Here is a 144,179-nt window from a genome sequence, read left to right as displayed (position 1 = left end):
AGTCTCAACATTGTTTTAAAGTCCAAAGTTCAAAGTCTCTTCTGAGATTCATACAATCTCTTAACTGTAATCCCCTATAAAATCAAAATTAAAAAAATCACATACTTCCAACATATAATGGCACAGGATACACATTACCATTTCAAAACATAGGGAAGGGAGCATAGTAAGGAAATACTGGAGCAAAGGAAGACCAAAAACCAGATGGGCAAACTCCAAACTCTGCATCTCCATGTCTGAAGTCAAAACACTCTTCAGATCTCTAAATCTGTTTCTTTGTTGACTCCAACACACTTCTTTCTCTTGGGCTGGTTCCACTCCCTATTACCAGCTCTCCTCAGCAGGTATCCCAAAGCTCTGGCATCTCCAACATCTTAGGGTCTCCAAGGCATTTCAAGCTTCAAGTTCACAGCTTCATTCAATGGCCTCCATTCAGGGATACCCCTGACACATGTCTGGCCTCAGAGGTTTTTCTTAGTCATGGAGGAAGATTCCATAACCCCTTTCTTCTATCCTTGACTAAAACTAGAACCACATGGCCAAAGATGCCAAGTTCTGCAGCTTGCTGGAGCTGGAACATAGCCCTCTCTTCACCAGCTTTCTGTTTTTGATGGTTACCTTCACTGCCTAAGCTTGGCTATCCTGGAACTTTCTCTGTAGACAAGGCTGCCTGAAACTTAAGAGATCCATCCACCTCTGCCTCCAGAGTGCTGGGGATAAAGGTATGTATATTAACCACCACATCCAGATCTGATATTTTCTTTAATTCCTTTTCACAAGTTGGAAGCTTAGCTGGGTGGGATCTTTCCCTGAGGCCACCACTCCCTTTATCCATATCTTAATCTGTTCATCTCCTTGAATACAGGATTCAGCTCCATTCCACTTCCTGGTGCTCCTTTTCTCCTCGAGTTATATATTTTATATTTTCCCCTGCTCAGCTTTCTCCTTTTCATTATAAATTTTCATTAGAGTTAACACTAATAACCATAAGACAGAGTCTTATCACAATATGGCAGTCCCTGGGTACCAACTTCTGTCTTAAGGTTTTAGTGCTGTGAGGAGACACAATGGTCACAGCAACTCTTATAAAGGAAAACATTTAGTTGTGGCTGGCTTACAGTTCAAAGTTTAAGTCCATTATCATCGTGGTGAGAAGCATGGCAGTATTCAGGCAGACATGGTGCTGGAGAAAGTGCTGAGATTTCTACATTTTGATCCACAAGCAGGAGGAAGATAATTCCACACTGGGCATGGCTTGTGAATCTGAGACCTCAAAGCCTGCCCCAGTGACATACTTCCTTCAACAAAACCACATCTACTACAACAATGCCACACACACTTCCTAGTAGTACCAATTCCTATTCCCCTATGGGGCCCATTTTTATTCAAACCACGACACTAACTTAGTGTCAAAAGTATATGCTTATGTATGTACACACACAGACACGCATATAATCAAACTATTTCACAGCATTCCTGTAAATCTGTCTCTGATTATACAGCTGTAGAAACTGAAGATCAGAAAGGCTAATTAACTTGCCCAAGGCCACACAGATAATGAACACCATTTGGAACTCATGTCCAAGCCATCTGACCTTAAAAGCCATCGTTTTGGCTCCAGACTAGCTCGTGCCTCACCTTTGGTCTGAGATGGAATTTGGCGGCTTCTAATTGCCCACAGACGCCACATGTACTCCTCTAATGAAAACAATGCTTAGCGATGAATGACCCTGAAAAAGAAATTGAAAAACTCAAGAGTAAATGTAGAGAAGTCAGAGCTTTGAAATTTTTCCCATCATATTTCCTGAAAGCAATTGTTCATGAAGATAAGGTGGCACTTCCAGTAAAACTGTGACAGCCCCAGAGATGCTGACTCACTCCAAGTGGAGTGTCATTCCTGGAACCATGTCCTATATAAAGTAGCCTGTCAGAACTCCAGCAGAGACAATGGCCTCTCTGGTCGTGGCGCCTCTCCTCTGGCTTCCCTTCAGCAGGAGGGTTCACAAGACACCTTCTGTCTGCCTGGTGCTCCACAATTGTCCTGTACTAAAAAAATTCAACATTCTACAGTTCGTATCCTACTACACATTTGATACAGTAACTGGGCACGTGTTTTCCTTTCAACAAAGTTTGAAATTAATCATTTTTAACAACATCTCCTTTCTATTTCTTTCAGATTGTTTACCCTGCTTCATTTCTCAGAAAGTCTCTCGTGTGTGTGTGTGTGTGTGTGTGTGTGTGTGTGTGTGTGTGTGTGTGTAGACACACACATATGTGCACACTCATGTGTGTGTTCCTAAGTGTGGAGGGCACAACTCAACATGGGATGTCATTCCTTGGGAACTGTTTTTGACTTGATATTTGTCCTATATGCTGGGCAGGCTATCAGTGGAGGTAAGAAGTCACCCCTGGTCTACACATCTCTGCCTTCTAAGCACTGTGACTTCAAGGACAAACCTGGTTTTAGAGGGATTCTGGGATCAAGCTCATGCCCTCATGCTTGCAAGGCAAACACTTAGCAAATGAGCAGTCCCCCCCCAGCCCATGAAAGTCAGTTTCGTATTTTATTCCTTTGCCATATAAAGCAGAGTGTAGCCTACCCTTTCTCCAAAACTCTATGTCCAATAATCTCTGCTACCCCTCTATTTATGCTTTTTTTCCTTTCTACTCTATTCTATTCATTTCTACTCTGTTCTTTCTCCTCACTCATCTTTCATACTCAATTCATTACTCAAAAGTCTCCTGCAGGGCGGATCTCTGTGAGTTCGAGGCCAGCCTGGTCTCCAGAGCAACTGCCAGGATAGGCTCCAAAGCTACACAGAGAAACCCTGTCTCGAAAAACCAAAAAAAAAAAAAAAAAAAAAAAAAAAAGTCTCCTGCAGATGCCAATGAGTCTCTTAAAATAGGTGTTTAAATTTCTTGCTTTATTTGATCTGTGCAATACTTGACACCATTCACCATCCTCTCCTTTAAACATCTATATACACCAACTTCCTCATTATCATTCTGTCAGCAGTAAGGGACAGCAACATAGCTCCATACTGTCACCCTTGACAACCTAAGGTGTTCCCCCAATCTTTTAGAGACCTCAACTCAAGCAATATTCGGACTATTGTTTTGGCACAGAAAATAATTTCTGTCCCAGAACCTTTGGAGCAGACTAGAGAATTTTATTTTATTAGGACCTTGGAAGAGAGACCTCCAGAAGGACACACTTCAAGTTGTGCATAGTATGACTTATCTGTGTACAAGTATCATCCCCAAAAGGGAAAACTGAGGAAGTGAGACTGTGGGTTTAGGTGAGAATTGCAAAGAATAGGACACTTTTCCAAGTATAGGTATGTCTTAGTTAGAGTTTCATTGCTGTGAAGAGACACCATGACCACAACAATTCTTATAAAGGAAAACAGTTAATTGGGATGGCAACTTACATTTCAGAGGTTCAGTCTGCTATTATCATGGTGGGAAGAATGGCAGCAAGCAGACATGGTGCTGGAGAAGGAGCTGAGAGTCTTACATCTTGGTCCACAGATAACAGGAAGTGGTCTTCAATACTGGGCATAGTTTGAGCATATATGAGACCTCAAAGCCTAACTCTACAGTGACATACTTCCTCCAACAAAGCCACACCCCCCAAAAGTCCCTTTGAGGGTGATTTCCTTTCAAATGGCCATAAGGTGTGTTCTCAAGAGAGTCACAATTAATTGTTCTAGCATTAACTCTATATACCATCTTGGTGGTTCTTGAGCCACACCATTTTTTCACTTCTGTACAAGTGCTATCTTGCTGGCTCAAGTTATATCCTAAAGGATGATCAAAAAACTGTTTTTTCGTGTGTGTGTGTGTTTGTATGTGTGTGTGTGTGTGTGTGTGTGTGTGTGTGTGTGTGTGTGCACGCGTGCACTCGCGCAGATACATGTGTCATGTCTGTCTGTCTCTGTTTGTATCTTCCTGTCTCTTTCTCTCTTGATATTTACTTATTTATTTAATGTGTACATGCCTGAGTGTATGTATGTGCACCACGTACGTGCAGAACCCTTTGAAGGATAAAAGAGGACATTGGAGCACCTTGGACTGGAGTTAGGGTTAGGGGTTAGATTATGATTATGGTTATGATTAGGGTTAGGGTTAGGGGTTAGATTAGGGTTAAAGGTTAGGTTAGGATTAGAGGTTAGATTATAGTTGGGGTTAGGGTTAGGGTTAGCAGTTGTGATCCACTGTGTGGATTCTAGGAACCAAACCCAGGTCTGCAAGAGCAGTAAATGCTCTTGACCACTGAGCCATCTCCACAATCCCTTTTTCTCTCCATTTTGATAAGTGAGGCTATAGGGTGGTTCAGAGGACGCCTTGAGTAGAATCATACTCTGATAAAGTAAAAACCAGGAGCCACGTGGATGGTACAAGGGTTTTAATATACGTCCTTTCCCTGTAAATGGGTTTCTGGTGATATCCCAAGAACATTGCAGGTTTCCAGCTGGGAAAGGAGAGAGACCTGAAGCCATTGCAATTGTGCTAGAATTTCTACCTCCCTTTTGGTGAAAGGTTTCAAACAAATCCCAGAAGGAGGGGCTCCTTTCTCCTCTCATGTCCCCCACAGTTACCTGCTTTTTTATCCTGTCACATTCTAATTTTTCTAATCCTCCCCATTTTCATCTATCGGTGATTTCATTCATGCTTCTTCCTCCTGCATCCAAGGTGTTAGTTATCCATAAGATCCTGCTTCTAAACATAAAATTCTACAACCTGCATAAGTGACTCCATCCTCACTAATGTTTCCACTAGTCTGTATTTGCCAAATAGTGAAATCACATTGAAGACAAGATTTACACTAATTTTCGAGTATAGTAAATGACTGGCTGTTTGCTGAATGTATTAAGTGTACATGGCTAGGATTTCTTCTTTAACCCCAGACAGCAAATAGACATATGCGTGTTTATACATTGTATATGTATGTGTCACTTCCTTTTGTACTGCTGTGACAAAACACCATGACCAAGGCAACTTCTAGAAGGAAGGGTTTATTTGGGGCTCATCCAGGGACCTCTGATCACAGCCTCTCTGACTACAAGCATCAAGCAAAAGCAGCACAGTGGAAGGGGAACGTGGCTTGTGAAACCTCCAACCCAGCCCCAGTGATGCACTTCCTCCAGCAAGGTGACACCTCCTAAACCTACCCAAACAGTGTCAACAAATGGGTATCAAGTATTCAGATGCCCGTGATGTATAAATCAGTCATTTTACTTCGCTTTTAAATTTTTTGCTTTGTTTTTTAGACAGGATTTTTCTATGTAGCCCTATCTGTCCTGAAACTCGCTCTATAGACCAGGCTGGCCTCAAACTCGGAGAGCTCTGCCTGCCTCTGCCTCTCCAGGAATGGGATTAAAAGTGTACACCACCACTGCCCAGCATTTTACTTTTAAATTTTTTTAACCTTTATTTTTATTAACTGAGTATGGGTATTCTGTCTGTGTGTATATATGTATATTGCATGCCTGCCATGGAAGCCAGATATGGGCATTGGATCTCCTGGGACTGGAGTTACAGACAGTTGTTATCTACCATGTAGGAAACAAACCTGGTTCCTCTAGAGGAGCAACTGATGCTCCTAACCACTATGCCATCTTTCTAGTCTTCAATTTGTTTTTAATTTTTCAGTTTTGCAGAAGAAGCCACAGAAATTTCAAACCTTGTACATGGGAACTTCTCCTGCTTGGTGTTCCTAATAAAGAGCACTATGGAAAGATGTTTCCATAACTCTTCACTCAAAAGCTTTCTTCCCATGGTTGCTATTCATCACATCCATTTCGTCTCCACTTTTCAATTTTCTGCCCATTCACATTGTTACAACCTTAATTTGTGGGCTCTATGAATTGTACTTTCCTTGTCCTTATGAGTACTGCAGCAGACTCAAGGGAAACCCAATGATGTCTTAGTAACAGGATTCCAGGTCAAGAGCACCTTAGATTTTTTAGACACTCATCATGCAGGCCCACTGTTGCCAGGTTTCAAGCCAATATATAGCTTATTTGACTAATTTTAAATTGTTGCTGGCACCCCTCAGGCTCCTTAATAAACCCTCTAGTGCTAATTGAGATGAGTGAGTGATCTTATTGATAGTAGGTACCTGATTTAGAGTCTGTCAAATGCTAACTAGCCTCCCCTGGAGGATGTGTTTCTGATTAGGGCACTTTAAATATTAGCAAGCTGCCCCTGGAGGTAAGTTAGGCTAACGAAACACACACATATGGATCATACTTTCCATGCTGAATGATTTTAATCTAAGTTGCAGGCAATATAATGCCCTATTTTTCAAGGCCCCACAAGCATGCCTAATTTGTCTACTGGGTAATTAAGCAGCACAGAATGGATATATAACAAATGTCCCATCGGTGCACAAATGAGGGCTTTACTTCTCTATTTGTTATAAGGACAAAGACTCTTGGTGGAACTCAGAATTCATTTCATCTATCCAAACTTCTTCCATTTCTTTCACAGTAGCTACCGTTCATTAGTCTCAATCTTAGGAAAGTGCCTGATTTGAAGTACAAAATACACAAGCATTGTAGTAGCTTCCTTGGATGCTTCCAAGCCACCTTCAAAAGACAAAGTGAAGGGAGTTGAAAGACTTGCAAGACTTGAGTTTTACTCAAAGGTTTCATGACAAGATCTCCACAGGAGAAGCAGATTCCCCTCTGAGGCTTGCCAGTTGCCTTCAACCTCATTAATATTCTTAATTATTCAAGAGGGGGCTGTGGTTGCCATGAACTTGTCATAGATCAATTAAATCCTGAGAGTTTCTGAGGTGACATTCAGATCTGTGACAAGGTGAAAGGAAATCAATTTTCACTTTCAGTCTGCAGGTGTCCACCTATTTCCTGGGGTGAGTGGTGAACTCTCATTTCAGACACAAAGGCAAAGATGGCCTCGCCTTTGGGGCCAGAGGCTGATTGCCGAGGTGCTGCCTTGAAGAATGGGAACCCCAGGGGTCTTGCCTTGCCATTAGGGGCTCTGATACAAAAAGACCTCTTTATTCTGGAGTCAGAAAAAAACAGAGGATGGAATTCCTATTTCACCAATCTGAGAAGTAAAATTACCTCGCACATTTGGGCTTCAAACAGGGATAAGAGCAGCAGCCTTCATTATTCAGCCAATACGTGGTGGGAAGAAATGCTTTCTGAGAAAGAATGCCACTTCCGGGGGAGGAAGGGAAGGAAAGATGAGTCAAGGTGGAGCAAAGCAAACCCACCGTTTAATCAGCAACCATCCTTGACCTGTCAGACTCAGCTCAAGTAATTCCTGAATGGTTGGGTCAAAGAAAAAAAAAAAGTAGATAATTGAACAAGCAATAGAGCATTGAGAGGCCTCGAGTTTCCAGGGTTTGCACTGTGAGAGAGCCAGATAAATGTGTTATGCTTTTAATATATTCTGCTTCCTAATTGGCAATCAGTGCTGATTTGTCAGTCATTCTACCCATGATGCATACAACCCTGGAACATAGGGCAGGGCAAGGCAAGTTGAGAAAATCAATTATTCTTATGTTTACATTCCCTTAAGGCTGGGGTGTTGCAAAAACTGCCTAAATATTATCGTTCCCCTCACAAAGGAGCTGGAAAGAAGGGTGAGACTGCAATTCAATACTATGAATAAATCTCTGGCTGTTTGGGGAAAGGTACAATGGCTGAATATTTATGAGACTGATGATGGGTAATGCATTTCATGTGATCTGCCACTGTGAAAATAGAATCCCATTTTTAGAGCTCATAGGAACAAGTACATGCTCAAGAAATGGAGACCGATTGTTGCTATATGAAGTCCCATGCAAACGGTTCACGATTTAGCCTTTTGTACAATGGTGGTCCAAAGAACGGGAATTCACTGTCAGTCTCAGATCAACACAGCTTGCAAGGTCACATCAGACTCGGAGAAGAGGTAGTATGAAACTTCATTCTAGATTTCTGTCAGTCTTCAACCTTCTGCTTCAAGCATTCCAGAGAACCCAGTCTTACCTACCCCACCAGTGAGTGGCATTAGGACTTCTAAGCCCATGCATGCCTCTACACAGCTTCCCAGACCTCCTCGTGCCTGCTGGCTATAGTGACATCTATCACTGAAACCCATTCCTTCCTGTTTCCATGGTCCTCCCTCTTAATCATCCTGCTGTGACTCCAGTCCTCCCTCTTTTTCTGAATTTTGCTTTGTTGTCATGTGTCTTAAATACTATCGTTTCACACTTCGGCCTGCACACTTTCTTGGATACTTCTCTTGTTTTTAACCATCACAGACACCAAATCAGCTTTATTTTCATAGCTAAACATAAGCATTCGCCAACACTTTTTACCCCATGTAAAAAGTCCCCAAAACAAATGACTGCCCTCTACCCTCACCCCAACTCTTCCTTGTGCCCTCCCTGTTACAGTTGGAAGTTAATGGCTTCGGAGATTATCTCTAATAACTCACTTTGTGATGGTCATGTCCTTGAGAGTTCTAACCTCTCAGATGTGAGCTGGACCTAGTAACTTACTTCTAACAACTAGAACATGGTGACACGTGACTTCCAAGAGGAGGATTTTTTTTAAAAGGTATATATTGAGAATGTATTATGTTTATTTCTTTTGTTTTTGTTGTTCTAGTTTTTTTGTTTGTTTGGTGTTTTTGTTTGTTTGTTTGTTTTTTAGATGCAGTCTCCTGTAGTTCAGGCTAACCTTGAACTCACTATGCAGCAGAGAATGGTCTTAAATTCCTGATCCTTCAGCCTCTGATTGTTTGGCTTAAAGTTGTGCATCAAGACATACAGCATGAAATTACACTATGTATATTTCTAATAATAGAGATTTCCACAAATGATACCTTTTCACTTGAGAACAATTTACATGATCCCCAGACAAGCAGATTTAAAAAAAGTAAGAATGCATCAAACATTTACTTTACTAAAAAATCATAGAAAATTTCACTTTTAAACAATCCTTTTTAAAATTTTTGTTTTTAGGTGGGAGGAAAGGGCTGTGTGTGGCCGTGTGTGCGAGACTGAGTGTGGATGCTTGAGAACAGAGGCCTCACCCCTCTGATCTGGAATTACAGGCAGTTGTGAGTCACCTGACTGGGATGCTGGGCATCAAAGCAAACAGTACAAGCTCTTGGCTGCTGAGCCATCTCACCAGTCCAAACTTTAAAACAATTGTTTGATGAACATAATTTTATCATCTATTAAAGATAAAAGCAGCGTTGGATACATGGCTTGGCAGTAAGATCACTCTTGTTGATCTTCAGAAGACCCAGATTTGTTTCTTAGCACCTACATGGTGCTGCAGGATGACTCCAGTTCCAGGTGACACCCTCTTCTGATCTCCAAGGACTCTTGTATGCAAATGGTGCACGCACATACACACAGGTAAAACACTCATACCCATCAAATAAAATAAGTAGCTTTCTAAAAATGTTTAGTGTGAAAGTAAATGTGTATTCTAATGACATGGACATGTTCATTGAGTATTTGCTACAGAAGGACATACAGCATGACATAGACATGCTTGTTGAGTGTCTGCTACAGTATCTTCATGGTTCTTCACAGTTGGTGGATACTTTGATTTTATAATAGTAAATTCCACTCCACATAAATACATAATATAAAATAACAACAGTCTTGAATCTGAACCAAGGTATTTTGGGCAGCATTCACAGGCATGATGTGTCCTGATGGCATGCATAATGTGAAGTGTGCATGTGTTGTGCTCAGAAGCAAGGCAGCACCAGCAAGAACTGCCAGAAATGATTCATTATAAATTTGATTTCAAATTAATTTTTGATTGTAGCAAGCTCAGAATTTTTTTTAACTATTGTCAGATTTTTCACAACCTACTCATTTTATGCCATTGCAACTCACAGGTCAATAAGCTTTGGTATATAATGTAGAAATGTATTGTTTCATATAGAGATTAAATAGCGAGTGATATTGACTGTATGCCTGTAGAGAAATAAAGAGTATTTGTTCATGGAGTTGTGAAATCTGAATCCCATGATCAACTATCTGCAAACTGGAATGCAAAAGAGCTGATAGTGCAGCTCCAATTTAGGTCCAGAAAGAATCAAAGTGGCCAATGATGTAAAACATGTCCAAGGATAGGAGACTAGTGACTCAACCAGTCAGGCAGAGGCGATTGAATCCTGCCATCTTTTTGCTCTATTCAGGTCGAATGATGCCCGCTCACATCAGGGGAAGGCAATGTGTTTTGTTTACCCTCCAAGTCTAAATATTAATCTCTTCTCAGACAAAATTGTCCCCAAGGTATTGAAAGACTTAAAAAATAGCAAAGAAATATAGCCCAGAAACTGACCAAGGCTACTACTATGACTTAGTGCCTGGAATTTACCAGCCATCAGCAATTACTCCCTTACAAGGCCATAAGATAGCTAGGTACCAAGAATTCCCAGATGGTCACACTCCCCGAGGGGCTCATGAAGGAAACTGATTGCCCCACCAGCCAATGTGTCAATCATTAACAATTAAGGGTCCCTGTGAAACAAAGAGATAGCTACCATTAGTTAGCACATCCTGAGGTCTGCAGGTTTTACAACTGGTGGGTCAGGAGGCTATCTGATTCCCAGGCCTCCCCTCAAGACAAAGGGCTTCCTAGGAACCCATGACTCCGGTCATGTATTCAATGGACAGAGAGTTGAGGCCCTTCCCTAAGTTTATGGTTTTTGCCCCTGTGCCTGGGGGACGGGGCTGCTCTCTAGCCTACATGCTGAGAGAGCCCATTTGTACAAATGTCTACCTTTCATTAAAGCCTCTTGCTGTTTGCATCAAGTTTCTGCCTCCTCATGGTGGTTGGGGTGGCCGCAGTCCTGGGAAAAGATTCTGGAGGCCTGAGCTTCGGGGGGGTCTTACAGTATTTAGCCAAATATCTGGGTATCGCATGGCGGCCCATTCAGTATATAAAGTTAAACTATTATGTTTATAGTTGTGTATGTGTATATATACATGTATAAATAGCTGCTATGGTATACCTTTTGAAAACATAATGCATTTTGAAATAAAAAGTAAGTGTGTAGCTTATGGTACATCAAATTGTCTTCTGTGTTTATAGCCCAAAGAAATGAAAGCGGGATCTGAAACCAAGCAGACACATGTGTTCACCTTGCTCATTGTGGATGTCATGTGACTGGCTGCCACCTTGACTTCCATCATGAAGGTCTGTGTCCTTGGCTGTGACCCACAAAGGACCCTTTCCCCTTGAGCTTCATTAGCATTTTATCAAAGCAACAGGAAAAGTAAGTAAGACATGAGCTAGAAGAAGGGGTCTGTATTAGTCAGTGTTCTGTTGCTGTGAAGAGACGCCATGACCACGGCAGTTCTTATAAAGGAAAGCATTTAATTGGGGCTGGCTTACAGTTTCAGAAGTTTAGTTCACTGTCACCATGGCTGGGAGCATGGCATCATGCTGATAGAGACAATGCTGAAGAAGTAGTTGAGAATTCAACATCTGGATCCACAGGCATCAGGAAGAGAGAGTTACTGGTTTGGCTTGGGCCCTCAAAACCTCAAAATCCACTCCCAGTAACACACTTACTCCAACAAGTCCAAGCCTACCCTACAAGGCCATACCTCCTAATCCTTCCAATAGTACCACTCCCTTGAAAGACCCCCAAAGAGGTACTTTCATAGAAGGAGACCCGTACCCAGGAATCAGCGAGACCACGAACTTGGATGCAAAAAGCAAGAGGCTTTATTGGATACATGGGTACCCGGGGAGACTAAGCTTCTGTGAGGCCAAGCACGCCGAGCTAAGGGAGAGGGGTCCTTATATAGCAAAAAGCACAGTACAGAAGCGAAAAGCATAGTTACAGGGATTCTATTGGACAATTTAAATGAGGTACAGAGTTATTTCAAGTCAGCATGTTCTCAAGGTCTGGTAATCAGGCGAAGCGGCCTTGGCTCTATCTTATCTTGGGTACAACAGACCCGGCAGTTCCTCCCTCTGCGTCCAGATGGCTGACCTTGGGACAGAGCGTTCCCCATCCGGCAGGGGCGAGGGGGCGGGCCCCGGGCCGGCCTGCCTGACGCTCTCCCTCCCGCTGCCTCGAGGGCTCCTCGCTCGGCCCGGGCCCCCGCCCCGGGGCACGGTGCCAGGCGGGCGGGCCGGGGGCGCGGGCCCCGCCGGGGTGGACCAGCTTGGGAGGGCGCCAGCGGCCGGGCGTGTGGGTGCGCGTGCGCGCAGGTGTGTCACCGAGTGTGCGAGAGAGGGAGCTAATGGGCAGGGGTCTTTCACCCTGGTGGCCAAGCATTCAGATCTAAGGGTCTATGGGGGCCATTCTTACTCAAACCAACAGAGTCAAAGGGGAGTCAGCCTTTAACAGGAACAGGATTTCACTGCTGTGGAATGAGATAGCTGTTTCACATCCATCCCCATATTCTCCACACTGCTCCAGAGCCATGCCACACAGGATGCTTCAGTTCATGACAGACACTCAAACGACTGTAAGGACCTAGAAACTGCCTCTAGTGGTGTCATAGTCATTACATGCTCATAGTCCCTCCCCCCATGTCTGTACGATGCACTGTGAACATCTCTACTGTACTACCGGTCACGTGGAAGTGTAACATAGAATTATATTAGATGATAAGAGATGAGAATCATAGAGTTATATTAGGTGATAAGAAATGACAGTGTTTGTGTGTGAAGGGTCCAGGAATATAGAAATACAAAATTGTAAGCCCAAGCACATTTTGGAAAAAATAAATAAAGCTGGCAACCACTGCTCACTTTTAACAACTGCTTCCCACCTTAAGAGCAGACATCCTGGCAGCCACTGTGTACAGAGGTAAACTTTTAACAGTTGTCTCCTGCCTCCCAGCTTCCTAGCTGTGCAGGTAGGCAGACAAAGGTTGGCTTCTAACTGTTGCCTCTATGGGACCCTCTGTGTTGTGTTCCCTTAATTTTTAATTGTTCCCCTACGTGACTCTACTCTCTGCCTTGCATTCTTTTAGGGACAGCAAAAAGTGGCTGTGTCAGCCACAGGTTTTTACAAACATCCTAAGTTAACATCCTAACATCCTAGAAACAAAAGTTGTAAAACTTAATGTAATGTGACTTTAAGCCTGACCTCAAGGTTGCAAAAGCTCTTTGACCACACCTGGTGCTTGATTTTTACTATAAGAGGCCCCAAACCAGCCCCCACTGCCACAGTTTTAGAAGCCTGAACTCTGGCTGTGGTCATGGCTATAGCAGATAAGCTTTTGTGCCCCATGGAGATTTTTTTTTCTTTTTCTGAAATAAAGCTTGCTTCTGGTTTAATAGAATTTGGTGGTCTGTCCCCCATCATCGCAGGAACCTAGATGCAACAGTGAGTAGTATATTTATAATGGCTATACTTTTATCATTATTTTAAAGTAGATTGCCAATTTTTTTTTACAAGTTTACTGTTATTATCTCATATTTTACTGGGAGAAGTCCCATGTATTTGTGATTTACCAAACTCGCTGCTCCTCTTTCAGAGGGTGGGAGCTTTGTTCCTAGCACCTATGTCAGGCAGCTCAAAGCCAAACTCGAGGCCCAGGAAACCCCAACACCCTTTTCTGACCACACACACACACACACACACACACACACACACACACACACCGTTCAAAAAGAGATAAAGGCGTGGTGGCACACCAGCACTCTGGAGGCAGAGGCAGGTGGATCTCTGTGACGTTGAGGCCAGCCTGGTCTCCTGCCAGGATAGGTACCAAAGCTACACAGAGAAACCCTGTGTCAAAAAACCAAAAGAGAGAGAGAGAGAGAGGGAGAGAGAGAGGGAGAGAGAGAGAGAGAGACTATGTGAAGGCTGGAGGCACAGCTCAGTGGTAGGCTGCTCTCCTAGCACTCATCATAAGGGCTTGCATTTGATCCGTATCACCACAATCAATTAATTAATATAAAAGCATATGATTAATTAAAAACTCTACATATTCATGAGAAACTGTCTGACACATGACTGACACTTTGTACAGTATTTTTAACTGTATAAAGTGTCTTCCATGCAATTAAATTGCTCTAAGCCTAAGGTATGGTCTAGTTGATAGAGTCTACCACGCACGGCATCCTGTGTTCTATCCCCGGACTGGGTGTGGTGGTACGTGTTTGTAATCAAAGCACTTAGTTGGAAGCAAGAGCATCAGAAATTCAAGGTCATCCTCACTACACAGTGATTTATTTCTAGGCCAGCCTAAAATGTAGGGCACCTGGTCTTTTTACTTTAAAGTAGTTTTAGAATTACAAAAACGTTTTAAATATAGTTCAGAGTTCATGTTCATGTATACCATTTGCTCTACTTTCCATAGCACTAGTTGCTAATACCTTGGGTAATTAGCAAAATCAAGGCTTTATCGTAGTAACAATACCATTTAGGAAGCCTTACTTGAGCTCTATTCATTTTCCACCCAACACCCTTCTCTTTTCCAGGGTTCTACCAGGCATCACAAGCCAGCTTCTTACGCTTCTCCACACATCTGGAGCGCTTCCTCACATTTTCCTTGTCTTTCACACCCTTGGTGGAACCCTGATCAGTTATTTTAGGGAATGCTCTTTAACATGGACTTATTTAGTTTTTTGCTGGCTTATGACATTGAGCTTTGGGGACAAGAATACTGGCATAAACTCTGTTTGCTTTCCTCAGGGCACATCAAAGGGTAAATGAATTGAATCCATAGCAATGGTGGTGTTAACCTTGATCATTGGCTGAGTGGTACCTGCAAGGGATCTCCTATATCATTAATGGCTGTAAATTGAGATTTGCCCACACCTAGTTGCCCTGTGACTTCAGTCTTCCTAACTTTAGTGGTTCTCACAGCTGTGTTTGCCTAGTCAGGACTACGTTTTTCAGAATAACTTCTGCCTTTGTTTAGTGGTTATTTTCTATAGGAAGACCTGACCTTTCCCCCATTTATTTGTTTACTTGATTATTATTTAGATCTATGTGGATTCCAGGATATATTTTATTGGTTAGAATCCAATATTAAACTAGTCTATTTTATTATTTAAGTCTTTGCATTTCAGGTTACCAGGGACCCTCTGTCCTAGTAGCTTGCTCTCCTGGCCTTTTTCTTTTTTTCTGATACCACAGCTGTTCTAGTCTCAGATTTTACTTTATCTCCCTCAGCTCTCAAGTCAACCACTTTCCCAAGAGGCTCTGGTTTCTTTTATTGTAAAATGGTGTTCAGAAACAAATATTATATCACCAAGTGTACTCATGAATGCTAAGATATTGTTTCTCCTGGGCCTTCTCAGTGGACAAAGTTAGAAAGTGTGTGCATGTGTCTGTGTGTGTGTGTGTGTGTGTGTGTGTGTGTGTGTGTGTGTTAAGTACATATTGATTCTTCTGATTCCAAGCCAACACAATGAAGTCCATTCTCTTTATCTATAATTTCTTATTCCTACAGCTGGAGACTCTTCTCTCATCAACAATGGTATATTCAATACTTAGTGTCCATAAAAATAACTGCATAATTACTAGGCTATCCCATAAGACACAAGCTCACTTTCTGGCTAACATGTTTGTATACAGCTCTTTTCATCTTGTATCTCACATTATCCAGGCAAAATGTTGTTTTCCAAGTTATATGAGTGAGTCCTTTTGTTCTCTTCTTTCAATGTGATTGTGGTACCCATTTGGTTTTTTTTTTTTATTTTAAATATTTTTTTTAATTTTAGAAGGAAGCACTCTTACTTACATATCAACCGCCCCATTCCCTCACCCTCCCATCCTCCTATGCTCCCCACCAACCCCCCAACCCACCCCCCACCCACTCCCCAGGGATAGTGAGGCCCTCCACGGGGGTAACATCAAAGTCCCTCACATCATTTGGGGGAGGGCCCAGGCCCTCCTTCCCGTATCTGGACTGCAACAGTATCCTTCCATAGGGAATGGGCTCCCAAAGTCCATTTGTGCTCTAGGGATAGACTGGCTCCACTGTTAGAGGTCCCCTAGAGTGCCCTAGCCTCCTAGCTGGCACCCACATTCAGAGGGCTTGGTTCGGTCCAATGCTAGTTCCCCACCTTTACGATTAGTGTCTCCATGCGCTCACTAGGTCAAGTCAACTATTTCTTCAGGTTTCTCCAGCACAGTCTTGGCTCCTTTGCTCATCCCTCCTCCCTCTCTGCAACTGGATTCCAAGAGTATGGCTCAGTGTTTAGCTGTGGGTGCCTGTTTCTGCTTCCATAAGCTACTGGATGAAGGCTCTAGGAATGGTAACCAAGGTAATCATCAATCTCATTATCCGGAAGGGCTTCAAATGAAGCCTCCCCACCACTGCCTAGATTCTTAATTGAGGTCATCCCTGTGGATCCCCCAACATTTCCCCTATGCCAGACCTCTCTCCAAACCTGTACTGTCTCCCTCTATCAAGGCATCTCCTTTCTTGCCCTCCTCTACTCATCCCCTGTCTCAGGCCTCTTGTTCTCCTCGCCTGCTCCACTTCACCCCTTCTCCCCTTCCCATCTTCCTCCTCCACCATCACCCCCTATGCTCCCAATTTGCTCAGGGGTTCTTGTCTCCCTCCCCTTATTCAGGGGACCATACATTCTTCTCTTGGGGTCCTCCTTGTTCCCTAGTTTCTCTGGTGGTGTGGATTGTAGGTTGGTAATCCTTTGCTCTATGTCTAACATCCATATATGAGTGAGTACAGACCCTGCTTGTCTTTCTGTGATTGGGTTAGCTCACTCAGGATGTTTTCTTCCAATTCCATCCATTTGGCTGTGAATTTCAAGATTTCATTGTTTTTTTTCCACTGAATAGAACTCCATTGTGTAAATATACCACATTTTCTGTATCCACTCTTCTGTTGAGGGGCATCTAGGTTGCTTCCAGGTTCTAGCTATTGCAAACAACACTGCTATGAACATAGTTGAACAGATAGATGTCCTTGTTGTATGAGTGTTCATTCTTTGAGTATATGCCCAAGAGAGGAATTGCTGGGTCTTGTGGTAGACTGATGACCATTTTCCTGAGAAACCACCATACTGATTTCCAAAGTGGCTGTATGAGTTGGCACTCCCAGCAGCAGTGGAGGAGTGTTCCTCTTTCCCCACATCCTCTCCAGCATTAACTGTCACTGTTGTTTTTGATTTTAGCCATTCTGGCTGGAGTAAGATGGTGTCTCAGAGTTGTTTTGAGTTTCATTTCCCTGATGGCTAAAAATGTTGAGCACTTTCTTAAGTGTCTTTCAACCATTTTAGATTCCTCTATTGACAATTCTCTATTTAGTTTTTCACCGCACTTTTTAATTGGATTGTTTGGTGTTTTGGAGACTAGCTTCTTGAGTTCTTTGTAAATTTTGGAGATCAGCCCTCTGTCAGATGTGGGGTTGGTGAATATCTTTTCCCATTCTGTGGGCTGCCGTTTTGTCTTTCTGACTGTGTCCTTTGCCTTGCAGAAGCTTCTCAGTTTCAGGAGGTCCCATTTATTAATTGTCTATCTCAATGTCTGTGCTACTATGTTCAGGAAGCAGTCTCCTGTACCAATTTGTTCAAGGGTGTCTCCCATTTTCTCTTCTAAGAGGTTCAGTATGTGACACCCATTTTCAATGCAGTCAGTTTTGAACTTGTGTCACTATGACCAGAATAGTAACTGAAACACGTGCACATTCAGTCCATTATGACAGGGAAGACATGGAAGTGGGGAGTATGTATAGACACTGCTCACATGGCAGTTGACTAGGATACAGAACTCAGGTTTTAGCCTTCAAAGATCCACCCCACTCACCTGCTCCAAACAGCCAGACTCCAGATTCCATGTGGCTCTTCACCATCAAAACAGCAGCACAAATGAGAAGCTGGGACCTCAAAACATTAATTAGCCTGAGGGATGTTTCAGATTCAAACAACAGCCAGGTTGAGGTCTTACTGATTACATTCCATACAGTGTTTCTCTCTTTGACTGTAACTGTAGACTGAGTGAAGAGTATGCATGTGTAACACCATTGCAGCTCTAATTGGCCTATTGTAAGCCTTACAGCTAAGATGAAAAGGTATCGTGGCAGTTGGCAGCCAAGAATTAGCACAAAGTCATACCGAATAACAAATGAATACAAGAGATTCATTGGAAGGGAAGAACCCCAGGAAGGTGGTTGCCTCTGCTCGGACAAGAAAAGGCAGAAAACTGAGCCAAAGACAGGGTTTATATAGCTTTTCTTGGGGTAGGTGACAGAGCTTGCCAGGGTCTGGATTGGAGGAATGTCAAGTCCAGAGCTTGGGCTTTTTACTCTGTAGGGTGCAGGCAGGGTCCAGCTGTTAGGGAAGATAGTGTTCTATAGATGGAATCTGCCAGTTGGAGGTCCACAGGGGAGGGGCCTAACCACCACCCATGTGCCTCCAGTGCCTTACACCTGTACTTAAAAAAGAACTCAGAGAAGTATTTCTCCCATTTGACCTCTACTGACCTGGCCCATTCATCCTTTCCCATGCCTCTGTAAGTAATTAACACTTACTTTCTTGTTTATCTCTAATCTTATTTCTCTGGCACAAATGTGTACTTCTTACATTTTTGGACCCACCTTTCTCACAAGGAGGGTCACATGATATATATAATTTTTGTGGGTTTCTTGTTAGTTTGTTTGCCACTTAGTAAGTCGTAGAAATCACTTCATATTCACCAAAGAATGAGACCTTGTCCATTCTTCTAAAAAGGAACTTGCCACTCCTTACAAGCTATTCAACCATTGTCTTATGAGTGGAAAAATTACAAATAATGCTGTAACATATAACTTCACCATAACCATTTTGCATTTTGAGGAAATCTTCAGAGGAGATTCCTAAAAATAGCATGCAGCTGAATATGCTCTGTGGTCAGCCTGACCACTGGCATGCAGGTGAACTTGCTTTCCACTGGTTATGATGGCTAATCATCTCCACCGTCAACTTGACTGGATTTAGAGTTGTGTGAAAACACACCTCTGGGTGTGTCAATAGTGTGTTTCCAGGAAAGTCTGACTGAATATGGATGGAGCATGACCCTGAATATGGACAACACCATCCCTTAGGTTGGGGTACTGACATGAACACAAAGAACAAAAGCAAGCTGGGTACCAATGTTTTTATCTCTCTGCTTCCTGACACAACATGATCAACTGTTTTATGCTCCATCAGCTATGCCTCTTGTCTTAGGGTTTCTATTGCTGTAAAGAGACATCATGACCAAGGCAACTCTTTATAAAGAAATACTTGTTTATTGATTCTTTGAGAATTTCCCATTATGCACCTCAATCCCACTCACCTCCTAGTCCCTCGATATCCACCTCTCACCCCTGCAGCATCCCCCCAAAAGAAAACTCTCAAAATTAAAAATTAAAAACAAAACAAAAAAAAACACCTCAATCCTCTGTTGTTCCTACCTCTCCACCACCTCTTCATTCCTCCTAGGGGCATTGGGGCCTATTGCAGTGAGTCATGCATTCTACCCCTTGGTCCAATCAGTTCCACTCACAAATGTTCATTGCAATGAATCATTGGTCTGGTTCAAGACCTCTGGCCTGTGGCACACCACCATCACTGGACTCTCATGGAAACTCCTCTTGGATATCCTGTTATTGCCCCGAGTCATGGAGATCCTGTGGATATCATTCTGCAGGACCAATCCCTTCACAAATTCTAGCAGGTCATAGGTGGTGTAAATGTTAGGGTGGGCCAACTCAAGGCCTAGGATGTGGGCCTGTGTGGTAACTGAGCTGCTCAGTCTGGGATCTTGGACCACCTCCCTCAGATGAGGAGCAAAGCTACCTCTCCTATGCCCATGCCATCAGGGCCAGTTCATCCACACTCATGGTGAGGAGCAGGGCCAGCTCTCCTTAGAGCTGGGGCCAGCTCTCCCATGAGGGACAGAGCCAGATCTCTTGCTGCAGTATCCATCAAGGAGCAGGGCCAGCTATCCCAGGGGCAGTGAAGGGTGGGACCAGTTCAGCAGGGCCCTTGGATTTCAAAACGCATGGTTTTTATGACTCCTTGTGTTAACATAGACCCAGCTGCAGCAGGACCACGAACCCAGACTTGGCAGCAGTTCAAGCAGGACATCGCTATGGCCCCAGTGACAGCACAGATTATCCACCCAGATCAGAATGACCCTGGCAGCAGCATGGCTCTCAGACAACTATATGACCCCAGGTGGTAGCCATGGCCTTTGATGGTAACATGAGCCACAGACATCAACATAGACCCATGCTGCAGTAGAGCCACAGACCCAGAAATGGCCCTAGGCAGAAACTCAGGCCCAGACATCATCATAGCCCCAGGTGGCAGCACAGGTGACCATGACAACTCTTATAAAGGAAAACATTTAATTATTCCATTATCATCATGGTGGGAAGCATGGCAGCATTCGGGCAGACATGGTGCTGGAGAAGTAGCTGAGAGTTCTAGATCTTCTTCCACAGACAGCAGGAAGAAACAACAAGACACTAGGCCTGGCTTGAGCTTCTGAGACCTCAAAGCCCAGCGCACCCTAGTGATGCACTTCCTCCAACAAAGGCACACCTACTCCAATAAGGCCATACTTCCTAATAGTGTGACTCCTTATGAGCCTATGGGGGTCATTTTCTTTCAAACCACCAAAATACCCCACAGTAAAGGCTGGACTGTGTCTCTTAAAACTGTGAGACAAAACATAACCTTTTTTCCTTCCTTCCTTCCTTCCTTCCTTCCTTCCTTCCTTCCTTCCTTCCTTCTTTATCCCTCCCTCTCTCCCTACCTCTTTTCTACCTTTCCTCCTTCCCTACCTTCCTTCCTACCTCTTTTTCAGGTATTTTCACACAGCAACAAAAGAAGAAACTAACACAATGGTATTGTTATTCCCTCCTACCAGAAACTGTCTCCAGTGGGAGACAGTGCTGTTCTCACAGCATAACAGAACATACTGACATGCTTCCTAACTTCTACTTCTGATGAAAGATTGTAAGTGAATTTGAACAATTTTCATTTGTGGATGGCTAGCTGTATGTTTTGTGCTTTCTCACAGTCCTCACCCACCCACATTTGACCATGAAGTCTTGGTCCTTTGTCTCTGTATTTCTACAAGCCCTGTAGATATGTCTTTAGAAAATATGTCTCTCCTGGTTGGTTACTTGTGTTTTTATTCAGTCAGGAAAGACTTGTGAAATTTTTTCTGTACTTACATTTCTCATTCTGTGCTTTTGTTGAGCCTGAGTTCCAACTCAGAGCTAATGAAGCCTTCCTTATACTTTTATTCAGGTGAAAGGAGAGTTTTCCATGTTTTCTCTCATGTTTGCAGTGCTCTTACTTTTCTAATTTAAACCCCTAACCTTTGGGGGATTTATTCTTGTGTGTGAGTGTAGAGTGAGATGGCATGGGGCTGATTTAATCTCTTTCCAAATGTCCACCCTGTTGTCCAACATTTATGAAACTGCTCAGGGATCACAGACAAGATGTTATTTAATAAACTAATTTGTAAATCTGTAAAAATGAGGAGATTATGAGAACCATTAACAGACAAAATAATTAAAAAAATAAATGCTTTCCAAAAAGTAAACAGATTAATCTGAACAAAGAAAACCATGCTCTGGAATGTGTACAGAGAAGGGGCATTTCACAGGGTCTTTTCCACAATGCTGGGCATTAAAGCCTTGTGCATACCTGGTAAGGGCTCAACCACTGAGCTCCACCCACAACCATAGTGATTCTTAGAGACCTGAATTATCAAGGTGACATAACACTCTTAAATATGTGCCAATTGCCATACCCTTTGGCTGGTTTTCTAATCTAACAAAATTGACATTAACTCTCACCTGACAAAGGAGTTGGTTTAGAAAATCATTCAGTTATTTGTTTTCCTGGGGTTGTTTTGCATTTCATCCCACAGAGCCAGAGGCAGAATCCAAAGCTTCAGGCCCCACCCACAGCAATATCAGGATATCCCTGACACATTTTCAGCTAGATAGAGCACTGAGCCAAGTCTTCCAGCTGTGACTTTTGATCCCTTGCTTTGGGCTTCTTACATTTTTATCAACTCATTTCCATTCTTCTAGAAAAAGTTCAGACAGTGAAAACAGCCATTTGTTTTCAAGGGAACAATTCTGTAACAGAACTTTATTTTTTTTTAATCTGAACAATAATGAGAATCCAGCAAAGTAGTCCTTCTCCACCTCCACCAGCTAAAATGTTGAGTGATGAATTGTTCGATTTCATAAACACTTGGTGTTAATATTCACTAGATGATGAGTCCTCCTATAAGCTGAGTCAGTTTGACATTCAGGAATGGCTCCAGTACCCAGCTTTTCAGGTGTGCACAGGTATGTAGATTAAGTAGCTAGGATTCCCACCAAAAGATTTATCCACACCTCTTAGCTGTTGGGATATGAGTCAGCCAGAGTCTTCGCTCGTGTGTTTATGAAATGCTTTTCCCCCAGGGAGTTCTCCTCACATTCATTATCTCATTAATCACCCAGCTATTCCCTTGGAGAAAGGAAAATGGGGAAACATGCATTCTATCAGCTCTCTGACTCCCAGGAGGAAATACTCAGACTGTGAGAGGAAAAAATAATTTCCTTGTCTGTAAAATGAGTCCTCTGGCTTAGTCCACGCCTTTTGCCCTCAGTACTTGGAAATGATGAGAGATTTGAGAGGTTCTTCACTCCTTAGGAAAAAGTAATTGCATGTAGCTAGTCAAGCAAACTATTAGAAATATGCAGCTATGAGAATCTTAATAAAAGCTAAATTATGCTGTGTGGGAGCCGACTGCCATGGTGACTCCAGATACATATTTCTGGTGGATCATTGTTAGAATCCCAATCAATGAGGCTGCCATAGGCTGTCCCATGCTTGAGCATGTGGTCATGCTAAATCTACATACACAAACATAGAATTAATTGGCACTTGGGATACTACATTTTCATATAAATTTTACTTAATCCTGGTAGAAATCATAAGAAGAAAGAGTTACAAGTGTACCCAGGACATTATACCCAATAGATTATAGTATGTGATTTGAAGCCAGTGTATGAGGCATTGGTGTGTGTGTGTGACCAATTGGAACTTCCACACACCACTCTTGGAAAAGGCAGAATTAAAGGCAAGCCACAGGTGAACCAAATCTGACCCACTGTCATGATTTCTTTGGCCCACACAACAGGTAAAGCACAGCATTTCATTTAAAAATAAGAATATTCAGAGCTAGAAAAATGGCTCATCTGTTAAATGCACTTGCTACTGCACTGAGGACCCTACATCCACTCCCAGCAACCACACTGGGCTGCTCACAACCACCTGTGACTCCAGTTCCTCAGGATCTGATGCCCTCTTCTGTCCTCCACAGGGACCCATGTATACACTGGCATATACACTGGACCCACCCATGTGGCATACACTCACAAAGGCACATACACACAAATAAAAATAAAACAAATCTTTTTAAAATTAGAATAAGAATTTTGAAGCCTTATTGAAACTGTAAAGATATTTTGGCACTTCTTTTTGTTCTTGGATCACAACAGTTGGCAAAGCTAACTATGGCCTCTTTACGATGAAGCACACTGTCTCCGCTTTGCCATCTCCAAGGAGAACCCTGTTTTTTCTTACATCTGCTGCCTCCAGCTTACATGGCTTCTATTGGCTCCTAAGTTTGCAAACTCTGAGTTAAGTTCTCCCTTTACTCCAATCATCTGTGGCCAGACTGAAGGAGCCAGGTGTCTGTTAGATACAGTACCACCCTGCTCCGTCAACAAGGAGTCCTGGACAGGGAGCCTTCAGCAGGAAAGTTATGAGTACTACAGGCATGCCAGGGCACAGCCAATCCATTACACTGACAGAGGAATTGCAGTTTTAAAAGTATTTATTTATTATGTACAGTATTCTGCCTGCATGTATGCTTGTATGTCAGAAGAGAGCACCAGAACTCATCATAGATAGTTTGAGCCACCATATGGTTGCTGGGAATTGAACTCAGGACCTCTGGAAGAACAGCCAGTGCTCTTACCTCCTGAGCCATCTCTCTAGGACTGAGCAAGTGCATTTTTATAAATTTATCATATAAATCAAAAGGTTATTATCATATTCTTATAAAAAATAAATTTATATCCAGACAATGCCTGCTATTTGAATCTAATCTAGTTATGAAATAAAAACAAATTTAGGAAGTAGAAGAATAATGTATACATAGTCTTTTTATTGTTTTTAGGATGTTTCATTATTGTTTGAGTATTGTTTTTTGTAATTGTTGTTGTTTTAAGACAGGATCTTACAGTAGCCCTAGCTGGCCTTGAATTCATGGAAACCCTCCTGCATCAGCCTTCCAGGTACTGGGATTACAGGTGGGTCCTACCAAACCTAACTAGTCTTTGATTTTAAATGAGAAAATTTTATGCTCTGTTTAAGCCCATCCCAGATCCCCAACAAATGTTTCAAAATTTAAACACTCTTAAATAGTAAAACCAAAGGATGTGGGTGAATATGTATCATACAAAATGTTAGCCACATAACTATTACATAATGTGTTAGTGGGTATATTTTCGTGAGTGTGTTCATGTGCATGTATGTGTCTCTGTGTGTGTGCATGATACATGCACATGAGAGTGCTAGTGGATTCACAGGAACATGGACATGTGGAGGACAGAGAAGTTCTCCTGTATTCTTATATTGTTGTCTGCCTTATTACCTTGAGACAGGTCTCCCACTGAAGCAGAAACTCACCAGTTCAGTTAGCTGGCTAGCTAGAGAGTTCTCAGGATCTGACTGTCCTCCCTCTCCCAACACACACACACACACACACACACACACACACACACACACACACTGCTGGGGTTCAGACATGTGTGGCAATTCCTGGTTTTCACATGGGTGCATGGGATTCAAACTCAGGTACTCATGCTTAAATGATGTGGTGGTTTGAAGGAAAATGGCCCTCGTAGGGAGTGGCATTATTAGGAGGTACGGCTTTGTTTGAGTAGATGTGGCCTTGTTGGAGGAAGTTTGTCACTGTGGGTGGTTGGATTTTGAGGTCTCCTATGATCAAGCTATGCTCAGTGTGACACTCAGTTCATTACCTGTTGCCTGCTGATTCATATCTAGAACTGTCAACTCCTTCTCCAAACACCTTGTCTGCCTCAATGCTTCCTTCGATGAAGATAATAGACTAAACCTCTGAAACTGTAAGCCAGCCACAATTAAATATTTTCTTTTATAAGAGTGGCCATGGTCATGGTGTCTCTTCAGAGAAATAGAAACACTGGGACAGAGAGTAAGTTCTCTTATGGTTATGTCTTCATACAACACAGCACAGAATCCTGTAGAATTCATGTCATGTCCCTATGCAATGCAACAAATGTGCACTTTAACATAAATTAAAAACTACTGTGTGTTTCAAGTTATGTAATGAATACAAGCATCATGAGTTACATAAAATACAGAAACATAGAAGCTAGTTTAAATGATTAATCAAATAAATAGAGGTTAGTAATAAAATAAATGGAGATGAAGCAAAATAACAATTTAAATGTGTGTGTGTGTGTGTGTGTGTGTGTGAGAGAGAGAGAGAGAGAGAGAGAGAGAGAGAGAGAGAGAGAGAGAGAGAGAGGCAGGGGAGGGAGAGAAAACCATCCTTGGGACTGTCCTCTTTTTGGTGCTTGTTACCATGGAGTTAGATGGGCATGGGCATAGATGACAAAGTTCAGTTAGTAGGGTACTTACCTCGAATGCATGAGACCCTGGGCTCAGTCACCAGAGCCACATGAACTGGGAGGGAGAGGCAGAAGGCTGGCCTGGACTACATAAGACTATTGAACGTGTTATCGCCTAACCATCTTCTACCATTTTCATGAGACTAACTGTGCCTCCTTGTGGTCAGTCATTAGAGTGTTGATTTCACTTCTAGGAGGAGTGGGCAAGGTCATTCAGCCCCTGATCTGAGTATCCATCCATTCCTCCTAGCTATTGTATGCAATTATGTCCAACTGTATCTGGCCTCATGATCTAGAGGAGAAGCTAAAATACACAGGCTAGAAAAGACTAGAGGAAGGAGGCCTTCATCCATGTGGCTATGGAAGCACCATCATCCATGCAGATATGGGGGGTGCCATCATCCGTGCTAGTGGAAGACTTTCCAGTGAGGACACTTTGGGGTCACACATACTCCTATCAGTAACCCCTCACCCATGTTCTGTATTAAAACCCAACAAAGTCATTGGCACCCTCGGGTTAACTGTGGTAGAATCACACTTTGGTTTATCTTTGGGACCTTAGCGGGAGGAGACAGATATTGTTCACATCTTCCCAGGGAAGGAATTTTAACAACAGAGTTCGTCTCAAAAACAAACAAGCAGAATGCCAAACCTATGGATCAAACCAAACCAGAGTGACAGTAAATTTTGGGTGGACAGGGCTGGTTTGAGACAGGGTTTCTCTGTGTAGCATTGGCTGTCGTGGAACTTACTCTGTAGATCAGGCTGGTCTCGAACTCACAGAGATCCACCTGCCTCTGCCTCCTGAGTTCTGGGATCAAAGGTATGAGCCACCACCACCCAGCGACAGTACTTTTTATAAGCATAATTGTTTAAGGCCTGAAGTTAACTGTTTATGGCTCCTCCTCCTTTTCTGGGGACCTAGGATAAGCATCCAATCGAAGAAGTTCCTTGTTCATAAATTCTTTGTGTCATGCACTTCACTAACTTCCTTATAAGATTTAGGATTTTTTGCTTTGCGTTAATCACTTCCCTGAAACCTTGGAAGTCAGCAACAGCTAGCAGGACTAGTTTCTCCTTCGTCATTCATTGTTTGTTATGCTACATGCCAAGTCCACTTGACAAACGGGAAGACCTTCTGAATGTCCAGACCATCCCATAAATCCTTGTCTGGAGCATTGTTACCTGCATCATCAGCAAATATATCAGCCAGTAAGCACCACACTTGGCTTCCCCATCTACAGACAGGATGCCTTGAAGGCTGTAGCCTCTCCTAAGTGCAGAGACTACAGTCATGACCCAAAGCTGGGAGGGAAAAAAAAAACCCGCTGTGCTAGTATCTCCATACCCATCAATGCAGAAGGACTTCTGGAAGATTGGGCTATTACCAAAAGTACCTTGTTTTCGAGGTCCCCTCCCCTCCCCCCCGTACTGTTTTGATGACAGTAGAGAGCTAGCTCTTCATATAATCACTGATCACAGCCTTGCTCACCCAATCTTCTATAACCCAAATATCACCTAACAGGCAATTCCCTCCTCTACAGTCCCTAAAAAGCACAAGGGTCTTTGAAGCCGTATACACCAGCTTAGCTCCACACTCACTCCAAAGCCATGCTAGTTTGTCCTGCATGGCTCCTGTGTCTCCTTCCCAAAATGAGAACACGAGAGAGCAATTCCGTCAACATTAAAAAAAATAGCTGTGCCATTCAGCCACCTTTGTCAATAGTTTTCTTTGTTGGCTCGTGTACTTTCTTCACAGGCTTTTTAGCACTCTTAGGAGACATTTGCATATAATAACTTGCAAAAGCTGACGAGATAACGTAGAACATGTTGAGGCTGTGTTTGCACAAGACCTCAGGATGATCGGGAGAAAAGCTGAGACTTCCTGGCAATACATTCTCAATTTTCGCCCCTGATATGTGCACAAGTCAACAGTTCCACTGAGATAGTGCAGACTATTTCCTTAGGAGCTTCCCTTGTGCAGAGTGAATATGGTGCAAAAACCATGCAATTCCTTTTAAAGCAAATATTTGCACAGTAGATTCAGATGGCCAGGTGTGACAGTTACAAAAATGGGAGAGAACAAAAGATATAGCTCCACAGGAATCAAGGTTGGCAGTAATTACTCTCAAAACTGAGACAAAATTTGGAGGAAGGGCCATCATCAATATTTCTAATCAATCTCAAACAAATAGGCATCGATATGATGGATTAAATGGGTAAAATAGAATCAATAGAATAAAATGCTATCTACTGGACTAACAGTGTCCACACTTGAGCATTTAAGCAATTCAGCATGGCCCATCCACTTGTGCTACATGATTTTATGGAAGCTGTAACAGAGGGCCAGTGTGATGGCTCAGCATGTCAAGGCACTTTTCACCAAGTCTGACTTCCATCCCTGGGACCCACATGACAGAAGGAGAAAACTGGTCCCCTCAAGTTGTCCCCTGATCTTGACACTAGAGCTGTGGCGTGAGTCCCCACCCTACCGCCCCCTCCACACACACACACCAATAAATAAATATAATTTTTTAAAGTAACAGGATATTAAGGTAAGACTTCTTTTTTCCTTACCCACTTCAGTAGAAACCACCAGAAATGTGAAAGTCAAATATTAAAAGACATAGGGCATTTGCAAGACAATAGCAAAAACCTAGTTTTTCAAGCGTTAGCTCACAACTGTATCAAGAATATAAAAAGGCTTTATTTAAAAAAATGGTACTGGGTGGTCAAGGAGTTAAATACAAGGTAACCAAGGAAGACTGTGGCTGTGCTAGCTGTATTTCTTCATGCTCAGAATGGCCTGTTGTGATTAAAGTGCCTCAAGGCTGCAAATAGGTCTTTTCCATTTATATCAGAAACTAAGGCCCAAGAGGACTTTCCCAGTTGCCACACATGTGCACTAATCTGATCCTGACTACGTCTTATCCTAATTATATTGTGATTTTGACCCAACCTCTTATAGGCTTTCTAGAAAATCATGGAAGAGATGCTCTTACAAGGGAAATCTGGCCCACCAAGATTTGGGAAGGGAAGAGGGTCATAGTATCCATGAATATGAACCCACCTCATGAATATTCATAAAACCTTCTTTAAAATCCACAATGCAGAACCACTGAGCTGCTCATTGTGGGACCACCCACTCCAATCTCTCTTGGCTCTGCTTTGATTCACTAAGCAAACTTCTGATTGCATTGTATGTCTTGGCTGAGATTTATTACAAGAGATTCCCCCATTACAAAGCCAAGAGAGAAAATGGGAAAGCCACTCAAGGAAGCACACACCGGAAATCCCAGCATTCAGAAGGCTAACAACGAAGAGTAGACATTTAATGCCACCCTGTGAGGGAACTTGTTCTTACACAAAGAAAAGGGAAATTAGGAGCTTTATTTCCCCACTGGGAAGAGGAATGTTACTGTCTCCTTACCTGGAGTTTGAAGGGTGGTTTTCAAGAGAATGTTTAGAAATATGACATTCTGGAATGAAGGGAACAGTCTACCTCAGGCAGCAAATCTAAAGAAAGCCCAGGCCCAGGGCTTTGACTTCTCTCTTCCCCCACAGGAATCCAGAAGCAGGGGTAAAGACAGAGATCCAGTTTTAAGACACAAAGGAAGCAATATACCAGACCATATTCTACTGAACCACCCAACCTGTAGGAGAAGGTCAGAGTGCAAATGAAGTTCTAAGTGTTGATTATCTCCATGGACTGAACAATAATGAATAAAAGGAGAGTATCAGGACCTCCTGTAGTAGTTCAGTACTTATCCCTCGAATAGGTGTGGACCTTGGGAGCCCAATCCAAATAGAGGGATACTCTCTAAGCCAAGACACATGGCAGTTGGCCTAGGCCCTATCCCAAAGTATCTGATAGACTCTTATGACTCCCTATGGAAGGTCTCACCCTCCCTGGGGAGCAGAAAGGATATGTGATAGATAGGGTGTTAGTTGTGGGGAGGTGGTAGGGGAGAAGGGAAGGGAGTGGGACCTGGGATTGACATGTAAAACAATCTTGTTTCTAATTCATATTTTTTAAAAGGGAAAAAAGAAGAGTATTCTTGTCACTAAACATAAATGGAAAGATTTTTTCCTTTTTTATTTAAATTATAAACAAGATTGTTTTACATGTCAATTCCAGGTCCCTCTTCCTCCCCTCCTCCCCTGCCACCCACTAACACCCTACCCCATACCCTTTCTGCTCCCCAGGGAGGGTGAGGCCTTCCATGGGGGATCTTCAGAGTCTGTCATAGCCTTTGGGATGGGGCCTAGGCCCTCCCCCGTGTGTCTAGGCTCAGGGAGTATCATAAATGGAAAGATTTAATTTGTGGAGATAAACCCATCTGTTAAATCTCTCAAAGAAGTGGAAAGTCAATAGGGGTGAAATGTCTGTGATATAGGGATGAGAAGAAAAAATTTATATAGTGCTACCCACTGGAGTTCCAATCATTCGTGTTACTGTAACTCCCAATGCTGCAAGTTTCTTGATTTACTATGGAAAAAGTGATTCTTCTTCTTTACCAGAACCCACATGTGGTGATTTGAATGAGAAAACCCTAACACACCCCACCCTAACCCATAAACCTCTGTAGGCTTTGAACACTTGGTCTCCTGTTGGTGGCATCCTTTGGGAAAGTTATGGGACTTTTAAGAGACTTGCTGGAGGTGACTCTGGAGGTAGAATTTGAGAGCTTACAGCCTCACCCCATTTCAGCTTTCTGCTCTGGCTGCCTGGTGCCATGCCTCCCCCACCTCATGGACATTTAGCCCCCTAGAACCTAGAGCCAAAACAAACTTCCTTACATGGCTTTTCAAAACAACATACTGTTGAGTCTGTGGTATGATTATTACTAATAACTCTTATGCAGGTTCACAATGAAAAATAACTGGTAGGACTAAAAGAAACAAAAAATGTACAGTTTGGAGAGAAAAGGAACTCCAGGAAGCTTACTGTTACAGTCAAGGCCATGTGTTGAAAGAGGGGCTGTAAATGTTAAGATAGTTGATATTTACTAGAGGCCTTCAGCTCCATGCTAGAATAAAGGCAATCATGCCCTTGGGACAAGACCACACCCATCGGAGTTTCCAGTTTGTGAAAGGGGAAAGTCAGATGTTTTCAAGTCCTAGAAAACAACAGCATACAAAACTGCTACAAACGGGACTCAAGGGGCTAAGGGTCCATCCCAAACCGGCAGTCATTCTTGGTAGTACTGTGCATAAGGCTTTGGTGACATAAAAAATGCAAGAGTGAGGGAGTTCTGGATTCTTCATGCATGTTTTTAGGCAGCTGGTGAGTCCAGGAAACGTGTGGCAAGGAGGCCCCACAATGAGGTATAAGAGGTCATTGCATGAGGTAGTAAAAGTGGAACTTGGGTTGTGGTAGAGTTCCCACACTTGGTACCAACTTCCATATAAGTTATGTTTGTATCCAAGTGATAAAATGCCATATCCAAAGGCAGCTTATAAAAGACAGGTGCCAGAGGAAGAGCCCATAATGGTGAGGGAGGCATGGCAGTGGGCTGCCAGAGAGATCTACACAAAGAAAGCAGAGAGGAAGAGCTAGAAATGAAGCAAGACCTCCTCCAGTGATGTGCTTCATCCAGCAAGACTCCTAAAAGTTCCATAACCTCCCCAAGCAGCACCACTGAGTTTTCAAGTGTATGAGCCTGTGGAGGACACTTCTCATTCAAACCACCTATAGTTCTATAGTAGAGCTTGAAATCAGGGATGATGATATTTCCAGAAGTTCTTTTATGGTACAGGATTTGTTTTAGCTATCCTGGATTTTTTTATTTTTCCATATGAAGTTGAGTATTATGTTTTCAAAGGTCTGTAAAGAATTGTGTTGGATGTTAATGGAAATTGCATTGAATCCATAGAGCATGGTATGGATGTCCATCTTTTGATATCTTCTTCAGTTTCTTTCTTTAAAGACTTAAAGTTCTTGTCATACAGGTCTTTTGTAGTTGAATGTTTTCCTCTGTCCCACTGGTCCCCCTGCACTGTTTTTTTTTTCTCTCTCTCTCCTATAAATTAACCCTTTTTAATAATCTGTATATCACCACATAGCTGTGGCTTACTGGTAATGGTCTGGTTTCTTCTATGGCATCTACATGGCATCTCCCTAGCTCTGCCTTCTTTCTTTCTGCATTTTTGTTTGGATTTCCCACCTGGCTCTATTCTGGTTGGTCACTGGTCAAAACAGCTTTATTCACCAACCAATAAAAGCAACACATGTTTACAGCATGCAGGACATCCCATATCAGTCTTTCACTTGCTTGTTTAGAGTTACCTGAAGATATTTTATAATATTTGAGGCTATTATAAAGGGTGTTGATCCCCAGACTGATAGTTGGGGAACCAGCATGGGACTGATCCAGACCCCCTGAATGTGGGTGTCAGTGAGGAGACCTTGGAAATCTATGGGACCTCTTGTAGTGGATCAGTACTTATCCCTAGCATAGGAATGGACTTTGGGAGCCCATCCCACATGGAGGGATACTCCTGAGCCTAGACACAAGGGGGTTGGCCTAGGCCCTATCCCAAAGAGTAAGACAGACTTTGAAGACCCCCCCCCTATGGAAGGCCTCACCCTCCTGGGGAGCAGAAAGGGTATGGGATAGGTAGGGTGTCAGTTGAGGGGGGTCAGGAGGGAGGGGAGCGAGAGGAACCTGGGATTGACATGTAAAATAATTTTCTTTCTATTTTAAATAATAATAATAATAATAATTAATAATAATAAAGGGTGTTGATTCTTTGATTTCTTTCTTGGCCCATTTACCATTTGTAAATAGGAAGATTACTGATTTTGGGGGGGTTAATCTTGTAATCAGCCACTTGATTAAGGGTGTTTTATCAGTTGTGGGAGTTCCCTGGTAGAATTTTGCTCACATATACTAACATATCATCTGCAAATAATGATACTCTTCCTTTCCAATTTGTATCCCCTTGATCTCCTTTTGTTGTTGTATTGCTCTAGCTAGAACTTCAAGTAGTATATTAAATAGGTGAGGAGAGAGTAGACAACCTTGTCTTGCTCCTGATTTTATTGGAATTGCTTTGAGTTTCTCTCCATTTAATTTGATGTTGGCAACTGGCTTGCTGCATATTGCTTTTATTGTGTTTAGGTATGGTTCCTTGTATCCCTGATCTCTCTAAGACCTTTATCATGAAAGGGTGTTGGATTTTGTCAAAGGCTTTTTCAGTATCTAACAAGATAATCATGTGAAAGTTTTTTTCTTTCAGTTTGTTTATATGGTGGATAACATTGACAGATTTTTGTATGTTGAACCATCCCTGCAACTCTGGGATGAAACCTAAATGGTTGGTGTTTTTGATGTCTTCTTGGATTTGCCAGTATTTTAATGAGTATTTTTGGATTAGTGCTCATGAGTAAAAATGGTCTGCAATACTCTTTGTTGATTCTTTGTGTGGTTTGGGTTTCAGGGTGACTATGACCTCATAAAATGAATTTGGCAATGTTCCTCCTGTTTCTGTGAAATAGTTTGAGGAGTATTGGTATTAGGTCTCCTTTGAGAGTCTGGTAGAATTCTGTGCTCAAACTGTCTGATCCTGATTTATTTATCTATTTATATTTATGGTTGGGTGACTTTTGTTGATTGCTTCTATTTCCTTAGGGGCTAATGGTTGATTAAAATTGCTTATCTGGTCTTGATTTTTTTAACTCCTCTTTAAGGACCTCTATCATCTCCATAAAGTCATTTTAAGATCATTTTCTTGTGTTTCAGCTGTGTTGGACCGTTCAGGTCTTGCTGTTGTAGGATAGCTGGGCACTGATGATGCCACATTGCCCTGTCTATTATTCTTTGTGTTCTTACACTAGCATTTAGGCATCTGGATTTGGGATGATTATAGGTCTAGGTGTAGATTCCTGCATTTGTCTTGGTTGGACAGCTGTTTTGTCCCTTGGTTTCTCTTTCCTCTCTGGTCTTCTGGCCTGGGCTGTCTAGATCCTGCCTAGCTTCTGGTAAAGCCAAAGACTTCTTCCAAGGTAGTAGGCCTGGATATGGAGCCCAGTGGTTTGTTGAGCCGGCGTAAAGGGGTTTAACAGACAGTGACCAATGTCTTCCCTGGAGTCCCTAGGACCACTCTAGCCTCTGGTAAGGCTGCTGGGGCTGTGGGCCCTAGTGTGGAGCCACGTGGTATTCTTTTTTTTTTTTTTTTTTTTTGGTTTTTCAAGACAGGGTTTCTCTGTGGCTTTGGAGGCTGTCCTGGAACAAGCTCTTGTAGACCAGGCTGGCCTCAAACTCACAGAGATCCGCCTGCCTCTGCCTCCCGGGTGCTGGGATTAAAGGCATGCACCACCAATGCCCGGCACGTGGTGCATTCTTAATAATGAACCCCTCTACAGTCAGGGTGAGTACCAAATTCATCCTTAGCTTCATTTTACCATCTTAATTTTTATTCATTTGGGAGTGGGGGTACCTCAACATGCATGTAGAGTTCAGAAGATGACTTGTAAGAGACACTTCTCTCCTTCTACCATGTGGGTTCTGGGAGGTTGAATTCAGATCAACAGTCTTTACCCACTGAGCCATCTTGCCACAGTCCCCAACCCCCAGTTTCTTTTACATTTTTTGAGGTATACATTTATGGAAGTCACTCCAAGCATTTTTTTTTATGAAATATGGTGAGAAAACAAATCCATTTATCACAAATGCCTATAGACCTAGCTTAAAATAAGCCAAATTAAAATTAATCTTGAACATCGTTTAGCTGTGTTCTCATGATTATGAAGGTCCCAGGGTCTTGCATTGCTTAAGGACATCAAGATGAACATCAGTTATTACTGAGCTTTAAGTGTGATTAAGCCCACAGAAGAGTCTAATGATAAAGCTTGCACTTTGTCCCTAGCCCCAGGTGAAATGGGAGGTGGGGATGTTCTGAAACCATCACTTTTCATTTTTAAGTACTTCTAAGTTGATGTTTATCTCTGTCTGTTATTTGGCTGTAAAGGAACAAATATTCTTTCTACCTGAGCACCCTATTTGAAATATTTAAGTTCAGCTAATAACACCTAATGTTGGCAATTGTAGAAGTAGCAATGCTTGTTCCTGTTTACAATCAGAACTGGAATCATTTGAAACACTGAAGTCAGGGGCTGCAGATGTAGCTCAGGTGGTAGAGTGTCTTTGGCACGGACAAGGTTAGAACCCTGAACAGCATAAACTGGGTGTGACGGTACACACCAGTCACTCGGGAAGTGGAGGCGGCTGGGGTGAATTCAGAGCCATTCTTGATAACAAGGGCTACATGGTGGTTTCGAGACTAGTCTAGGATACCTTAGACCTTATCTCAAAAATAAAAGAAGAAACCAGAAATATTTACAAGCATTCATTTTTCTAAAGAATTGAGACTCATGCTATTCTTTTAAAACCAAAGTTACAATCAATGTGGCAAAAATTAAATCTGTGAAAGCTGAAACTGCCAAAGCCAAGCATATCAAACTGAATCTATTCTTCTGCAAATGAATTCCGCCTGGCAGATTTGGAAGTCAAAAAAGTCATGTCTCAGCCTACAAGATTTCCCCAAGTCTTTCCCACACTTCCCTGAGTGACAGCAATACCACACCTCTTGGCAGCAAGACCCCAGCTTTGGGGATGTAGAGTGCTAATGTCTTCTGACACATTTTCAACCCAACACAAATGACACTGGTCCATGGCCCAGTTCCATCTGAGCAAGAGTGGCTACAACTCAGGGAGAAAACTAGTGTGGAGGGATGAGGCTCTGCCAGAGGCTGTCACACACTTGTCAATCACACTTCTTGTAGACACATGACCACAGTGGACCATTCCAAGACCTCCAGGCTGCCACTTGCTTCTGCCTTTCCCTTCATTTTCATTATGTATGTTCATTATACAGGCTAGTTATATACGGACATGTCACATGCGTTTTTATTGCATAGTCTCCTCTGTCTGTTTTGCTGCCCTTTTCTCACCCCTCGCTCTTCCCATTAGTCCCCCTTGTCCCCTTAGACCGTTCCCCTTCCAGTCCATCAACACTCACACATGATTTTGTGTGTCTATATAAAACGTATGAGGAGTGAGAGAACGAATCTGTCTTTCTAAGACAGGCTTAACTTGCTTAATACGATCATCTCTAGGTGTGTCCATTTTCCTGCAAGCGTCATAACTTCGTTCTCTGTGTGTGGAAATCTCCACTGTATATACACATTTTCTTTACCCATTTGTTGGGCACCTAGGTGAGTTCCATAACGTAGCTGTTGTGACTGGTTCTACAGCAAATATTAATGTGCAAGTGTCTCAGCTGTGCTAACTTGGAGTCCCATTCCCATGGCTTTCCCTAACTTTCACATAATGCTTAAAAGTCTTACTTCTGGAACTCATGGGATGGTTGAGGGTAAATGCACTTGTCACCAAGCCTAACGACATACCTTCAATGCATAGGACCCACATTGTGGAAAGAGAGAGCTGACACCTACAAGTTGTCTCTTAACATACACATGTCCGTGGCATACACACACACACAAATAAATAAGTGTGGTTTTCAAAGGTTAAATCCCTACTCCTCCCAAGGCACATGTTGTGGAGACACACCAGATTTACACTGCTGAGAAGAATGGGCACCCTAAGGATACACTGAGATATGCATCAAATGGAGTTGGTCTTCATTTTAGCAGTGGAATTGGTCCACTTTCCCCTCTGTAGGGCTTCCCATTGATGCTGCAACAATTTGAACTGTGTTTGAACACCTATGGTCTAGCAGGTTCTGTGCTAGAAGCTAGCTGTGTTTGTTTGATAAGTAAATTAGGTGAAGCTGGGACCTGGAGTGTTACTCAGTAGTAGAGCCCTTGCTTCCATGTGCAATGGCATAAACTCTGTGCTAAAAGGAAACAATAAATGATGGTGGCAGACATTAAAAAGAAACTAACCCAGCCTGAGGAAAAGAGCAAGTTCGTGTAAGGCTTTTTGAAGGAAAAAGCATTGAAGACAGCAGGCATCCTTGGGAAAGGGAAGAGCAGAGGAGAGGCAAGACTCAAGTAGAGCACATTGCAGGAGGCATTAGTGATGATGGCTCCAGGGAGTAGGAAGGGCCTTGTGATGGGCCAAGGAGCCTCCCCCATCCCTGCCCCGCCCCCTGGAAAGCTTTAGGAGAGACTGGAAGATTTTAAGCAGGAAAATAACACAATAGTTTTCTTTTACAAAGACTCTGGCTATCAAAGATGAACAGGAAGACCGGGGAAGTGGCAGAGTCCTTCCACTGGGCACTTCTGAGCCTTTTCAGATGTCATCGTTTTTTGCCGAAGCCAGGACGGAGGATGTGCCTGGGGGACTTGTGAGCCTTTGAGGTGTCAGAGTTGCTGGGTCTTCATGCAAGTACAGCCTGGGATCACAAAGGACTGAAATCGTGCTCTTGAACTGGGGGTTTGAAGCCTGAGAGAGCTCTGCCTCTCTCCTTTTCTCGTATCTGGTAGCGTTCCCACAGGTCTGGGCAGCAGTGCTTTGTAACGGTGGCCTGCCCAATAAAGCAAACTGTTGGTTTTCACTCCTGTCTCTCCTCAGGATGAACTAGGCAGATAAGCCTAAATGGAAGCCTTTGTTCCAGGTTCTGCTTCTGTGGGTCTCAGGTCAGAACTGAAGGCCACCTTACAGATCCAGGAGAGTGTTGGGCATGCCTCAACTAAAGCCTGGCTATGGACTACAGACGAGGAACAGATTCACTTACAAAATCCACATTAAGAATGTGAGATCAATGTCCTGGGAGAAGGAATGATGAAGACAGATGAGCATGCTGGGAGGAGCCCAGGATTTCCGGATCAGGTGGTAGGCTGGATGCTGATGCCAGAGTAAGCTGTATAAAACAGCATGGAAGGATCAGGGAATGTCAGTCTTATTTGCCGTTTATTGTATAGTCTAGATACAAAATACAGACTGTGAGGATCTTGGAGCATTTGGTGTATGAAGTGTTAAATCACTCAAAGGCTTACATCGTGTAGACAAGTTCACATGTATAAATACACATGTACACAGTGTATGTAAAATGCAAGGAAATGAGGCCAAAGACATGAGATATGTGATGTGTTCAAGCCGAAGTTTCAGTGAACTTGATGTCACTTACTAGTTAAGAGAGCCTCTTTGTGCTTTTGGGAGCGCCTTCAGAAGTGTGTACAGTGCGGGCTTCCTCGGGAACAGTTCCAGAGGAACCTTACGACAGACATTCCCAGTAACACAGTGAGTCGCCGTCTGCAGGCTGATGATAAGAAAATAGGCAATGTACATAGCTGTGTTATGGGATTGTACAAAAAAAAAAACTTTTTAAAAAGAAATCTCTAATGAACAATTTTATTTTGTGGAAGAAAGAAAGCTTAGAAATCCTTTGCCAACACTTTATAAAGGATATTGATGTAACCCCAAATACAGCATCTACATACAGAGAAGAAATAAATTCTGTGCTGCAGGCTTTTTCTTTTACGCCACGAACCAGCTCCCAAATTATGACACAGACTTGTTGCTAGTTTTAAATACTCGGCCTCACTTAGGCACATTTCTAACTAGCTCTTATAACTTAAATTAACCTGTTTCTCCTTATCTACCTTTTGCCTTGGGGCTTATTCCCTTTCTTACTTCTGTATATCTGACTTTCTGTACCTCTATGTCTGTCTGTCTGGCATCTGCCCAGCTTCTTGCCCCAGGCATCTCCCTCATTCTCTCTTCTCTTCTCTCCTGGTCTTCTTTCTCTCTCAAGCCTAGATTTCTCCTCCTATTTATTCTCTCTGCCCACCAGCCTTATTTATCCTTTCTCCTGCCTAGCTATTGAATGTTCAGCTTTTTATTAGGCCAATCAGGTGCCTTAGGCAGGCAAGGTTAAACAGATGCAACATATCATACATAATTAAACAAAAGCAGTGTAAACAAAGTAACATACCTTCACACAGTTAAAATAATATTCTGCAGCATAAACAAAAGTAACATATCTTCACCTAGTTAAAATACTACTCCATAACCCTGCAGTAGCAACAGTCTAAAGGGTGATGTAGACAGAGACAGAAATAACAGCTGGGCCAGAGCATGCCTTTAACCAATAGGCGGACAGTGTGTGCCTAGGGAGTACATAAGACAGATGCCTGGTTATGATGGGATGCCACTCCTGGAATAATATGTGAACAATAAGTTAAGATCTTTCCATGATATCTTCCAGTTTTTAAGTGTTTGCAACTAGTAAGCTGGAGAGAACAATGGTGAAAAACAAGAAATTCCATATATGCAAGAAAGTACACCTTGGGGCTATTCTGACTGAGCATCCCTATTGGAAATAAATTTCTTGATCTGCTTCATATTTAGGAATATGTGTGTGTACACAATGAGATATATCGGGATGTGGCCTAATGCAAAGGAACATGAAGATAAAGTACCATGTTCACTTTATTCAGTGAGCGTGAAGGTAATTTAATACAGCATTTTCAGTTTTCCTGAGCAGGCCAAGTGGCAGGTGGCTAGATGGCTCACTAGGTAAAGGAATTTGCTGCTAAGCTGGACAACCTGAGATTGATATCTGGGACGTAGATGGTGAAGGATGAGAATCTATACCTTAAAGTTGTTTTCTGACCTCTGCATGTGTGCCATGGCAGCTCGTGCCCTTCAGAAAAAACAAAAAACAAAAAACAAATAAATGTTGAAAAAAAAGAATCTGATGGTGGACCCGAGTACTTCAGTGCTGTGCTAGAAGGAGTCCCCATTTGGGGCATTTGGAATTTCAGATTTTTTTAACTTTTCTTGACAATAAATTCTTTTCTCACATAATATATCTTAATTATGGTTTCCCATCCCTCTACCCTCCCAATTCTTCCCCTCCTCTTCCCACTGGGATCCACTCCCTTTCTGTTTTCTTAGGGGAAAAAAGGCTTCTAGAAGATATATTAAAAATATAGCAAAATAAAATATAATTAGATAAAACAAAAATTATCACATCGAAGTTGGACAAGACAAACCAATAGAAGAAAAAGAGCCCAGGAGAAGGCACAAGAATCAGAGACCCATTCACAGAGACCTATTCATCTGCACACCCGGGAACCCCATAAAAACCCTAAGCTGGAAGCCATAATGTATCCACAGAGGACTGGTGCAAACCCTGCAGGCACTGTGTGCGCTGCTTCAGTCTCTGTGAGCTCCTGTGAGCATTGTTCAGTTTTTTCAGAGGGCCTTGTTCTCCTGGTGTGGCGCTTACACTCTTTGCACCTCTTCTTCTGTGGGATTCCCTGAGTTCTGAGGCAAGGGATTTGACGGAGAACTCCCATTTAGAACCGAATGTTCCAAGGTCTCTCACTCTGCGTAGTGTCTGGGTCTCTATACAACTGAGAGTTATGTATGTAATGTTCTATCTGTAGGGTAAAAGGGCCAGCCAAAGAAACCCACTTTGGCACTGAAACCAGAGCCAACTCTGCCCCTGACCAACTGAAACATGAAACCAACCAATCCCTAGGCACCCTGACTCTGAACCCAGAGCCAGTGAAAGAAACACACCCAGGATCTGAAACCTGAGCCAGTGAACGAAACACTTTATCCCTGAGCCCAGAACCAAAGAAAAACATCCTGGCATTGAAACCAGAGCCAAAGAAACACACTTTGTCTCTAGAATCAGAGCCAGTGAAAGAAATACACCCTGGTCCTAAAATTAAGAACCAAAAAGCTGTGATAGAAACACGGTTTCCCCTGAAATCAGAGACATCTCTGTCCCTGACCAACTAAACTAACCAGCAGGAAAAACTAACCAATCCCCGGGAAAACTCCGCCCCTCTGCCTATTGAGTTGCTGGCTGTGCTTTCCCACCCTGGCAGCGGCAGCCACTCTCCTGGACTACTCCTCCCCAAATAAATCTCTCACAAGAGTCTTGGGTGAAGATTTTCACTTGCCGGCACAAAAGAACCTTGCTGAGACAGACACCCCTTAGTGGGGCTGAACAAGGCTGAACAGAAAAAAAGTAACAACTTTTCGCCGGAGCCGGAGGAGATTGCTACATTTCTGCTGGGGCTTCCGCTTCAGCAGACTGTAGCAGAAGGGCCAAAGAAACCCTTAGCTCTGCAAAGACGGTCCCTTAGGGGAACAGAGCAGAGCTCACCTGTGCCGGCCCTTTCTTGGAGAGGAACAGGATTGCTATACCCTGAGGGGAGACCATCCCCCACTGCACTCCAGCCTCGGGTAGCCTGGCTTCCAGACAAGCCAGGACACCTTTCTCTCAGGGCTGAGATGTCCCATTGTGGTTCAAGCCTTCAGAGCTGTCCTATTGCAGCTCCAGCCTTCAGAGCTGTCCTATTGTGACTCTAGGTGGCCTGGCTTCCCGACAAGTCAGGACACCTTTGCAGCTCCAGAGCTGTAACACTCACACTCACTTACTGTATTCAATTAAGAATTGTTTATGTAAGTTGTGGAACACTGCACACCCTTGCCAGTAAGTAGTGCATTACACCTTGCAATACCTGAATACTTGAGTTTTAAAGTAGCATTACTTCATTTTTGTAGTCTCATTTGCTAATGACATTGACTAACCTTTCACACATTAACTGATCATTTGTGGTGAATTGCCAGGTAATGACTTGTCCATTGATCTTGATAATTACATCTTGATACTACAATGTTTTTCTAGATTAAAATCACTAAGCTGTTATCACAGATGTTGCATGTATATTTCAGTCTGTTTATCTTTTGGCTTTGTTTTGCATGTGTATGTACATGTGTGTGAATGTGTAAAGGCAAAGGGATCTTCCTCAACCATTCTCTACCTTAACCTTTGATACAAGTTTCTTCATTTTGGGACCTCACCAATTTGGCTAGGCTGGCTAGGCAGTGAGCTCCAATAGTGAGCCTGCCTCCCCCCCCAGAATTAGAGGTGTGCATTGCCACACATTGATTCTTATGTGTGCTAGGGATCCAAACTCAGACCTCTGGCTTGGGGACAAGCACTTTGTAAACTGAGCCATTTCCTCAGCTTCATCTGATCCTTTTTACTAATAATATTATTGTATTGACTTAGCTAAAAACTTTCAAAATCAATTAACTGTGATTAATTTTTCCCCTAGTTTGATGCACTGATGTACACTGCATATACCAAATATTTTTTTTCTATTTAAATAATGTAAGCTTCCTTTGTGAAAGAGTGTTAATGAGCTATCTAAAATTAAGTCACCTTGCATACAATAGAGAAAACCCAGCTTGGTTCTGATATGTAATTCGCTCATATAATACAAAATTTCATTTGCTAATATTTTATTTTGAAATTCTGCATGAAGTACTATGTAAGATTAGCTTTTCAGATGCTCAAAACTGTGCAGAATTCATATATTCCATTTTTTAGTCTCTAAGAATTTGTGTAAGAGTTGTGTGTTGTCAAGAATTGAACCTCAGACATCACTCGCCAGGCAAGATTGGCTTTAATCTGTCATAAAATATTAAACTGAATCCACCACTAAATCCACTGGGCCTGGTGATTCCTCTTACACAAGGATTTCACTTCCTTAGTGTTTATGGGGTGTTTTCTGTCTCTAATGCTAGCATTATAGTTTGCTAAAACCACACCTATGAAAGTTAGGAGTTTCTACCGTAGTAAGAAGCTCCAGTTTGCTCACATCATCTGGAACCTGGACCTCTGTGTAGTAATGCCTTCCTATAATGGCTTTAGGTTTTGATACATAATTTGTTTTAGCCAATAAAAAAAATAGCAAAAATAACAGAGCACAAATTTTTAAATTATTTACTGCTTTTGTAACTTCACAATTACGACTATGTGAACAAAGTTGACACAGACCCCATCACCTGTCAACCTAAACAAAATGCCACAGTCCCAAAGCCCAGAAATCTGTGTCAGATGGTAAACTAGACTGAAGAAGTGATGGAGCTGTGGATCTTGAGATGAGAGGTTCCGGGAATATCCTAATGCAATCACAGGTGTTCTCATAGGAGGGAGTGATGTGATGACATGAGTAGAGACTGGAGTGACACAGTCATAGGCCAGGAAACAGGTGAAGCCTGCGATGGAAGAGAGGAGGAATGGGTTTTCTTCTAGAGCCTCGAGAAGCCCGTCCCACTGACCTGGGATCAAACCCACACTGCACTTCTCATCTATAAACTAAGGCAATTTGTGGAGAGTGGGGAGGCTGGTTAGATAAAAGTCATAGATACACAGACTAGGCTGGCCACACACTCACAAGTCACCAGGGGCTTGTATTTAATTAAGCTACTGCATTTAATGTGTCACCAACAGGAAACAAATACTTTAAAAAATAGAGTGTGAGCGCATGCTTGCAGCCCCAGAACTTGGGTAGAGGCGGTAGGAGGATCAGAAGTTTGAGGCTATACTGTGCTATATGAGATCTTGTTTCAAAAAAACAAACAACAAAAAGCAGAAATAGCTAAGGAATTGGCTAGTGAAAAGATCCATGAAATATGCAAAAGTTAATAATGTTGGTTATGTGAAGTAATATACATGCTAACTGCTTGATTAATTCATTCTATAACAAATATTTCAAAATACCATTTTGTATACAATAATATAGAAAACTTTTATCAGTTTAAAATGAGAAAGGGGAGAGTAATAATGTCTGAGTGGAAATTGCTCAATATACAATACATACTTGTATGAAAAAAATTTAATACAAAAGAAACAAAAACTAAATAAGTGGGTCAAAAGATGGTTCAATGGTTGAGAGTACTGGCTGCTTTTCCAGAGGATCCAGTTCAACTCCCAGCACCCACATGGCAGCTCACAACTACCTATAACTCCAGTTCCAGGGGATCTGATGTCCTCTTTTGGCCTCCATGTACACAAGGCAATTATGTTGGTGTACAGACATACATGTAGGCAAAAATGCCCATACATTAAAAATTAAATAAAAAGAAAATGAAACAAAGTATACTGAAAGGAACTCAACACTGTGCTGGGAGAGAGAGAAAAAACTGTTAAAAATGTAGATGCTGAATGGATGGAACTATAAGAAACTATCCTGAGTGAGGTAAACCAATCACAAAAAGATAAACATGGCATGTACTCACTCATTTTTGATTTTTAGACATAGAGCAAAGGATCACTAATCTACAATCCACACCAACAGAGGAGCTAGGAAACAAGGAGGACCCCAAGAGAAGATTGAGTAGTCCCTCGATGAAGGGGATGGGGACAAGAATCCCTGACCAAAGTGGGAGCCCGGGGGCAGGGAGAGGAAGGAGAGCCTTCATCCTGTTGCTGTCCGAAGCAGAAACAAACACCCACAGCTAAGCACTAAACCACACTACTGGAATTCAGTTGTGGAGAGGGAGGAGGGATGAGCAAAGGAGCCAAGATGGGGCTGGAGAGACATGCAGACCATCAGTGGACCTGATAGAATGGAGACCCTTGTCATAAATCTGGGAAAACAGCATTGGACCAAACCAATCCCTCTGAATGTGGGTACCAGCTAGGAGACCAAGACAGTCCTATGGGACCTCTAACGGTGGAGCCAGTCTTTATCCCTAGAGCACAATGGACTTTGGGAGCCCATTCCCTATGGAGGGATACTATTGCAGCCCAGATATAGCAAGGAGGGCCTAGGCCCTCCCCCAAATGATTTGACAGACTTTGAAGGTCCCTGGTCCTCACTATCCCTGGGGAGGAAATGGGGGGAGACTTAGGGGGAGGCTGGTGGGGAACATGAGAGAATGGGAGGACGAGGGAATGGGGGGATGGATATGTAAATGAGAGCAGTAATTAAAGAATAGAAAAAAGAAAGGAAATGTAGATGCTGCCAGGAATAGTGATATATTCCTGAGTCCTACCTAGCAATTAGAGGCAGGAGCAGGAAGATTAGCAGTTCAAGGCCAGACTGGACTACATAGTGCATTCAAGACCATCCTGGGCTATGTGAGACCACGCCTAACAAAACAAACCAAATAAAACAACAAACCAACAAAAGGACACGTGGATGTTAGTGATTCTACCAGTGAGAACCCAGAAATAAGGATCACGTCAGAAAGGGCTATATCCTCTGGAGAAATGGATGGAAGAAATACACATGTTCTCTCTGTACTGAGAAGTCTCTGGAAGAAATGAGAGTGGTTGGAATCGAAAGTGGTCCTTCTGTACAATGGCAGAAAACATGGTGAATTGTCCCACTGGTGTGCAAAGTGAGTGTGGACATATCCTGCTGCTTTTATTACACTGTGAATGGGAAGAAATGGACTGAGGAACAAGAACTCAATGATGCAGAAAGTTCTCTACCTATCCAGGTAGTAAGGGATGCCACCTTTAGGAGATTGCTGTCAACCAATATATGCTCTGAAGAGAAGGCTGAACCTCTTTATACTAACTGCCTCAAAAGTCAGTATAGTAGTTAATTTTATGGGTCAATGAGTAGATTAAAGGATATTCAGATAGCTGGTTAAGCATTATTTTGGGGTGTATCCATAGGATATTTCTGGAGGATATTAGCAGCAGAATTAATAAAGATTTGCCCTCATCAGTGTGGGAGGACATCAGCCAACCCTTTGAAGGCCTAACTAGAGAAAATCAGAGAAAGAGCCAATGTGCCATGCTTGGTCTGGGGCATCCATCTTCCCTTGCCCTGGACACGGGTATTTTATTCTCATACATCTGGTCTCAATCCAATACTTAATCCCTGGCTCCCCTGGTTCTGTGAGCTTCAGGCTTGGACTGAATTATACCACCAGCCTCCAAAATCAAGGAAGTCAATCCCTGTAAGAGTATTTTATGTATCTAAACTCTACACAACACTGGTTCTGCTTCTAAAGAACTCCAATCTATGGTTTTAGTGCCCCCAATGTTTCCAGAGAAACAGAACTGTGAGGATGAGCTTTGTGAACTGGCGCCAGGATTTCTGGAGCTGGCTCTCTAAGCTGATTGGATTTAGAGATATCAGTGACTCTCTTTCTCGTGGCTTTGCTTGTGTACAGCAATGTGTTCCCTCCCTATCAGTCTTGGATACTCCCCAATCACTCCCAGAAAGAAGCAAGGAGCTAAGCAACTCAGTAAAGGAGCTTATTGGACACTAACAAATGACATGTCTAATGTCACTAAATAAAGTGACAAGAGAAATGACCAAGCTGAAGGATTCTAATTCACAACTTGTGTGCTGTATAAATGATCTCAAACAATGTAGGTATGCCACAAAGAGAAAGCTAAGCAACTCAAAACCAGGACCTTACCCTGAGCAGCTGGACTGGCATGCAGGCTGAAGCCTCAGGCATATAGGGTAGCTACTAGCAAGGGGAGGTGATTGACCCAAAGAACGGATACTTGAGGTTGGAATGAGGACATGCTGAAAAGACTGACAGTGCAGGGGACACCAGACTCCTGAATTCTGATTGTTCTTTGCTAATAGATGCTTCCCTCATCTCCACTCTGTCAGCCACAACCTTTCTATCATCTGCCAGAATTAATCCTGTGTTATCTAAATAAATGGTAATGGCCTTCGCCAAGCCAGTGGCCTGTACCCTGAGAATGCTTGAGTCTCCTCAGCCTTGACTTATAACTAGGTTCAAGTACCCACTGAGCCTGAAAGATGAGGCACACAGTGTACACTTGGCATACTCAAAGCCTGTAGTTCACCCCCAGCGCCACATAAACCATGTGTTTAGGGACACAAATGTAATCTTAGTGCTTCAGAAGCAGAGGCGGGTCAGCCTAAGCTACATAGTACCTTCAGAGTGAGCCTGAACTAGAGATCAATTTAAAAAACAAACACATTTTTCAAAAGCACAATGCCTAGTAGCCTGTTGGGATTTTTAGAAGCAATGTTTTCATTTGCCTGTCAGCTCCCTCATTCAGGCCCTGAGTCTGAGCTGGATAATGTCATTGTATTTCTAGAAAATTCTAATGTAATCAGCAGTCACAGAAAGGGCTCTATTAAAGCCTTCTGTGTGAAGAGACTAAATATGTGCTTGCCCATCTCAGCAGAAGCTAGGAATAAAGATGGTACCACCAAGAAGCTGACTAAAGGACAGTTTCCTATCTAAGGGCTATGAGATGTATGACACATACATGCATGAGCTCACAGAGACTAAGAGGATATCACTCTGTTGGAAACACAGCTTAGACTAAGAGGACAAAACCAAATAAAAGGACATTACAACTCCAATGTCACTAGCAGTAGACACACTATTACAACTACTATGATACAAACTTATGCTAGCCCTCATTAGAGCACAACAACTACTGATGGGGGATTCTTAGGTACCAAACCAAGCATCTGTAAGGTTTTCCTGTCTCATAAATTAGGACTGCATGGTACATACAATGGAATACCACCAGGTATGTGCCACGTACCAGGTCACCATGACATCTTCCTAGCCTCTGCTTAGGCAAGAACCCAAGACATTTACCCACACATTTGTAACCAATTGAAGCAGCCTCCTACTGACCACTGGATGTTCTCTCCCAAGCAGAAAATCCCCACTTCCTCCCTAGTTTTAACTTCATGACAGTCACATTTTTGCTTCTTACCTTGACCTCAACAAGTTACTTGGAACTTTGCTATACAAATATCCATCCAGAAGGCAAGAACTATCTTTGCAAGAGGAAAGCAACTACAGGTTTCCCTGAGTTAGTTGAAATTCCTGGGGCCTTGTGGTGGGCTCACTTTAAATGGCGGGGCAATCTTGCAATCACTTCAAAATGTTATTTTAGAAATCACTACATACATGGATAAAAATTAGCAACAATTGCTATATAGTGTAAGTAAACTTTTATTAGCTAAACCCATATTAATGGACAAGAGTGTTACACTATCCCTGTAATGTGGCAACGTCTTGTGTGTAGTTCATTTGCCAATAGATTTTGGAAAAAGAGTACATGTGAAAGGATGATCTAATATTTTAAAGTGTTACTGTAATTCCTATATAAGAGTTATAAGCATCTTATTTTGCTACTAGAAAATAAAATTGGAATATGTTTTCCCAGAAGTAATAAATACCAAGATTACAATAATTGCTTATTTTTTTAATGAGTTATGTTGGACTTTTGAAAATTTCTCTTGTAAAGTTGGTCAGCTTACACTTCTAAGGATCACTTTCCACAATATTTTAAACATTTACCACTATTTTATGTTTCTCCTACATTTACATCCATGAATCATATGCATACAGGCAACTGGAGTTACCAGTTGTAAGTTACCATTTGCTTTTAACTGCGAGTAAAGATGGAAGCCAGTGTTCTTCAACTGCTGAGTCATCACTCCAGCTCCTCAATTTTTTTTATTAAAAACAATCATGTTGGTCTATCATCCATTATGAACTGTTTATTATTATTTTGTGTGCACATGCTTGTGTTTTGTGTGCAGTACATACATCTGCAAACACAGAAGCCAGAACAGGACACTGGGTGTCTTTGCCTCTTATTCTCTATGGATATTATTGCCTTGAGATGGGACTGTCACTGAACCGGAAGCTTGCCTTTCTTTAGGCTAGGCTGGTTAGTTAGTTAGTCCCAGGATCCACCTGTCTCTGCCTTCCAGGGCTGAAGTTACAGGCACATAGAGCTATGCCAGGATTTTTACTTGGGTTCTAAAGATCCAAACTCAGGTCCTCATGCTTACAAAACAAGCATTCTCACCCACCAAGCCATCTCTCAGGCCCTGAGCATACATATATATGTATTTCTGTATTGATTTATTGTTTTCTTGGCAAAGAGATTTCTCTTGCTTTATCTATTACTCCGCCTATTTTAATTGCACTCTTACCTTCAAATCAGGCTTTTTCTGTTGCTTTAAAATGTGTAATCTGCCCAAAGCTACTTCTAATGGCAGAGACCTTTTAGAATTTATATAAGGTATTTACGATTTATGTGAGACATATATATAAAACCACCCACATTCCCACCTCCAACACAATCCACATCTCCTATTATCAAACCATTTCTTTAAGGACATTATATGGATTATGAAGCTAATTGCCACCATGGGTAATATATTCTAGGTAGATTGTAAGCCTCTTCTAAAATCTCACCCATATAAGAAATCAAAAGGTTTTTCACTTCCTGTATAGTAATATCTGTCATTGCTATGGGTAGTCAATTTACCTTAAGTAGACTCCTGAAATGTGGAGATCAGTGATTATTGGCTCTTAGGGAACCTTGCAACTGAGCAGGCAAATCGATCGGAAAGAAAAAACAATGCGACTCAAAGCTTTGGGCTACTTTCCATAGGTGCACGCCTGCAAATCCATGGTACACAAAGAGCACAGAGAAGTACCAGCTTTTCCTGGGACAGGCCACAGAAACTGTAAACTCAGAGAGTTTTGCTAGAGCAAAATACGAAAAGCCTAGGGCCACCAGAATGCAGTGGTGGTTGACCCTGGGTCATGAAAATCCAGCTGGCTAGATGGTGGTGGCACTACACCACAGTAGTCCAGGCTAGTGGGGCCAGTCATGGGAATCCACCCACACCCACCCTGGGTGCCAATTGAAGTCGAATATTTAATTATATCACTAGACCCAAGATAAATGATAAATGGGTGTTTACTAGGGAACAATTACACAGAAAAACACAAAGAATCGCTGGAGTGTTTTCCCTGCTCTTCCTACCAGATCCGCTGACCCACCAGAAAGAACATACAAAGGAAAGCCACGCCTCAAGCTCCTCTCTTTCCACTTCCATCAGCCTGAAGCCACACCCAAAAGGGTGTGGCCACCTTACAGGTCCACATACTAGAAGCCTACAGTACCATCTCCAAGACAACAAGCTCCTGCAATAAAAGAGTCATTGACCAATTCCCTAAAGCCAATACACCTTCCACATTGCTATTTCCTCTTGTTACATATTAGCATTATTCTTTGTTATACTTTGTAAGAACTGCTTGGTGTTGGAGCTAGAGACATAGATAGCTCAACGGTAGAGTTGATGTGGGTCTAATCTCCTGCACCAAAAACAAACCAACAAGGCACGTTTGCTGTTCCCATGAGGGCATCCATCCACTCTGAATCCAGTTGCTTTAGTTATGCTGAAAAGTGGTCCTTAGAACTTTAACAGTGGAAGAATTTGAATAATAAACCTTTGAAATCTGGCGATGAATACATCTCTTGCCTTTAAATTGTCAATATAAATCCTATCAACAGATACCCTGATATCAAACCACCCTTGCATTCTTGAAAGAACTGATACTCTAAATGCTTTAAAACAATTGTAAAGGCTTTTATAATACATAAAACATGTGTTATTTTCTCAATAGAGGAAAAAAAATCACTGATAATTCTGCATGATACAGAATCTTAATGCATTAAATACACTAACAAACTGCCTTTATCTGATAATGGGAATATACCAAAGCTCTACAGCAGACAGTTAGTTAGTGGTAGACCCCAGACTCACTTGCTTTTAAGTTAAAATTAACTATTTGCTTGCAGCACACCCAAGAGTTTTCCAAGTTCATAACTTCTGCTATTCTCTTTGAAAAACAGGCTTTGGGGGCAGGGCAATACCTCTACCTCCAACAAAATAATAAAGGTTATGTGTTTCCTCCCAGAAAAAGGTGTATATATACAAAATTTTACATGAAATACAGGATTTACACTCCCTTCTATTGAGTTCAAACAACCCCACCATCCTATAGATAGCCCAGTATACAAATATTCAAAAACATTAGTAAAACATGAGAATAAGCTACATACAAAACAGTCCAGAGACTAAGGAGACATTCTCATTAGTCTATGAAAAATTTCTCTGAATTATGACAGGACACATAAAAGATGCTTGTGTTTTAAGCTGTTTATTTACAAAGTTCTTGCTAATAACTGCTTTTAAAATATAGCAAAACAATGCCGTATAACTAACCTGTGAGGTGGCACACACAGCACAGAAAAAAATCCATAGTCAATTAAACCACTAAAGCAGATTACTGAAAACTAAGTAGCAAGGAGACTTATAACACCCCCTTGAACATGTGGGAAATAATACACTGGGCCATAGGAACCTGATCATTCTTCTTTACTGACTCTAAAAAATACCACAGTAGAAGATAATGGCAGATTTACATACTTGACAATAAGTTTCCAATCTTATATTTAATGACATGACCACAATAAAAAGTTGACCACACATTATAACTATGCATTTCACAGCAGATTAGCAAACCTGAAGGCAAACTCAGACCAACTGTATAGAGAACAGAAGCAATTCTTAACAGTTTTCCCATGGCCTTCTCCTTTGAAATAAAATTCAATACAGCAGTCAAAACTAAAGCAAAATTTAATAGTGGCACAACAAAAAAAATAATAAAGTCTCTGAAACAACTAAAAGTACATACTAATATCTATCTTTGCAGCATATACAATGTTTTGTAATCTTTCTGTCCTTATCTCAATTTGCAAAAAATATTTTCAAACAATCTTAATTATACGGGTAATACTTGTGTATCATTTAAAATCCATGTGCTACATCTTTTATTTTAAAAGAAAATAAACTGCAAAGAGCAGTTAAGCACATCAAATACATGTGAATTAGCCCCTAGAATTTAACCAGAGGTTTTTATTAAGTACTGCATTGCCATTTAGTCTCTTCACAAACTGAGATACACAAATACGTACTTCCAAAAATTCATTCAAGATACTATACAAATAGACAACAGTATTTTACACCCAGCAGGAAGTTTACTGTATCAGGTTACAAAGCTACTGATTATCATGAATAACTTAAGGTACTGGCCTTCAGATGTGAGAGTCAAAAAGATAAATTACAGCAAAATCAATGTATTTTTTACATGGATTATCTTGAAAAATTAAAAAGCAAATGTAGTTTTTCAAGAACATGCAACAGCAATGGTTAGTGTTACTATCTTCTTTAGGACTTTGACCAAGTGCTAATTAGAAGTACCATTTATGTCAGCATCTTGTTGAAGTGTGAGGTCGGTGGGTTGTTAAGTTTATATCAAGTGAGTAGTAGATCTACTTAATGTATGACTTCTCCGCTCAAAGAAAGAAGGAAGGCTGACGAGCGAGGGAGACGGAATACCCTGTGAAAGAAAGACAAGATGAATATACTTCAAATTTTTCTCCTCAAAACTTGCAGCAGAGCTTAGTGCCATGCCTACCTTTCTCACCTGCTAGTAATTACCATGACAATCAAGACACTCACAGCTCCAACTCTTTAAAATAAAACTTAAGATCAAAGGAATGGCGTAGGAATAAAACACAATTGGAACTAGCTTATCATTCTGAAACAAAAGCTAGATGACTGACTAATTTACCCAATGTTAACTCCAATAGAAGATGCTGCTTAGTAATTAGTAGCATTGGCATCTTTCCTCTTTGGGACACGAATGGTTCAGGGTTATGGATTATAAGTAAAAGATACTTGTGAACTGAACAGAGAACAATTTTCTGGAGCTAGGGGTCCTCAGTCTTTTGTTTGGCAGAAAGGAGGGAGGGGGAGGGGAGGGAGGAAAGGGCAGGGAGAGAGAGATGTGGTGAGTGACCTGATGTGCGCAAATTTAGGTACTCTGAAAGACTAGGAAATGTTCTTAACTGCTGAGCCCCCTCTCAGGCCCCTCCTCTTAATTCTTAAAGTAAAATTAGGAAGGACAAAAAATGACATCATGGGAATTATCTAAAATGAAGTAATCTATCCCCAAAGATTTCTATATTATATGTATAACTCCTATGTGTATATGTGTGTATTTTCATGTGTATATTTTACTAACATAAAACTGAACAGGACAGCAGCACTTCTGAGTAAGAGTAATTATCAAATTGCTAAGGAATATAAAGTTATTCCTTCAAAGGTCAAAAAGTTAATCATCATCAGAATCTTAATCTATAAGCAGAAAAATGTACAGAAGGTTATAACACTCAAGTGGGTATAATCAGAATAAACTAAAAGTCTACTTACTAAAGCCTGCATATGAGCTTCTACACTCAGGGCCTGTAAGACAACTGGCTTTACATGTTCATCCAAAAGGGAGTAAAATAGCTTTAAAAGCAACACTGATAACATGCTACCACCAACAGATAAAATCTAATGACTTCAACAGCTAAACTCTATGTCTTCTGGTAGAACGTTCATGATTTACTATTTATAAAAGCCATAAATTTAAGAACTACATATTATAACACTCTCCTTTAGACCATCATTTTCCTAAGAAAGAAATTTTTTACAGAACCTGTTTATTATGAGCTTAATAAATTCTTTTGTAAAAACATTTTTATTGGCAACATTATTTACTATAAATTCAAAACAATAATAAAATTGTGAATTCATAAGTCCCAACCCACATAAAGTGATTCAATGGAAAGTGGTTTCTTTTTTTTTTCACAAGTATAAATTTCAAATAGCCAATATGCTCGCTCACATTAAACTTCACAAGGCTTGTTTCCATTACTGCTTGGTGCAGCTCCTAATTCTTCACAAATGCCAAAGTTGACTTGGGAAGGACATTTCTTGAAATTTGAAAAAGGTAAAAAACAAATCAGTTATTTCCTTCTATTAATTTTGAAAACATGGGGAACAGGCAGAATGCTGCATAGATGGAAACCAGGAATGTTGAGTGTGCCCACCAGCGGGATCTGAGCACCGAATATGAACATGCTTATTCGGTGTAAGCCAATTACATTGCTTGTGGAAACACAGTGGGAAACACAGACAGCAACTGAGAGAGCATGGAATTCATAAGGTATTTTTAGGTAGTTCTATGTATACTGTCTACATAAAAATATTGCTTCAAATAACAAGTTTTCTACAATTCTTCTAAAAAAAATAAAACCAATTTACCAGTAAAGGCAATGATGTTTACATTGGTTACAATGAAGAAAACAAGAGATGAAACTTTAACTTTCTGAAAATTTATAATCTAACAATCAAATGCTTATCTGCATTGTGTTTAATACTTTGCACACCTTTTTCAATTTCTTTTCCTTTTTAATTTTTTTTTGGGGGGGTTATTTCATAAACATAGGGCCTCATGTAGAGTAAGCTGGCTTCAAACTTGTTACAGAGCTAAGTAGCCAAGACTGACCTTGAACTTCTGGTCCTATCTCCACTCCACTGCATGCTGGGATTACAGGTATATATCTGGTTAATGTGTTGCTGGGGACTGAACTCATAACCTTGTGTGCATGTGAGACAAACACTTTACCAAATGACTTACATCTCCAGCCCAACTCTGCTTGTACTTGTAAATATACTCATTTTTTTGTATATAACTCTGAAAAGTATTAAAGACTAAAAAAATAACCTTACTATTATGTTCCTTACCTACATTAGTTTTATAAGACACAAAACTAACCGTTCATTAATGCTAGGGCACCCACTGTGTCAGATACTAAGTATTTAATACACGCTAATTTCAACCATTACTTTGTTTTACAGTGAAAGTGAAGATCTTTAATAAAACTTGACAAAAGTTATACACTAGTAAAAAGCAAGACAAGGTTTTGAAAACTTGTGTTTCAGAATTCATGCATTTAACTATTACCTAAACTGGCATACATGACACACATGACATACATGTATGATTTTATATATAATTCAGTTCTCTGATGTAAGTATTATTGACCTCTTACTCATAAAAACTCAGAAGCTTGCAAAGTGATATATAGCTAAGAACTGACAGCCACTTGATTTCCTTAACCTTAGTTAAGCTTGGGTTAATAATCATTTAATGAGAACACTTATATGCTTTGGTGATGTGACATGGTTACAAATGTCTTCACTAATCATTCTAACACTGTGAATGCAAATTGCTTAGGAACACATAAGTATTTGCACATGATTTTACATTCCATAGACCTTATAAAGTTTAGTTGTTGAGATTACATCCTACTCAATAAGCCAACTGAAAAGAAACAAAACTTAGTCCCAAGTTACTGGCACTTATCAAATAGAAACATAACATTTATATTAATAAAGTGACAAGCCAGACCAAAGCATGCTTTTCTTATAGAAATGAGAATGTCTCAAGCCCAGTAAAACTCCATGTCTAATAAATTACACCATAGGAATGCATCTAACTCACTAAAAGTAGGATCTTAGCTGGGCAGAGTGGCACATGCCCAGCACTTGGGAGGCGGAGGCAGGTTCATTTCTGAGTTTGAGGCCAGCCTGGTCTACAAAGTAGTTTCATGATAGTTAAGGCTACACAGACCCTACTGGAGGAAAGAAGAAAAGGAAAGTGACCTTTTCCATGGCTTTGATAAGTGAAAACAAGTTCATGGCCTCTCCATGTCTGAGTGCGCCTTTTAGCATATGGAACTATACTTACTGCTAAGGATGAGGTGCTGGAGAGACGGCTCACACCAAGTTTGCCACTACTGGGAGGACTCCTTCCCTCTGAGCTATGGGACGATGAAAGAGCTATCCGCAGGGCTCTCTTGGGAGTTTTGGAAAATGAGAATGCTCTTGTAACCTGAAGTTTAAAAAGAGTATTAGTTAGCTAGACAAACGTAAGATGGTCCATAAAAATTTCTCTACACAAAGAAAGCCAAATATGTCATCTCCACAAATAGGATGTGGCAGAATTCTTTTTGGCATAAGCAATGAGAAAATGAAAGCTCTATCCTATTCCCTCTTGTACTTGGGAGGACAGAAGTACCATGAAGAGACAAATAGGAGGAAATAGTTAGCCTGAGGTTTTAGTTGTGTTGTTTGTTTTCTATTTCTTTTCTTTTTGTAGAGCTGGGATTGGACCCAGAATTGGGGGGGGGGGGCACAAACCACAAACCACAACACTCAACACTAAGCTACATCCTCAGCTAAACCCATAATTTTCTCTTATTCTGTCACAGTCTAGTTGTGCATTCCAAAGCCACTTGAAGCCAGTTTCTTTACTGATAGGGAAGGAGTTCCTCTGAATCATGATCTAATTAGCTTACCTACTACATGTTATATGTGTTAAGTGAGAACATACACAAAGATAGTGCAGAGCCTCCCTTTCAAAGGAAAACAAAATAAAGTAGCAAACTATAAGGCTATGTGGTAGTTTGAATAGGAATGGCCCCCACAGACTCAAGTGTTAGAATGTCTGGCCCATAGAAACTGGCAGTATTACGATGTGTGGCCTTGTTGTGGAAGTGTGTCACTGCAGAGGCAAGCTTTGAAATCTCAAATGTGTAAGCTATGTCCAGTGTGGGACACGGTTTACTTCCTATTGTCTATGGATCAAGATGCAGCTCCTTCTCCAGCACCATGTCTGCCTGCATGCTGCCTTTTTTCCCACCATGACGACAATGGACTAACCTTCTGAAACTGTAAGGAAGGTTAATTCAATGTTTTCCTATGTAAGAGTTGTGGTCAAGGTGTCTCTTCACGGCAATAGAAAACCTAACTAAGACAGGCTGCAAATGTCCCTTGGCTCTCTGAAACACTACTTGTACTTTTTTCTTTCTTTTTTTCTTTTTTATTTTTGGAGACAAGGTCTCTCTTCATAACTTAGGCAGTCCTGGAATTCAGAAACCCATCTGCCTCTGCCTCCCAAGTGTTGCAATTAAAGGCGTGCACTAGCACACTGAGCTAACTTCTACTTTTTAAAACAAAAGCCCCATTACCAATGTAAGATGAAAATTAGATCCTGTTTCCTGACTGGGTCATATGCTCTTGCTGAAAACTATTTTGGGCATTATTTAAGATGAATGAACACATATCTCTATCTAAAATACCAACAGTACATGTCAACTCAAGTCTGAGTCATACAATAGTCATTACAACGAGAATGCCAACAGCAAGTTGTGTTATGAAAAGACACCACTGAACTTTATAAAACCAAATCTGTGAGTCATTCCAAGCACCAGAGAATGCTTTTGTTATAGACTGTTGAGTATGTGCATACGTGTGTGTGCCTGCATGTGCACACAAGCAGGTCACAGGGCAATGTGGAATATTACTTTAGCAATGTAATGATGTGTTACATTTGTTTATGTTTTGGAATATTACTTTAAGTATGTAAAGATGTGTTGCATTTGTTTATGCTGCATTTCTTTAATTATGTAAAGAGGTGCCTGCCTAGGGCATCTCTATTGCCTGCCAATAGCTAGGCAGTAGAGGGATAGGGCAGGGTTGGTGGGCAGAAAGAATATGTAAGAGGAGGAATCTAAGGCTTGAGGGAAGAGAATAAAGGAGAAAATAAGGGAGAAAGAGAGAGGAATGCCTGGGACTACCAGTCAGCTAGACACGGAGTAGGACATATAGAATGAAATAAAGGTTAAAAAGCCCCAAGGCAAAACATAAATAAAAAGAAAAAGTTAAATTATAAGAGCTAGGGAGACAAGCATAAGCTAGACCCAAGCACTCATAATTGATAATAAGTCTCTGTTTCTTTATTTGGGAACTGGTTGGTGGCCATAAGAAGGCTTGCTACAGGGCAATCCCTGATATGTAATTAGGTACTTTCTAACTTTTACTTTCTTTAAGATAGAACCTCTGCTGCCATAGAACTCACCAAGTAAGCTACACTAGCTGACCATCAAACCCCAGGATACTCCTGACTCTTGCATCCCCAGAACTAGGAGTATAAATGTCTCAATGACCAGCCCCTTGGGATTCTACAGATAGAACTGAGTCCCTACAACAGCTCTATTCTGTTGTTGGTGTTGAAGTCAATATTAGTTTAACTTAATGTGAAAATCACATTTTAGAGATATGCCCAGAATTTCACTCAAACTCACCTTTTTTGAAGTCTTTTTTATTGCTCTAGATGCTCGACTCAATGTACTATCCATATCTTTTGTATTTACTTCAAATGATTCTGGATCAGCCATATACATAAGATTCTCCTGTTGAAAAATTAGTTTAAAGTTCAAAAACCAACTGTTTCTAAAACTCAAACCATTAAGCACTTACATATGCATGGTGACACATCTAAATGAAGCTACTTAAGACTTGTGACATAGGCTAGGACATGGCTCAATGGTAGCAGGTCCTAGATGCGATCCATGGGGCCACCCCATCCCACTACCCCTAAAACTATATAATGTACTTAACATAATTTCTACCCTGAAATATATTAATTTGAGGATAACGGAAAATAATTGAATAAATGAATAGTTTACTGTGGACCACATAACTCAAATCAACCTAAAACTAATTTAAGAAAATTAATGCTTAAATATAGTCTGCCACAAAACAAATGACACTTACACTTTTCTTAAAAGACTCTCACCCCTGACTTTTTCCCTCAATTTGTATCTGAAGATACCTAAGTTGGAGGCTCTGGCCTGTCCTCCTACAGTAATAGCAGCTAGGAAGCACAGTGTGTTTAATACTCTTGAAACTGCAAATATTCTGTGTAAATATGAGCAAAGTGCTCTTTTCTAAGAAGAGGGTTCCCAGATTATAGAGTACATTCCCCAAGGAACAAAAGCCCTCTGAGAGTAAACTAAGAACCATGGACCAAAATTAACTTTAAAACAAGAAAACCCTGTGTCAGAACATGGTCCAAGAATGGAGTCATGTGAAGAGAATTCTGAGTGCTTGTGAGAACTCTCTAGGAAAACAGGACAAGCGCTTTGTGAGCTCCATTTGTTCAAAGCACAGAACTGTTTTTGGAATGTGTCTTCATGCTCCTCCCAGGTGTGGTGGATAAGAGTGTGTTTACTTTACATCTACTCACTACAACTGGCTATTTGTTCTTTGTGTATAAACCTCCATGGAAAAACATGGTTTTGCCACAGGATTGTACAGTTTACCTCGGAGTATAAACTGTCTGATGCTCTGAATAAATTGCTATTGTATGAAACTCAGGTCTGACTCATTCATCTGCTCCATTCTCCCAGGTCCCGCTGCTTCTAGAGTAGTCGACAGCACTTCTCCAACTAATTACAATTACTATCCAAATAACGTTTGAGCTTTCAAAGGCAAGTTTATACATTATTCCTATGAACGATTTCACTTTAAACTCATAAATCCAGATGAAGGCAAATAGCCTCATTTCTCAAGCATTGTGAAGTCACCTATTACATCAGTCTGCAACTGCAGAGAACTGTACACCATCTTGTGAAAGTACTTTTCCTGAAAGTTTCCTCATATAAAAGTGGAGATACACCCAGCACATCCAGCCCACAACACTTACTAAGAGAAGCCTGATAGTGCTCAGAGAACTGACTGAAACACCAGGCTACAAACACAAAGTATTAAACTGCACACCCTACAATTACAAATGACTATTGAAAATAAACAAAACCCAAATATAAATGCCTATGTTACTCTCCACCATTAGCAGCCAAATGGCCTTATTTTGCTTAAGCTATTTTAGTTTCTCCTTAAAGTAATCAGATTTGGGGCTGGAGATGTCTTTCAGCTGTTAAACCATATACTATTCTAGCAGAAGACCAGAGTGCAGCCCTCAGCACCCATGTCAGGAGGCTCACATGTGCCTGCAACTCCAGCTCTAAAAAGTTCAGAGTGCTCTTCTGTCATCAATGGATAGGCGCACTCACATGCACATATCCCCACAAACATACAAATAATTTAAAAAATTAAAAAAAGAAAGTCATTCTACCTGCTCCAGACCCACTTTTTCCATTTGACACAGCTGCTAATGACTGACTAATCCAATCCCCAAGAGGAAACAGTACTTGTAGATAGCTATATCTTTAATATACAATAAAAAGGACAGAAGTTTACTTTTATTACTTATCTTGTTTTGATCAGCATTTCCAATTTCTATTTTACATTCCTTATTAACCGCATGTGTCAAACTCTATAACTTCTTTCCTTTATATCTCTTCTGTTTATCAAGTACTTCCCATTTAAAAGGGTAATACATGCCACATATATTTCTTGTCTTTGAAGTAGTTGCTCATTTTTTTACACTTAACTCATATTTTTAATGTATGAAAAAGGAATGGGACATACATTTAATTTTCAAATACTTAACTAATTTTCATACTACCACTGGATAATAACTATAGATAAGGTTTAAAACTTGTATGATGGCCTTATTTTAAAAACATATATTCTGGAGCTGAAGAAATGGCACAGCAATTAGGAGTACTGGTTGCTTTTCCAGAGGACCCAAGTACAATTCAAGAGAACCAGCTGCCATCTCACAGCCTCAGGAACTATAGTTCCTGAGGAGACAATGCCCTCTCTGGTCTGCTTGTGCACTGCATGCAAGTGGTGCACAGACATACATGCAGGCAAAACAGACATCTGTGGAAAATATTTTATTTACTCTTCCTATATATAAACTTTTAAAGCAGTGCAATAGTATTCTGATCACTATCAATTTTTTTTTTTTGGAAGTACAATTTAAAGCCAGCAAGATAAATTAGTAGATAAAGGCATTTGTTTGCAAGCCAATGTCTTAATTCAATCCCCAGGAGCACTGTGGTGGAGACAGAGACAACTCCCACAAGCTATCCTCTGGGCTTCCTTCACAAGCGCCTGGTGGCACACATATTCAACTGTCTCAAACAAACAAATGTCATTTTTAAAGCCTAAGTATAATTTAGTATTTAATGGTAATAGAGCTACTAAATTTTCTAGGTTTCTTCTTTAAAAATCATACTACTGATCATTCTGTCAAATTCCAAAAGTTCTCTATAGGATTTCAGAGACAACGAAATCTATAAAGTAATTAAAGATGAATCAATGTGTTAACGTTATCACTCAGGAATATTCTATCAAGGGCTCAATGTTGCAGATTTCTGTTTCATTGTTTTTGTGCTGGATATTAAAAGCAGGTCTTGGAAATAGGAGGTGAACACCCTACCACTGAATTATAATCCTAGCCAAACACAAACTTCTGAAAATAACTTCCATGTTTCTTAAACTATTCCTAGGTATTTCATAATGAAGTAGACTAATTGATAACTGCCAGCATTAAAGGAAATTACTGGCATACGTGTGTGAAGCATTTATCTGCAACATATGTGTATGATTTCACTACTTTACTAAGCAGGCCAAAGTTTAGCAGTAGTCAGAGGTTCTCATCAATCACCTCAATAGTCACTTGCTGTCGGAGGAACACACAAGCCTCACTTACCTGTTGGCTTTCCACAGTCAATAGCACAGGTTCTGATTCCTGCCTTGCTTTACACATGGCACCACAAATTGAGTGCACAGCTTAGTGATGTGCTGTTTCCCAATAGGGACACACTTTCATAGCTGTGCAACAACATAATATACATCCACATAAACCACAAAACACTATTCTACAAAAGACTCGTACAGGACAGACCATCACAGTGGTCTTCATACAAATGAAGACAAGTATTCCCACTGTTGGCTAAAACGATGCCAGGGAAGACTCCTACATCCACCAACAAATAAATACTGAAAAAGCCTACTATTATTTGGGAAGTTCAAACATTTGAATCTATTTTATGTTAAGTATGTGTTGCTTTTTTAACTACAAGTAATCTGTCAATGTTCATTTGACTTGTTCAACTTGTGATAGACACGGTTTTAAAAACAGAAAACTGAAAATTGCACAGGAGTATACTGGAAAATTATTTGAACCAGGGCTGGCTAAAAACTTTATGTATCAAAGATTCACCTAGTTAAAAAGGAGGGAGTGAGGAAGGGAGAGACAGAGGTGGGGATGGGGGGAAAGGGAGGGAGGGAGAAAGAGAGAGAAGAAATACTGGGAAGCAACCTAAATATAAATTTGCGAAATTACAGACAAAATTGCCTGCATGACTCTAATAAATATACATTTTCAAAGAATGTTCTTTTATTTCCGGAAAGAAAAGAAGCATAACAAAACTACACCCATGAAGAGAAAGACTGATGGGATAGGGAAATGAAGACAAGTATTAGTATAGCATACCTATTTTAGTTGATTTGCTTTTACTCATATGCAAATACTATTTTTCAACTTAAGAGTAAAAGCCATAGCATAAATACATATTATAACTAAAATTTATTCCCTAAATAAAATATTCAAGAATTAAAAACTATCAATTTAGACTATGAAACTAAACTCCACCTTTGCTGAGTTTTTGTAAAATGTTCTTTACAATGACAGTTTTTATCATTTAAGACTCTAGCATCTGGAGAGATGGCCAGCAGCAGCTCTTGCAAAGGACCCAGCATCGTTTCCAGCACCCACACGTCAACTTACAATCATCCATTAACTCTACCCATGGGGGTTCTGATAACCTCTCTGGCTTCCACAGGCACTGTACACACATAGTACACGTACACATTTACACACAGAACATAAAACACTAGCAAGTGCTATAAGAAAAAGGCTGTATTAGCAAGTTCATGCTCCATTTTCCTATTGCTGTAACTATTACTGAGCATATAATAACTACCTAAGAACCAAAAAGGGGGAAAGTAGTTTCATAGTTATTTTCTGAAAGAACAAATAAATTCCTTCCAATTTGGGGAGAAGACAAACATAGGGGCTTTTACAACTAATGGGATATACTAAGATATTCCATTAGAGGGCAAAAGAACAACCATGCTGTTTGCTAAGATACAGGACAAAGAGTGCCCTCGTCCCTTGTCCCCGTCTCCCCTCCCACCCCCACTGCCCCTCCCCCATTCTCCATGCCTAGAGGACACAGGGTGAGAAGACACAGGCGAAAGAGCAGAGTGGGGAAAGTGAAATGCAGCATCTGAGTAGTCCCAGGATTGTTATTTCTCACGAGTAATTACAACTCTTTCAAAAATACTTTATAGTTTTAAATCTTTTTGACTTTCTCAAATTAAATATAAAGAAGATTTAAAACATAGCTCACATTTCCTAACATAACTTTGAAAACATTGAAAGCTTAGTCAAAGTATGTCAATCGTAAAAGAAGCCATAGACGGGCAGTTTTTCTATAGAGACAGAAGTGCTGAATCTAAGATTGGAAAGCAGACACTGGCCTTTCCTATATAGGTATACAGTATCAACCGTCAAAGAAAGAAAGCTGCAGTTAGAGTTTACAAGTTTACATATGAAAGTTAGTACACATACAGACACAAATTACCTCGAATTTCTAGTATCTTAAACTAATAAAGGCATCTCATTGACATGTGAGTCATCAGACCCTTTGCCTTTCCTTCCTTAAGCTCACCTCCATGTTAAGTTACACTTCAAGTTCCCACAGGCACAAAAAAATTACATTTAGACTTCGAGTATAAGAAACAAATGAATTGCAGGGTTAAACTCTATTAAGTAATATTCAATTTACATTATGCATATACAAGTATTTCAGAATTGTAGGAAAAGAGTCTAAAATCTGAAATACTTTGGATCCTAACATTTAGGGTTCAAGAATTTTGAATACTAAATATCCATCCAAATAGCTTACAGAATATTTATAAATACAAATCACATTTTAACTTAGTTATAAACAATACTAGCTCACAAGCACAAATCTCTTCCTAGATGTCCTGTGTCTATTCCCCAAGTAGTTATAATTCTGCTTACAAGTTCAGAGAAACCAAAATATTACTATTCATAAGCAGACAGTGGCAATAACTAAAATCAAAACATAAAACACTACTTTGGGGTTTTAAAAAAGACTAATTTTTATTTATGTATATGGGTAGTATTTATGTATGTGTGTGTGTGCACTGCATGCATGTCTGGTGCCCACTGGGTATCAAGATCCCCAGGAACTGGAGATTCAGAGGGTTTTGAGGCATCACATGGGTACTGGAAACAGAACCTGAGTACAGTAAGTGCTTTTAACCACTGAGCCATCTCTTCAGCCCTGAGATACATAATACGTTTTTCATTTTTATTAGAAATGTTGAATTAGTGGCAAAAATACAAAATTGTGGCATAGAGCATTTAATTGTCAAGTTACTTTCTAGACTATGTTGGCAAAAGGTGACAATGCTTAAGTTCATTATTAGTAAAACTATACTGTTAGCATTAGAGGTCAGAAATTACATACACACATACATACATACATACATACATACATACATACATACACACCTATGTGTATATGTTGTATATGTATAATAAAATTAGCACCTGACCAGAGAATAATTAAAGGTACATGATGGCAAGAGACTGGAAATTCTGCTGTAAGCATTCTGAGTTAACACTGAAAGAGACTGAACTTTACACTTTACAATCTGAAACAACAGAATGTGGGACATTAGTCAATAGAAAAGATAACATGGTTTTTTGGAGTTGTTTGTTTGTTTGGTTGGTTGGTTTAGATTTTTTGCTGTTATTTTTGTTTTGTTTTTCAAGACAGGGTTTCTCTGTGTAGCCCTGGATGTTCAGGATGTCCTCACATAGGTCACCTGCCTCTACCTTCTGGGATTAAAGGTATGTGCCGCCACCTCCAGGCAACAAGGTTTGACTAAGAATAAAGACATCTGAACCCTAGCTCTACAATCAGTCATTGTTCTTGGCTTTAGTTTCACTGTTTAAAAAAAAAAACAAAAAACTTTTTTTAAAAAAAATTTATTATGTATACAATGTTCTGCCTGCATGTATGCCTGCAGGCCAGAAGAGGGCACTAGATCTCATTATAGATGGTTGTGAGCCACCATGTGGTTGCTGGGAATTGAACTCAGGACCTCTGGAAGAGCAGCCACTGCTCTTAACCTCTCCAGCCTCACCTTTTTTTTTTTTTTTTTTTTTAAGTTTCCTTATACCCTGAAAGCTTTAATTAAGTCATTTATAAATAGTCAAAATAAATTAAACGATAAAATAATCATACTTATTTTACTCACTAAGCAGAATTAAGCTGGGTGTGGTAATCCTGGCACATGAAAGGCTGAGGCAGGGGGACTGCTGTAAGTTCAAGGACTCCCTGGATTACATATCAAAAAAAAAAAAAAAAAAAAAAAAAAAAAAAAAAAAAAAAAAAAAAAGCACTTCAACAATAACAGAGAGAGCAAACTTCAATTATTTAGGGAACCAGGAAATAAAAAATAAAAAAAAAAAACCTGCTAACTCAAATAATTAGAATCGCCTTTTTAAAAAGTATCAGTTACATATATATTTATATCTTTTGTGTATACATATTTAGAAACATACTTTCTTCAACATGGCAAAACATTCTCAAATAAGACATTAGCTGGGGGCTTTAAAAGTTTTACTATGTGGGAAATCTTAAATGCAGGAAAGAGCTTAACTGATGCCACTGAATCTTTGAATTATAAGCACAATTCTAAAGAAAAATTTCAAGAGACTGGAATAATTCTGTGTGTAAGGATAAATCAGAACAAAGGTAACTGCTGCCACCTTGTGGATACTAACACTTTCTGAAATTTTCTGCATTTGCTGCTTGATCATTTATTTATCTTCCATCTTCGAAGTCAATAATAACATTTTAAGAAAAAACTCTCATTAGCTTTGCATATCAGTATTGTAGTTACACACCTAGAAAGGACACACTAAAAGGCAAGTGTAACTATGGTAAATGTTCTTCCATGGAAAGGTCTAAAACAACTTAGTACTACTACTAAGCAGGGTCTATCTATCCCAGCAACAGATCCTATTTCTTTATCATTTCTGCAGAGTAAGGGCTCTACCTAACAACCTGCTCCTGTATGAAGATCTTCCAGGGGATCTTGAATGCATCCATCATCTACTGAAGGTTCTCAGATTTTTGGCAATTCATTTACTTCCAGTCATCACACCCAGCTCTTCATTGTAGTCTGTCTGGTATAAAGGTAATTTTGTCTTAATGACGCTAATTTAAGAGTTGCTGTGAGAAAACTTGACTGGCAACTTGTCCTGATAGAAAAAGTAACATACTACAACATTCCATTGCTCTCAAAAAGACAGAAACAATGTCTCTTTTACTACCATCAAGTAACCCTAATCCAATCATCTGAAATCCAAAATGCTGCATAAAACAATGTGCACTCAGTGCTGAGTTCGGGGGCAATTGATCTCAGAATTTCAGATTAGATATGTCTGACCAAAGTCTGCAAATACCCCACAATCCAAAAAACTTGCCAAGGTGTGAGACACTTCTGCCTGTACTAAGCATTCCTAAAATCACCAATGGAAATTACAAGGTAGAAAGCAAAAAGACAGTGGCTGAGATGGCTGAGCAAGATGGCACAGTGACAGGAAACAAGATCTTCCTCGGTGCTAATGACAGCCAGGTATCTGCTTTTAACTTAGTACAGGCAAAGAAGCACCGAAGACGGCAGAATAATTATTCTTTCCACAACTTGAAGCAAAGTGAAAGTCTAAGCCTTGGACTTGAAAGTCACCAGCAGACACACTATGGTGAAACCAATGCTGAGCAAAGTCCCAAAACCAGGGATTAAACTAGAACCATGTTGACGGCAGCAGGAAGACTGCCTCCACTGCCAGGATGGTTAATCTGAATTTAGAATCATCTTGGAGACAGACCTCTGGAGGGTTACATGGACTAGGATAACTGACAAGAGAAGACCTAACGGCTGTGGGTGGCACTGTGCTATACCACTCCGGGATCCAGAGCTGTATAAAAAAAAAAAAAAAAAAAAAAAAAAGTAAACCAAGCACAGCACTCCTAATTCTCTGCCTCTTCACTGTGGAAGCAATGGAGCCAGCCACTTCAAGCTCCCACTCACTGCTTTGATCTCCCCACTATGTTGCCCTATGCCCTGGAATTTTAAAAACAATTGTTTTAAGGAAACTCAAGTTTCAAGAATACGGAGGAAAGATTCAACACTCAGCAGACACTTAAAGACTGATGAGCAGAAATATGCACCATGTTAAAAAGACAATAGAAAGCATCGTGTAAGGCTAGGTCAAACTCTAAAACTGAAACATTAAGCTCAAAGGCAGCACAGTCAAAGGAACCCAGAAGAAAATAGAAATAAAGCGAGCTTGCAGAGACTTTGGGACAGCACTGAGCAAAGAGTTTCAATGCTGGAGTTCAAGAAGGATTTGATTTTGAAGGGCCAGGGGAGATGGCTTAGGGTTACAACCATTGGCTGCTCTTTCAAGGGACTTCAGTTTGATTCCCAACATGGCGGCTCACAACCATCTGTAACTCCAGGTCCAGCGGATCAGTTAGCTTCCTCTGGGCACCAGGCCACAAACATACATGTAGACAAAATACCCATAAATATAAAATAGTAATTTAAAAAATTTAAATACAAAATTAGAAAGCAACTTGCAAAACAGCTACATTAAGATTTTATGTACCTTAATGTCAATTACCATAATGTCAATATTTTAAATTCTTCTATTAAAAGAAAAAGTATCTGCAAAAATCACATGGTATATTACAAGTCCCCAAGGCCTCACTAAACTGTAGCCACCAGAGCTAGAAAGTTAAAATGGACCATCTGTGAATCAGGGACTCAAAGATTACTTCATGTGCCTAAAATTTTTAAAAACTTTCCCCAAACAACCTCATTTTTCTGCATATGAATAAAACTAAAGGCTCTCTTCCATCCATAATTAACTGTTCACTGGAAATGTAGTTAGTCTGACTGCATGTGCACGTTTACAGCTGCGTTTGACACAGGTTTAAGAACTTACAGCATCTGCTTTACAAATGGTGTTGGCGACATGTCGACACAGCATCTTCAGCCAGTTTTCTTTTGGAAGCTCCTCTGATGTCATCTGGAAGCTGAGCAGTACGTTGGCCTGCTCTGTTGGTGGCCTCACCAGCAAGGCAAAAGCATTATGACAATCTAGGGTTCCAGAATAACCATGATGAGTGTTACTCCTTGGATATTTAGGAATTTCATTTCCACAGACCACAAAAATCAGCTTTCTCCCCTGCCCTTGCTTTTCTCAACTAAAAAGGAACCATCACTGCATAAATAGAAGCACTGGGAAGAAGGATTATAATCATATATACTATATAAGAAGCCAACAATAACCTGAAAACAAATAAAAAGTATTCTTTGTGGCATTTAATTTTCTCAATGATAATCTAATAAAAAGATATATATAATCTTAGAATTCTAGCATTTAAGTTTCAAAATTAAAATGCCAGAATAAATCACTAGTAACTTACATAAATTACACACAAAGGAGTATACAAATATTGAAGAGTAATTGCTTTATAGCTGAAATGCTAAAATATCTTTTAAAACATAATGTTGAAAAAACTGAAAACAAACAAGCAAACACTAAATTGCTACCAATGAACATGTAGAAGTCAAAGGACAACTGCAAGAGGACAGTTTTCTCCATCACATGGGTCCCTGGGACCAAACTCAGGTCTTGATAGCAAGTGCCTTCACCTACTGAACCACCTCTCTAGCCTCTCTACCTACCGATCTGTATCTTAAATACACCCCCCCTTAATGTGAACACTTCACAACTACAACTCCCCCAAATTTAAATAATTGTCTCCTCATAGGCTCTAATAAACACAGAGCTGAACAACTGAGAGAAATAGTTTTGTAAGATACTGTGGGCTAGAGAAGTGACTCAGTGGTAGAGTACTTGACTAGCAGGTGCAAGGCCCTGGGTCTGATCACCAGCAACACTCATGAGAAAAAGGAAAGTTTCATGCCTTACTGCACAGGATCATTGAAATGGCCTAACTGCATAACAAAACATAACAAAACACACAACACTAAGTTAGCTAAACAGACAACACTACTTCAGATAAATGTTCATCTGTGGCCTTTTCAGACCTACAGAAAATCACTCAAATATTCAATACTAGTAAGTTAAAGGAAAAACACTCCTTAGGCCAGTACTGTAATGAGGGTCAGGAATGGCACCCAAAAGCTGTGTTAAAAGCTGGGACCCTGACCTATTCCATTTCATGGCTCAGCCATGAGTCTCCAGCACATGCTCTCAGACAGGATGAACCAATCACCACAGTCCACAGCAATGAAAATGAAAGGGAATGGACTGAAATCTCCAAAATTATCAGCCAAAATATCTTTATGAATAGATTATCTCAGAGAGTTTGTTACAAAAGAGAAAGCTGGCACACATGCAACACACAGGTGCACACACACATAACACGTGCCTACTTGAACTCACTATGTAGACCAGACTGGACTCCAACTCAGATCTGCTTGCCTCTGCTTCTCTAGTGGGAGTATTAAAGTGAACCACACCTTCCCTCTTCCATGTGTATGTCCATGTATCTGACCTGATGCCAAGCCTACCAGTTAGTTCGGGTATTTATTTCACACACATCTACTCTTTAATCTCCATCTCTTCTAATAGAAAGCTGTGTTGTTGACTGTTCACATGCACACTCACATGTCAGATTATGTGTGCTCTAGTGGACAAGGGTATGTAGGAGTTCTTTCTTCCACCATGTGGGTCCCAGGGATTGAACTCAGGTCAGTCTTGGCAGCACGCCCCTTTATACACTGAGCCATCTTGTCATCACTCCACAACTCCCTTCCCAAGTATCTTAAAGATATCCTTGGGGCTGGAGAGATGGCTCGGTGACTAGGACTACTGGCTGCTCTTCCAGAGGACCTGGGTTCAATTCCAGTACCCACATGGTGGCTCACAATCATCTTAAACACCAGTCCTGGGGATCTAGTGCCTTCTTTTGACCCCTGTGGACACTGTATGAATACAGTGCTCAGACATGCAGACAAAACATCCACACACATTATTTTTTTCATGGGGGAAAAAAGAAAAAACATGTCTAAATGCACCATTGGCAAGAATAAAAGATATTAAAATATATGGCGGATTATTTTGGATTTGGAAGAATGACGAGTGAGTTCTGATGCAGGAGTAAGACAAACTAAGGTGCTAATGTAATGCACAACCATTGAAAAGTCCTTTGACTCTTAGAAAGAGGATATTCATCAGGTTAAAATAATAAGAACAGCAAGTCTGTACCCAGAGATGGAGTTAAAATAGTTATGAAAACCATTACTTTAGAACACATTACAGGTGAGTCACATGTAAAGATAATTTATCTATTAAAAAAGGAATGGCAGTAACTCTAAGCCTCCGTGAGGGCAAGCTATTCTTATTTGGTGAATACTTTCCCCATGAGCTTACCTTCTGTCTCTCTAATGTCCAGCACCTTCTTAATCTGAGAAAGAGGCATTAGATGAATATGCTTAAGAGAAGCTGGTGGTCGGGTGCGGTCATGAGGACTTCTAAAAGTTCCGATAACCTTATGCCGTTTTCTTGCTATCTGATTTGCAAGGGGAAAGTCATAATCATTATTGTGATAAAACCAAAAGTTCACACATTTAAAAAGAACAGCACTAATCACATAAATCTATATGCAACTAATCTGATGATTAGCCATTCCAGTTACTATGCGATAAAAGCGAGAGACCGTGACAGAAAGCACACATGGAATTGTGTAGCCAGATGCCCATGTCCGTATTAGGAAAGTTCACAATCAGAGAAAAACAGGCCTAGGGATAGTAGGTGTGAAAAGTCCTGATGGCATGGAAGGATAAGAAGTACTGCAAAAAAAAAAAAAGAACTCCTGAATAAAAAGCTCGGATCCTCAGAAGGGGAATACTTGTTCTGAGACAGCTGTCCTGGGTTCAAAATGGCTTTAATTATAGTTTAAGGGGAGTATTTGAAATATCTTCTAATGACAGAATAATGCAGAGGAAATATCAAACAGTTCCTAGTCTTTGACTGCTTACATAATAACTGACAAAGGGAAGCCTAAATTAAACATACATTCAACACCTGAAATCCCATTTCTAGGGAGGCTAATGCAGGAGAAGACCTTCAGGTCAAGGCTAGCTTGAACTACACAATGAGACTGTCTCAAAAAGTAAACAACAACAGCAACAACACACACACACACAACAATAGAAGTATAAAGTTAGAGTGCTGTAGGAGGCTATAACTTTACCTTTACTGGATACCCATGCAAAAGGAAGAGATAGGTAACTGGAGAAGAGCAAAATCAGAAAGATCTTGTGATTCGTGATATATTGAGATTTTGCCAAAAGAAAATAAAAAATCTCCTTTGCAATAAAACAGATTTTACTGAAAGGCATTAACATAAAATGAGTGCAAATATTTACTTGATTGAGACTGGTCATTATGAATAAGACAAATAAGGTTAGAAATATATTAACGTGGTATTGGGCTAATGAATAAGATGAGCTACTCAGTGCATCATATTCTCACTAAAGCAGATATGGAAATGTCTATTCTACATATTATATGACTATATCAAATATTAACGGTCCACTTCCATAAGCAAAGTTAAGTTAAAGTAAGCAGCAGATGCTCTAATTCCTCTGCAACAAATGATTACTTCTTATTTGGCTAAACACAATATACCATTCGAAAAAGAAATTGAAGACACAAACATTAATAAGTCAAGGATTAAAAAAAAAACCCAAAACACAAGATAAAATATTCAAATGGAAAATAAATCCTTAAATCTAGATTTAGTTAGACATTAGTCATCTGTTATATTAAAAACAGCACAGATTTTACAGGCATTTAACTGTTCCTAAAGTATAAGTATAGTGATGGCTTTAGGTATTTGTTATATACAATCAGAATATTAAAAATAACTATTTTGTTTCATATTCTCTCTCTTTTTGCTTTTCAAAACAGGGTTTCTTTGTGTAGTGTCTGGTTGTCTTGGAATTAACTCTGTAGACCAGGCTAGCCTCCAACTCACAGAAATTGCCTGGCTCTGCCTCCTGAGTGTTGAGATTAAAGGCATGAGCTGCCACTGTTCAGGTGAGTTCTATTTTTTTTTAAGTAAGTTAAAGAATAAGGCTCTAGCCAGGCAGTGGTTGTGCATACCTTTAATCCCAGCACATGAGAGGCAGAGGCAGAAGTAGGCAGAGCTCAAAGATAGTTCAAGGATAGCCTGGTCTACAGAGCTAGTTCCAAGACAGCCACGGCTACACAAAGAAACCCTGTCTCAAAAACCAAATGAAAAAAGAAAAGAAAAAAAGAAAATAGTTCTACCTAGGAGTTTGAATCTTGATGTCCAAATTTAATATTGGAAATACGGCAGCTGAACAGGCATAGTGGCCCATGCCTGTAACCCCAGCACTGGAGAAGCTTAGGCAGTTCAAACTAGCCTGGGAGACATAGGAAGACCCTATCTTAAAACTAAAGCAGATGGGCTGTGGGTACACATACCAGGAACAAATGATCTGAAGAGGAAGAAGCAAAAGGATTACAAGGCCAGTCCTTACTAGACTCAAAGTAAAATAGACAATAAAAAGAAACACAAGTTTCTATTCAAGCAATGAGACAGACAGTCTAAAGGGATATACTGGTTAGTTTTATTCCAACCTGAAAGCTAGAGTCATCAGAGAAGAGGGAACCTCAACTGAGTAAATGCTTCCTTAAGCTCTGGCTATAGGCAAGCCTGTAGAGCATTTTTTTAATTTATGAATGATGTGGGAGGTCCCAGCCCATTGTGGGTGGTGCCATCTCTGAGTTGGTGGTCCTGGGTAATATAAAAAAGCAGGCTGAGAAGAAAGAATATGTGATAGGTAGGGTTTTAGTTGGGGGGATGGTAGGGGAGGAAGGGAGGGAGAAGGGAACTGGGATTGTCATGTAATTCAATCTTGTTTGTAATTCAAATAAAAAATGATTAAAAAATAAAAAGAAAGCAGACTAAGCAAGCCAGTAAGCAGCACCCTCCATGGCCTCTGCAGCAGCTCCTGCCTCCAGGAACCTGCCCTGTTTGAGTTCCTTCCTGTCCCGACTCCCTTCGATGATGAAGTGATGTTTAAGTGTAAGCCAAATAAACCCTTTCCTTCCTGAGTTGCTTCGGTTCATGGTGTTTCCTTACAGCAATACTAACCCTGACTAAAACAGTGGAGAAGGACAAAAAGTCACTGAACTCAGGAAGGTGAAAGTAAAAAGGAATTCAGTGACCCAATTATGGTAAAATATGAAGGGAACATAAAATTAAAAATCAAAATAAATGACTGTTGTACTAAAAACAAAGATAAACTCCACAACTAGTTGTCAAGGAAATCCAAATAACTGAACCTAATAGAATAGGGCCAGCAGACCTAGAGATTTCAATAGAAAAAAAAAACTAAAGAAGTCTTAGCAGAAACAATCAAAAGGAAATACAGTCCAACTATATACAGGACGGTCCCCTGGTAATGTAAACTATGGTAAAACTAGATTAAAGATGACTCCTGGCCTTGTTCTCAAAAGCAGAGCAGGCTGGGTTCTTACTGCAGGGGATTCAGGCAGTTCCCAATCACCCACTGCGTTATTTTTATGATTTTTTTCACTCCAGGATATGGTCGATTGTGCACCATATTATCACTATTTTGTGCTTTTTGTAACATTCCTAGCCAAATGGAAGTATTGCTTCTTAACCTCTAAGTATAAGACCCTTGAGCAGAGGTAGATCTGAGATTTTACTGCTCTGTGCATCCCTTGGTCTCTAAGGCTGGCCTGTGTTTTATACTTTAAGTAATGTACATGAAGTAAGAGGGCAGCTCTTTAAGACAAGCAACAACAGGAAAGGGATACAGGAATGGATAGACTTTAAAGAAAAGGTTAAGCCAGCAGTCATTTTGATGAGGGCAACAGAAAGTTACCCAGTTATAAGTTGTAAGTTTTCTTGTTCTTTTTTTTACCAAATGAACATCTTTTTGTTTATGAAATAAAGGAAGCTGAATTCCTTTCTACCTGTGTGGACAATTTTATGTCATCTTGACACAAACTAAAGCCATCTGAGAGAAAGGAATCTGAATTAAGAAAATGCATCCATAAGACTGGGTCCTAGGCAAGCATGTAAGGCATTTTCTCAATTAGTGACTGATGTTGGAAGGCCAGCCTATTGTAGGTGCAGCCATCCATGGGCTGGTGGTCCTGGGTTCTATTAAGAAAGTAGGCTGCCCAAGAAATGGTAAGCAAGACAATAAGGAGCATCCTCCATGGCCTCTGCATCAGTCTTACATCCAAGTTCCAGCACTGTTTGAGTTCTGTTCCTGACTTCCTTTGACAATGAACAGTTAGTTCTCCATGGAAGTAGAAGCCAAATAAATCCTTTCCTCCCCTAGCTGCTCTGGTCATGGTATTTCATTACAACAACTGACTAAGAAGACACTTCCCCTCATTAAATTGGCTATTTAAAAATATTTGTTAAAAGGAGGAAAAGAAGTCGGGTGGTGGTGGCACATGCCTTTAATCCCAGCACTTGGGAGGCAGAGGCAGGTGGATCTCTGTGACTTCGAAACCAGCCTGGTTTACAGAATGAGTTCCAGGACAGCCTCCAAAGCCACAGAGAAACCCTGTTGGGGTGGGGGGGGGGGAAGAAAGGGGAAAAAAGCTTAAAAAGTACATAATCTCAAAAATTTGCTTGGATAGTGCTATGAGAAAAGTATTGACCACAAACAGGTTAGAGTTTTGGAATCAAGATTATTACATCTCGGGCTGGAGAGATGCCTCAGACATTAAAGGCTAGGCTCAAAACCAAAAATATAAGATTATTACATCTCATCAATAAAACCTTCTAATTTCAAAGAATCTAATTTGGCATAGTGGCTCATGCCTGTCATCCCAGCACTCAGGTTGCTGGAGTGGAAGGACTGCCCAAAGCTCAAAGCCACCTTGGGCTACCTAGTGAGATGCTATCAAAGTAGAAAAAGAAGAAATCAAGAGTTCACAGTACTAGGTTATCAAGGTAGCTCTTCAACCAATTTCATCTTGACTGCAAAGGGCTACTTACATTTTAATTAAAAAAAAAAATCAATTAATTTGCAGATCTTTTTTTTTTTTTTTTTTTTTTTTGGTTTTTGACAGGGTTTCCCTGTGGCTTTGGAGGCTGTCCTGGAACTAGCTCTTGCAGACCAGGCTGGTCTCGAACTCACAGAGATCCGCCTGCCTCTGCCTCCTGAGTGCTGGGATTAAAGGCATGTGCCACTACTGCCTGGCTTAATTTGCAGATCTTGAATAAATATACATAAAAACAAAAGGTCCCCAAAACCCATGTAAGTAATATTGACTTGAGATTCAAAGTCTAGAAATTTACCAAACTTAATACTAGACTTTCTCCCAAAAGCATTCCACTGAAATCAGCAACTAGTCTTAATTTCTTTGAATAACTGAATATACCTCAAATTTCTATATTGTACCCCAATCAAAGCTTTATTTTAAATATTTAGGCAACTCACAAAATACCCCAGTGTTAAACTACACCAGAAACAAATTTACCTCGAGGCAGTCATTGAAGAGGAAGAGAGTAACCTGCTCTCCTCGGTCACAGGGATACTCGCCTAGAGAAACTGTTTCCACTCTTTGTACTAGGCTTCGATGAGAAGATAACAGATTAGCCTGTGAACATGGATAAAAGTTGTCAACTATTATCAAGTAACTTTTACATGTTATCATTCAAAAGTGGTGCTAAGCTTATATTTTATATAATCTTATATAAAATATAACATATAATTTTTAAAGATCCGTTTCTATTCTTATTTATGTGTATGTGTCTCTTTGCGTATATGCTATATGTGTAAAGGTACCCTCAGAACCCAGAAGAGGGAATTAAATCCCCTGTAGCTGGATTATATAGGTTGTGAGTCACCCGATGTGGTATTGAGAACTGAACTCAGGTCCTTTTTAAGAGGAGCGCTCTCCACTCCCACCCTCTCTCCAGGCATCTCTCCAGCCTGAGATCATTTACACTGAAACAATAGAAACCTAATTAAAGCAGTAAATTAAATGGTAATCATTAAAAAGTACTTACTGGACATCCATCTACTTCATAAACAACATCAAAAATCTGCTTCTGCGCTTCCGTTTTTCTCTTATCCTCATTGATATGTCTGAAAAGTTAATGTTTATTTTGTAAAAGTTCTTTTAATACAGACATGAAATCGGCACACAAATATATCTCATGTCACAAAGCCTGACCTTCATGTGGGTTCCTTAATTTTGATACATGAATCTGATAAAAATTTATTCAAATCATCCTGAGATTAAAAAATAATCCAGGGACTGGAGAGATGGCTCAGTGGTTAAAAGCACTGACTGTTCTTTCAGAATACCCAGGTTCAATTCCCAGCACCCACATGGCAGCTCACAACTGTCTGTAATTCAAGTTCCATGGGATCCAGCACCCATGGTCAAAGCGCCAATGCACATAAAAAATAAAGATTAAAAATATTAAAAATAATCCATAGATCTTTCAGAAATGTTGCTTCACTGTGGACTTATTTAGTCAACGAACAGATTGTAAGGTGCAGTCAGCCTACATAATATTTGATGATAACAAAACTCTGAAGTTTGAAGTATACTTCCTTTTTTCTTTTCTTTTCTTTTTCTTTTTTTTTTTTTTTTTTTTTTTTGGTTGTTCAAGACAAGGTTTCTCTATGCAGCTTTGGAGGTTGTCCTGGAACTCACTCTATAGACCTGGCTGGCCTTGAACTCTGAGAGATCTACCTGCCTCTGTCTCCCGAGATCAAAGGCGTGCATCACCAATGCCAGGCCTGAAGTACACTTTTAATTAAATGAGAAAATTCATTCAAGTAAAGAAATATAAAAAGCAGAAAGAGAAAATTCATGCTGATGAAAGGACCTAAGAATGCAAGGTTTATAGAAATAGATCTTTGTAAATCAGAATTTAATTGAAATCAGAAAATCCCCTTGAACAACACCATATGCATTTGAATGACATGAAAAAGCCTTTCTCTAGGGCACAAGAAGAAAAGGTCTATTTGTGCATGAATGGCTATTTTCAAATTTCTGCCCCACTACTGTACATACAATTAATGCTTATCATTTCAACTATAACCATACTACTGGAGGAATAATTTAGGTATTTTATAAAAGTTTGTTACTGCTACTCTTTTATTTATGATGAAGATATCACTTCCAGTCTAAATCCAAAAATAAAAACATGAATACAGGCCAGCATGATGGATCTATGGGTAAAAGCACTTACAACATGCAAGCCTGGAAACCTTGAGTTCAATCCCCAGAACCCATGTAAAAGTAGAAGGTGTAAACTAGCTTTGACATCCACATGCCTATGGTAGAGTCCATGTACTCACACACTCATATTCATACTTATTCTCTCATTCTCTCTCTCTCATTCTCTCTCTCATTCTCTCTCTCTCTCTCTCTCTCTCTCTCTCTCTCTCTCTCTCTCTCACACACACACAAATATTTTAAAGTAAATATAAATTGCTTACGTCATTACTTCTTTGAGTGATCCAATAGCCTTTTCTAAAGTGCTTTTGTCAGGATTTTCATCGGCTGTATGCTTCTTAAGATCTGTAACAATAACACATATTTTCCATGACTAAAATGAGTAGAATGGTTTTCCACCTACACCTTAAAAATACGTCACTCTATCACAGCACTTGGGAGGCAGAGGCAAGCAGATCTCTGTGAGTTTGAGGCCAGCCTGCTCTACAAAGCTACACAGAGAAAACCTGTCTTGAAAAAAAAAACAAACAAAAAATATATTAATCTCGATGGAGGTTAACTATTTTTTAAAGGTAACATCTAACCCTTATATTGAAGAGAAGCTTCTGGCTAGGAATAGCAGAGCAGATCTGTATACCCATTACCTATTTATTACCTTAGGAGTTGGATAAGGAAGGAGTACAAGTTTGGAACAAAACTTGACTACACAGTAATAGCCTCTCAAAAACAACCAATAGCTGGATATATAGTTCAGAGGTTGAACCCCTGTTTAATATGTGTAGGGTCCTGGGTTCATTCCTTAGCACGATGGCACATGACTAGAATCCCAGCACTTGGGAGGCAGAGATGGAAAATATTACTGTAGGCCACCTACTAATACACCTAATTTGAGGTGTCAACACCTAATTTGAGGTGTCACATTTTTATTAATATTTAACAGGCCACCAACTACCATAAATACATTTATCATAAAAACTATTACTCAGCATAAACTGTGTTCAAGATATAATTTAAATAATTATATTTAATTATATTATATTAGATGTGAAATTTCATTGTGAGTTCCAGAATAGCCAGGGTTATTCAATAAAACAATGAGGGCTGCAGAGGTGGCTCAGTGTGTATGAGCACATATAGCTTTTGAAGAGGGCCTGAGTTCAGTGCCCAGCACCCAAACTGGGCCGTTCACTCCTACCACTCCAGCCTCTGTGAGCATGCAAACTTATATGTGTACCACACAACCACACACAACTTATATAATTAAGAACATTTTTAAACAAACAATCAACAGTTTTAATCAAAATTTTCTAAAACAGTCTTCTTCCATTAATGTTTCCAAACTATTTTACTGATTAAATGTTCAGAATGTGTAGCACTGATTTTTTTTTTTAAACATTGCATTGACTTGGAGATGCCTAGATTGCTCAGGCTTTCGTTACAGTGCTCAGTGATCATCCTGTTACCTCATATGCCACATTTCTTTTAAATTTCATATGGGGACACATGGCCCCATCACAGAGAGCATTTGGTGACCTTAAGAACAATCTTTGTGCTACTGTAGAGGTTCACATTCAAATGCTAACTCTGCTTCTCCAGGGTTGTTGTTTTTTTTTTTTTTTTTTTGGGGGGGGGGTGAATGGATGTTTTTGTTATTTATATTTTGTTTATTAATTTTATACAGGGTCACTCAAAGTATACCAGGCTTGCTTCAAACTCACAGAAATCTGCCTGCCTCCCAAGTGCTGGGAGTAAAGAAGACATCACTATGTCTGGTTCTTCTCAGTTTTTTTTTTTTTTTTTTTACTATGTTCCCTATGCCACACTTGACATACCCAAGCTAACACCATGTCAACATAATATGGTGTAATATGTAGAATAACCCAAAAAAGCTTAGAAGTTCATTTTAGTCACAATAGCATCTGATAAACTTCTATTTAACAGAAAGTCTTCCTAAGAGCCAAACACTGGCTCCTACCTATAATCCCAGCACTCAGCAGGTTGACTGGAGGTTGCCTTAAGTTAAGGGTGGCCTGGAGTAATAAATAATAAATATAAATAAAATTAAAAAAGAGAAGCTACGTATCAAAGAAATAATTTGGATATACAAATTTGATTTTTAAAAAATCAGTTTAGAATACCCTAAGATTGGATTGTTAAAACACTCAAAATAATCTATACAATAGGATAGACCAGGGAAACTACTCATACAACAGTAATTTCGACTACAAAGGTAATCTGGAAGAGAGAAAATTTCTCACTTTTTTGTTAGCACTGTCATTTATACTAACCAAAGCATTTTATTGAAAAACATAGATTAACTGGGCTATGGTGGTGCACACCTTTAATCCCAGCACTTGGGAGGCAGAGGCAGGCAGATCTCTTGTGAGTTTGAGGTCAGCCTGAGTTCGAGGACAGGCTCCAATGCTACAGAAAAACCCTGTCTCTAAAAACAAACAAATTAAACTCCTGAGTTTCATACTTTAATTTTTAAAATAAAAATTGACACTATGCTAAAAAATAGTGTTTTAGTCAACTGAGCATGAATGCACAAACACACACTTTTTAACCAGAAGTACAATTTAATCATAGAAGTTGCGCTAGAAAATCCTAGCGATTCTTCCAGTTTTAAGTAAGTACTAAAATAAATGGACGTAGGACTCAAGGTAGACTAAACAATCTGGGATTGATTCATTTGAGACAGAGTCTGCTGTATCCCAGCCTGACCTCAAACCTTCTATGAAAGTCATTTGCACTTCTGATCCTCCATTTCCATTTCCTCAGGCTGTGATTAGAGGAGTGTAGCACCAGGCAGGCCTGGTATTTCAAGGTGCTGGGAATCAACTTAGGGACTGGCCAGACTAGGCCAGCACTCTGCCAACTGAACTACTTCCCCAGCTCCAATCTAAGATTTTTTTAAAAGGGTAAATATAAAACCAAATATAAAAAAACTGAAGAGGACTAGGAACTTGGGATATGAGTCCTCTTCCTGTGATGTTTCTAGGGGGGAAAGCTGTTACTTGAATAAATAGGTTTAGAAACTATGACACCACAAAATATAAGGAACTTTGAAGCAGAAAGAGACCACTCTTACAACAAAGAATATCAGGTAAAACTGAGTATTTGAAGCTTTTAGAAACTGGTTTCAAAATTATCATAATTTCACATCTGCATAAAAAACAACCTTTAGTGCTAAGACCTAATAAACTCTGAAAATAAAAATACTGACTCTTCAAGAGAAAAGCATTTTAGACTGAGGATGGAGCGGTTAGTACAGTGCTTGTCAGCATGTACAATGAAGATGTGGGTTAAAACTCAACACTATATAAACCAGATACTAATCACTGCATTCAGGAGACAGGAGAGGCAGATGTGCAAGGTCATCCTCAACAGGAAAAGAAGGAATGAGGGAGGGACACTATTGAATAAAAATAAATAAAATCAAGCAAACAAAACCACAGTAAGGGAAATACCATTTAGAAGTAAAGCAACGCTGGGTAGCCGCTGCACTGGCCGGATAAGAAGTTCCACGAGGCTCTGCCGTCCACACTCTGGTTTAGCTTGATTTATCTAAAAAGGAGTAATATATTATACACAAAAATAGTTTAGGTTTTGTCTAAAACTTCAAAACATTCTATCACAAATATAATTGTCAAGAAATGATAGAGAGGGGGCAACAAACTCTGAAGGTAAAGGCACTTGCTGCCACACCAAACATCCAATTTCTTTTTTCTTTTTTTTTTTTGGTTTGTAGAGACAGGGTCTCTCTGTGCCTTTGGAGACTGTCCTGGCACTCTTTCAGTAGACCAGGCTAGCCTTGAACTCAGAGATGCGTCTGCCTCTGCCTCCTGAGTGCTGGGATTAAAGGCATGAGCCACCAACGCCCAGCCAGACACCCAATTTCAAGCCCCAGAATATACAGTGTCGAAGGTTAAGAACTTCTGACCTGCACATGTATGCACAAGCACGGAGATAAAAGACATGCATGGAGATAAAAGACATGCAGGTGGGCACACACAGGCTCCAGCACAAAATAAATCAATAAATGAATTAAGAACTCATGGGGAAGATGTAGGATGGCAGCTACTCTTTGCCAAATCACCGTGATTCAATAGTTTTCCGAGGTCTAAAATTCTCTTGTCAGTAAAGGTTAACATGTTACAAAGAGAGTGTATTCCTCTACACACTTGTAGAGGCTTTCTTAAGCTTTTACAAAGCCTACAAATACCACTCCTGAAAAACAGTTTTAACCTATCAATTGCACTGACACCACTGGTTAAAGTAAAGCATCAATGGGAGAAGAAAAATAAGTAATTAAAGGCAAACAGTATCATTGGAACACCCATAGGTGTTTCAAGAATTAATCATGGATAACATTATTTCCTTTTAAAATAAGCATATGGGCCACCATATGCAAGGCCCTGGGTTCAATCCTTATTGCTATAAAAAGCCAAAAGAAATCATACAACATCCCTATTCACTCAACTGCCTCTGTTCATGCTGTGTAAAATAGATCTTCTAAGCCTAAACATCATAGCCATCCACAGACACAACTGAAATTAAGACCAGTATTAAGGTGGTGTTACAGAAGTAGAATTTAAAATAACACAAATTGCTCTTTTAAAAGGTATTTTAATGAATTCTTTTGTAAGTAGTTATCAGATTTTTATGAAAGAAATTTACCTTGAGAAAAGCATGAAATCTGGGCTTCTGTCTTTCACATTTAATAATTGTTTCCTTGCTCATTTCAAAGAAGTTTACAAAGGGAGGGTAGGTTTTTACCAAATCTTTTGACTAAATACAAAAAAGTAAAAACAATTTGTTATGAATATCAACCTTAAAACAGCAAATAAAGACACACACAAATGACACATACTTTAAAACATGAAAAATATTTGAATATCAGACTGGGAATATAGCTCAGTCAATAGAGCACTTGCCTAGTATAAACAAAACCCAGGGTTTGATCCCCAGCAACACAACATTTAAACTAGTCGTGGTGTGTGTGTGGGTGTGTGTGTGTGTGTGTGTGTGTGTGTGTGTGTGTGTGTGTTTATTATTTGCTTTTGCTTTATGAGACAGGGTCTCACTATGTATCCCCAGTAGTCCTGACACTCGCTCTGTAGACCAGGCTGGCCTCAAATTCAAGAGATCCGCCTGCCTCTGCCTCCCAAGTGCTTGGATTAAAGGTGTGTGTCACCACTGCCTGACACAAGCAAAAAGATATTTAAATAATGACTATATAACCATTTGGGAACAGCAAATAATTTTACAATAATTTTACATAAATGTCACTATACAACTGTGAGATAACTGACGTTCTACTGATGATCTTACATTAAGCTGAGCATATAGAAAACATGTTTCAAAAGTCAAGAACAATCTAGCATATTCTATAACAACCAAGTGAAATCGTTAAATGGCATCTTTGCATTTCCTTCCCTGTCAGTCCTTAAGTCTGAAATCTTTAAAGTGCATGAAACTGTAAAACAAACACTTACATATTTAAGAAAGATGTCACCAATGCTTTTGCTCTCATCCCAATTAACAATAAGGTCTTCAAGATCATCCTGAAATAGAACAAATTGAAACATTTAATCTCAACAGCTCCTTACACATCCTGCCCTTAATGTTTATGAGATCTTTTGCTGAGGGGGAAAAATCACTCTAAGGAGTACCTTAATAAGTGTTATATGTAAACTCCTTATCTCAACATAGAATTAAATTTTTGTTTACAAAGAAAATAACCTTTGGATTAATTAAGAAAATATAAATAGCACTGTCAGACCAATCCTAATTCTCCAATATGATTAATAGCTTAATGTTTTGTCTTACTAACTATAAAGCTGATTGGCCTCAGCAATTACGGAAAAAGCTAGTTTTAATCCTGCTGCTATAGCAACTAATTTAACATAAGTCATTAAAAATTATAACCTGTAACATGGTCAAGCAAATTGTACTAAAAGTGACAGGTGGTAAATGTTCCAAGGCCATATGGCTCCTGTTACAAGTACTCGATTCTGCAGAACGGAAGCAAGCATAGAAAGTATGCAAATGGGGGTGAAGAGACTGGAACAGGGAGTCCTAAATGCTTTTATCAAAACTCTCGCCTCAGGGTTCAGGGATCTATGGAAGAGGAGGCAGAAACACTGTAAGAGCCAGAGGGGTGAATGACTCTAAGGCAGCAGCATCTTCTAGACACAACAGAACAGAACACATATGAACTCAGAGAGACTGTGGCAGTATGCACAATACCAGTACATATTCAAGCCAGACAAGATCCCAACACTGAGAAGGATTAGACTCAAGTCCTACCCCTAACCAACAAGTTATTTGGAACTGATACCTTCTGGGAAATGGAAAATTAATTTTCTGTAATGACTGTCACTGGGTATATCAACCACACATCTGGGCAGGTCTTATGCCCAGAAATAAATGCTCAACACAAAACAGACTCAATGTTTCTTTTTTTGTGGGCTTTTTGTTGTGTTTTAGTTTACTTTTTGTCCTTTGGGCTTTTGTTTGTTTGCTTTGATTTTTTTTTTTTCTTTTCTGTTTCTGAGATAAAGAACTTGAAGTTAGCTGGGTAGGGAGATGAGAAACACTTCAGAGGTGGGGAAGGGCAAAAATATAACTAAAATAGATTATATAAAAAATGCATGAAAATGAACGGGATCTACTAAAAGTCTTTTTACCAACATAGAGGGCTAGGTGCAGCCTACGAATCATAGTTTGCTAATCCCTGACCCATAAATTCCTCAGTCATCCTAAAACACACAATGTTAAAAACAAAATTGAATGGAGAGATGGCTCAGGGGTCTACAGCACTTTTCAATCTTTCAGAGAACCCAGGTTCAATCTCCAGCACCCACATCTGTAACTCCAGATTCCAGGGGATCCAATGCCAACTTCTGACCTCTGTGGGTACTAAGCATGGGTGTGGTGTACATACAAACATTGTTGGCAAAATATTTAACAAGATACAATAACATAAGTCTTAAAAGGTTTTATTGAAGACCTTTACAAATGTAAGACAAGAGTAGTGTCATAAACCTGTAATCCCCACCTGAGCAAGGAGTATCACTATGAGCTCAAAGCCAGCTACATGGTAAGAGATAAATTTCACATACAAAACTTATTTACTTAGCTAGGTAGAAATACCCAAAATGAAGTACACACAACCCCCAAAAAGAACCTTTAATACACATTTACCTTTATCTTCATATGTACATCAAAGATATCTGGGATACTCCCAAAAATAGTCTTGATCTCCTCTGGTGCAAGAATAGGTCCACCACGTTGCCCTTCTTCTTCTAATGGTACCTGAAATAACTAAATGGGGGAGAATCTTAAGTTTAGGCAAACTGTGAGTAAAAGAAGGCTAAAATATAAAGCACAACAATCAGTGATATCAACATCAGAAAAGGTCGAGGGAAAAACCTTTCCTCAATTTTAGAATCTTTTCTCAGAACATTTTCTTTTTCATTCATATGTTGACATACTCTGTACAGGCATGCACGGTGTTAAGTGAACTGCTGTTCTTCCAGGGGACCCAGATTCAGTTCCCAGCTACCATATGGTGCTTTACAACCTTCTGTAACTCCAACCCCAGGGAATCCAATATACTGTAATGGTTTCCACTGGCACAGTGTCAAAACATCCATAAACATAAACCTCTTTGTATTTTTACAAAAGAAATCTAACAAATAAATTATTAGATTTAGTAGAAGAGAAATTCCTGCTTCTTTAATTTATAAGGAAGAAAGCAATAAACTTTCTAGAAACAAAACAGTAGAAATTCAGTAGCAAAGAAACTAGATTTTTTTTTTCCCCGAGACAGGGTTTCTCTGTGACTTTAGTCCCAGCATTTGGAGGCTATCCTGGAACTAGCTGTTGTAGACCAGGATGGTCTCAAACTCACAGAGATCTACCTGCCTCTGCCTCTCGAGTGATGGGACTAAAGGCGTGTGCCACTACCACCCAGCAGAAACTAGATTTTTAAATCTCATGTGAGAAAACCTGAAATCTGCCCACTTATTGCTGTAGCTTTTTTATATTATTATTATCAGTGTGTTTGTCTGTGTGTGAAAGAGAAAAGGGGGAGAAGGGGAGATTGAAGGTAGGGAGGGGAAAAAATATGGGTGCAAACAGTGCACAGGAGAGATCAGAAAAAACTTCCAGAAGTCAATTTTCCCCTTCAACCATGAAATGCTGGGATCAAATTAAAAGTTTTACAAGGCAAGTACATTTTGTACTCATTGAGCCATCTCACTGGTCCTGCTCTACCAATTGTAAATAAATAAATGGACCTCAAATAACTAATGCAAACACAAGCACAATATGCACATCTTATTCATAAGACCCAAAAATAAATTTAACACACACATAGAAAAAAAAAAAAAAAATGAGCATGGCAGCAAATAACTTTAGTCCCAGCATTTGGGAGGCAGAGGTAGGAGGATCCTGTGACATCAAAGCCAGCCTGGTCTGCATACCCAGTTCCAGGGCAGCCAGGGCTACATACACATAGTGAGACTCTGTCTCAAAAGTTAGAAAATTAAAAATGTAAAAATCAGTGCTATCTAATACAAATAATGTAAACACTTGTGTTTAGGATACACACATGCTCAAAAACCAGAGAGCTATGGGTGAAAACAAAACCAAAGTCACACAGTCATAGACTCAAACTCAACAAACTAAGAATGATAGTCATCCTCCTAAATCATCTAGGTATTTTTCAAGACAGTACCAATCAAAATTCTAGGACTTTTGATAGATACAGGAAATCTGATTCTAAAAATAAATGCAGATATATAAAATTGTTTCATAGGAGAAAACAACAATATTCAAGATGGTGTGTGCTACAGTAGAATTAAAATTCAAGAAGTAAAAACTAATGAAAATATAAAGCCAGGTGTGGTGATAGCACACACTAGCAATCCCAACGGGAGATGAAAGCAGGAAGAGCTGCAGGTCAAGGTCATCACCCACTACATACTAAGTTGGAGGCCAGCATGGGTTACATTAGACCCTGTCTGACAAAACCAAAAAGGCAAAAAGAAAAAAACAGAGCTAAGTAATTTACTAGTCACTCAAAGAATGGTCTTCCAACAAATGATATTAGACTACCATTTGCTATGACCATAAATAAATATCAAAAACCCCATTTGCAAAATTTAATTCAAAATAGATCATAGGCCTAAAAGTAAAATCTAAATTCATGGAATTTGTAGAGGAAATTACTCATGACTTAGTTTTAGGTAGAATTCTTGGACATGACCTCAAAAACCGACTAAAATAAAAATAGGCATTTAATAAAAATTTTCGTAAGATATGTAGCAATTTTCTTATGCACTAATAAAAAAATTGAAAATCATACACTTAACATAGTACTAATATCCAAAATTACACACAAAGAACTCTCAAAACTCAGGAAGGGAATGACACACAAGGGAAGGAAGAAGCTAAAGAACCAAATGTTGGCCAGACAGTGGTGGCGCACACTTTTAATCCCAGCACTTGGGAAGCAGAGGCAGGAGGATCTGTGAGTTCGAGACAAGCCTGGACTACAAAGAGAGTGCCAGGATAGGTCCAAAGCTACAGAGAAACCCTGTTTCGAAAAACCAAAAGAAAAAGCAAATATTGGAGCTCAGCTAGCCTAGACAGCAAAACTATTTCAGAAAAGGGGAAAAGGAAAGGAAAAGGAGAGAAGGGACATACAAGGCAGACAGGAAAGTGACAGACACACTCTAGTTATATGATTCTGAAGGAAGCCGGGCCTTTGGTGCACACCGTTACTGCATTTATGTGACACTCTCCCAAGACAAGCAGCAGGAAGATATTTGAAAATAGAACAGTTCTGATTCCTGGCTGCAGTCCACATATCTGGACATGTTAAAGTCACAAAGCTGTATACCCTCCAAGAACAAGAAAATATTTAAAAGTTTCTAGTCCAGTAAAAATAATAAAAGTAGATTGTTCATTCTTAACTTAATATGACAGTAGCACAAAAGACAGAAGGGGTGAATAAAAAAGGGGCTATCGGATGGCTGAGCAGGTAAAGATGCTTGCCACCAAGTCTGACAGCCCCAAGCTACAGAATGCACATGGTGGATGGAAACAGCTTGAAAGTTGTCTTCTGACCTACACATTTGTACACTTCCACTCACAGCAATCCTCCCACCTTAGCCTCCAGGGGTCACTATGCCCAATTAAGTAAAACTCTTTTTAAATAAACATGCAAAATTATTACATCGGAGGCACATTGCATGCCACTTTGCTTAGCATAGAAAGGACTGACACTTGCATCCATGACGGTGTCTTCTTTTCCTTTCCTCTACAGGCTGCACTACGGTTTTGAGGATTGAATACAGGCATGTCTGTCAGACCACAGCTATCCCAGTGAGCTAACCCCACACCTTAAGATAGTTTTGTGGCTTATGTTTCTTTATTGGAACCAATTTAAAATTACTTAATTTTAATTTGTCTACCCAGATCAAACAAACACCCAGAATTTGCTTCTCTTTTTTGGAAGGGACAGGCTTTTGCTATGTAGTCCAGGCTAGCCTAGAATTTGTCTCTCTCCTACCTTAGCCTTCCAAGTATTGTCTCAGGTATGTACTGCTATACCCAGCTGTGGTTTTCTTTACTTAAGTATTTTTATTTGGTTTTAGCAGGTAGATTTCAACAAACTTACAAAAACGGGGGTTGGAGAAGACTATGTTTTGGAATGTATAAACTATTGTGTGACTCAGAAGCTTTGGGTTGGCTGGGTTAATAGTGTAGAGACTGAAATCTAAGCCTCATGTATGTTGCATATGCCCTCTCCCCCAGAGGTACTCCCCCTGTCTCTGCAATAATGACAATTTTTAATCTTCATGTACTTGGTTTCCTTTTTCCATTTTCATGAATGTGTATGCACATAGGCATTGTGTAGCACATGTGTGTGCATGTGAGTATGGAAGCCTGTTTTATGCTGGTGCTTGTGCCTGGTTTCGGAGACAGGGTTTCACTACAGTCTGTTGGTTGTGACTTCTCTGCCTCCACCTCCAGAGCACTGACATTACTGACACTCCCAGTGTGCATTATCATGACCAGCTCAAGAAACATTTAAATGTAAGTAAACAAAGAGTTAAACATGTATTATAGGTAACTACTGCCCATTTGATGTTTATGACAGGACTGAAAGAAAATTACTGATATCAGTATTGTTCAGTTTCTCTGCTATTGTTTAGCCAATAGTTTCCACATATATGCAATACTAAATAGAGCATTTCTGTATAACACAAATTTCAGAAAATTCTAAATTTAAGGCAAGAAGCCCCTGGGTGGTGGCACACACCTTTAGTCCCAGCACTCAGGAGGCAGAGGCAGTTGGATCTCTGTGAGTTTGAGACCAGCCTGGTCTACAAGAGCAAGTTCCAGGACAGCCTCCAAAGCCACAGGGAAACCCTGTCTCAAAAAAAAACAAAAATAGGCAGGGCATTGGTGGCAGACGCCTTTAATCCCAGCACTCAGGAGGCAGAGGCAGGCAGATCTCTGTGAGTTCAAGGCCAGCCTGGTCTCCAAAGCGAGTGCCAGGATAGGCTCCAAAGCTACACAGAGAAACCCTGTCTCGAAAAAACAAAAGAAATAAAAATAAAAATAAAATAAAATAAAATAAAAAATTTAAGGCAGTATCTTAACAATGTGAAGTTACAAGAACCCAAATGTAGTCTCATTGTCAACCTAATGGAAAAAAGAAAACTGGAACATTTTAAGGGTTTTCAGGTACAACAGCCTGGTAGCAATTAATAAAGGCACTGCCAAAGCTACAAGGTTACACAAAAACCACAGCATTGTAGCAAAGGCACTTCTAGAAGGCCAACTGCACAGCAGCTTCTGACTGGCAAGACTAGTCAATGCTGGAATTAAAAATTACTGTTTCAAAACAGTTGATGCAATGCTACTTGGTTTGGTCTTTTAAGTCATCGCCTGCCTGGGTAGTGCACACATCCGCTATTAGAGTACTCGGGAGGCAGAGAAAGTGAGAGCACTACACGTTTGAGGTCAGCCTGTTCCGTTATTAAGTACCAGCCCAGCCAGAATTCCACAGCAAGACTTATCTCAACCCCATATCCACCAATACCACACAAAAGAAAACCCAGTATCCTTTTAAAGAATAAACCAAAAATCACAGAAGGGAAATAAGAAAGGGACAGTCCTTTAGAAAGTTAATTAGAACCTAACTGATACTCACTTGAATAATTGTCGCCAGTATATTGACGTAATTACTCTCCGTCTGGTAGAGCTCTTTTGCCACTTGCCACCTGGCTGACTGCTTTGGAGGAACTGGAGTAGAACTTCTAGAAGACTTTGAACAAGACTTGGGTGTTTCTGAAAGAAAGAGAGGCTTAATGGGAAGACAGATCTAATCATCATACAGACTTAATCCACCACCAGAGACTTCTGCTAAAGTAAAATTTCCTCATGGGATAAGGCCAGAAAAATACAGTGACCAAAAAGGTCACTAATTTTGAACTGAGAATATAGCTCAATGGTAGAAAGTTTACCTGATATATGTGAAGCTCTAGGTTCAATCTCAACACCAATTAAAAAACTGACATTTTACTAATAAATGCCCAATCGTCTTTAAATCTGCCAAGATCACGAAAAGTTTCCTAAATGAGAAGAAACTAAATAATGAAAATATGAGTATCCTGAATTTTATTCTAAACTAAAATATAAAACTTTGTTGTTGTTGTTTGGGTGGGGGCTAGAAATCAAGACATGATTAAGTAAGAAAACTAGAAAAATCTAAAATAGACTGGCTCATGCTATTAATGTGATAAATATTATGTGGTTATTCAAGAAATGTCTCCAAACCAGCTATAGTGGTGCATGTCTATATGCTAGCTCATCAATCATTCAAGATGCTGAAGGAAAGCCATGACTTCAGAACACCCAGGACTACACAGTGATATCTCCTACTTGTCTCAAAGCATGGGCTGGTAACATAGTGGGAAAGCACTTCCCCATCCTGTGGGTCCTGAGTTCAATCCCAGTATGTAAAAGGCACAAACACACACACACACAAAAGAAATGTCCAAATATAAACACTTAAATATTTAGAGCTAAAGACTTATCCTTCAACCTATTCCCTCTCACATAGCACAAATGTATATGCAGGAATGTATGTATAAAGATTTCTGACTGAATTGATCCTAAAGAAATCATGGCAGAATAATCCCATGTAGAGAACCTGAAAATATCATAGGTTTTTGAAAAGTTAAATAATAAAATAGAAAAAACATGTTAAAATATTTCAGTGTAAAACAAGAGGAAGCCAGGCATTAAGGTGCATGCCTTTAATCGACAATCAGAAAGCAGAGGTAGGTGAATCTTAATGAGTTCAAGGCTAAACTAGTCTACAGAATTCTAGGACAGCCAGAACCACACTGAGAGGCCCTGTCTCAAAATAAACAAACAAACAAATAAATAAATCATGAAAGAAGAAAGGGTGGGTTATGATTACACTATCACAATAGTGTAAACTTTCTCTATGCCAATAGAGGAAGTCTCCTTCAAAGATAACCACCTGGTTCTGGCTTTTTTTCAGAGATCTGGGATCAATTCCCAATACCCAAACAAAAGCTCAGAACTGACAAACTCCAGCCAGAGGATCCAACCCCCACTTCTGACCTCTGGAGTAGTGGTTCTCAATGGTGGGGGTATGTTGAATGACACTTTTACAGGGGCCACATATCAGATATCCTGCATACTAGTTACATTATGATTCATAACAGTAACATAATAGCAGTCATGAAATAGCAACAAAATAATTTTGTGGTTGAGGGTTACCACCACATGAGGAACTGTATTAAAGGGTCCAGGCATTAGAAAGGTTGAGAGCCACTGTTCGGAAGCACCAGACATGCACTTGGTATGCAAATACGCATGCTGACAAAACAAAACATTCATACACATGAAATAAATCTTTAAAATATTAACCAAAAATTGTTAGTTCAAAGTATTTTAAAATAGAAACATCCAGCCTAACCCAAAATGGTAGAAAAATTAGCATGTGTTAAGCACATTTCATGAAACAAAAGTTGAAGAAAATCTTAAAATTCATTTTCTTACTGTATGATTAGAACACTTGAGCATCACATTTACAATTTCCTAAGGACATATTTAATAGAAAAAAAAGAATGTTTCACAAAGAAATATGTGATATGGAAAACAATAAATATTCCTATCCCTTACTTAGTTTTACACAAATATTTTTTAACATTTTTATATAAAAACAACCATGTGTATTGTGAAGTTCTAAATTGTTTCAAAAATAATAGAGTGCAAAATATTTCCCACTGTGTCCTACAGTATTTCAGTCTATACTCAACAGTGACATAAGCCTCAGGATACTTGAATGAGGAAAAGTCTGAGATATAGTGATGTGAAATTACGCTGTGTCTACCTGGGGTCTGCCAACTGGAGACCTCACATAATACTGCATGCATGTGTCTACTGTAATGGTTAATATTCTTCTCCTATCTCCTAAACTGTACATTAAAGCCCTGACATTAAGATAGGCTCCTTACTAGCTCATTGTCTCATCCATTACAGCCACAGAACCAAGCCAAATCTGGTCATGTATGCCTGTGACCCCAGTTACTTGGAAGGTTGAAGCAGGAAGATTCCAAATTAAAAACCTACTCACTTTCTACCCGACTAAAACACAACTATCGTCTTCTAACATAGTATTATTTAAGCCAAGGCAATCTGTTTAACTGAAGCTAATATTGAAGCCACACATAGTGACACACACCTGTAATACTGACTTAAGAGGCGAAGACAAGGGGATCAGTTCAATGTCAGTCTTGGCTTCATAGGAAATTCAAAGCCAAGATGAGCTATGAGACCCTCTCAAGGAAATGGGAAAAGGAGCTACAATAGTACAAAGTCACTAAATGTTATTTAAATCAGGTCTCATGTTTTAATTTTTTCATTTGTTAAGATTTTCATAAACTTGACATGCACAAAGCCAAAACTCAAAATGAAGATGTAATATAGGAGACTATTACAGTAAAAAAGCACCTTATACAGGAAAAACTGAGAAGAACACGGGAGTTGAGAGTGGTGCAGAAGTTCCCGTCTGGTTAAACTTAAGACTCCCACTGCATCAAAACAGAATGTTTGAGGTAGCAGCTAAACAGAGAAGACACATTCAGGGGACATCAGCAGAGAAAATTAAAGCCATGGAATTAAATGAGACCATTAGAAAAAGACAATGAAGAAACTCAAAAAAACCATGAAGCATTTGAAGTTAGAGCTAGGAAGAAAAATTAGAGAGCAAAGGAGAAAGAAGTAAATTCTATCACAAAGTCTGAGAAGGTTGGGAGAATGTGTACATGAAGGAGTTAGCTGTTGAAATGCAGAGAACTGTGAATTACACAAAAACTGTCTCCCAGGAAGAGAAATTGCATGCAGTATGGACTGCTGCTTAATTGGAATGCGTTGAAAGGACAATAGAAACAGGAAATGAGTTCATGGATCAATGCCAGAAATTCTTTGAAGCACATTAATGTAAAGGGGACAAGAAAATGGGACATTTAGTAGAGAATGCCATGGAGTCAAAGCTTTTATTTTTTCTTGTCTCAAATCTAGAAAATACTACATATTTACAGACTAAAGAGAGAAACACTGGTGGATCAAAACAGGGTTAATTATAGTTTCCTGTCAGTTCAACACAAAGTGACCTCACCCACTTCTGATTTCACTCCAGCTAGCCATGCACCTTATTTTCCCCATAATAAATAGAACATTTCTGTGACTTCTGTTTAGTGGTGTGGTGGTACATTCCTATAATCCCAGCACTTGAGAAGCATTGAGAAGCAGGGTGATCAGAGTTTAAGACCATCCTCGGCTACATGAGACTTTGTCTTAAAAAAAAAATCTTTTGAAATAGCTGTCACTCTCCAGCCCTGGCCAAGTCATAACTTCCCCGTACCTCAGTTGAGTGTCCTATAAATCAGACACCACCTACTACAAACACACAAAAGCATACTACAGTAAACAATCATTCAACAAAAGCATTACTATGCAAGGTTGAATGGTTTATGGGATTTGGTTTTTTGTTTGTTTGTTTTGGTTGACAGAGTCTGGCATGGGCCAGACTGCCTTGAACTCATCTTCTGGTCTCCACCTGCCCAGGTCTGGAATTGCAGGAGTGTATCACCTTACCTGGCTATGCTTAGCTTACCGTGTGTCTTGTTTCAGCTTTTAGAATAAAGGTAATTAACAGAAAAGCCTTTTCTATTTATTCACTGCAGTGGGGATTTACTCAATTAGTCATTCCAGTCTACCCCACTTTAAAGATCAATTTTCTGAGATGTAGATTACCTCCATAGTGAATGCTAGACTCAGGTGTGTTGGAGATGTCAAGCAATGAGCCAATAGAAAGGGAATGCTCAGCCGAGGGCCGCTTTCGGGGCGGGAAAGGGGAGATATCAGTCTCTCTGGAGAGCTGAGCCAGTGTTTCTCTGAGTCTGCGTCTTTTGCGGTTGCTGTTTGGAGTGCTCAGAGAAAGCAGGGACACTGACTTCTTGAGTTCAGGAGTATTAGTCTGAAATCAAAAGAACAAAAGCTCAATTTTATTATGATGGCTCTGACTGAGACAGGAACATGAAAGATATATCTCAACTGACACAACTCCAAATTCTGCACAACAATTCTTAGAATCTCATAGTCTACTAGAAGCTTCATAAAACACAGCAGTCAACACCACTGTAACTGGCAGCATAGCTCCTCCTTTTCACATCCGCTTCTCCATGCGTAACTGTCCTTTAGCTTATTTGCTAGCTATGCTTTTTAGCACATGAACGGAGAGAGGATGAACCACACAGTCTTTTTCTTTCTTTTTTTTTTTTTTGTTTGCTTTTAAGATTTATTTATTTATTAAATATATGGTGTTCCTCCAGTATCTATGCCTGCACACCAGAAGAGGGCACCAGATTTCATTACAGGTAGTTGTGAGCCACCATGTGATTGCTAGGAATTGAACTCAGGACCTCTCGAAGAACAGCTGGTACTCTTAACCTCTGAGCCATCTCTCCAGCCCCCTTTTTGGGTTGTTTGTTTATTTTTGGGTTTTGGTTTTGTTTTTTGTTTTTTTGTTTTTTTTTGTTTTTGAGGCAGGATTTCTCTGTGTAGCTTTGGAGCCTGTCATAGAACTAACTTTGTTGACCAGGCTGGCCTTGAACTCAGAGATCTGCCTGCCTGGAGTGCTGGGATTAAAGGCATGCGCCACCACTGCCCAGCCACAGTCTTTTTCTTGTGTCTCAAGGATACAGCAGTGAGGGAACGGAATAAATGTCAATACTCTAAAGCCTGTTTTAAACTTTATAGAGCACTTGACATCAAGAACAAGACTCTAAGAAGCACAGTGAGATAACTACATGCAGTTTACAGAGGAGACAATAAGTCTAAAGCCTTATATTCAATACAGCATTCAAAACTTATTTTTATCTTACTGAGGCAGGGTCCTGCTGTGTAGCCTGAGCTCACCTGGTACCGTATTGCATTGCCAAGCTGGCCTCAAACTCACTGAAAGCCTTCTTCTGAAGCCTCCTGGGTAATGGGATTATAGTCACATACATCACACCTCGCTTCTCCACTCAAAATGACTAAATCTCAAACCAAACTAAATCTTTTTGTAAATCTTTCTACAATTTGATATCCAACATGAAATGAAATCTTTCTTGCTTACATTTTACTAAGAAAATCATCCTTTTGATTAACAATGACTCATAATTCTGAATGGTAAATACTTGGCTCTTCAAGATATTAAGAACGTTTGAGTCGTCCTATCTATTGAACTTTACACATGCTGATTTTCTTTCCCATATTTTTTAAAGTGATTCTCAATTGCTTACCTCAAGCTTTCCTACCTCTTCCCCTCCCTGTTCTACCTAATGCCCTTACCTGGTTAGCCTAGCATACTGGTTCAACACTAACTTGTCCTGCTCAACCCTGCCAGAGTCTCTCAGAATGAGAATTTCTAGAACACAATATTCAGTTACAACGCACCTTAATCTAGTAGACTTGTACGTTTCTAAAGACAAAGGTGTTATTGTTGATGCTAATATCATCAACAACTATCAGCAGAGAATAACTTGTGCTATATTAAATGTCTGTGTTAGGGTTTCTATTGTGATAAAACACCATGACCAAAAACAACTTACAATCCATCCATCATCCAGGGAAGTCAGCTTAGGCACCTGGAGGCAGGGACTGAAGCAGAGGCTATGGAGGAGTACTACTTATTGGCTTGCTCCCCATGGGTTGCTCAGTCTGTTTTCTTATAGTTCCCAGGACCACAAGCCCAAAAGTAACACAGCCCACAGTGAAGTGGATCCTCCCACATTAATCAAAAATATACACCACAGGCTCGCCCACAAGCCAATCTGGTGGGAAGATTTTCTTAGTTGAGGTTCCTTCTTCCCAAGTGACTCTACCTGTGTCAAGCTGACATAAAACTATAGTCAGGGCAGCTGGGTGGTGGTGGCACACGCCTTTGATCCCAGCACTTGGGAGGCAGAAACAGGAGGATCTCTGTGAGTTCGAGGACAGCCTGGTCTACTGAGCAAGTTCCAGGACAGGCTCAACGATAAACTCTGTTTAGAAAAATAAAGTAAAACAAAACAAAACAAAAAAACAAACAAAAAAAGCCAGGGCATTAAGACACTCATTGCATTTCAGTTTCACTTAAATTTACATAGACTAAGAATATGGATATTCTGCTATTTCTTCTTTTTTGTTTTGTTTTGCTTTTCGAGACAGGATTTCTCTGTGAAGCTTTGGAGCCTGACCTGGAACTCGCTCTGTAAATCAGGCTGGTCCCAAACTCACAGAGATCCACCTGCCTCTGCTTCCCAAGTGCTGGGACTAAAAACATGAGCCACCACTACCCAGCTCAACTATTTCTTCTAAATAGCTAGGTATATGACATGTACACTAATTATACTATGCTTTCTAAATGTTCTGGATACACAAGTATCAATTTTATTAAAAAAAAAAAATTCACAGAACCAATAGCTCAAGAGCAAAAACATACCTTTTCATACAAATACATAGTTTCTCCAGCACGAGCATCCATTTGAATGCTTCCCCAGAACCACTAGAGGAGAAAAAAATATTTAGATTAAATTTTAAATCTACCTCAATAGAGAAGGTATAGTATTGTTAAACCTAACTAACTTCATTCTGGAGTTACTTGCCTCTTGCTTGACAACAAAAAGTTTCTTTGAGGGTTCAAACGGAAGTTCCTTTACTGTATTCTCTTCAACAATAAGGTGAGTGCACCTTTCATCTCCAACTGGTAAACAGCTACCTCCTAAAGAGAACAGGAGCACAGATAAACATAAACCATCCAAAGAACTGTTCTCCAAACCTCCGTCTCTAAAGCAGCTATGTATTAGGAAGTGGTTAAACAAGCCTGAGGAAGAACTTTTGTGATATTAGCTTTTTCTAATAAGGGTTTATTTTGGCTCAGTTCAAGGGTCCATTCATGGCAGGTAAACCATGGCAGCAAAAGCATGAAGTGAGTGGTCAAATTTCAGGTGCTCAGCTCACTTTCTCATTGCATGCATGGGATGGCACACTCACAGAGTGGATCTTCCACCTCCATTAGTCCAGGCTAGACACGCCCTCAGGTGTGTTCAGACACTAGTCTCTGGCCAACATTAACCACCACATACATCATGTTATGTTACCTTGCATTTCAGTCATTTCTTCCATACTCTTTTTCTCTTCATCTGAAAATCCCAGAAAACTTAAAATGCAATCTTGAAATGGAGAAACTTTAAATTCATTTCTAAAGTCATCAACTGCTGCACAGAAACATCTAAAAACAAAATATGCACTTGTAAAGGCAGCTTAAATTCCCTAAGTTAAGCACATCCATTTACAACATCTCAGTATTCTAAAGGGCTTAGAATAACACATTTATTGAAAATATTTCCCATAAGATCCTGAACTGTTCACAACTGCAGTTCACTTTTGGTTTGGTTTTGTTTTCTTAAAAGAGAGGAGGTTGTCTGGGACGTTGTTTAGTAACATGTATAGGCCCAGAGGTCCATTACATCTGACAAAATGTAATCACAGACAACCTTAACATCATCCAAATCATGGCTGTGTTTTTGGAATTTCGTAACACAGATATTCTCCAATTTCATGAAATTTTAGATAATAAAGGGCCAAAGCAGAGAATGAGTAATTGGAAAGTCAGCAGAACAAGTAATAAATTTTAAGCACCAATTCTAACATATCTAAACATAAAGTAGAAAAAACTGTAGCATGTCCAAATGCCTGAAAGCATTAGGCTATTATCTAGTAAATTTTAGAATGTTAATGATAATCAAAAAATGTGTTGTTAAGTGTGCACATGGGGGAAGTCAGCAGACAACCTCTATAAGTCCAATCTCTCCTTGATATGATCCCTGGGAATCAAACACAGGTCAGCAGGCTTGGTAGCAAGCACCTCCACCCACAAAGCATCTTGACTGCCCAGTCAAAATTACTTCACAAAAAAAAAATCAGTCCCATGAGATGATAGCTCAGCAGGTGAAGCACTTACCACAAGTGCCTGACAAACTAAGGTCAATCCCTAGAACTCATATAAAAGCAAACGGAGACCAACTCCATAGTAACCCTGACCTCCAAATGTGTGCTGCAGCATGCATGACCCTCACACACTATCATGCACACACACACAAAAATTAGTTTACAAAGTAAACCCCAATGACAAACATTTTAATTGTTTCATAACCTGTTTTATTCCCTAAGCTATTCAAAGACTGAATTTATTTTTTTTTCTGTATGATCTACAAATTTAGCTTTTCTTGGCACATGGCTGTATCTTTAAAACAAAGGTTAAAAAGACACATTTTAAAAAAATAACATGGTGGGCTGTAGAGATGGCTCAGTATTTAAGAACCCTGGCTGTTATTGCACAGGACCCAGGTTTGAGTCCCAGGACCCATGTGATAACTCCAGTTCAAGAGGATCTGATGCCAACTTCTGGCTTCCTCGGGTACTGCACACACATGGCGCAAAAACGTACATTCAAGTACACACACAGAAAATCAACTTTTTAAATAAATACATAACATGTTGAAATTACACAATGAGTTACTGGATTCCTAAGCACTTACTGCTCATCCCGTCTTTCCCATGCTTTATAAATCCATTCTGGCTTCATAATTGGAGTACCCAGGCTTACAGCAATCTAGGAAATATTAACATCAATCTTGAGTTTTCACTTTAAATAACTGCATTCAAGTGCTTCCAAAGAATTTTGTATAAAACTCTTTCACACAGTTTTACATTGTTACTTTGTTAAAATTAAGGTAACTTTAAAATAAGTTCCTTAGTACTCAATTCTTTTAATTTTCTATTTATTCTTTGTGTCTTTCATATCATGCATCTCAAACCCATTCATTTCCCTGTCCCTTAGTATCTACCCTTTGCCCTTGCACCTTCCTCATAAATACAATAAAGTTTAAGAGAAAAAAGGAAAAATGAAAAAAATCTCATCATGGAAGCAATAGTGTGACACAGTGAGACACTCATTATAAATCCCTTTGTCTACATATCTGTACTTGCAAGTGTTCAATGCAAAGAATCATTGGTCTGGATCAAGGACTCTGTTTCTGATACACTATACATGCTGGGCCCTCACTGGGACTCCTCGGGGTTTTCTTGTTGTTACCCTGTGTTGTGAAGATCCTGCTTTGGGTCTATAGGACCAGCCCCTTCACATGCTCCAGTAGATCACAGATGGGGTGGATGCTGGGGTGGCCAACTCATAACCCTGGGACTGAGTTCTAGGCCTGGGTAGTTGCAGAATTGGTCAGCCCTCTAGCTCTCCTAAGTCCTCACCACCAAGGTGAGCTCTCCAGCACTGCCTGGCTAGTTCACCCCTTGCAGTGATGAGCAAGGGGCGGGGCCAGCTCTCTTGCTTTCAGGCCCTCTGGGCCAGCTCTCCCACACCTGAACCATGAGGACCAGCTCTACTGTGATGCCCAGGCAAGGTGCAGGGGCCATTCTCCTGAGTGCTGCAGCTGATAAGGACAGCTCTCCCACCCTCCTACCTATAGGATCTCTCCCAGGCCTATACCACCATATGGCAAATAACAGACAGTCCCAGATCTCCCAAGCTCTGCTTCACCCACACCCTTGTCAATAAGGTCAGCTATATTAGGCTGCCCAGGAGAAGTACCCAATTCTTTTATTCCATTTTCTATAGATATAGCTCTTAAATTCATCCTTAAACTTTGATTTCTCCTTTTTTTCCTGTTTTATACGTTGGAAGTATTGACCAACTAGGACTACAAAAGAAAACATGACTAAGTCATTAATTCTTAGAATATAAGTTTAAATTATTAGGGGAGGTCTAGTAAGATGGTTCAATGCCTGCTGTCAAGCCTGATAACCTGAGCTCAAACATCCAAATCCACATGGTGGAAAGAGAGAACCAAACTTCTGAAACAGCAGTTCTCAAGTGTGTGTGTGTGTGTGTGTGTGTGTGTGTGTGTGTGTGTGTGTGTGTGTGTGTGTGTGTGTGTGGTGGGGATGGCATGTGGGAGAGACCCTGCTATGGCAGCATAGCCAGCACCAGAAACTGACACTGACCTTGTACTATTAAGACAAATATGAGGACAATGTTATGTGATCTTGTAATTATCAGAATAATCTTAGCCAGGTGGTGGTGGCACACGCCTTTAATCCCAGCACTCAGGAGGCAGAGGCAAGGGTATCTCTTTGAGTTCAAGGCTAGCTTGGTCAACAGAGGAGTGAGTTCCAGGACAGGCTCCAAATCCTCACAAACAAACCCTGTCTCAAAAAGTCAAAAAATAATAATAATCTTGTTGTCTAACTTAATGTAGGATGGTACAGTATTACAAAAAAAAATTAAAAGCAATGTGTATTTTCATATTTCTTTTTTAGGATATTATAATCTTAAAACAAAGGTAATATATATTACCTGAGGTTTATGAATAGTGCTACTTATTACTTATAAAGTCCTGAATGTACAATTGAAAAGCTTCCCATGTGTACCATAAAACTGACCTAAAATGAATATCCTTTACTAGCCCAAATTTTTTGAACCTATATAGAGATTTTGATACTGTTTGGAGGGTAAGTTGTCATTACTAAGTGTGATGCTACTAGACTGTTTGACAATAAACTAAAGATTCCTCTTAAAAAGTTACTTAAATACTGGCATTCACAAAGACAGAAAGTGTTTATCTGGGAAGGAGAAGCCCTTAAGAGTTAAAACAAGGATTAATAGATGGATTATAACAATAATTGCACAGTAAAGTAGGTGTAGCTATGACACAACATTCCAATGGCAACATTTCAACCTGATTCTCAATAAATGGCAGAATCAACAAAAGAGTGACATCATTAAACCCACACCAAGTCAGGCACAGAAGATCACATCTATAATTGAAGAGGTTATATAACGGAAAAGGGGGCACTTATGAATTCAAAGCTAGCATGGCCTACGTTAAAATGACTTCTGCACTCTCCTGGACTAGAGTATGACATGGTTTCAAAACAGGCATATAAACAAAAGAACCATTACAGAGTAATACTATACTGAAAAAAATAAAATTTAAGTTTCCATACCCTGAATTTTTCTCCTTGTGTGCAATTTGCCACCAGATGTGTTACTTTGGAATTACATTCTTTTCGAATAACTCCACCCATATGATGAACCAATGTCACCAAATTGACCTCAAAAGAAAAATTGAACAAAACTGATTTTAATTAATTTGGACAAAAATCTGTATTAATAACTCATTTAGCATAACTACTTTACAAAACTTTTATAAATTTTTATAAATGCTAAATTGTGTGTAAAAGTGTTTTTAAAGAGCAGCTTACTATTGCTATAGGCAAAACTATACAAAGACAAACAATACACAGAGTATTAAGTTTAAATACTCTGGCTCTAATACTGGCTTAAACACAGGAATTTATTATTTTCATTTACTCACCTCATTTACTTTTTACAAAATTGGGTATTGAAGGCACGGCCATACACCCACACTGACTTCTTTTCTCAAGAGTTTATCTTTATTCTATGAGTCTGCACACATACAAGCAGAAACCCCAGAGGCAGGGGTCAGCTCACCCAAGGCTGGTATTCCAGGCAGCTGAAAGCTGCCTGACATGGCTGCTGGGAACCAAACTCTTGTCCTCTAATGAGCAGCCATTCTTTTAACCACTGAGCCTTCTCTCCATCTCCAAATATATCAACTTTTAGCATCGGGTTATAGAACAGCAATATTTGTTCCACAAAATTACAGCAAAACTTACTAGTTCCAACCCAGGAAAGATTGTAAACCAAATAAAAGTTTCTGTGATTTCTCTGCAGTGGTAAAAATATTTTAAAGCTTCACTTGTGTAACATTAATTTTATATAACAAAAACTTCAATTAACCAGTGTAGCTAGTAATTAGTAGGAAAGTAAAACTTTCTATTAATTTACATGCCAGTTATCACCTACAAAACATTCTTTTTTTTTTTTTTTAGAACCTGATGCCGGGGTGGTGGTAGCACACGCCTTTAATCCCAGCACTCAGGAGACAGAGGCAGGTGGATCTCTGTGAGTTCAAGGCCAGCCTGGTCTACAAGAGTGGGTTCCAGGATAAGCTACACAGAGAAAAACCCATGTCTTAAAAAACAAAACAAAAAGCAAAATTTAGAGCCTGATAGTCATAGCATTTTTCTTTCAAGACTTTTAAAATGGACTCATGACACAAAAAAGAAACAAACACACACATTTATATCTCCATTACTAGAAAAAAATGTCTTTGATGCTGCCTTATACTTACAAGCTCCTCCTTCTTCCTGAATCCAGTAAAGCACAGCACAAGGTTCAGCATGCTTGTACAATACAGCGGCCGACAGGAAAATGGCAAGGGCTGTGGAGGCCACAATTTTAAACATATGAGCTTCCTTTTTAGTTAGGATTTAGAAAACATTTCCTCAAGTTTCACAATTTATCTTCTTGCCAATTAATTTTTCAATGCCCAAGGCTTATTTGAATTTTCCAGTATGGGGGGGCGTAACAAAAGTCAGTCTCTAAATTCCACAATTAAACATCTCCCCACCAGGTGTGGTCCTAAACTCTGTAACCAATCTCAGCATTCAGAAGGTTGAGACAGGACCCTGAATTCAAGGTCTTCCAGGATACAAGGTAACCTTACATCAAAATAAGGTTTTAAAATGTAACTAGGTGTAGAGGACAGTGCCTTTAGTCAGAGCACTCAGAGGCAGAGGCAGGCAGATTTCTCTATCAGTTCAAGTACAGCCTAGTCTACAAAGTGAGTTCCAGGAGAGAGCCAGGGTTACACAGAGAGACTTTGTCTCAAAAAACAAAAGCACTTGCTGGCAAGCCTGAAGACCTGAGTTTGAACCCTGAAAATAACCATAAGAACTTGTCCTCTTACACACACAGACACTCGAACGCGCAACACAATGTTAAAAATTGGGGTAGAGGGGAGCTAAAATAATTTTTCCTAATTCAAATTTTATGATAACAGATATGGTAGGAAAGGTTTATGTGTACACATTTCTGGAAGCCAAGCCTCTGCAAATCCCTAAGGTATTACAGGTGTAACAAGTAAGACTATATGTACGTGCTTTTACATACACACAGTCCTTATTGCCTCACTTTCAACGAATGGTCTTGGGTTTTGACTACTAAAAAAAAAATCAAAAAAGAATACATAAGAATAGCCCCTATTAATTATCTTTTTGTTGGGGGAGAGCGAGTCTCATGTAGCCTAGAACTCACCACGTGGCCAAGAATCCACTTGACTCCAGATCCTCCTGTTTTCACCTCCAAGTGCTAGGATTATAGGCATGAGCAACCATACCTAGCAACTATGAATTATTCTTATTCTAAGTGTTACATATACTCAACAATTAACAGGATTGTCTGAGTATAAATTTTCAAAAATTCATTAGTAAAAATGTGTTCTTGAAGCCGGGCATTGGTGGCACACGCCTTTAATCCCAGCACTTGGGAGGCAGAGGCAGGCAGATCTCTGTGAGTTCGAACCAGCCTGGTCTACAAGAGCTAGTTCCAGGACAGCCTCCAAAGCCACTGGGAAACCCTGTCTCAGAAAAAAGAAAAAAAAAATGTGTTCTTGAAAGGTCATGATAAATCTATCTTTCTTACCTCTCCCTTTTGTGCACAGTTGAGTATAACCGGTGGTCCAACAATTCTACTGTCAGTCTTGCGTAAGTCATTGAAGACAGAATTCTGGAAGTCAGTGACTACAAATACATTCTCAAATTCTGGGGAATCCAAACCTCCAAATTCTTCCATTGAGTCCATCTTTACACAGGGCACTTTAATTTCCTAGGTTTTGTTTTGTTTTCATATGGTTATTACAAATAAAAATCATTCATAGGCCACATAAAATACATGACTCCCTAAAAATGACTCCTGCGCTTTTTGGACATCTTTAAGATTTGTAGAAAACGTTAAGTGTTAAAGCATATTATTACCAATAATATATCATACAGTAGTGAAAAGCTGTATTTCTCTACTTCTGTGCCATATATCCCCACCCACATTAAGACCCTACAGATGGATACTGTAAAGACACTCTATGACTCAGCGGCCTATAAACCCACCTAGCATGCACTAAGTTCTGAGTACTAGAACACCACAGACATTTTCCTTTCTGTTGTTGTAGTTTTATTTTTTGGTAGTAATGGGGATTGAACCTGTAACTCTAAGCATGCTACACAAACACATTACCAACGAGCTATTGCCATAGCCTTCTTACTGTTTTTTTCTGAAGCAAGGTTTTACACACAACATTATCCAGGTTAGCCTGAACTTCTCTATGTATCCTAGGCTGGCCTTGAACCCTCAGCAACCTTCCTGGCCTCAAGACTGCTGAGGGAGATTATAGGTATAAACCACCATGCTCCACTTATTTAAAAAAAAAAGGAAGAAAAATTATGTATACCTATTTTAATGCACTATATTACATATATACATAGTCACTATTTTTTGTTCTGACCAGGAAAATAATAATGTACATACACTGCTATCTTCAAAAAAAAAAGGAAAAAAATATCTTAAGCTATAAAATACCACAGTCAATAAAAGGTTCCTGATTAACATTCTCTTTTCAATACATATGCTGTAGAGAGGTCATGAGCCAAGTTGGCTGCATAGGACAAACGTACAATATACAAAGGCAAGTATCTTACAATGATTTTAAAAAACCAAAGAATTAACATACTGAAGAGTCTACATAATTCCTATGTAAATAGACCAGAAAGAAGAATTCCATGGAGCTAGGTGGTAGTGGCCTACGCCTTTAATCTCAGCACTCTGGAGGTGGAGTTGGAGGCCAGCCTGGTCTACAGAGTGAGTTCCAGGACAGCCAGAGATACATAAATCCTGTCTTGAGAAAATAAATGAATAAATCTGAATTGATAAATTATTTGGGCTTTTACTTGAAAGACTGGAGTGATGGGCCAAATCAGCTATCCCTGAAGTTCTCATACTGAACCTGTAACCCAAAATAAAGAGTGAAGCCTTATCTTACAACGTAATGGTATGTAAGGATGTTCAAGAGGCAACCTTCAGCCTATCTGACTGGGGTGCTCATAGGAAATGTGAGCATACAAAGAAACTGCAAAGATGTACTACACGAAAACCAGGAGGCCCGGTATACAGCTAGGAAGCCACATGCATGCAGACCAAGGGAGGCTTCCAGGGACTCTAAACCTATTGATACCACTTTTGTTTTGCTCCCAAAACTGAGAAAATTCAGTTCTGTTGTTTAAGCTATCTATTCTGTGTTACTTTGTTTAAACAGCCCTAGCAAACTAATATAACCGAAGACCAGGGCATTAACTCAGCAGTAAAATGCTTGCTTAGCATACATGAGCCCCTGGGTTCAATATGGCAAAATATAATGATTATTATGGAGATAGACTAGAAAATTAGATATATTACAAATTCTGAGGCAAAATAATTGATAATCACTGCTTATTGCTATTAATAATTTGGAAAAACAAGAATTTAAACTAAACAAAATCAATGGGGAAAAGTACTAAAACACATAAAGAAATTTATCATATCTTTGTACACATTACATCCTTTATTTAAATTAAATAACAAAATCTCTAAAATTTGGATTTATAATAGATGCTATATAGTTTCAGAAACAACTCAATTCTAAAATAGGTACTGACCACTTCCTACATTCCTAATTCCGAGTGCACAATACACCTCATGTCTGATTCCAGTCACCAGAGTGAAGCAATTCAATCGAGGGAAGTGAAGCATGCCACATGCAATGAGATGCTTGACCTACCATATTAATAACACTTTTTATTAACTTTTCATCCGACTTTCCAGGACAACTTTCTTTTATCTTTATAACAGGGACTTCCATTATCTTAACAGTCTGTAGAAAAGAGACTCAAGTATAAGATTAAGAAAGCTAGGAAAGCATTTACACAGACGGGAGAAGACTCTCTTTAGGATGAACTACAAACCCAAACTCCTTACTGTTACTGCCGTCAGGAAGATAGGAAAGCATTTACACAGACAGGAGAAGACTATTTAGGAATGAACTACAAACCCAAACTCCTTACCTTGATGGCTGTCACAAGCTCTTCTTGTTTCCCAGCTTCCTGGACCAATACCAGTCTCGTTTCAATCTGAGGCATTTCTTCTATTAAAATGTGAAATATTTCAATGTGTTAGGGTACCAACAACACAGTCAGTACTTCCCAAGACTTCTTCCTAAGCTAGAAAATCTTCTGCCTCTGAGGAGAGCACAACATTCCCCAGAAGTTAAAATAACCTAATTCTGAGTTCCCTACACAAATATTTGACTATGTATCACTGTCAAAAAACAAAAGATACATTGTAGTAAAAGGCATACAAATAACAAAGAAATGATTCCCCCCAAAGAAACATTATGAAACATGACCCTCCTCCTTAAAATACAGGAAAGGCCATGTACAAAGTGGTGAGATAGAAGTGGCTCCTCACTTAACCATCCACAAACTCTAGCTTAACAATTTTATAGCTATACTGCCCCACTACAAAGAAAGTGGTATCAACACTAAGACACTCTGGTTTCAAAGTCAGGAAGCATTAGCCCACATGATAGACAGAGAATGTAGACACAGCACCCGACTTAGTTACTCAATACACAAGTTCTAACTTAACAATTGTTACATCAGCTACAAAAAAAAAAAAAAAAAAAATCAGTAGCTGGTACTTTAGGATTAAAGAACAAATCTGTGTTTTTAAAAGCATATTATAGGCTTACCATCAATATTTGAAGTAGATGTCATGCACAAGTTTTCCTTGAAAGTTTCAGTAACTTTAGAATCAAGAATGGAAGAATCTGCCAAGCTAGTTATCTCAGTAGATGTCAATACACTGCTGTCAGCCATTGTTTGTACTATTTTATGGGAGCTGAAAAATAAAATTTGAAATCTGAATACATGAAACAAACCTGGTCCCTGAGCAACATTATAACAGTGCTTCTCAACGTTCCTAATGCGGCAACCCCTTAACACAGTTCCTCATGTTGTGACAACTCCCACCATAAAATTATTTCATTACTACTCCTAACTGTAATTTTGCTGTTGTTATGAATCATAATATAAGTATCTGAAATTCAGAATAGCTGATGACCACCAAAGGGATCTTGACCCACAGGTCAAGACCCACTGCATTAGAAGATGTTTTTTGTGTTATGTAGAATTATCAGCTGGGGTGATCATGCCTGGAATCAGCATTCGGGAGGTGAAAACACAGAGATCAGCAGGAGTAGGAGGTCATCCCTGGCAACATGATTCAAAGCCAATTTGGGGTACAAGAGACCCTGTCTCAAAACCTCCTTTAGCCCAGGTTTTCTCTTCTATAAAGTAAAGCTGCTCAGAATTGGCTTATAGAAATACAGTAACAATAAATAACAAAGTGCATCAAAAGAACACAAACTCCCTGACATAAGCAAACAAAAGGTGGTCACAAATATTTTCTACATGTCTTCAATCTTTCTCTTCTAAAATGTCTACACAACATCTATTTAGCCAGGCATTGGTGCCGCTTGCCTTTAATCCCAGCACTTGGGAGGCAGAAGCAGTGAGTTCAAGACCAGTGTGGTCTAAAGAGTAAGTTCCAGGACAGCCTCCAAAGCAACAGAGAAACCCTGTCTGGGGGGTAGGGAGAGATCCAATTCCCATCTTTACTCTTCACCGCATTCTCCCTGCCCAAAATGCCTGTCAGCCTCAAATCCAGTAATTCTATGAACCACAATGAAATTCTGAGCAGTTTTCAAGCTCAAATTGCAAATTTAGTAGTGATCAGCTCTTCAACTTCAATCATCACTCTTGACTCAACCTTTATGGATTTCTCAGAACCTTTCATAGGTAATTGTACAGCTTACATATTACTGACATTTTATATTAATTGCCAAACATCTCTATGATTTAACAAGACAAATAAATATAAATTAGTTTCAATATAAATCTGTAGTGTGGAAGAAAGCTCTTTTCGATTTCTAAGACCTAAGACCTGAAAAGTTAGGCAAACAGGGAAGAAAGTTTATTGCAGTTCGAAGCTTGAGTTTGTTGTAGCTCAGTGGCAAAGTGCTTGCCAGGCATGCTGCAGGCCCAGGGCTTTATACAAACAGTCTCATGTTTACATGAGTGCTCATGACTGACCCACTTTCCCTGCTTCAGATTCATAGACTGCTCTGGATGCTTAGTAAAGAAACAAAACTACGCTTTGGAAAAACAGTAAGGTATGAATCTTCATTTTTCAATGGTGATTCTAGGTAGTACAGAATGTACACACTACAGACCTACACAGTTGTAAAAGTCACTGAAAAGTCAGACACCTGTTTCCTGGCTCCTCTCTGCATTAAGCCTCGGTTTCCATATGAAGGAAGCAGACAGATAACAACTCAATCCTGGATTTGAGGCTGACAGGCATTTTGGGCAGGGAGAATGCGGTGAAGAGTAAAGATGGGAATTGGATTGGAATAGTATTTTGAAATGACAAATAACTTTTCATATTTATACAATATTCACAACTCAATATTGTTTATTGTCTTATCCATGACAATCATTCAAAAGTTCTCTACAGAAGTGCTCCATAATTGTCTTTATTCAGAATCAATTACAAATTCTATACTTTTCCCTAAATCTCCTAAAAATCATTTCTAGTGAAAAACAAGGTTCTAAGTCAATTAAAGAAATATAACATAATGACTTCTAGCAACATTCTGCTATATACCCATAGATTAGTGTCTTGCTCGGCCATCAGAGAAGCTTGAACTGGCAGTAGTTGAGACCAAATATAGAAACCCACATCCAGACATTACAAAGAGAATCAGATACCTTTGAACACTCAGCCCTAAATGGGTGTCTCCCTCAGAAGAGGAGGATGAAGGCGTGTAAGAGCCGGAGGGGATGGAGGACACCAAGGAAACATGGAACTCCAAATCAACAGAATTGAGGTACATATGAGCTCACAGAGACTGAAGCACCATGCACGGGGCCTGCAAAGGTCCAAGCCAAATGGGGTCCCAGCACTGAGAGGAGAAAGTTGACATGATCTCCCATCCCTAATCTAGAAGCTATCTCCAATTGACAACCACTCAAAAGAAAAATACAGCGCTCTCCTGATTCTCACTGGGTCTACAAACCACAAAGGGAAGGCTCCATACCCAGCAGTGGCCAAATGAAAACCAACTCGGTATTTTTGTGGAACTATTCTGCCTCATAATTCTTTGTCTAGGCCTTTTTTTTTTTAAATACCTTACTAGTCTTTGTTTTATATACTATTGTTTCCCATTTCATGCTTTTATGGGTTTTGTGTGTGTGTGTCTCTCTCTAATTATATATGTGCTTCTCATGCTTTTCTTTGTATTTTCTTTCTGTTTGTTTTTCTATTCTTTTTTGTTTTTTGTTTTCTAAAGAGATAGATAAAGAGCTGTGGAGCTGGATGGGTAAGGAGGTGGGGAGATTGGGAAGATCTAGGAGAAGAAATGATCAAAATGTATTGTATGGAAAAAAAAATCCAAGGGCTGGAGAGATGGCTCGAAACTTAAGAGCACTGACTGCTCTTCCAGAAGACCTGAGTTCAACCACATGGTGGCTTCACACCCACTTATGAGATTTGGTGCCTTCTTCTGGCATGCAGGAATAAACACACGGAGACAGAATGTTGCATACATAATGAATAAATCTTTTTAAAACATCAAAAAAAAAAAAAAAAAAGGAAAAAGAAATAGCCAGGCGGTAGTGGAGCACATCTATAACCCAGCAATGGGGCGGCAGAGGCAGGTAACCTCTGAATTGAGACCAGCCTGGTCTCCAGAGAGAGTTCCAGAATAGCCTGTCCCATACAGAGAACCCTGTCTCAAAAATACAAAAAAGAAAAAACATCTTATTTTCAATTAAAAAAAAAAAAGTAAAGAGCCAGGTGTTGTGGTGCTCACCCTTAAATATGGCTATGGGAATCGGAAGCAGGCAGATCTCTGAGTTCAAGGCCAGCATGGTTTACATAGTAAGTTCCAGGTCAGCTAACTCTACACTGAAACCCTGTCTCAAAAAAAAAAAAAAAAAAAAAAACAACAACCAAAAAAAATAGAAATACCTCAGGAGGCTATGGCAAGATGATTACTGTGAATTTAAGATCAGTCTGGGTTACAGGCTGAGCCACTGGGCCAGGAGTGATGGTGCACACCTTTTATCCCAAAATTCGTAAAACTCTGTTTCAAAAAAGGGGCCAGAGAAAGGGAGAAGAAGAGGGAGAAGTGATGAGCTTTCAGGACAGATGAGGAGACTTGATTTTGTTGATCGATGCTCTTTGCAGGTGGGTCATGCAATGTGACCCTTGCTGGCCTGGAATTTACTATGACCTCCAGGTCAATCCTCTGGTGTCAGCATTCCTGAGAGCTGGGATTAAAGGTTCAAAAACCAAGATAGGTTAAGAAATCAAATTTTTCTAATAAATCAAAAATGGAGAGATGGCTCAGAGGTTAAGAACACTGACTGTTCTTCCAGAGGTCCTGAGTTCAATTCCCAGCAACCACCATCTACAGTGAGATCTAGGGCCCTCTTCTGGCATGCAGGCATACATGCAGGCACAACACTGTATAAATAAATAAATTCTTTTAGAAAAATAAGACCATTTGAGCTGCTCATGGTAGTGAAAGCAGAAGGATCACATGAAACCTGATCTCAAAAAAGTCAACAGCAGCAATTAACGAAATGGTTAGTAGAACACAGTGCTTAATTTATATTAAAGCTTCCCCTGGGGCTGGAGAAATGGCTGGGCCATTAAACTGAATGCTCTTACAGAAGACATGGTTTCAAACCCACATGGCAGCTTACAACTGTAATTCCAAGACCTGACACCCTCACAGACATACTTGCAGACAAAACACCAATATACATAAAAAAATTAATTAATTTAAAATTTTTCCTCTAACAAGCTCCAATGTTTGCAGTGGCATAATCATTACCCTGATCTGATCATTACACATTGTATAAATATACTAATACTCCATTACTCCCTGAAGTGTAGCTTAGTGGTACAGCATGGGAGAATTTCTGTGTTCAACTCTGAGCCCCAGAAAAAAAGTCAAAACATAGCCCATAATTATATACAACCATGTGTCAAGGCTTTACAGTACATATACATATATGCACATACATATATATGTGTGCATATATGCACTGTAGAAAACATGCACACACATAAATATATATGGTTTTTAATGACAGGCTTTCTTTGTGTAATCCTGGCTGTCCTGGAATTTGAGACCAGGCTGGCCTCCGGCTTACAGAGATCCACCTACCTGTGCCTCCCCAGTGCAGGGATTAAAGGCGTGGACCACCACCACCACCACCACCACCACCACCACCCAGCTTTTAGAGTGTATTTTTAGTGACACTTTTAATTTACATCACCCTCTTTAACTTAAAATGCTTAACTACATGCATCATTTATTTCCAAAACAGCTTCAAATTTTACAGCAAAAGAACTACAAGGTAAATTAATGACATGGCTAACATCCAACAATCTGATTTCAACCTGAAATGCACCAATCACATTTTTCATATTCAATTGAGATTTTTTTAAATAAACACAATAGAATCAGTGATCATAAAACAACACATCATTGTCTCGGGATGTAGCTCCGGAGTAGAATGCATGAAGTCATCCCCAAATAACTCATAAACCAGGCACCGTTAAAGTACACCGTTAAAGTAATCCAAGCACTCAGGTGGAGGCAAGCACATCAGAAGGACAATGTCACCCTTGGCTCCACAGTACAAGCCCATGCTGGACTACCCGAAACCCTGCCTCACAACACATGGGCCCTTTTAAACAGTAGTTATATATAGCCTTTCTTTTAAATTAAGTTTCTTCATTTAAAAAAGAAAAAAAAATGTTATCCAGGGCAAAGAACCAAATTACAATAGAGTGTTATTAGTAACTGTGATTAGCAATTCTCATTTACTTAGAGCTTAATATTTTGCAGGCACTATCCTAAATCTTTTTCCTTCTTTTCATTTAACCTTTGCAGCCACCCTAATAGACGAATACTACTGCCATATCCAGTTCGTGGCTAAGGAGAAGTTGCTCCCAAGGAGACTCCAAGCCGGGTCTAACTCCACTGATAGCGCTTCCTTAACCACTAACCACACACATCTGTGGCCAGGAAGAGGCGGGGCGGCCTGTGTTTTATATTTAAAAAATCGAAAATCGGAATTCTGCAGGAATTCCAAGGGGAAACCACAAAGCAATCAGGGCTGCAGCGGGCGGGCAGGCGGCCAAAATCCCGATCCCAACTGCACCCTTCACCCAGGGGCGCCCTGCAGCAGCACCGTAAGGCGCAGAGGACCCGGACTCGGACCGCAAGGAAAGACGGGGCCGGGGACGGAGGACGCGGGAGGGGACGGAGCATGAGGAGGTGACGAGGAGGGACACAGACAGGGATGGAGCCCGTGCCGCCCACCGCGGCGGGACGCTGGCCTTGGATGCCGCCGCGCACGGTTCCCGGCACTCGTACGCCTCCCATCCCCACTCACCCCGCAGTCCTCACCACGCTTAAATATAAAAAGGAACCACTCCGGCGCAGTCCTTGGTTATTCGCCTCAAACACCCACGACCCTCAGCGGCGCCGCCATGGCTCGAGGGAAGCTGCCGCCGCCGATTCAAAAATCCAGTGGCTCTCTCTAAGAGCCATGCTGATTGGCGCCCTCTGTCAGCCTCCTTTTGATAGGCTGGAGCCTCGAAGGGAGTGATAATTGGTCACAGCCTAACGCCCGCCTCCAGGCGGGAGCCGACTGATTGGCTGTGCGTGGCTTTCAAATAAGCTAAACGGCTGCAGCGTGTGGACACCGGCGGAGTGCCCGGATGTGGCCTCGAGGGGGCGGTGGCTCCGCAACACCTCCGGAGTAGCAGGTGTTTCTGTGGTTACCGCTTGTTTACACTGTAAACAGCCCATTTCCTGAGGACCAGTCCCTCTCTCTACCTTCGCCTCCAACTTCAAGAAAAAGTAGTAAGCCCCCCAAATGATTCCGCTCCTAATGCTTCCCAGATTTTATTTTTAAAGACAAGTTTGTGTGGGAGCAATTTTAAAATGTGTGGAGGTTTTAGAATCTCCGGAGGCAAAATTGCTTCAGAGCTGCTCCTCCCACCCGGCCCCCAAGCGCAAGAAGGTCCTTTGCAGTCTAGACAAGAAGTGATCCGTTCTTTTCCTGGGTCAGTATTGCTATTCTGAAAATTGTTTCTAGGTGTAATGATCTGTAATACAGTCTCTTAGGAAAAATACACTTCTGGCTGGGTGTAGTTGTGACCCCACCACTGGGCAAGATGAGGCTGGAGGTGGAGGACAAGTCCCTGTCTCAAAACAATTACTTTTTAATTAAAAAAAAAAAAAAAACACCAACAATTACAAGTGATTACTGACTTAAATGAAAAGGGAGTGAATCTTTTGTTAGGGACTCAAATCTCAATAAAACGTAGAAAACTAAATTTCTTTTCTTTAGATTTCTTTATTACATCTGACTTTTTTGTCTGAATGTATGTGCATCTTATGTGTGCCTGGTGCCCTTGGAAGACCTGGTCCTCTGGAAGAGCAACAAGGGCCTTTAACTACTGAGCCAAAACTACACAACACAACTTCTTTCTAGTGTTGTCAGACAACTTTAGCAGCTTGAAAAGTTTGTGGTGCAATTCACAAAATGAGTAAAACAGTCTATAATCATATTTCTTTTCCTGCTTACCAATATCTATGTCCTGCCTTTCAGTAGAAGTCTGCACTAGCCGTTAGGGAGGAAGAAAAGAAAAATAGACATTGAAATTGTGCTTGCATTCTTAAGCCTGGGTGTGTCTGGCATTCCAAACATTCTCATCACTACAGTACTTGAAGCTTGGAAGCTGCCCTGCTTCCTTTATGCACTGCCCTAGGGAAGCAAGTTTCCCAATCTGTTGGGGGAGGATGGATGCAACCTGTGCAGGAAGGTTATGCAGCCTATCAAAGCTTGTGCAGCACCTTGATGAGAAATGAACAGGAGATACCATCTTCACTAGCAGGTTTTTATTTACTGAGCAAATACGTGCTAACTGTAAGAAAGCCATTGTACTTGCTTGGGGTAAAACAGGAATTGGGTATAGATCCAGCCTGTCGAGGCTTCAGTGGCGGCTTGTGGTGGTACACACTTGTAATCGAATCACCATGGAGTGCGGAGAGCTAGAGTTTAAGGTCATCATTGGGTACATATCAAGTTCCAGGCCAGCCTGGGCTCTGTGAGACCCTGTCTGAAAATATAAAAGAACTTAGATATAACAGATGAATTTAAAGGAACCATCATATAGAAGACAGTGTATGGTGAGCATTCTAGATAATTGTGTATGAGGGCTGATAGCTACCAAACTGTTCCTAGCAGAGTGCAGATCCTGGTAAAATAAAACACAATCCTTAATCTTAGAGTCTTCACTCTGTGTGTTGGAGAATATCATTTTAAGGTGTGTTGCTTTTGTTTATGCTGCATTTAACTCTGTGAAGCTGTGTTACTTTGCCTGTCTAAAACAACTAATGGTCTAATAAAGAGCTGAATAGCCAATAGCAAGGCAGGAGAAAGAAATAAGTGGCACTGGCAGGCAAAGAGAATAAATATGAGGAGAAATCTGGGAGAGAGAAGATCTAGGATCTGAGCGTGAAGAATAAAGTGTGTGGGGGACCTTGGTGGATTCCATGGCAGGTGAAGGTGACTGAGACAGAGGACAGATATGCCAGGCAGACAGAGCTTAGTGAGAAGTTTTATTAAAAGGGAGGGAAGGGGGAAGAAAGAGAAAAGAGGTAAAGAGACACAGAGAGTACAGAAGAGAAGAGGGAGACAGGAAAAGTCCTGTCTGCCCCAGGGGTAACAGCAGGAAAAAGAGAGGGAAAGTGGGGGGGGGGAGGATTCTTTCAAAGGGATCCTTTGCACCTGCATGCAGACTAGGCAACCATGGAACTCTGAGCTAACCAGAGTACTGCCTGAGTGCATTCTGCCAGGTGACGAGCAGTCCAGCACTGGGAATGAGGAGGAGGGGGACTTCAGGGGCCAGCCACCCAGCCAGACATGGAGTAAAAAGGAAAGAAAAGATATATATAGGAATAGAGGAAGATAAAAGTTCTGAGGCCAAAGATAGGTGGGATAATTTAATTAAAAAAAAAAAAAGTTGGCAAGAAACAAGCCAAGCTAAGGATGGGCATTCATAACTAAGAATAAAGCTCCATGTATGATTTGTTTGGGAACTGGTTGGCGGGCCCCCCAAAAAGCCAAGAGAGTAAAACACCATACAACAACACGTGTGTGTGTGTGTGTGTGTGTGTGTGTGTGTGTGTGTGTGAGAGAGAGAGAGAGAGAGAGAGAGAGAGAGAGAGAGAGAGAGAGAGAGACTTCTTGTTGGAGGGCAGATGAAAACTTTCAAGAGTCAGTTTGCTCCTTCCATGGTGGGTTTGAGGAATCAAACTCAGGTCACTAGGTTTGCTCGGCAAGGACTAACCCATCCTGCTAGACTAAATCTTTGCAGTTTGAGAATGAAAGGGGTGGGGGGAGGGGAGAGGTGGCTCAGCAGTTAAGAACTCCTGTTTTTGTAGAGGCCCTGGGTTTAGATTCCCAGCACCCACATGATGGCTGAAAACCACCCCTAACCCCAGTTCTAGGGGAATGTTATGCTTTCTTCTGACTGTTGTGGGCATCAGGCACACACACAGTACATATAGATACGTACAGCAAAACACATACACATAAAATTTTTAAACCTAAAAATGTTTTTAAATATGAAATTTTTTTGTTTTGTTTTGTTTTTTTGAGACAGGCTCTTTTTTGGAGCCTGTCCTGGAACTAGCTCTTGTAGACCAGGCTGGTCTCCAACTCACAGATATCCACCTCCCTTTGCCTCCCGAGTGCTGGGATTAAAGGCGTGCGCCACCAATGCCCGGCAAATATGAAATATTTTTAAAAAGACATGATACATTACTCTTTGATAAGCAAGTTCCAAGCCAGACAAAGCTACATAAAACTACCCTGTCTCGAAACAAAACAAAAAATGTGCATATATGTACATATACTGATATATTTGTATATATATTGTTAGACCCCGAAAACTCAAGTATCCGGGGTCCCAGGCCACGTTCTCGGTCACCCCAATCACCAGGCAGATTCGAGAGCTTGCTGCCAACTGCACGAGGCTTTATTGTAATTTAACGAGCTAACCCCATGTTAGCTCGGGTCTTTCACCCACCCGCCATGGGGGACAGCTAGAAAAAGACGGTTTGAAGCCGCTGCGCATAGATCTTTATAGGGCAGCATAAGGGGAGTGTCTAGGGGTACGCACAGGCTTACGATTGGTGTGCCTCCAGGCTTGGAGGGCTTGCCCTGTGTTGATTGGTCAACTGGTTGCTATGGCCCATAGGCCCTCCCAGGGTGGTTGCTATGCTCTCTACGTCATTGCTGTGCGCTTGTCCGTAAAGCACACCCAGGGTCGTAAAGCATAGCGCCACCAGCTAACTTCTGATTGGTTCTTTGTCACAAGACAGGAATCTGACTTTCTAGTGTCTAGGGCAAGGTCATAGAAGCACATGTTCGTTATGGCTGCCAAAAGGGAAGCCGGTTCCTTCAATATATACACGAATAGGTTTCTCCAGCTATGAAGTAAGCCAGACCAAACTGAATTGAAAAAGTGTTAACATGTTTATTTGAGCAAAGCAACTCCCAGGTGAGTTCCCCAGTCCCAGAAATTGAGGCTGGATAAGCGCCCACAAAGGAAGGCAGGTAGACTTTATAGGTTGTAGGTGAGGGGTGATGAGATGTCTGCCACAAGCTGGATTTGTGACCAAATGTGGGCAAAAGATGAGCACTTTAGGCAAGAGACTTGGGTGGCTGGCAACTTCAGAGGAGGAAGCTGCAATAGCCACCAAGAACTCGAAACTGGGCTTTTGACACCTTTCCTTTGTTCAGAGACTCTCTGAACAGGCAGGGTTTGGAGAGAAAGAGGCAGGAATGGGGCTTTATGGATCATGCAGGGGTGAGCTGGAGAGTCTAACCGCACATATACCACATATAAATACCAAAGTATATATGTGTACTCACACATACATATATTTATGAAAAAACAGAGGAAGATAAGCAAATATTTCATTATCTTGATGTATATCTATGTCTTACTGCCTAAGACAGAGGCTAAGTGCCTGAGTATATTTTTTAATTTGTTTTATGTGTATGGATGTTTTGCCATCATGTATGTCTGTATAATACAGTCATGCCTGGTGCCTACAGAGGCCAGAAGAAGGCATCAGGTCCCCAGAGACTAGAGATAGTTGAAAGACACCATGTGACAGATAGGGATCAAAACCAGGTTCTCTGGAAGAACAGCCAATGCTCCTAACCTCTGACCCATCTCTGCAGCATCAAGTATTTTTTATCAATTGGTGAGTTAATAGCCATGAATATGCCTTGTCTTTTTCCTGACACTTTATCAGTTGTCTGAGTTGAAATCCAAGAACTTTCAGGGTATCTGTTTCCAGTTATATAACACTGATACTAGCTGTTTAGACTGATCAAAGCCATATTCTAAGCTTTACATCAAAATAGGTCAATAAGCTCAAATTGACCTCATTTTCTCTCCTCCCCACCCCCATTTGAGACAAGGTGGTATGTGTCTCAGCCTGGCCTCCAGCTCACTACCTAGCTGAATGTGACCTTGAATGTGCTCCTTCTGCCTCTGTCTCCCACAGTGCTGAGATTATTGCATGCCCCACCATATCTGCTTTATGCTGTAGTGGGGATCAAACCCAGAGCCTCTTACATGTTAGGCAAGCACTCAGCTTACAAGCTAAAGCCCCAATCTATTGACTTAGTTTTGCTGTTTTTTTTTTTTTTTTTTTTCAAGACAGGGTTTCTCTGTGTAACAGTCCTAGCTGTCCTGGAACTCACTCTTGTGTAACAGTCCTAGCTGTCCTGGAACTCACTCTGTAGACCAGGACGGCCTCGATAAGTCAGTGTTCTTTGTATAACAGCCCTGGGTGTCCTGGAACTTGCTCTGTAAACCAGGCTGGCCTTCAACTCACAGAGATCCACCTGCCTCTGCCTCCTGAGGGCTGGGATTAAAGGAGTTTGCCAATACCATCCAGCTTTATATTTCTTCTTAAATGTCTAACACCTGCTTCCCTTGTGTTGTGATCTAGTTTGCACACAAAGAACCCCATCCCACACACTCACCACCAAAGTCCCATGTATCTATAGGCTTGGTACCCAGCTATTGGTGTTCCTGGGAGGTGACTGAACACTAACCCCAGTGACTGATTAATTTATTGATAAATTCATGGCTACTAAGAGGTGGGGGCTGGTTAGAAGAATTGAGTCCCTAGAGGGATGACTTGGAAGGAGTACCTTGGCTCCACAGTTCCCTTTCTCCTTCTGCTTCCTGGTAGTTATCTCCACTGCCTTCTCATGCATGACTACAGGAACAGTGGTGGCCATGCTGCTGTGTCTGCCCTGGTCCCTAGCCACTGCACTTGCCTGCCATCCTTACCTCCACCTCCACCAAGGCTGTTCCATCCAGGACCTGCTCTGCATGCTGCTTCTCCAGCGAGAAGGCAGTCTGATATCCAAGGCTGGTCTGAAGAGAGATGGCCCCAAGAAAACATCCAAGTATGAGATTCCTACCAGATGGGAGAGAGATAGAGACACAGAAACAGAGAAATTTAACTGTTATTTGAAAACAATAGTGGACCTGTCTGTCTCTCTTAGTTTCAGGTAGGCATTGCAATGTTTAACTGGGCCAAGATCTGAGGTCTTATGTCTGTACTTTTTTTTTTTTTCCTTATCCGGAAGAAAATCATTAATGAGAAATAACGTATAAATAACATCTCATATGATTTTAAGCCTAATGTCCAAGGAGTGTGATACCTTAAACCATTAAGAATCACACCAATCACTTTATTCTTTGGACATCTTCCTCCTGAGTGTTTAAGATGATACAGGTAGCTAAAATGAATCTTTTTTAACTGTCAGGATCTCTGTAGAATCTTGTTGTCATGGGTCATGGGGCTTGGGAGGAACCTCTGGCTCCTCTAACCTCCTTTTGTTTTCTAGTTGTTCCATGCATGTGAGATTAACCCAAAGGCCTTGCTTGATCATGGCCTCCCTTGAGGCACAGAGGAGATTTTTCCTCTATATTGAAACCCCTCTGTGTAAACTGGACACTTCGAGAGCTCGCCAGGCGGGCTCTCTGCCTCCCAACAAGAGAATGGGTGTTTCCCCATGGTTGCAGAACATTTAGAGAGATGCCTCAGAGTCCCCTGGGAATACTGGACCTTGGAGAACTGGGGGTGGGGGCTGGTGTGTGTGTGTGTGTGTGTGTGTGTGTGTGTGTGTGTGTATGTGTGTGATCCTCCCTGTTAATCCCTCTTATCACATTAGTATAGCCTCCAAATCTGATTATTGAACAGCATTTTCATACTTTTAACTACTGTGTAATATTTAGATAAAACCAAACACTTAAATTCTCTTTGACTAGACATGCATTTTTTTTCTTTAAGCTGGTCCTTTATTTTGGAAACTATTCCAATAACTCCTTTGATTTAAGCAGAGTTTGACTTCAGTGCTTTGAACCATGACGTCTAACGTGCTTTGTTCAGACACTTGTAACTTGTTTAAACTTTCCAGCGATTCTCAGAAAGCATCCAGCCATCGTATGGGTCATAATAACATTAAAAAATGAACAGTCAACAGGCCTACACATGACAACTGCAAGGTGGGCCAGCTGATGTGACAGCAGTTGTTTATCTTGGAAGATAGTATTACCTAACGCCACTTTAAAGGAAGATCAGGACACATAATCCCTCCAATTCCAGGCCATCCTGAAAGCCCTCCCCCCCGCAAGAATCCCTATACAAGCCCACCTCCTGCTCAGTCCCTCCCGCTGCTTCTCCCCAGCAGAGGCAGCCACCCTCCTGTGTCTCTCCCAATAAATTTCTTGTGAGAGGTTTGGAATGCAGTGTGACTTTGTGGTATTCCTCGGCTCCCCAACTGCCAGGATACCTTTCCCCTCAGACCATAACACCTTCATTAGGGGAATCTTTCCCCTTAGAGCTATAGCATTTACACTAGTGATTTGCAGAAATTGAGAAGGTAAAAACTGACCACAGTTATAATCAGATCACAGGAAAACCAAAGTCCAGCAGTGACCAATATCTGGATCCACTCCTGATCTTCTGGGCTTACACAGCCCTATTTCTCCCTGCCCTCTACAGCATATATAGCTCTCCTCATATGCTCAGCCCAGCTTCATTACACAGCTGCTGATGTGTTTGGTAGCCATCCACAGTTAAGGACATAAAAACCAGCACCACATGGGTGGCCCTTACACATTACCAGCCTGAGATGCAACCTTAGCCCTCAATCGACTCCCTCTGTGTGCCGACCCTGAGGAAACACTGTAACACGATTTAATAAAAGATGCAGAGACTAGGATTCAAACTTCAAGCTAAATATCAGAAAAACAAAGCAGCTAGCCACTAGCTTCTTACCTCTACCTCAGGCTGAATCCACACAGGAGCTCTTCACCAAGCCTCAAACTGCTGCTTCTCCTTAGTGTGGCTAGAGAACGAATGCTCCTACTGAATCTGTTCCTGTCTTAAATACCTCTCATGAGTCCTGGGATTAAAGGCATGAGCTCTGTTACTCTTTTAGACTGATTCGTTCTTGTGTAGATCTGGGTGGCCTTGGACTCACAGAGATCCATCTACCTCTTAATCCTGAGTCCTAGGATTAAAGATGTATATCACCACCTCCTAGCTTCTGGCTGCTGAGAGTAAAGGTGTGTACCTGACTTCTAAGGCTGGTGGCTGACTTTGCTTTTCTGAATCCTCAGTCAAGCTTTAATAAATCATAAATAATATATCACTACAAAGTACTTTGGATATTTCACTTCAACAATATTAATCTCTTTCCTTCCACCACACCTACCCATTGTAGAGACAAGGTTTCTCTGTATAGTCTTGCCCTGGTACTACACTCTGTAGACCAGGCTGGCCTTTATTTACAAAGATCATCCTGTTTCTCTCTCCCAAGTTCTGGGATTAAAGGCATGCATCACCACTGCCCAGCCTCTGCCTTGTTTTTAACAAAAACTGGCTATTCATAGACATTTTCCCTTCATCTCACTACACAACCATGAAGCCAAGTATTACCCTAGTTTTTTTGTTTTTGTTTTGAGACAGAGTCTCATATAACTCACACTGGCATCATTCATACACACAACTATATATAATACCACACTAACTAAAGTTACAAAGAGTCAGACCCTCTAAGAACTTCATTTAAAGCTTTGTTTTAATGACTACCCAGGAAATTTCTGTCAATGATTTTTTTAAAATATTAGCATTTTCCAATTAAATTGTCACACTTCCAAGTTGGTTATGCTATAGCATCTTCTCACCTGTCACCCTTTCCTATAAGCACGCTTTAGACATTATAATCAGAGTGAGCCAGAAGAAGCTGTTTTGCACACTGCAATTGTCAGCAATTAGTATAAGAATCTTCGATTTAGGGGGTGGGGTGGGAGGGAGAACTGGGGTTGGAATGTAAAATGAAATCAAAAAATAAAAAAATGGAAAAAAAAGAATCTTCGGTTTATTCATGTAGATCATTAGGCTCTTGATCACTTGACATTGATTTGCAGGACAGCAAGCACAGCGCTGGTGCTTCACTGGGCTCTCCCTTGGTGGAGCAAAAGGGAAGGAAATCATTATTTCAAATCGGGTAATTTGGTTACCAAAATGTTAGCTCAAGGAAGAAATCCTCACTCAGTTCACTGGTCTCATTTTTTTAATTTACTGATGACCTTTACAAAGGCCAACAACATAGAGGCCACTCAAGGTCAGCTAACTTGAAAGTGGCAAAACCAAGGTCAAAAGGCTCAGTTCTATTAATCTATTATCTTACAGTATGTATACAGAAGCACCAATATACTTATCCATTGTGTGTGTGTGTGTGTGTGTGTGTGTGTGTGTGTGTCCTTTTGTTGTTGGCATTGTTTTTCTGTTTCTGGAGACAGGTTTTCTTCATGTAGCCCTGGTTGTCCTGAAACTGGTTCTATAGACCAGGATAGCCTTGAACTCAGGTATTCATCTGTCTCTGCCTACAGAGTGCTGTGATTAAAGGCATGTGCTACCACTGCCCTGCTAAGTTTTACATTTTTTAAAAAATGGGCTAAAGGGCCTGGAGAGATGAAGAGATGATCTGTCACTCGCTTCTGCAGACAGCAGGCACACACATGGCATATATTCACACATACATACACATAAATTAAAAAGGTAAAAATGGACAGGTGTGGTGACTTACAGCTGTAATTACAAGACTCAGGAGGCTGATACAGGAAGATTGCCATAAATTCAATCCTAGTCTGAACTTCATGGTGAGTCCCAGGCCAACCTGGGCTACAGAGTATGGCCTTGACTCTAACAAACAAAAATTATTATTCAGCAGGCTGAGGCAGGAGGATCAGGAATTAAAGGCCAGCCTAGCAGTTTCTCAGAAAATTGGGAATCAATCTACCTCAAGATGAAGCAATGCCACTCTTGGGCATACCTAAAGTATGTACCATCATACCACAAGGACATTGGCTCTACTATGTCATAACAGCATTGTACATAATAGCCAGAAACTGGAAACAACCTAGATGTCCCTCAACCAAAGAATGGATAAAGAAAATGTGGTACATTTACAAAATGGAGCACTACTCAGCAGTAAAAAACAATGACATCTTGACATTTTCAGGCAAATGGAACTAGAAAAGAAACATCCTGAGTGAGGTAACCCAGACCCAGAAAGACAAACATGGTATGTACTCACTCTTAAGTGGATGTTAGGCATGATGCAAAGGACAACCAGGTTACAATCCACAGCCCCAGAGAAGCTAAGTAAAAAGGAGAACCATAATAGGGGCACACAAGGAGAGCCCCAGGTAGGGGAAATAGTTAAGATATCCTGAGTAAACTGGGAATCGGGTAAAAGGGAGGGGATGGGGAATGGGAACATGAGGTATCCAGATGGTCAAAGTTGGGGGAGGGACTGAGAGGAGAGCTATAAAAGAGGTATCATGATAGAGGGAGCCATTATGGAGTTAGAGAGATACCTGGTGTTAGGGAAATTCCCAGGAATCCATAAAGATAACCGCAGCTAAGACTCCTAGCAATAGTGGAGAGGATGCCTGAACCAGCCTTCCCCTATAATCAGATTAGTGACTACCCTAACTCCCATCATAGAATCAACTTCCAGTAACTCATGGAAGAAGATGCAGTGATCCACAGAGAAGCACTGGACTTAGCTCCTGGAGTTCAGTTGAAGAGAAGGAGAAGGGATCATATAAGCAAGGGCTGTCAAGATCATGATGGGGAAAACCACAGAGACTGGCAGCTCATGGACTCTGGACTGACACCTGGGAAACCTGCAGGATGGTGAGGGGGAGGGAGGAAGATCAAATCAGACCACTGTCAAGTTCCTTTTTATTCCCTGGGAGTTTATCTTTTTGTCACCTGACTAGGCTTCTCTTTTTCTTTTTACCCCCTTTTCTTTTCTTTTCTTTTCTTTCTTTTTTCTTTTTTTTTTTCTTCATACTTCTGGTTCAACCTAGAGCCACCCATGTGGCAGGCAAACACTCTACCACTAAGCTATATTCCTTTGCACAAAACTGTTTGCTTTCTTGAGTCTCACTAAATTGCTCAGGCAGGATGTAAACTCACTCTGGAACCTTCAGTTTTCCTGTTGCTCGAGGCCTGGCTGTACCTGACATGAATTTCCCCAAGAACTGACCCTGTGCAGGGCAGTGGTGGTTGCAGGCCTTTGATCCTAGCACTCAGGAGGCAGCGTCAGTAGGATCTCTGTGAGTCTGAGGCCAGCCTGGTCTACAAAGTGAGATTCAGGACAGCCAGAGCTAAACAGTGAAACCTTGTCTGGGGGGGAAGGGGGGGCGGGGAAGAACTGACCCAGCTCGTGAGAACATTATTGAATCTTGTGGCAGAGAATGTGCAGAGGAGTGGCCTGGGTGTAGGAACTCACACCACCTGGAGTCCAGTGACAATAGGATCTGGAAGAAGTTGCAAATCCACAGGGTAACACATAGCACCAAAGCACCAGGCACCACGCACAAGGTGTGTGAGATGCCAAGTGCCGGAAAAGTGAACAAATACCACATTGTGAACAACAGTAGTGCATCAACAAAAACCTAAAATTCAGGTGAGGCAGCAGGGTGGATGTGGTGGCATGACCTTGCAGTCTCAGCACTTGGGAGGTAGAGGCAGGGGAATCAGGACTTTAAAGTCCTGAGACCCTGTTTCAAGACATTAACACACACACACACACACACACACACAAAATAAAATAAAATAAAATAAAATAAAATAAAAAAATAAAGTAGCCGGGCAGTTTTCATAACACTGCAAAGGAAACGAGCACAACTATTCAGTTATTAGGCATTTACCTTCCAGATGCTGTGTGCTAGGCACTAGGAATAAAACTACAAAACACATTGATGTGACCAAATTACAATCCTTTAAAAGCAGGAGCCCATGAAGCCCAGGTATCTTCAGACTTGTTGTATAGCTAACAAAACAACCACCTTCTAAGCGAGGGGATTACAGGTGTGCACCACCATACCTAGTTTATGCTGTGTTGGAGTTAAACCTAAGGATTTGTGAAGGCTAGACAACTCTACCATCCCCAGTCTAATCCTATCACACCGCTTTCATTTTGTACAACTGGAAAACACAAAGCTTTATATCTATGCTAATTATCTGTAATAGAGAGGCAATTTTGGTTAATATATGTAAAACAGAAAATGTTTCCCTAATGAACACTAATGTGAACGTTGTGGTTCGCCACCGTTACCACTGTAACGGGAAAATGCTCTCAGTCATTATTTTCACCTTTTCTCACACCCAGTTGAACTTATTTTATGGAAGCTATTAAAATATTGGGCTATTTTCTCCTTCATTAAACATAATTTTCTTTAATTTTTCATTAACATTTTGCATGCATCTTCCTTGACGATTAAGCAGAGTCATTACGTATACTATTGTATCATTAAGATCATTATCAGTAATTTCAAATTACATTGTTTCACTGCTCCAAATTAAAATCCTTTTCTTGGTGGTGTTGATTTTTATTGTTGTTGTCTTATCCCCAGGAAGGTGGATAATGAAGGAACTGACACATCACTACTCCAGAGAAGGTGGGTGTGATGTTATAAGACCGACTGTGCATCACTTGATTTGGTCCTTTGCTGTTTTTTGTTTCTGCTTTTGGATTTTTTTGGAGATTGGTTTCATATAGCCCAGGCCAGCCTTGAGTTCACTATGTAGCCAAGAGTGACCTTGAATTCCTAGTTCTCCTGTCTCCACTTCCTCCCAAGTTCTGGAATTAGAGCTTGGCTTGTGGTGTGAGTGTTTGACAAATCTCACTGTGTTGTCCTGGCAGTCCTGGAACTTGCTATCTAGACCAGATTGGCCTCAGATTTCTCCAGTTCTGCCTCCTGGGTACTGTGTTTACAGGCATGCACCACCATTCCTGGCCTATATTGATAGTTCTTTTGGGGTTTTGTTTTCAAAAATTGTGAATATAGTAGGAATCTAGGAGAGTCACTGTATGTAGGGTAACAGTTTCATGTCTTAGTGTTTGTTGAATGTATCTGGACCTTGAAGAAATCATGTAAAGAACACTGGTTATTTTCTATGACTTAGAGTTGTTTTTCTTCAGGGTTGTTCATCCATTGCATATCTTTGATCACAAGATTACCCAGGAATGCTTGGAGGTCTTGTGTTACTGGATACTGCAGACAGAACACAATAGGACAAAAGCTTTCAAGGGTGTGATGATTTCCTTCAGATAACAGGTAGAATAAGTCAGACAGGGTTTTGATATGAGAAAGTTGCTGGATCTTAAACTCAACTTTTACGTACAGCCAGTAAAAATGCTTCTTTCTGAACAGAGGTTCAGGGTTCAGTTCTCAGAAACTGTTCCCCCTGCTGCCAGAGTTCTGGGGTGACTCTCCTTCTTCGAATGGGCCTCACAACACAGAACAACTGACATGAATGTGGATTATTTTTACAATTTAAAACATGAGAATGCAGAGTCACCTTTGTCATGCCCTGTTACTTATGTAACTTTTGGTGTCCTGTAAGTTACCAATTGTATACATCCAAGCTCTGCCCAAGAATGTTCAAAGTCTTTTACCAACTCTCCCCCAAAGCTGAAAAATTAGCAGACCTTATCTCAAAATAAAAATTTCAAAGTATAGCTAGGAATATAACTCAGCAATGAAATGCTTGCTTAGGATTCATGAAGCATTTGTACTGAAGAAAAGGTAAGCTCCAGTTTACTATGGCAAAGGCAAGAAGACAATCTGAACTTCAAAAGCAAATCTCTAAAATGAAATACTCCCCACACTTCAAAAAAAAGAAAGAAAGAAAGAAAGAAAGAAAGAAAGAAAGAAAGAAAGAAAGAAAGAAAGACAGAAGATGTTACACAGTTGAACAGGCAAGATGTGCCCACTGGGACAATAGGGGCATAACTGTTATTATGAGGTAACTAATTGCTTTCTGACTAGATTCAAGGCCTCTGCAGAATATGGAATTCATGTTTAGTACTGTAATCCTGGTCAAAAACCCATGCCTGAGGAAGTCATAGTGGGCAAAATCTGCTGTTCTTATCTGGTTCAATGATCATGTTGTCAAATTGCCTTCTAAATACTTATGTTTATACCTACAGACATGTTTATTCTCAACAGACACTTCTGGTCATAGGAACTTCTTTATGCAGTGCACAGCCAGTCAATGCAGAGACATGACTGATCACAGTACTGAAAATGACAGACTAAATGCTCCTAGCTATTCAACATGACATGTCTTTGTCAACTCTGCTCACCCTCCCCAACCCTAAGAAGGTTCAGGAATAGCTCAGGAGAAGAAAGAATATACGTCTGGAGGGGAGCTATGAAACGCTGTCTTCTGAACATGACATTGTTACCACACACACAAACTTATATCCGTGTGGTTACTGGCTATAAGATTTGTGAGAGATCAACCCAGGCAGAAATCAGGCATAGATGGGGGAAGGTGCTCTCCAGGCCCCTCCCCTTCCTGAGGAGCTGGTGGCCACTGACAGCTGCTGAAGGAGGGAGAATCTCTATTTGAGGGCATTCCCTCAAAACTGATAGTTTTCCCATGCTCCAGGGGATGACCTTACCCACACTCACAAGGATATGGACAGCACTAATTGGACTTAGTGGGTTTTCAAGAGGAGGAGGAGGAAAGGGAGGAGGAGAAAGAGGAAGACATGAAGTTGGGAGGAGTGTTATTCTTTTGTTTAAAAAGAAGAAAAGAGAAATACTGCGAGACAGACATATTGACTATAAGTTTATTATAAGGCCCGGGAGACTAAGAAGAGGAACAGGGTAATAGCTGACCGCCATGGCCGGTCGCCATAGAGAGACAGAGCGGGAAACAGAGAGACAGGAGACAGGAGACAGAGAGAGAGAGACAGGGGGAGAGAGAGAGAGAGACAGAGACAGAGAGAGAGAGACAGAGAGAGAGAGAGACAGACAGAGAGAGAGCGTAAAGGTGCAGGGGCCTATCTTTTAAAAGGGTCCTCTGCACCTGCGTGGAGACTTCTTTCCCATGGAACCTTGGGCTGACCAGGGTATTGCCTGAGTGGATTCCACCAGGTAACAGGGGCAGGCCAGCATAATGCCTGAACCTTTCATTCCCACCTCTACTTATTATTTAAAAAAGGTGGGGTGTTTAGACATGGCAGGTTAAGGAATAAGGGCGTCGAATTCTTAAGACTGCTTCCTGCTGACGTGGGGGGCGTTGACCATCTTTGGGGGACCCGAGAAGGTTGGGGTGCTGCCACGTCCTGGGGTAGCTGGTTGTTTCATTGTAGTCCAGGCTGTATGGAACTCCCTGGCGCCTCTTAGACCTGGCAAGGTGTTGACAGAGTAGAAGACAAGGTTGAGTTTAGAAAAAAAATTTTTCTTAGGTCCTGTCATTTGAGGGGAAGATTGTAAGATGAGGGAGGGGTTCCCAAGGAGTCCCAAGATGAGTGAAGGGAATTTGGGACCGGGGAAAGATTGAATATTACCTGGAGTGAATCTGACCTGTTTGGATCTGATTTGGCTCCCTGGAACTTACAAGAATCCTTAGAGTTTGTGGAAACATAAGTATTAGACATGTTAGAAGCATATTCATGTTAGAAGCAACTTGGCTGAAAGTATTACCATTTAAAAATAGATTTTCTTTGGACAATGAAAAGCATCTTAATCTTGACCTTGTAGTTATGATCATATAGTGGTATTGGTGAACTTTATTATGAACAGTAGCATGAGAAATAGAAGTCAGGAACATATTTTATTCTTTTTAGTGTCTCAACTCATTATCATCATTTAAGCCTTTATATCCTCAGGCCTTCGTAACTACATTTTCAGACTTTCATACATCTTAGACTTTCCTATCTTTACATAGATAAACCCTAAAATACCTGTTACTGGAATTTTGCTTTAAGTTAGAAAGACTATCAGTCATCAAAAGCATCAGAGTTCTTGAGAAGGATAAGATTTTACCTGAATCAATGATTAAAGAATAACAGAGACTTGCCAGCAGGCTGCATGGACAGCCATCCCCAAGGTCCTCCATCCATAGTAGCGGGCTGCAGGACAACTGCCTTCTTGCTGATAACTTGTGACCTGTGGATTAGAGACTTTGGGAAGACTCACCTACCGTTGGCCCAAGCAACGCCGGGAAAGTCGATTCCGTTGTCCTCTTGTCCATGGTCTGGAATACTTTGTAGTAGTTGAGGTGAAGGGCAGGGTTGCTCAGTGACCAGCGTTGTCACTGACTCAAGATGAAGTTTCTTCAATGTCCATCAGTCTTCTCGGAGGAAATGGGGTGGGGCCAGCAGCTGGCCTATCTCTCTGTTATAAAAAGCTTTTTAACAAAACATTTTAAATGCCATATTCTCTAGATCTCTGAGCATTTGAGGGCTGTCTGTTTAGGATCTTAGCAGTTAAGTTTGCCTTTAGTTAGAGAAAAATCCCTTTTTGTAATAAAAGATGTACCTTTGTAAACGGCTTACAGGATAGACTGAGTGGTATAAATATTTTGATAGTTTGAAATAGACCTATATGATTGTAAACTTTCATCATCATTTAAAGACACATGAGTTAAATTTAAGTTGTATAGACTTAGCTTATATTTTAAGTATAGTTAAATTATACCTTTATGACCTTAAATATTTACCAACGTTTAAAGATATATAGCAATTAGAAATATGAAACTTAGTATAGTTTAATTTAAATTGTATATAAGCTAGATAAGTATAAAGTTAAATTACAAGTACAGAGACAAGCAGTATTGGATAACAGTAAAGGTAACTAGAATGTAATCTCTGATCCATACATTGTAGCAAACAGACAGGAGATTTAAAGGGACAGAGTAGATTTAAACAGAGGGCCCAGGAAAGGCACAGTATTTAGTAAACAAGCCATGAACAACAGAGCCAGTGAAAGAAAAAGACAAAAAATAAAATAAGAAGAAAAAGACAAAAATAAAATAAAAAGCAAAAAGATCTGGCTGACAGACAGGTTTGCTGGCAAAGAACATTGGAGCTGGGCGTGCCTACAGGTAGGTCATATGACCAAAACGGCGGCAATCGTAAGCCGCTTTTGTCTGTTTACCAGCTTGTTGGATGAAACCAGAAAGGTTCCTCTATGCATTTCTCATGGGTGAGGCAAGTGGAGAACCGGCAAAAAGCTCCTCTACGGATGCACGTCTGCCCGTGGGAGTTGCCAGGGGCCTGGCCCTGAAGGGGACACAGCTGTCCCGAAACCGAAAAAGGACCCAGCAGTCCGAACTGAGAAAAGCAAAAAAGCACCGCTCCTGGAGCGGGATCCCATGCCTGACCTTTAGGAAATGCACCCAACAAGTGAAAGAAATAAAAAGTAAGATGTCAGGTGGCAGTGCTTGTCCGTGTAAGTCATTGAACTGAGTGGGCAGGCCTAAGCTAGGTCACCTGGTTATGACCAAGATGGCGGCCCCCGTAAGCACATTCTCAATTGTCAGAAAAGTTTCAAACCTCATTCATGTGAAAAAATGAAAACCAGCAAACAAACAAAACTCTCAGAGCATCTCAAGCAGACATTGCCAACCAAGAAGAAACAGAAAGAAATAGAACAATCAGGACAATGAGGGACATTCCCAGGTGAAAGAAAGTTCCCACTGGGAGGCAGAACTCCGCTAATTTACCTACTCGCTGCCAGTAACCGAAAGATCCCGTAAAAATGTATTTCCCGTGGGCAAGGCCGAAAAATGTAGATTGCCCTGTCTGAGAGCACCCGGCCCAAAACCGAAAAATGGACCCAGAGTGAACAGCGCTGGGTCTGCCCCATGGAAGCGGTCTGGGTATCTTACCGGATTGCAGAGAATAGGCAGATCAGTGAGTTCAAGAGATCCTTAGTTGGAAAGCGGCAAGTTGAGTTCCGGCATCTCAGGCTGCTGCAGGCAGGAGGGAGTGCCAGGAAAAGTGGAGATGGAAGTGGGCTATGAGTTCAGATTTTAGGATCTCCGAGATTTCCCGTGCTCCTGGCAGGAAAAGTTACAAAGAAAGACTATCCCACCAGCTAGCTTTGGGAGAGGGTCTACGGAGGGAGCCTAAACCAAGTCGGGCGCCAAAATGTTATTGTTTTGTTTAAAAAGAAGAAAAGAGAAATTGCTGAGACAGACATGGGGGCCAAAATGTTATTCTTTTGTTTAAAAAGAAGAAAAGAGAAATACTGCGAGACAGACATATTGACTATAAGTTTATTATAAGGCCCGGTAGAATGGGGAGACTAAGAAGAGGAACAGGGTAATGGCTGACCGCCATGGCCGGTTGCCATAGAGAGACAGAGTGGGGAAACAGAGAGACAGGAGACAAAGAGAGAGAGACAGGGAGAGAGAGAGAGAGACAGGGAGAGAGAGAGAGAGAGACAGAGACAGAGAGAGAGAGAGACAGAGAGAGAGCGTAAAGGTGCAGGGGCCTATCTTTTAAAGGGGTCCTCTGCACCTGCGTGGAGACTTCTTTCCCATGGAATCTTGGGCTGACCAGGGTATTGCCTGAGTGGATTCCACCAGGTAACAGGGGCAGGCCAGCATAATGCCTGAACCTTTCAAGGAGGACACGTTGGGAAGGATTTGGGGGAGAGAAATGGAGGGTGGATATGTTCATAATTTACTGTACTTGTGTATGCAATTCTCAAGAATAAAGAAAAAGTATAATTAGAAAATTTCTTCGAGGAGCTGAGAATAATGGACACCGAAGCCTGTCATCTTCCACTGATCCACAACCCTCAGTGCCAAGACACATTTAAAAAGTGGAAACAAACAAAACAGCCAGGAGCTGTTTTCTTGCTGAACACTGCAGCCCTGTGTTAGACTGTGGGAACATATTATCATAGATGAAAACGCATGAAAACTCATAACCAACCCACAGGCCAGACCTCCTGGCTTGCTCTTCTGTGGCCTACATGAGCATTGCTGTTTTTGACCTTTACTCTTTGTGTTTTTCTCACTTTCAATATTTCAATACTTGTCAATATTTTAAATATTCAAATCTCTATCTCTACCTCAGATCTCTCCTGAGGTGCAAATCCATACACTCAACTGCCTGCCCACCAGAATCTCCTTTTGAAAACACAAATTTTCAGAAGAAGAAGGAAAATACAAGTTTTTAAACTGTAGGTTTTTTGTTTGTTTGTTTTTTAAAAGATTTATTTATTTATTATGGACACAGTATTCTGCTTCAATGAGAAGGGGGCACCAGATCTCATTACAGATGGTTGTGAGCCACCATGTGGTTGCTGGGAATTGAATTCAGGACTTCTGGAAGAATAGCCAGTGCTCTTACTCACTGAGCCATCTCTGCAGCACTAAACCTTAGTTTTAAAAAGCTCTATAGTACAAAAAGGCCTTCTTCTTTGTCGTAGTCATTGTTCTATTGCTTTGAAAAGACAGCACAACCAAGGCAACTGTACTTCATGCACTTCTTAAGTCCATCAAGTCAGCTAGGCTTTTGAACTTCACGCCTATAAAAAACCAAAAACCAAAAAAACCTTAGCAAGGGTGGAAAGCAGGAGGGTCCCCAGTTCAAAGTGAGCTTCAGATACAAGGCAAGTCAGTGTCTCTAGAATCTGAAACAAACCAAATCAAAACAAAATAAAATCTGTTACATAATTTCCATCCCATCTCCAGGCTAACATCCTTTCTTCCTGACAATTAACAGTCACAAGATGAGAGTTACATCTTGTAAAATGCAAATCTGAAGGCAGTACCCAGTCCCTAACCCTCAAAGCAATTCAATCTGCACAGCTTGGCAAACAAGGCTCACTCACCTCCCCATCTGTATGTCTCCTCGCTCCTGTGGCAAAGGGAAAAGCACTCTGCCCTGACTTTGTGGGTTATCAGAGCACAGGAAGGAACAGCTTTCCAATGGAGGAAATTTAAGTATACTGATTTATCAGGATTCTCTAGAGGAACAGAACTGACACATAAAATGAATACATATATATGTATGTTTATGTGCGTACATATACCCATATAAATATATACATATATGTTACATACATGATTTATTAGAGTGGCTTACAGGCTGGGGGTCTAGCGGGTATGATGATAGCTGCATCCCAACAGAATATCCAAGAATTCAATAGCTGTTCAGTCCACGAGGCTGGATGTCTCAGCACTTCTTCAATGTATGTCAGAATCTCGAAGAAGCAGGCTTTAACACCAGTGAAGTAATTCCTCAGGTACTTGCCAGAGACAATAAATGACAGGAGAAAGTGTGGCCCAGCATTTCGGTGGATCTTCTGAGCTCAAATGATCCAATTAATTAAAACTCCCTCACAGGTGTTCCCTATTGCTTGTGGGTTTTGTTTTTTTTTTAAAATTCCAGATATAGTCAAGTTGACAAACAAGAATAGCCATCACATATGATGCTTTACATTCGCCATTTTAGGGCACTGTTTTTCTGGAATCCACACCGGATCTTGCTGATCCTGAGGAAAAACACAAACAGAACCTCTCGCCCATGCTAAAACTGGGTCTGGTCCATGCCATAGACCCGTAATTACATCTTTCCATTTGATGTATCCCTTCCAGGCGGGGGCCTGATTCTGATGCCGGTCTGCAGCAGACAGACCCTGAGAATCCAAATTTAAAAAATTTAAGGTGAAGAGAGCAAAAGATAATTGTTCCCTTGGTGTTTTACCATAGCCTATTCCCCCTTTTTGTTTTAATAAACATTCTTTTAATGTGCGATGAGCTCTTTCAACTATTCCTTGTCCTTGGGGATTATAAGGTAGGCCATGGTTTAATTGGACCTCCATCTGCTTACAGAAGGAGGTAAAAGATTGAGCTGTATAAGCAGGGCCATTATCAGTTTTTAATTGCTGAGGTTTTCCCCAGGCAGCCCACGCCTCAAGGCAATGTCCAATGACATTGCGAGCCTTTTCCCCACTCATAGGTGTGGCATGGATGATGCCTGAACAGGTATCCACAGACACATGGATGTATTTAAGAGTTCCAAATCCTGAAAAACGGGTCCATTTGCCAAATTTTCAAGGGCAATAGCCCTCTGGGATTGACCCCCACGCTAGGGAGGTGAAAAAAGGTTATGCACTGTTGACAATTCAATACTATCTGTCTAGCCTCCGCTAGGGATAGCTGAAACCTTTGTTGCAAAGTTTTTGCAGCTACATGGAATTGTTTGTGAAATTGCTGCGCCCGCTCCACAGGGGAAGCAAAAAATACATATTCCCCTCTAGTATAGTGATCTGTGACCTCATTGCCTTTTGATAGAGGTCCAGGCAAGTTGGTATGAGCCCTAATATGTTGTATAAAACATTTCTGATCGTGATGCCAAATCAACTTTTGCAACTCCTGTAAGAGTTTGTAAACTGTACTATTAGGTTTGATAGGTCCTGCAACCTCCAGGGCCTTAACAGCATTCACAACATATGCCGAATCAGAAATCAGATTAAAGGAGAACGGGCAATTTCTAAACACTTCAAGGACAATTTTACATTCAATAATCTGGGGGAAGTCAGGCTGATATTGAAATTGCACTGGATCCTGATGCTCTATCTTATAGGCTCCACAGTCTGTCTTGGATCCGTCAGTGAAAATGTTTGGGGATCCAGCAATAGGAGCAGTTGCAGTCATTTTAGGAAAAATGACCGGATGTTCTTTAAAAAATGACATTAGAGGGTGTTTTGGATAATGATTATATATTTCTCCTGAAAACCCGCAGCACAGAATGGCCCAATCATCCACAGTTCCACAAAGGATCTTAACTTGTTGAGCAGTATATGGGATTATGATCTTATCTGGTAGTCTCCCAAGGTGTCATACAGAAGCGATTGAGTGCTTCTACCTGGGCAACTGTAAAAGCTGCCATCACCCCATAGGTGTGTACCGACTCTGCCAGAGCTTTGACTATTTTAAAGTCAATCAGCTCATTATATCTCTGTTGGTTACCATCCATAAAAACCGGATAAGCCAGTGGTCCGGCAATCTGAAACTCAGTGCGAACGGTGCACCACACTTCCAGACAGAAGGTAGAACAACCAGGAACTCTTACTTCCTCTTGTGAGCAGTAGGAGGGAGGAGCAGTAGGGCGGTGCCCTTGCTTTACAGTTGCCATTTTAGGGTGCTGTTTTTCTGGTACTTTTAAGGAATGTTTTCCCATGAGCTCAATAATCTCCCCCTCCTCACCCTCCGTGAGGTCCTCATCCTCATATATATCCTGCTCTGATTCTGAATCCTCTCCTGGTTCTTTTAACTCCTTCCTCAACTCTCCCAGAGAAGGATAGACACGCTTCTTATTCCCTTTCCGTTTTTCCTTTCCAGCCTCACTTTCTGACTGTTCTGATCTTTCTTCTTGAAGCATTTCAAGGGCAGCTTGTCCATTCGCTATAGCTTTCTTATTTCCCTCTTGATCCTCTAGACAGCTGCGTATTAGTCGCCATACCAGCCGAACACACGGCTTCAACGTTCCTTGTTCCCAGGCAAAATCCAGGTCTTTCCCTAACTTATCCCAACTAGCCACAGAGAGATTGCCCAAAACCTCGAACCAGGGTGCAATGGCGTCGCATTCATTCAGGAACCGCTGCAATGTGGCTTTAGTTAACTTTAATTTTTTAGAATGAAGTAGCTCTTGAAGAGCCAGAAAAATTGGATGTGACTGTGACAATCCCATTGTGCTTTTGGTTTAGTTTGTGCGCTCCGGAGGCGTACAAGTTGGATAACACCACCAAAAAACAAAAGCCCACACTGCAATGTTAAAGAGCAGAAAAATCACCACTATAATAGCAGGGTCCATTCACTTTACTCTCACTCTGCAAGTTAAAGCAGGAGCGAGGCCTTTTACTTTCGGTTCGCTTCAGCTGCGAACAGTCTTGCTCCTATCCGGAGACCTTATTGCCTCTTTACCGAGGTCCTTATTGCTTCTTACCGGAGACCTTATTGCCGCATTCACCAAGGACCTACTTGTCCCGCTTACCTGGGGAACTTACCTGCGCTGCCCCGACTGTGAGAAGTTCTGAGTTCCCCGTACGGGCCACCACTTGTCTCGTCCACCCTTGACCAGCAAGAACGACGAAACACCGTGAAAGACACCCCCCCCCCCCCCCGGGCCGTAGCCTTTCTACTCTGGTCGGCAGCTGGCGGGGCGCGCGAATACATCCTTCCCTCCTTAGCACTCTCCCCTCCTTAGCACTCTCCCCGACCTTTTGATCTCTGCAGCTGCTGGCCCTCACTCCCCGCCCCACGCAAGGCCAACCCCCGCCGGATCGCTCCGTCCCAAGGCCAGCCATCTGGACCGGCAGGAGATAAGGCCATTTCGCCTGGCTATTAAACCTTGAGAAAATGCTGATTTGATGCTTTTCGCTTCTGTACTGTGCCTGTTTTCCCTTATAAAAAGGACCCTCCTTCCGGGGCTCGGGGCTTGGCAAAACAGAAGCTAAGCCCCGGATATCCGTGTTATTAATAAATCCTCTTGTTCTTGCATCCAAAGTTCGTGGTTTCGCTGATTCCTGGGTGTGGGTCTCTTTCTACGAAAATACCTCTGCGGGGGTCTTTCATTTGGGGGCTCGGTCCAGGATCGAGACCCCCGCCCAGGGACCACCGACCCACATTTGGGAGGTAAGTGTTATGTGGATCCACTGTCTTGTCTCTTCTGGTCCTGTCTTTCTGTCTGAAACCATTTTATGAACTGCGCGCCCGCGTTGGTAGTACACAGCTGCGTACATTTGTATTTGACGGGTTCGGACTCCCGACCGCGGCTCCAGGAGACGTCCTGGTAGCGATTGAAGCATTAGTGGGCTCACCTTTGTACTTTTGTTTTTGAGCTGAGATCTATGACTGGACAGCTTCCCAACCTCTTTGGAGAGGGTCCTCGGCTTGAAGGATTTGCAATCCTTACCGGGGACGAAGAAGGCTGGCCCCCTTCTTCAACCCCCTCTCAAATCTTACTATCGACTCTGTGTCGAAACCGCGCAGCGAAAGCCTGTTCTGTTTTGCTTAGTCTTTGTATTATAACCATTATCTGTGTTCTACTAAGTCTAGAAACTATGGGACAAACTATCACCACTCCTTTGTCCCTAACACTCTCACACTGGAGAGATGTGCAGGATTATGCTCATAACCAATCTGTTGATGTGCGTAAACGCAAATGGATTACTCTTTGTTCCTCAGAATGGCCAGCCTTTGACGTGGGCTGGCCGCGAGATGGTACCTTTAACCTCCAAACTATATTTCAGGTGAAAGAGAAGACTATGGATCCTGGACCACAGGGGCATCCCGACCAGGTGGCATACATAGTCACTTGGGAGGCCTTGGTTCAGGACCCCCCCCCATACGTCCTTTCCTACACCCCAAGGGCTCCCCCTCCCTTCCTCCCTCTAACCGCCCCAACCGGCCCATTCCCTCAACCCCTAGCCTTTCCAATCCCCAGCTCCCTCCCCACTCCAGCCTTTACCCTACAGCGGTAAAGGACGCTAAAGCTGAAGAGAAGAAGACGCCTGAGGTGCTTCCCCCGGGAGAAAACCTGTTGGCTGACCTATTGACTGAAGAGCCCCCGCCATACCCAGCGCTGCCGCCACCGCCAGAGGCAGAAGCGGCCCCCGCCGTCTCGGCAGAGACGGCTTCAGCTCCCCCACCTGACCCTTCCCCAATGGCTCACCGACTAAGAGGTCGTAGGGAGCAGCCCGCTCCAGATTCAACCGCTTTGCCCCTCCGAACTGGACCGAATGGCCAACCTCAATATTGGCCATTCTCAGCATCGGACCTCTATAACTGGAAAAATAATAATCCTTCCTTCTCTGCAGACCCTGTGAGGCTGACATCTCTCATAGAATCGGTCCTCACAACTCACCAACCTACCTGGGATGATTGTGAACAGATTTTGCAGGTTCTCTTAACCTCGGAGGAGAAACAGGGCATTCTACTAGAGGTACGAAAGAATGTCCCAGGAGCCAACGGGCAGCCCACCCAGCTGCCCAATGAAATCGATGCGGCTTGCCCTCTTGAAAGACCTGAATGGGATTTTACTACTGAAGCAGGTAGGGCCCATCTACGTCTCTATCGCCAGTTGCTGGTAGCGGGTCTCCGGGGGGCAGGACGCCGACCCACCAATTTGGCCCAGGTAAAGCAGGTAATACAGGGGGCGGAGGAATCGCCCGCCACTTTTCTAGAGAGACTAAAAGGAGCATATAGAATGTATACTCCCTATGATCCGGAAGATCCAGGGCAGGCCACCAGCGTTTCTATGTCCTTTATTTGGCAGTCAGCTCCGGACATAAGAAACAAGCTCCAAAGGCTAGAAAATTTACAAGGATATACGCTCCAAGACTTGTTAAAGGAAGCAGAACGTATTTTTAATAAGAGAGAGACACAGACAGAAAGAGAAGAACGTTGGAGGAAGGAAGCCCAGGAAAGAGAGGAAAGTCTGAGAAAAGAAGCTGAGGAGAAAGAGGCTGCAAGAGACCGTAAGCGGAATAGAGAGATGAGCAGGCTATTGGCCACAGTAGTGACAGGTCAGAGATAGAATAGGCAGAGGGATGGCAGAAGGGGGCCCCACCTGGACAGGGATCAATGTGCTTACTGCAAAGAAAAAGGACATTGGGCAAAAGAATGCCCTAAGAACCCCCGGGCCAAGCCTCCACGGCCAAGAACCTCTGACCTTCTAAACCTAGAAGATTAGAGAAGTCAGGGCCAGGAGCCCCCCCCCTGAGCCCAGGATAACACTGCAAGTCGGGGGGCATCCGGTCACCTTCCTAGTAGATACAGGGGCACAACATTCCGTTCTGAATCAGTCACCCGGACCCCTGAGTCACCGGACTGCATGGGTACAGGGGGCTACGGGTGGAAAGCAGTACCGTTGGACCACAGATCGGCAGCTCCAGCTCGCGACCAGTAAGGTCATGCACTCTTTCCTCCATGTGCCTGATTGCCCCTATCCCTTACTAGGACGGGACCTATTGTCCAAACTAAAAGCTCAAATACACTTTGAGAAATCAAAAGTCAAAGTCACAGGGCCAGAAGGAATTCCCCTCACCATCTTGACAATGTCCATAGAAGATGAATATAGGCTCCATGAAAAAGAGACTAACCCAGGCAACCAGGAAACCCTTGACCACTGGCTCTTGGAGTTTCCCCAAGCCTGGGCTGAGACAGGCGGGATGGGCCTTGCCATCAACCAGGTCCCAATTATAGTAACCTTAAAAGCTGCCGCCCTTCCTGCATCCGTCAAGCAGTACCCGATGCCTAAAGAGGCCCGCGAAGGAATCCGGCCACACATTAAAAGGTTACTTGAACAAGGGATTCTGACGCCCTGTAAATCTCCTTGGAATACACCTTTGTTGCCCGTCAGGAAGCCAGGAACCAATGACTATAGGCCAGTACAGGATCTGAGGGAGGTCAATAAAAGGATAGAGGACATACACCCTACTGTCCCCAACCCTTATAATTTGCTGAGCGGATTGCCACCCAACTATACCTGGTATACAGTCTTAGATCTTAAAGATGCCTTCTTCTGCCTCCGCCTGCATCCCACCAGCCAACCTATATTTGCCTTTGAATGGCAGGATGCTGACCTTGGAATCTCTGGGCAGCTAACTTGGACTAGGTTACCTCAAGGGTTTAAGAACAGCCCCACCCTTTTTGATGAAGCTTTACATCAGGACCTGGCAGGATTCCGGGTCCGGTACCCCGCGCTAATCCTCTTACAGTATGTAGATGACATCCTCCTGGCAGCCAAAACCAAAGAAGAATGCAAGGAAGGCACTCAAGCCCTCCTCCAGACTCTTGGGAGCCTAGGGTACCGGGCATCCGCCAAAAAGGCTCAGATATGTCAGAAACAGGTGACCTATTTAGGATACAAGATAAAGGATGGACGGCGATGGCTAACGGAAGCCCGTATGCGAGCCATCTTAGACATTCCCACCCCACAAAATCCCCGCCAACTGAGAGAGTTCTTGGGAACGGCAGGCTTCTGCCGCCTATGGATCCCCGGGTTTGCCGAAATGGCGGCTCCCCTCTACCCCCTCACTCGGCCAGGGGTTGCTTTTAAATGGGAAGAGCCCCAAAAGAAAGCCTTCACCAACATCAAAAAGGCTCTCCTTGAATCACCAGCCCTGGGTCTACCGGACTTAGCTAAGCCATTTGAACTCTTTATAGATGAGAAAGGAGGCTATGCCAAGGGAGTCCTCACCCAAAAACTGGGGCCTTGGAGAAGGCCCACTGCATACCTCTCCAAGAAATTGGATCCTGTAGCATCGGGATGGCCACCCTGTCTCCGAATGATTGCCGCCATAGCCCTGCTAGTAAAAGATTCTTACAAGCTAACCTTGGGGCAGCCTTTGACCATACATGCCCCTCATGCGGTTGAGGCAGTCATCAGACAGCCTCCAGACAGATGGCTCACTAATGCCCGAATGACTCATTACCAGACTATGCTGTTGGACAAAGACCGGGTCCACTTTGGGCCTCTGGTGACTCTGAATCCAGCCACCTTGCTCCCTCTCCCAGGGGAGCCAGAGGCTCATAATTGCTTACAGGTACTGGCTGAGGCCCATGGGGCGAGACCCGACCTGACTGACCAGCCTCTACCTAGCCCAGACCACATCTGGTTCACGGATGGAAGCAGCTTTTTGCATCAAGGAAAACGAAGGGCGGGCACGGCAATCACCACAGAGAATCAGGTCGTCTGGGCTCAGGCACTCCCTCCCGGAACCTCCGCGCAGAGGGCAGAGCTCATTGCCCTCACGCAGGCTCTAAAATTGGCAGAAGGTAAGAGGCTCACCGTGTACACAGACAGTCGTTATGCCTTCGCCACTGCCCATATACATGGAGAAATTTACAGACGGAGGGGGCTGCTTACCTCCGAAGGGAAAGACATTAAGAATAAGGAGGAAATCCTCGCTCTCCTAAGAGCTCTTCATCTGCCCTCTGCCTTAAGTATCATACATTGCCCCGGACATCAAAAAGGGGATTCTCTTGAAGCCAGGGGCAATCGAAGGGCAGACTTGGCTGCCCGAGAGGCGGCCCTGACCACAGACACCACTAGCCTCCTGGCTCTAGAGCCCACCAACGACCGTCCCTCCCCCTCATGGGACTATGAACAAAGAGACATCCAAACCCTAGAGAAATTGGGAGCCACAAAGGAACCAAACGGGGATTGGACTTATGAAGGAAAGACTGTCATCCCCTACCGGGTAACCAAGTACCTAGTGACATTTTTACATAAGATGACACATCTGAGCTCCAAGAAGATGCGGGAGCTCCTCGAACGAGAAGAGGAATTCAATTTCCTTTTGGGGAAGAATGACATTTTAAAACAGGTAACTGAACAATGTGATGCGTGCGCCCGAGTCAACGCATCCAGACTGAAGCTTCCTCCCGGGAACCGGGTCAGAGGCTACCGGCCCGGAACACATTGGGAGATAGATTTCACTGAGATTAAACCAGGTAAATATGGATACAAGTATCTATTAGTTTTTGTAGACACCTTTTCAGGATGGGTTGAAGCCTTCCCTACTAAACATGAAACAGCCAAGATCGTTACTAAGAAATTGCTTGAAGAAATCTTTCCACGTTATGGGATGCCTCAGGTACTGGGAACAGATAATGGGCCCGCCTTCACCTCCCAGATAAGTCAGTCAGTGGCCACCTTGTTGGGGATTGATTGGAAATTACATTGTGCTTACAGACCCCAAAGTTCAGGACAGGTAGAAAGGATGAATAGAACAATCAAGGAGACTTTAACAAAATTGTCGCTTGCAACTGGCAGTAGAGACTGGGTCCTCCTACTCCCCCTAGCCCTCTATCGTGCTCGCAACACCCCTGGGCCACATGGGCTCACACCTTTTGAAATCCTGCATGGAGTACCTACTCCTATCATTAACTTTCTTGATCAAGATGTCTCAGATTTTGCTAACTCCCCTTCTCTCCAAGCTCATTTACAGGCACTACAATTAGTACAACGGGAGATTTGGAAACCCCTTGCTCAAGCTTATAAAGACCAGAGGGACCATCCCACCATCCCCCATTCCTACCAGATCGGGGACACCGTTTGGGTCCGGCGTCACCAGGCCAAGAACCTTGAACCCCACTGGAAGGGACCCTACATCGTTTTGCTTACCACTCCCACCGCACTCAAAGTAGACGGCATTGCAGCTTGGATACATGCTTCACATGTAAAGCCAGCCCGACCCACCGATTCAGCCACTGCATCAGAATGGACCGCACACCGCACTCAAAATCCTTTAAAGATAAGACTCTCTCGTACACCCTCCTGTTGATTGGTTGTCTGTTTACCCCCCATGTAGCAACTAACCCCCACAGGGTTTATAATATCACCTGGAAAATAGCCAATCTAGGGACCGGGGAAATAGCCAACCTCAGCACTTATATAGGGACTCTACATGATGGGTTCCCTCCTCTCTATGTCGACCTATGTGACTTAGTAGGGTCTGATTGGGATCCCTCTGACCAGGAACCATTCCCAGGGTACGGATGCCACCACCCTGGGGGAAGGATAGGAACAAGAAGCAAGGATTTTTATGTTTGCCCCGGCCATAGACCAACTCATGACTGCGGGGGGCCACAGGAAGGGTACTGTGCAAGCTGGGGATGTGAAACCACAGGGGAGGCTTACTGGAAACCCTCTTCCTCTTGGGATTTCATCACTCTCAAACGGAGGGAGATCCCAGGGTACGCAGGGAAAGGACCATGGAGATGTGGGCAAAGAGCCTGCGGACCCTGTTATGATAGTGCCGGAGGGGGAGGTTTTCAAGGCGCCACCCCCGGAGGAAAATGCAACCCTCTCATCCTAAGGTTCACAGATGCTGGAAAAAGGACTACTTGGGATAGTCCTAAAGTCTGGGGACTCCGGCTGTACCGAGCAGGGAAAGATCCGGTGACCTTATTCTCCCTGTACAGACAAATTACTCCCCTAAGCCAACAATCAGTCGGGCCAAACCCAGTAATAGCGGACCAGAGAGCCCCAACCCAATTCCAAGTCCCTGAACCCCCTACTGTTCCTAAAGCTATCACTCCTACCCCAGGTGCTGTCATCTTCTCCCCTACCCCAGACGCCCTAAACATCGAGTTAACCAGAGACCCTCCAGGTACCGGAGATAGATTATTACAATTAATCCAAGGAGTTTACCAAGCCTTAAATTTTTCAGACCCCAACAAGACTCAGGAATGCTGGTTATGCCTAGTTTCCCGGCCCCCATATTATGAAGGCGTGGCAATACTGGGCAACTACTCCAACCAGACCTCAGCACCTACCAGTTGTGGAGCTATCTGAGGTCTCAGGAAAGGGGCTATGCATAGGCAGGATTCCTCCCTCACATCAAGAATTATGTAACCAAGTAGAGTCATTATCTCAGGACAGCCGATACCTTGTTGCCCCTTATGGAACTTATTGGGCTTGCAGTACTGGGTTGACTCCCTGTGTCTCTACCACTGTTCTCAACACCACCATTGATTTTTGTATATTGATAGAACTTTGGCCCAAAGTCACATACCACCAACCTGAATATGTTTACAGCGTACTAAGGAATTCAACCCGATATAAGAGGGAGCCAATATCCTTTACCGTGGCCCTATTATTAGGAGGGATAACAGTGGGGGGCATAGCAGCCGGCATAGGGACCGGAACCGTTGCCCTACAAGGAATTAATCATTTTAAGCTTCTACAACAAGCCATGCACACAGATATCCAGGTCCTAGAAGAGTCAGTCAGTGCACTCGAGAAATCCTTAACATCACTCTCTGAGGTGGTCCTGCAGAACAGACGAGGATTAGATTTATTATTTTTACAGGAAGGGGGGCTATGTGCTGCCCTCAAGGAAGAATGCTGCTTTTATGCAGACCATACAGGAATAGTTAGAGACAGCATGGCCAAGCTTAGAGAAAGACTTAACCAGAGACGACAATTATTTGAATCCCAACAGGGATGGTTCGAAGGATGGTTTGCCAAGTCCCCCTGGATCACTACTCTTGTATCTACTCTCATGGGACCTCTGATTATTCTATTATTAATCCTTATACTTGGTCCCTGCATTCTGAACAAGATAACTCAATTCATTAGAGAATGATTATCTGCCATACAAACCTTAGTCTTAACTCAACAATACCACCAGCTAAAGCAGATAGATCCAGAATATCCAGAGACCTCTGAATGAAAGATTCCATTCAGTTACAAGAGAAATGGGGGATGAAAGACCCCCCCCCCCGGGCCATAACCTTTCTACTCTGGTCGGCAGCTGGCGGGGCGCGTGAATACATCCTTCCCTCCTTAGCACTCTCCCCTCCTTAGCACTCTCCCCGACCTTTTGATCTCTGCAGCTGCTGGCCCTCACTCCCCGCCCCACGCAAGGCCAACCCAAGGCCGTCCCAAGGCCAGCCATCTGGACCGGCAGGAGATAAGGCCATTTCGCCTGGCTATTAAACCTTGAGAAAATGCTGATTTGATGCTTTTCGCTTCTGTACTGTGCCTGTTTTCCCTTATAAAAAGGACCCTCCTTCTGGGGCTCGGGGCTTGGCAAAACAGAAGCTAAGCCCCGGATATCCGTGTTATTAATAAATCCTCTTGTTCTTGCATCCAAAGTTCGTGGTTTCGCTGATTCCTGGGTGTGGATCTCTTTCTACGAAAATACCTCTACGGGGGTCTTTCAACCGAGGAATCTTCTTCTCACAGTTTATTCGGGAACCTTGTTTTACAGGGAGTGGCACCGAACCCAGGAAGGCGGGGCTTAATATATCCAGCAACTACCAATCATCTATGCCCAGGTGGCACGCTAGGATAGGTTGTCACCAAGCAGATTTAGAAGGATACGTGGCCTCTCTCCTAATAAGGATTTATTTATCACTGAGAGCACTCGCCGTCGGGCTGGCGGAAGGCGGAAACCGGCGCCATCTTGTAGGCGCGGTACTCTGCAGCTCCCAACATACATCTACAAAGAAAATGATCCACTAGGCACTGTGGTGCAAACCTGTAACCTCGGCATTGGTGTGCACATGTATGCTAGAGGAAGACATTGGTGTCCTGCTCTATTGCTCTTAGCCTTATTCTGAGTCCCTGAGATAGTCTCTAAATGAACCTGGAGCTAGCCTGGCTGCCAGCAATCTGGGGCAATCTTTTTGCCTCTACCTCCCACAGGCTGAGGTTACAGGTACATGGGGATACACTGTGGCTTTTTATGTTGGGGCTGGGGATTCAAACTCAGGTATTTAATACTGCATTGCATTCTTACCCACCAAGCCTTCTCAGTTCTGACTGTTTTTTTTTTGGGGGGGAGAGTTGTTTTTTTTTAAAGGGTCATTTTTTTATTTGCAATTTTTTATAATAAAGTTTATTTATAAAACTTTATTAATTAGATCCTCATCTTACAACTCATATAAACTCAGTTCAAGTGGACTAAAGACTTAAACATGACAACTGAACTCTTTATGCACTTGATGAGGACGTAAGTGAGAGTGTCAGGACATCTGTTTGGGAAACAAATACTGTGACATAAACCAAAAGGCACAGAAAAAGCAGAAGTATTAAAATGAGATTGCTTCCATATAGAAAAATAATCTCCAGAGTGTACGTGTAAGGCAAAGAATCTCAGAATGTGTCAAATCCATACATGTAACAAGAAGTCAAAGTCCAGAATATGCCTAAGTTGA

The 144,179-nt window shown here is 41.2% G+C and overlaps 1 protein-coding gene and 1 long non-coding RNA gene across 7 annotated transcripts; both read right to left on the bottom strand.

Annotated features, from left to right (window-relative positions):
- Window positions 1-50,357: 50,357 nt before the first annotated feature.
- Window positions 50,358-111,617, bottom strand: Ect2 (epithelial cell transforming 2). 5 transcript variants are annotated; one of them, XM_027392088.2, is made up of 25 exons: window positions 111,459-111,617; window positions 105,660-105,808; window positions 104,974-105,053; window positions 104,691-104,783; window positions 102,527-102,709; window positions 101,175-101,264; window positions 99,964-100,071; window positions 97,482-97,555; window positions 96,042-96,172; window positions 95,547-95,662; window positions 95,384-95,446; window positions 92,671-92,893; window positions 88,529-88,665; window positions 83,503-83,622; window positions 81,792-81,860; window positions 80,974-81,084; window positions 79,764-79,860; window positions 76,557-76,638; window positions 75,110-75,188; window positions 74,578-74,697; window positions 69,448-69,586; window positions 66,988-67,142; window positions 57,257-57,364; window positions 54,859-55,002; window positions 50,358-51,615 (listed from the first exon to the last, which is right to left on the bottom strand). In XM_027392088.2, exons 2-25 carry the CDS (start codon window positions 105,784-105,786, stop codon window positions 51,526-51,528), a joined length of 2,739 nt encoding a protein of 912 aa, XP_027247889.1. In that variant the 5' UTR covers window positions 105,787-105,808; window positions 111,459-111,617; the 3' UTR covers window positions 50,358-51,525. The 5 variants fall into 5 exon arrangements, with proteins under 5 accessions (XP_027247889.1, XP_027247888.1, XP_027247890.1 ...); XM_027392087.2 differs by having other exon boundaries at window positions 111,445-111,602; XM_027392089.2 differs by having other exon boundaries at window positions 104,974-105,050; window positions 111,445-111,602.
- Window positions 111,618-130,677: 19,060 nt separating this feature from the next.
- Window positions 130,678-132,263, bottom strand: LOC107977923. Of its 2 annotated transcripts, none has more exons than XR_003480417.1 (3): window positions 131,565-132,263; window positions 131,333-131,481; window positions 130,678-131,026 (listed from the first exon to the last, which is right to left on the bottom strand). It is a non-coding gene; the product is annotated as an uncharacterized LOC107977923 (long non-coding RNA). The 2 variants fall into 2 exon arrangements; XR_004772009.1 differs by having other exon boundaries at window positions 131,587-132,263.
- Between the last annotated feature and the right edge of the window lie 11,916 nt (window positions 132,264-144,179).

Source organism: Cricetulus griseus (assembly GCF_003668045.3).
Source record: "Cricetulus griseus strain 17A/GY chromosome 1 unlocalized genomic scaffold, alternate assembly CriGri-PICRH-1.0 chr1_0, whole genome shotgun sequence".
NCBI classification, from domain to species: Eukaryota; Metazoa; Chordata; class Mammalia; order Rodentia; family Cricetidae; genus Cricetulus; species Cricetulus griseus.
This window is presented reverse-complemented; position numbering and strand designations above follow the sequence as displayed.

Bases quoted from the DNA above. Each gene is read 5' to 3' on its own strand.
- Ect2 (XM_027392088.2), bottom strand. From the start codon at position 105,786: ATGGCTGACAGCAGTGTATTGACATCTACTGAGATAACTAGCTTGGCA. The intron at 81,085-81,791 runs GTAAGTGTTTGT...TTTTGTATTTAG, and splicing joins GTGACATCTTTCTTAAATAT to TCAAAAGATTTGGTAAAAAC. The intron at 79,861-80,973 runs GTAAATTTCTTT...ACTCCTTTTTAG, and splicing joins GATTTCATGCTTTTCTCAAG to ATAAATCAAGCTAAACCAGA.